Genomic DNA, 121896 nt, shown 5'->3' on the forward strand with positions numbered 1-121896 from the left:
GTTTATCCCAGCACTCAGGCAGCTGTGGCAGGAGAATAGAGAATTTGATGTCAGCCTGGGCTATAATGAATGAGACACCATTTCAAAAAAAAAAAAAAAAATCACCTTGAAAATATGTAATAGAGATTATGCAACTCGAGGAGAGAAAATGTAGTATGGATTGTCTCCCCCTGAAAAGTGGGTCACCACTAACTACACCAGCCAACATATAAAGGACTTACCAAAGAGAGGAAAAGGAGAGAAATATTGAAATCAATTATGCCAGGCTTGCATGATGGCTCAGTGGATAAAGGCACCTGGCCCTCAATCCTGCCAACCTGAGTTCCATCTGAGACCCACATGGTGGAGAGAAAGAACTGACTCCAAGTTGTCCTTTGACTTTCAAACACACACACACACACACACACACACACACACACACACACACACACACACACCTTCCATCAGCAAAGCTATCCTCCAAAGAGAAAGTCAAAGACATCACCACATAGACAGAGTGTGCTCAACAGGCCTGGTTTATAAGGAGGACCAAGGCAAGGCCTTCAGACTAAAAGCAAAGAACCCAAGAAGGTAGTTCAAATCTGCGTGAGAAACTAAGCACATGGGCGTAGATACTCAGGGCAGCGTGAAAGACAGTATTAAGGTGTGTTTCCCCTTTTGTTCTACTCACTGTTTTTAAATGAAAAGAAAACCTGTTTGCACCAGCATTGCATTTTTATAGCTATAACACACAAGTGGACTGTACTCATTAATATAACAGTACAAGGGAGATAGTGACAACAAAGCTATGCTAAGCTAGGAAAGTATTTCCATGTGGCCACATAGTTAACAGGAACAAATTAAAAGAACCAGAAGTAGGAAATGTGGAATTTAATATAATATAATATACTTGCTCTCCTTTCTTCTCCAAGATTCTTTAAAAGACATTAAATTATATAACATAATAATATAACAACATATTATTGGGTTTGCAACACGTGTAGGTGTGATGTGTTAAACAGTAATATACTACAAAAAGATGAGAAGGAGAATCTTATCAAAGGAAATTCCTAAATCTGTCACCTGAGTTAAGTTAGTGTAAGTCTAATCTAAAGAAGACTCTGATCGACTCTCTCTCTCTCTCTCTCTCTCTCTCTCTCTCTCTCTCTCTCTCTCTCTCTCTCTCTCCTCTCTCTCTCTCTCTCTCTCTCCCCCCGCCTCTCTGTCTCTCTCTCTGTCTATCCTCTGTTTCTCTGTCTCTGCCTCTGCCTCTCTCTCTCTCTCTCTCTCTCTCTCTCTCTCTCTCTCTCTCTCTCTCTCTCACACACACACACACACACACACACACACACACCTGCTAAGGAAATGACTTCAAAACAATATGGTGGAGAAAGTCCAAAGTCAGCGCTGCTCTCACCTTCGTTAGAGAAGCATCTAAGCAAGAAGCAGGCAGCAGTTAACCCTGACTATGAGTCCTCAGCCCCCCGTGGGCAATCTCTATCACCCCTCAGAAGTGGTAAAAAGAACGTAATATGGGGAGGAGAGTGTGAAATGCTGACTTCTGGACGTGGTGTGGTTGTTGCATGCGTGGACTCACAGTAGCTTTAGTTACCTGCGTGTATAAAACAAAGCCAGACAATAATTGCAACATAGATGGAGGAGGACCGCACGAGGCTCAAACCATAGCTGAAGAGTCATTGGCGGCTGATGCTTGCTCGGGGAGAAGGCAGGTCATTTTTCTTCAGGGGCATGGCCACTGGCTGGTTGCACATGCTTATGTGGGTAGCACTAGTTAAATTCAATGGGTTATAAAAATAAAACAGAGAGCATGGAGGTGGGAGGCACATTTTGGGGGAGGTCCAAAAGAACAGAAAGGGGGAATTAGGGTGGATGTGATCAAGATATATTATACATGTGCATATGTATATATATGTGTATATATATATGAAATTGTCAACAGATATGTTAAAATTTTATTAATATAAGGGCAAGTTATTAAACTGCCAGATTGGAAAATATTCACTGAGTGTAAATGAAAGACAAATAGGAAACCAAAAGTACAACGTCAGAGGTGAAACTGACTAGAAACAGGCAGCCAAGAACAGGTCAAATATAGTGCTATGATCCCATCAGATCACAGGGTGCTGACAATGTCCTGCTCCTGCTGATGTCACAGCCACTGTGTCACTGTAAAACAACACACTCTTCTTGTGTTTGGTGCAAGCAGACCTACTGTGCTTCATGTTCTAGGAACCCACAGTGCATTCAATAACATGTACACAATACTTGATAATACATGACCATGTTTCTGGCTGTGCGGTTACTGTACTATTCTTTGTATGGCTGGTGGATATGGTCTCTCTCTCTCTCTCTCTCTCTCTCTCTCTCTCTCTCTCTCTCTCTCTCTCTCTCTCACACACACACACACACACACACACACACACACACACACACACACACTTGTGTGTAAATACAGGCACATGTTGTAGACTGTCAAACTTTTAACAGTGTCAAGAGGGCCAGTCACTTGGCCTTGCCACCTAGCAGGTCCCCAGCAGATGCCTTTCCCCACCCCCACTGCAGAGCACCTTCAGCCACCATACAAGATGTATCAACAAAGGAGGCTCCTTAATTCCTGAGAGCATGTTTGTTATAAATGGAATGCTGGGATCTGAGCTGAAGCTTAGGATGTGGCTCTGTGACTCATGGAGACCTGGACAGGCTGCCTCGAGGACACCAAAACAGGAGATGCTCTGAGAGATGCATAGCTAGAAGTTGAGCTGGCATTTGATGAGATGCCAGGGACTTAGGCAAGAATTCCTGCACCCCCAAGCTGGGACACTTCTCCCAGAGGGATGGACTGGCAGGCACCAGCAGGGCCCAGTGATGGATACTTCTGTGCAACAGCAGAGCTGCAGGAGCCCTAGTCAGATGTCAGCCCAGTGTCCTAGGGAAAGCTCCCTTTTTCATCCCCATGGGTCCAGAGGCTAGGGTCTCTGGGGACCAAGTGAGGTAGGTACCTGTCAGTTTGTGTGGCTGAACATATTCTGTCCTATAAATGGCAATCAAGGTTCCTGCCCAGGTTTTTGGAGATGAACAAAATGAAGACAAGCATAAAAGCCCAAATAGGATGCTGGGCACAGCTGGCTCCTTCAGAACCTTCAATCAGACAGCAATCCCAAAACCCAAAGGCAGGCACTTAACTTAGGTCCATCCAAGGCCACAGCTTCTAAGGCTGCCTTAGGGAAAGCCGAAGGCAGAACCCACCACCTTTGGTTTCCTGAAGTAAGGCTTTTCCTAGATCAAGAGCAAAATAGAGAGGCTGGAAAATAGGCTGTCCCTGGTCTGTGAATCTGGGAAACGCTCCAGCCATGGCTCGGTTCCCACCACGTGTAATGATTTCTGATTCTTCATGCAGCGTTTGTCTTATTTAAAAATCCTCCTTTTCTTCTTCATAATTATTCAAAATTATTCAATTTCAAATTCAAAATTATTCTTCATAATTATCTGTTAATGTGTTCTTTCTTCCCTAATTCAAAGTGCCTTTAAAAAAATAAGAGTGTGGGGCTGGAGAGAGATTCTTGGGGGCAAAGAACAAGTATTGCTCTTGCAGAGGACTTGGGTTCAGTTCCCAGCACCCACATGGCTGCTCACAAACATCTATAATTCCAGTCCCATGTAATCTGATGCCCACTTCTGGCCTCCATGGGTACCATGTGTGCATGAGGTACACATTCATATATGCAGGCAAGCATTCATACACATAAAATCTTTGTGCTAATGGTGGCACTATGCCTTTCTAATCCTCTGTTGTATCCCCAATGCTTCTCACTCAGCAGGATTCAGGGAATCATTGTTGACCCACATTTTCCTCCTCTGCAGCTGGGGTTAGTTAGTACAAGAACCTGGGCTGAGTACCAAAACCCAAAAGAAATTCAGTATTTCCACATAGGGTATCGTCAGTCTTAATGAGTAGCAAAGCTAGGGACACTCACCCTCACTAGAGACACAGACCACCATGCCGTGGCCTTATGAATACTGAGTCCCAACAAGAAGGGGCAAATGCGGGACCTGAGACTGTGCCACTTTCAGCCTGTCACGGACAAGCACAAACCAGAAGCTGTTCAGCAGCAGAGGGGATAGTGCTGCCCCCTGTAAGTCACTAGGTGCAGTGCCTGGTACTTCATTAGCTACAAAACAAGGTCAGGACAGCCAAGGTTACACAGAGAAACCCTGACTCAAAAGCCAACCAACTAACCAAACAACGAATAAATAAATAAGATGGACACACACACACACACACACAGAGAGAGAGAGAGAGAGAGAGAGAGAGAGAGAGAGAGAGAGAGAGAGAGAGAGAGAGAGAGAGAGAGAGGCAGACTGTAGTTCTCTCTGTCCATAATGTGAGCATATGTTAAGAAGGCAGCATCTAGAAGTCAGAGTCTTCATCAGAATTCAGACACATTGGCACCCTGGAATTATAAGAAGGTAAATATCTATTTAAGCGTCCCATATTATTACAACAGCCTAGGCTAGCACAAAAATTCCAAACTCCAAATAGCTCCATGTTGCATGAACAAGCTCTCCACCAAAGGGGGAACTCCTTTCCCCATTGCTCAGTCTTTTAGAGAGAGAGAAAAAGCTTTAATATCTCCCACAGACATCATAGAGTTTACAAAGGAACTGGGAACTGGGGCCCATTGGTTTAACTGCCTCATAAAGAATTAATGGGGCACTAGTGCTCCTGGGAGCTGTGAGAAATCCTTAAAGACATTCCTCCCAGTCTGATGATTCTGCCTGTCCCCAAAGGCTACCGTCATGTCTTCTCTGTAAGGAGTCCCTCACATCTTCCCAGATAATGTGCAGTGACCCACTGTGGCCAACACCATCACACTGAGCCAGGGGTTCATCTTCCCTTTTCTAACACTCAAGAAGCTGGGGGCAGGGGGGGAGTGTCACCTGACTTCTTGCTCAACAGCAGCCTTTGATTTGCCTCCAATTCCCATATCAGTCCAACAGTAAGCATCCTTGCACAGTATAAACATGTACATTTGAATAAATTTTGTTAAATAAATGTATCCATTTATGGGCAAACAATTAAATGCAAAATGACAACTAAATAATTAGAGCTATTTGAACAACAGCCAGAAACAGAAATAACATAAAAAAATAAGAAGAAAACTGTAAGAGAGGAAGCAAGAGGAGAGAAATAAAGAGGAAAAAAAAAAAAAAAAAAAAAAAAGGCAAGTTTCTGCTGCCCGCATTCACCTGGGGGCTCCTGGTGGCCATGAGCCTCAGTGATGACTTGGCCAACGTCCTCTTGAGACTCGCTACGCTTTACGCTTTACAGCAACTCCACTAAGTTGTGCTAACTATCTAGGCGGAACCTGTGAGTGGGAAGGCGCAGTTGCCAGGGGATGGGGCTGCGGGACCACTCTGCCACCACTAGCATGTGACCTGACTACAGAGATTCCCAACATTCCCATCCTAACCTCCTCAGAGCACATGAGGAGCCCCGGGAGAGTTACAGCATGCCTCATCATTTACAAAGTGCTTCCACGACCCTTGTCACGTGTTGTCTCAACACGGGCTTGAGAAGAAAGTGTAATGTGGTAATCAGTTTGTCAGCCTGACAGAGGAAGATAGGCTCATAGCAGGTCTGGGAGGGTTGTCTTGATACTTTGGTTGTGGTGGGAACACGCTCCTCTTAATCATGGGTAGGACCAGGGCTGTGGAAGTACAGAAAAGCACTAGTTGCATTCACACTGCCCCCTGTTTCTCATTATGGGTTGGTGTAAACCTGCTTCCTCAAGTTCCTGCCTTGGTGGCCTCCCTAGCAGGATGAACTGTAACCGGGAACCATGAGCTGAAACAAACCTTTCCTCCCTTGACGCCTTTGTCAGCATCCTGGCACAGTATAGGAAAAGAAACTAAGACTTATGGTACCTAGCGCTGCTGTGCAGAGGGGGACCATGGTGGTTAACTTTCAATGTCCACTTGACTAGATTTAGTCACCTAGGACATGGGTGAGGCACACCTCTGCATTTGGAGTCACCCAGGAGGTTGGTGAGGCACACCTCTGGATTTAGAACCACCCAGGAGATTGGTGAGGCACACCTCTGGGTGTTTCTGTTTCTAGACAAGATTAGCTGAGTGGGAACTACACACATCGAATGTGGGAGACGCCATCCCATGGCCTGGTCATTCATATTCCACACTCTTTCCATCAGGATGTGAACTGCCCTACTCCACCATGCTGTTGCTACCACGTTAGCCTAAATTCTCTGAGCAAAATGAGGAAATTAGTATCTTTTCCTTTTAGCTGTTTCTGTCTGGCATCTTGGTCACGGTGACTAAAAACTAAATAACAAGGACAAAATGTCTCCCCAGATATCAAGGAATGTACCCAAGGTCAAATAGCTAGTCAGTTAGTTACCCAGCAAAGATCTGAATTTTCTTCTTCTTGGTTCCAAACCTTGTGCTCTTTCCAAGTGCCTCCTGTGTTCCCTGCCAGAAACTTCATCTATCCGCATAGACATATGTCCGGCTTGGCAAGTCATCTGGGAAAATCTGGATCTGGCCTCCACTCACATTCACCCCGGAACTGTGAGCAATTTGTGTCCTTTGAAGGAGGCAATTTGCACCTGTCATTTCAGGCCATCTGAAACTGGCAAACGCCTGAGATGAGCCCAGCAATCTGCTGAGCCAGGCAAACATGGGCCAGTGCCCAGGGCAAGTTCACTCTGTGCCTGCTGACCAGCAGGAAACCTGTGGGCAGAGTCAGGGAGCAAGGCCTGCAGGGGTCCCTCCAGATGGTACCCCACTGAATCCCCCATTCCATCCCAAAGCCTCAGCCTCTTTTGCAGCATTGCTACAACTTATTTGATGCTTCCCAGCCTGCCACCCCTTGTCAGATGTCAGTTCAAGCCAGGTCCTCCCAGCCTTCAGCAGCACTACCCACTTCTTAACATGGAAAAATGCTTTTAACCTTCTACATGGATGTGAGCGCATCCATGAGTTGCAGATCTGCACTTTGGGATGTTTCTGAAGGCAGTCTGATGGAAACAGAAACACCCTTGTTGCTCCCCAAAATGCACAAGCAGCCTCTTCCTGAGATCTGAGGAATCTCGGGTTTGGGGGAGCGTGGTGCTGAGGGATGGCATTGAGATTTTTGCATGGGACCCACTTACAAATGTTTCTTCCCCAATATCTAATTATCCCATTCAAACCCCAGTACATTGTCTTCTAAATTTCTAAGTGGTTTAATAATAGAATTGCTTCATTAACTCTGATGTGTGCTTGGAAATCGGGCAAAGAAATTTAAGAACAGCTAGAAAAACAAGCAACTGCAGGGAGGAGTTGCATTTGTGAGTTTGAAACACTTATGAAGTCAGCCTCAGGAAGTGTTCTGAGAAGAATAAGCCGGGGCTTTGGCTGGGTGGTCATACAGGATGATCCCAACCTCTCTGCTTCCCCTCAGCCAGGTCTTTTCTTCCTCGGGAGAGTTGTGCAGGGGGTGTCGGGGGCTGTAAGAAGCTGGGCATCCTTAGGAAACATTTAGGGAGCTGTAAGAAAAAAGCTAGTAAATATGGTTTCTAGCCCTTGGTTGGCCTTCCAGTGGATGTTAGGTGGTCACACCTTGACTCCCACTGTCTGGGTTGGGTTGGGTTTTGTTTGGTTTGGACTTAAGTTTTCTTATAGCCCAGGCTGGCCTCAGACTTGCTTCATAACCAATGTTGCCCTTGAACACCTGATCCTCCTGCTGCTGCCTCCCGAGTGTTGGAATCACAGAGATGTACCACTCACCAGCACACTCCAAACCCTCCAACCTCCCTTGAACCACTTAATTCCTCGGAGCTCCTGACTTCCTATCGTCCCACCTGAACTCAACATCTTCTCCATCACTCTAAGGCAAACAGGAGTCTGAATCCTCTCCTAATGCCCAGGCACTTAAGGTCCAGACTCACTCTTTCCTTCCTACAGTTCTCACCCAAATGCCTCTTGGTACCACTTGGTGATGCTTCTGCCCATCTGCTGTCTGCCTCCTCTAGTCTCACAATATCCATCAGCACTTGCTCCGCTCACTGGCCATTCTTCCCCGACAACAGCAGAGTTCTGGAACCCCCTAGCATGTGGTTTTCTGCCACCTAGGGTCCCTCTGTCTCACATACCACACTGTTGGGCTCGGGGTTCAGAAAGCTAGCAGGCACATCACAGCTACTTCCCTGCATTTCCCTTTTAGTCCCAAAGCTTACTTAGCACACTTATGGGTGTCAGAGTGAGAGAAGCAAGAGCCCTGTATGAGGCAAGAACTTCCTTCACAGTAACAAAACCTCATCCCTGGACTCAACACTCAAAGGGCTTTCATATGGAAGAGCTCCCAAAACAAGGCCAGAAGGTGTGGCATGAGGGATGCTGTCAGACTTCTACAAAGCAGGAACCTCCCAACAAAAGTCATTGAGTCCCTCATGATGGGGCATGGAGACCTTTCACCAGAGACTGCTGAGGGGCTGAAGAAATAACCCAACTCTCAGTGACCTTCCCATGTCACCTTCAATGAAAAGACTAGACCTGTGTGTGTAGGGGGGGGGGTGAGTGTGAGAGACATATGGCCAATGCCAAAGGGCTCGTGCCCAATGGAAGTGAAGGACACAACTGAACAGAACTCTGGTGTCCTGTAGGAGGTCACAGGTAGAGTGCCAGGGACTCAACATGATGCTTCTAGAGGAAGGGAACCTGACTTCAAAGCCATCTCCACCTCCATTTATCGTGACCAGCAGTGTTCCTCCTGGTGACCACCAAATAGGTGACATCACTCACAAAGGAACCCTAGCCAGGGAAGGAAGTTGTTCCTGGCGATGCCTTTTTAAAGAGAAACACCAGTGTTCTTGAAAATCGCCTGCCACGGCTTTGGCTGGGGCCAGTCACATACGAACTAGCCAAGGAGTGGATTTGTCATTTTAGCTAGTCCACCTTCACCTCTGGCCTGGGGAAGGTCCTAGGGAACATCACTCCCTCCACACCTAGAAAAACCTCAGAGGATGAGATGGCATCTACCGACCACAGCCCACTCTGGCCACAGGACTCATTAGACTCAGCGCTGCCTCCTGTGATAGAAAAGACAGGCAGAGTAGGGAGAACGCAGCCTTCTGGCCAGTGATCTCAGAGAGTCTGGTGGGGTTTTTTTGGGGTGGTGGGTTTTGAGGGGAGTTGCTTTTTTGTTTTGTTTTGTCCTCAGTTCTGAGGCCTGACAATCGCCTGAGAAAGCCCCTTTTCTCTCTCCCAGAGCCTATGTTCTTCTCATCTGTGAGGCAGAGACTGTAATCCTTCACCCAGCTGTGCTAAAACTCAGGTGAGGAAGGGTATTATTGTCCATATTGTATAACCTTAAGAGATGTAAAGCGCCCCCCACCTTCTCCTCAAAATATGTGAAAATGACTGTGCAAGGGGTGCTGCTCACTGGCTGGCACCAATGGAGGCTATTTTGGGAGGCGTGGTTACTAAGAAACAGTAGGCTGTGGTTGCCTTGGCAACCATGGGTAAGATGGAAGCATGGTACGCCAGCCTTCTGTATTCTATCCTTGTCTCCTCAATAAAGCGTGGTGTCTGATGACTCATTTATGAGCTAAGGTGTCTCCCAGCAGGGCATTCGCCTGACTAAACTTGCTCCTGGCCAAAGGGTCCAGATGGGCTATAGAAGAGCACAACTTCTCAATCCCATGGTCACTGTGAGAAAGCCTACGATAGCCTCCCAGAGAGCCTGCTTTCTGCTTCCTTCCTTAGGATGGCCCTGATATAATGACACAAATACCACACGCAGAAATAAGTACTGGATGCTCAGTCAGTGTTTTCAACCTTCCTAATGCTGTGATCCTTCAATACAGCTCCTCATGTCGTCGGTGACCCTCAACCACAAAGTTATGTCGTTGCTACTCCCACAACTATAATTTTGCTATTTTGAATCATAACGTAAATATATGATGTGCAGGATATGCAATCCCGAAGGGGTCACAACTCACAGGTTGAGAACTGCTGCTGTAGATCCTCAAGTAGAAAAACAGTTACAAAACTTGGCCGGGTCTGCCCAAGGACCGCCCCCCCACTGGCAATGTTCCTTTCCAAATTCAGCACTGGAACTGCCATTTGTGTCAAGTAGATGAAAGTGACATTCATAGATGTGCATAGGTAGGGCTGGTAAGGGTGTGGGCTTTGAAGATACCACTGCCACAACATCAAGAACTTACAACAACCTATGGGCCAGAAGATAATAGGGTAAGAATGCCAAAGGTAGTATATTCCGGGGGATCGGTTCCAGGAGGGCCAGCCTCTGGCTCGCATTGTATCAAGCCCTGGCCAGCATGGTAGAGCAGAGGGCTATATGCTAGAGGGTGCAAAGCTGCTATTCTGTGTGCGGAAGAGAAAAGTCCAGAAGGGCACAGAAGTCACTCTCTGTAGCTTGTGTAATAAATGTGCTTAAAAGAAAGGTAATGAAAGTATCCATATTTGTGGGGGACTGCGCAGCTGTGGGCACAGTATTCCTCTTTCTTGGTAATTTTCAGTTCCATTGTTACCATGTGTCCTTAGCCTAGTGTTTTACTCTGGGACACAAGAACCCGGACATCTCAGTGGGTGCCCTATGCACTCTGATTCCAAGAAAGGAATCTTTCCTTCCTCCTTTTCTCTTCCTCCTTCTCTCCTTACTTCTCTCCTTCATTTCCTCCATTGCTTCCCCTTGAATATTTATTTCTATTTATGTGAATGTGTGTGTCTACACTCGCTCCTCTCCTCTGTCTCTGTCTCTATCTCTGTGTATGTGTGCGTGCATGCGTGCATTTGTATAAGTGGAGAAGAGGAAGAGAAATCTTAGTTTGAATTATCATTCCTTTAAAAGTAATTCATTTATTCCCATTTTCAAAGGGTTAGGGTATAACCTCTTACTTGCCTTTACAACAGATCCATGAGATAGACAGCCATAGTCGGGTGCAACGGCACACAACCATGACCCCAGCCCTGAGGCTGAGACAAGGTTTGTGAGTTTGAGATCAGCTTGGGGAAGACCCAGTCCCAAAGAAAGGATGTGGCGGGAGGGTTGCACAAATGGCAGCTCTATTATTTGTCTCCATCCAGTGAGTCATCTTGCACACACCCACTCAGGATGCTGCAGCTTAATACTGTGCTGCAAGCCCTTTTCATCCTACAAGGAACAGTCTGCAGACAGGTTATGAGACAGGCTGAGAGAGCCCAGAGCCTAAGATGGAGAAGAGGCAGGGCTGCTGCGGACCGTTACCCGCCCCAGCTCTACATGCTCCTGGGAAAAATCTTAGCCAGAGTACTGTCCCTCAGACAAGGCCTCCTGGACACGCAGTCCTCAGCTTCTCTGCCCTCTTCCCTTTAACTAGAGCCACATAAACACATAAACGTTTCCCATGTAAAGACTGGGTCATAGGCAGGCAGGTCGTTCGTTCCTGCTGAGTGAGCCTCACAGTCTCCCTTTTTAGGGACTGCTGCAGAAGCTGAGTTTCTCCAGAGTCCTGTCTCACCAATCAATCTCCATTGGGGTAATCTGTATATTAGAAATAGCCCTGCTTAAATTTTGAAAGATTATTTTTTGTTTTATATTATGGGATAAGCTAGGTAAGAAAGAGTATCCCAAGTTATTGATGGCTTTATAGTTAACACAATTAACTTTCCTGATCTTGATCCCCTTCAATCAAGCAAACAATAGTAACACACATCATTTTGACAATCCTACCACAAAATAAAATCCCAGCACTTGAGGGGCTAAGACAAGAAGATGGGCTGGGCCTCATCTTTGAGTGAGACCACATCTATTTTTTTTGGGGGGGGGGTGGTTTTGTTTTTTTAAGACAGGGTTTCTCTGTGTAGCCTTGGCTGTCCTAGACTTACTTTGTAGACCAGGCTGGCCTCGAACTCACAGAGATCCACCTGCCTCTGCCTCCTGGAGTGCTAGAATAAAAGGCATACACCACCACATCCAGCAAGATGTCATCTGAAAACAAAAAAAAAGGTGGGGTTGAAAACATGGCTTGGTGGTTAAGAAAACTTATTGTTCTTCCAGAGGACCAGAGTTTGATCCCCAGACCCATATCATACACACACACACACACACACACACACACACACACACACAATTTTTTTAAAGAGAGGAAAAAAAAGCACTCACAACAGTAGAAGTGGACCCAGAGGGCTGGGAGAGGTCTGAGGCTCACAGAGCTGGGCCATGAGTCTCTGTCCTTGGAGATCATTCCAACCACACCAGCCTTTGGAGACAGAACGTTACTCATGCTGTTTGAGCACATGGAGGCCATGGTCGGAAGGGTTCCCAGCCCTCCTCTGACACTAGTTTTTTTTCTGTATGTTATTCTTGATGCCTCTCTCCTACCTCAAAAGGAAAGGGAGGGAGGGGAAGGAGCGGAGAGGAAGGGGAAGGAGGGGAGGGGAATGGGAAGGAGGGGAGGGAGGGAAGAGGAAGGGGAAGGAGGGGAGGGAGGGGAGAGGAAGGAGAAGGAGGGGAGGGAGGAGAGAGAAAGGGGAAGGAGGGGAGGGAGGGGAGAGGAAGGTTTATTTAGATCGACAATGCCGAAGGAAAGTAGGCACCAGAAAGTCGCAAGCCTTGGTTGGCAAGGCTTATGGGTAATGGGCACAGCCAAGCCATGAACCAAGCTCTTTAGGCACAAATCCTCACCGCCCTCTGCCACTCCCGGCTCTACCCCAGGTCAGGGCGGCTGCAGTGACTCAGACTGTAGCAGGAGGGATACTGCTGGTGCTATCATAGCCAGTAATTACAAGCTGGAACAGCTATGACTCCAATACCATATTTAATTTTTTTGCAAATACTTGGTTTTTTCATTGCATATGAATAAAAATGCCCATTACCCTAACCAGGTACCTAGAATTAGAAAATAAGACATTTTTAAAGGCTTGAAACATCTACCAGTGTATAATTACTCACTGCCTACAGACTATACTTTTAAAAATAGTCTCAAGGAGCATGAATAATTAAGCTGGCACAACTGCTCCTACATTGGATCAGCATTGTGTCTCACTCAGTCCTGCAATTAGCAAGTTCCCTTCTTGATTGAAGCTGAAATGCCCATTAAGAGTAGCTGGATCTCAGGGTCAAGCGCAGGAAAAGGTAACCAACCAGAAATGAGGCTTTGACTAAACAAAACACAGGAAGCGGCAGTATGAAAACCCTGTCCTGGGCCATCCCCAAGGTAACAGCGTGAGGCCTAAGGGAAGGCACATGGAGGGATGCAGGCAGGCTCCACCTGGTGCAGCCTCCCCTTGAAGCAACAGGAGACAGGCCAAAAAGAGAGCGGGGGGGGGGGGGGGGGAACCCTAGAACAAGAACTAATAGCAAAAGTGGAGCAGAAGGCTGGCTCCTGTGGTGTCAGAAGCCAGGTCTCAGGCAAGAAGACAAAGCTGGGACATTAGCACAGAGGAGAACTTCACTCCCAACGCTGGACAGGGTCTCAGACAAAAGGCCTGACCAGAAGGATGGGACTAGGATGTGGCTCGGTTCACAAAGTGCTCGCTACACAAGCCTAAGGGCTTAAGTTTAACCCCTAGAACCGACACTGAAAAAAAAAAAAGAAAGAAAGAAACTGGTGTGGTAGCATACACTTGTAATCCCAACCCTGGGAAGGCAGAGACAGGTAGATCCCTGAGGTTTGCTTGCCAAACAGCCTAACTTAACTGGTGAGCCCAGGCCAGTGAGAAACTATGATATCCTGAGGACCTCTGGGTGTGTGCGCGCGTGCTCACACACACACACACACAGGTACACATGCAGCACACATGCATATACTCAAACATGTACGTACACGTACACACACACACACACACACACACACACACACACACACACACACACGCAACATGTGGAAAATCAAAACTGATTGGGTCTTTCACATATGGAAACCCCAATTAGCCACAACAGGGGTGGCTGACAGACATAGAAGTAAGATTTCTGAGAGCAGAGAATTCAAATGCAACCCATTGGAACTTTCCATTGAATAGTCAGTGGATCTTTCTGGAAATCTTGGAGAACCATTAAGACTGTGCTGGAGAGTCTGGAAAATAAAGCTATGTAAACAGCTGAAGAGTAGCACCGAGCTGTATGACTGCCGATGCTGGCTGTGGTTTCGACTCTGATGTTGGGGTGGTACCCTAGGATGCTGCAGCCTAAAGGATAACCAGTGAGAAACAGCAAGGAGAGGGCAGAAGAGCAGTGGTTATTTTCGGGTTTTTTTAAAGACTTCTTTTCTTTTATGTGTGTGTATGTGTTTTGCCTGTAGTTATGTCTAAGCACCATGTGCATGTATTTGCCACAGAGGCCAGAAGAGAGCATTAGATCCTATGGAATTGTAGTTATAGATATTTGGTAGCCATTGTGTGGGTGCTGGGAACCAAACCTGGGTCCTCTAGAAGAGCAATGAGTGCTTTTAACTACTGAGCCACCTCTCCACTGCAGGGGAGGGCCTCTTATTTCTATTCTGGCTCTTGTTTCTTTGTCCTTTGTCTTGTCATTGCTTGCCTTTCCTGGAAGGCAGCTGCTTCTAGAATTTGAAGTAATAAGGCAGTAGCCCTTCTGGGATCTGACAAAAACAGGGGAAGACAACCCCTCCCATACACACTCCCAGGTACTCCCAGGTATGCTCACACAGCTGATGCTTCTGAAGAGATGGCTGTCCCAGGTCTCTTCCCTGAGGGGTCAGAGGTACAGCCTTTATCAAAGCATGGACCACACCAGAAGGTGACACCCTGGAAAGCCCCCACTGAGCCCAGACATTCTTGTTGAAGTTAGTTTTATAAAGCTGTTTGTTTTAGTTCACTTCTTAACCCAGCTATCACACAAATAATTGAGATTCTTTCATATTTGTTTATTTAATTTTGGTTTTTCAAGACAGTTTCTCTGTGTAGCCCTGGCTGTCCTGGACTTGTTATGTAGACCCAGGCGGCTGTCCTCAAACTCAGAGATCCGCCTGCCTCTGCCTCCTGAGTGCTGGGATTAAAGCTGTGCGCCACCACGCCTGGCTTTATATTTGCTTAAAAAATAAACTTCACAACACAATCTTGAGCAGTTTATGTCTATTCTTAACCATCTATGCTATTCTGTCTTACTCCCAGCCAACATGCCATTGGTGCTTGCACCTTGTAGCTTTCCTCGGCTCCAGCTCCTTCCTCCTGATCTTTCTTGGACCATACCCTTGGCTGAGTACCTTGCTGAATCCCCTACTTCCTCTTCTAACTCCCCCTCCCCTCGTTGGCTGGAAGTTCAGCCCTATTTTCTCCCCGGTAAGCAGGTTTATTAACATAACTGGGCGACAATTGAGGGGCAGAGTTTATACAACCCTTGGACAGGAAATTCTGAGAACAAGGCTTGCAACCGGATATGGGGGGAGGGGTATAGCAATCAGCATTTGAATTATATAATAACCTTATGCCAACACTCTCTACCTGGGCTGGCCTCTTTCTCTCTCTCTCTCTCTCTCTCTCTCTCTCTCTCTCTCTCTCTCTCTCTCTCTCTGACCAGCAAAGGCCTCGCTCTTCCTACCACCCTGCCTGTCTGCACAGAGAGTAACTGATATACTTACAGAGATCCGAGCTCACGGGTCAAAGCAATCAGAGTACCAAAGAAGATAGTACTAAAGCCAAGAGAGCTTCGCGGACATTACTCACTGTTGAAGCAGATGTGTTGGGACGGGAGGACAACATGTTTAAGGGAGAGTAATATCAAATATAGCCGAGAAGATGAAGCCCGGTGTGGGATCATCCACTTGTAAACCCAGCCTTAGGAGTCTGATGCAGGGGGATGGTGACTAGAAATCCAACCTGGGGTTGCAGTATGAGACTCTATCTCAAACCTGAAAGCAGGTTGATGTCAAGTAGTCAGTCCTGAAAAAAATACATCCAATTTACATTATATGGGCTGAACGGTCATATTTAGGAATACATATGCACAAATGTGTGTGCATGTATTGTGTGCCACGCGTGCATGCATAAGCATGCACGTGTGTAGTGTGTACACATTCCCAGGTGTACATTTGGGTGTCAGAGGACAAGCTTCAGGATTCGGCTCTCTCCTTTCATCATAGGCTCCAAGGATGAAACCCAACTCATCAAGCGTGCTCGGCTCTGCCTCACTGAGCCATCTCACCAGTCCATGTTTGTTTTGTTGCTTTGTTTTTAGAGAGCATCAAGAAAGCGCTCACGCAAAGTGCTTGTAGTGCAAGCCTAATGGCCAGAATTCAATCCCAGAACCCACTAACAGGAGAAGGAGAGAACCAATTCCATGAACTTGCCCTCTGACCTCCAACACACAGGGCCACACTCCCACACCGTACAAACAGACACAATAATAATTAAAACTAAATTTAAAAGGCATATTTAAAATTAACAAAACTATTTCTGATTTAAATACATAAACAAAGGGCTAAGAACCTGAACTGACATTTCTCCAAAGCAGATGCACAATAGTGGCCAGTGAACACATGAAAAGATGCTTACCATCAGTTGCCATTAGGGAAAAGTAAACCAAAGCCACAACTAGAGGGCTGGGCAGATGGCTCAGTGGTTAAGACCACGGGCTGTTCTTGCAGAGGACCTGTGTTTGGCTCTCAGCACCCACCTGGTGACTCCCATTCCAAAGAATCTGACATCCTCTTCTAGCCTTTGAAGGCACTAGGCACACCTGTGGCGCATATACATGATTCAGACCTACACACGTACTAATTTTAAAAAATGAAAAGACAAGAAGGGTGTCACGACACACCCAGTCAGTTGGCTGTTATTCTTAAAAAATTAAAACTGCAAGTGTTGATGAGAATGTGGAGAAAGTAGAAACCTTTTTCCTTTGCTGGCAGGAGCTATATTGATACAACCACTATGGAAAATAACCCTTCAAATCCTGAAAAAAAAGTTTAATATAAAATTGCCACTGGACAGTGGTGGTGGACACCTTTAATCCCAGCCTCGGGAGGGAGGGGCAGGAGGATCTCTGAGTTCGAGGCTAGCCTGGTCTATGGAGTGAGTTCCAGGACAGCTAAGGCTACACAGAAATCCTGTCTTGAAATGCAAGCAGAGACAAAAATTGACCGTGTGATCCAGCAATCCCCTGAGTGAACAGGCAAACAGAAGAAACGGAAGCCAGGAATGAAACAGCTATTCAGACAACTATGTTCACATCAACACTATTCACAGCAACTAAACATAGAAAGAACCTGGGTCCATCAGAAGATGAATAAAGAAACACAATGTGTTGTGCTACACAAAATACTTCTGACATCAAATGTGGGGAGTCTTCCATATCAACAATCAATTCCCCAGCTCTCTACACACCAGCTGGGGGCACAACCGTTTGATTCTGCTTAGACACTCACTAAAGCTTAGACATGCACTTAATAGCCACTTTTGGAAAAAGCCTTCACCCATCGCTCGAACCCACGAGGTAATTAATGCAGGATGGAGGCTGCCCATCTCTGCCTTCGCTTTGGCAGAAGGCTCAGAGATAGGCGGTTCTTCTTAATCTTCTCTCTTGAGTCACTTTGAACCCTAGCAGGAAGAAAATCTCCGGGACACACATAAGCATACACGTGTACACACACACACACACACACACACACACACACACAGTATTAGGAGTTAAGCTCAGTTTCTCTCCCCTGATGGACTTGACCTCTGTTGCAATAGACTTTAATAAATCCTTCCACAAAGTACGTTCATTTGAGACAGGATCTGACAATATAGCCCTAGCTGGCCTTGAACTCACAGAGATTCATCTTTTATCCCCTGGTGCTGAGATTAAAGGAGTACACCACCAGACTCAGCTTCCTTTCTGTTTTAACAAGCATAAACTCATTTTAAAACCTCATTTGCACTGCGTATGGTAGGTAGCATATGCTGGCACTGAGGAGGCAAAACAGGTTGCATTCTGTGAGTTCAAAGCCAGCCTGGTCTAGAGTGAGAACCCTATCTAAAAAATAACCTCATTTGGGTACATTGTATAAATGCAAATTATACCTCTCAAATGAAGTTGTATATTTAAATTGACCAAGCAAAATTGGCCAAATATTAATCACTGATATTGGCAGCATGTTCACAGATCATTATAATTCAACTCTTCCTCCACTTATTTATCTGATCCTAATAAAAATTTTCAAATTCAAAATCATTGCTATCCAATTCCCTCAATCTGTCCCCTATGAAGACCTTTTGAAGACTAAAAAGTAAGGACAGGAGCCCTTGGCATTCACCAACTATTTACAAACAGCAATTGTGACCGGCTCAGTGGTGGAAACACTTCGGGAGAAATGTGTCCCATTGCTTGTAAGAGAATACTGCCACTAAGCTACACAGACAGCATTGCATGCGTCAGCTACACGGCATCACCCATCCCAGCAAGGCTAGAGGCTGTACAGGGTGGCACTGCACTGGATGCTCAGGCAGCTACAGCACAGTGGTGTCTGTGTGCATTGATTTCTACACATGGAAAGGGCACAGTAAGAGCACTAGGTGAGAGTGCAGATGGCGCTTAGTTGGTAGCACACTTGCCTAACATACAGTGAAGCCCAGGAGTTGATCCCTAGCAACTTGCAAACCAAGTATAGTGCTGCACACCTGTATCCCCAGTGCTGGAGAGGTAGAGGCAGAACATCAGAACTGTGGTTCTCCTCTTCCCTGGGGACTGTTGGCCACCACCTCACAGAGGCAAGAGGAACAGAAGATGAGAACGGAGGGCCTGGCAGGCCATAAGCACAATGGAGATTGAACACTCCAGGAACCACTTCAGGAGCTAGCTCAACGTTGATCAGGGAGAACAAAGGCTATATACCCCTTGGGGGAGTGGGGGGGGGACTTCCAGGATAGGCATTCATATCATTGGTTGGAACCAGGCACTTTTAGGATGCTTGTTTTGCATTTGGCAGCACACTCCTATCATATGATCTGGAACACAGTACCTAACTATCCTATAGGCACAGTGAGGGGAGAGCTAGCAGGGAGCTGTGTCAAGGGCCATATATCAAGTGCAGTTAGGGGTGTCTATGTCTAAAGACACTCTCCAGATGGAGTCAGGCAGAGAGCCTGAGGCCCAGTGGGGAGAGGGAGTCCTGCACCTAATGCCGAGCTCAGAAAGGCTATCCAGACCGGGAGGACTGCAACCTCAAACAGCAGGGTCCTTCCAACAAAGTTCAAAGTCATCTGCAGCTACTTAGGAGGTTTGAAGCCAGCCTGAGCTATGCAGAATGCTGCCTTAATTTTATAAAATACAGAAATAATCATCCAGGCTGGGAGTAGTGTTGTGTGCCTTTAATCCCAACATTTGGGAGGCAGAGGCAAAAAAGATCTCTGTGAGTTTGAGGCCAGCCTGGTCTACATAGAGAGTTCTAGGACAGCCAGAGCTACATAGTCTCTTTTTCAAGACCTTGTCTTAAAAGAGAGAGGGAAAGAGGTGGGGGAGAGGGGTATTGTTCAATTGGTCAGTCAGGCATGGTGGCCCATGCTTTAATCCTAACCCTGAGGAGGCAAAAGAAGGCAGATCTCTATTAGCTGAGGCCAGCCTGGTCTATATAGAGAATTCCAAGCCAGCCAGGGCTGCACAATGCCCTGTCTCAAAATAATTGAGTAATTAAATGAAATAATTTTAAAAAGAAGAATACTAAGTGGTGGGAAGTGTCCAGCTCTGTTGTGATCTTACCTGGTCCCTCACAGACGGAACCATCAAGCAGAACAGGACTGCCTTCATTAGCTTTCAGGGCAGCCCTACAGTCTCAACTACTTCCGTCTGGGGACTGTGAGGAACCAGGAGGAACAGGACTTACTCAAGATCACATAGGGGGTGCAGCCAGGCCAGGAGCTGAGCCCAAGCTTCTCACCAGACCTTTTCTCACCGAGCCCCGCCATCAGCCATTGTAGTCCCAGGATGATACAAACCCCCTCCCTCACAGGGTAACTTCTGCCTCCACAGGGCCCTGAGATCCACTTCTAATCAAGTACACACACACACACACACACACACACACACACACACACACCAAAACAAAAACAAAAACCCAAAACACCAAAACTTCCTGCAAGAAATTCTAACCCAGTGATTAGCAGCCCTGATTGGCATTAATTGCCCTTTGGTTACCATGGTTACATCTAACTGTGTTCCCCTGTGAGGACCAAAGGGGAACAAGCTCCAACTATTCTGCCACTGGATCAGTGGGAGGAAAGAAGCCCAGCAGACACGTTCCCTGAGCTGTTTGTAGAACTTATCCAGTAGCTGGGTTCCCCAGAAGGCTCTCACACAGAAATAGATACTAAGAAACACTTTCCTAGTGTCCTGAGCCACTAGCCACGTGTGTGCAGGGGTTCCTGTTCAAGGAAGAGGCCAGCAGCAGTCAACTTGCTTTCCAATGATGTTTCAGAGTGGACTCCCACAGAGCCTGGCTGCCATCTTGAATTGAACGTCATTGTCTCAAATGTCTTCACAGAACTTGATTTAAACAGAACAGCTTAGTTGGGCCTAGCGGTGCACACCTGCAATCCCAGCTGCTCAGGAGGCTGAGGCAGTAGAATAGAGTTCCAGGTCAGCCTGGGCTACATTACATAGTTTCAGGGCAGCCTATGGTATATAGTGGGACCCTGTCTCAAACAAAACAAAACAGAACCCCAGACCATCACCTAAGTGCAGCTTTCTCATCTGAGGTTTCCCTCAATCTCAGTCATTTATACCATAGAGGACAGTCCCAAGCCCAAAGTCCCAGAGTCTTCCCCAAGGCTGCCATGAAGTCCCCTCAAATGTGGACCTTCACCATTCATTTAGACACAAAGCCGTGAGTTCATGCCCCAGTGAGAGTGTATGACCTTGGTGCCAAGAGACTCGTGAGTCTTGGTCTTCCAGCTTATATAGAGAGAAAGGAAGACTGCACTGAGGGTCAGTATTGAGCTGTATGTGTGTCTGTGTGTGTGTGTGTGTGTGTGTGTGCATGTATGTGCGCGCATGCAGTATTTGTATGCAGTGTGTGTATGTATGCTGTGTATGTGTACTGTATGTGTGCAGTGAATGTGTGTGCTGTGTGCTATGTGTATATGTGCAGTGTGTATGCTTTGTATTGTGCTATGTTTGTGTGCACTGTGAGTGTGTGAGTGAGTGTGCACATCAGAGGTTACTGGCCCAGAACAGAAGGGTCGAGCTTGCTTACTTTAGCGTGCATTCATGTGCATACACCAGCACCACTCATCAGAAGACTTCATGCAGGTGCCCTTGGCTAAGCAGACGGAGTTGCCCTAGTCTCTTGGCCAACAGCTCCTGTAAATATGCCATCAAACGCTGAAGATCTTCGGCCATAATGAGGTAGCCCTCGTGGGTCAGTGCTATTGCCTCCCAGGATGGGCACTCAGACTTAGGGGCACCAGTTGGTGGTGTGTGCCTGGAACACACTATCCCTGGCAGGTGAAGTGTCTGGTTCCAGCCCTGCCCCTCCTTCCTTGACTAACTTCCTGAGCTTGCCTCCCCTCAGCTCTCTTGCTACCCCATCTAATAACTGGGCCTGTCCCTCAACCCGCTTCATCCCTCCACACCAGCTGAGTGCCTCCCCAAAATAATCCCTGTTCTTTTCCAGCAGATTTCAGTGGTCCCTTAGGCCCAAGAGAGTGAAATATGGTTCCATTTTCTTTCAGAACAATTGCAGTTCAATTTCCTATTTCATGAGACAAGATATCCTCATCCTATCTTCCTAGGGCAACAAAGAAAATTATTTTTAGAGACAGTTTCATATTAAAATGGAGCGAACATTTCTGTCTCTATTTTACTTTTTTGAACACCTACTATGTGCATTCCAGTTGTGAGTATTGACTATTCACCCCGACTCAAGCAGCAAGGAAAGTTTTCTCTGCAGCGGACTCCCTTGGTAAACTTTGTATACTTTCTAAACTTTATAAACCCTCAAGGCAGGAAAGTGGCCAGGCCCCTGCTACCCCGACCCCCACCACCAGCAGCCCCTGCTGCCACTGGGGTGCTGCCACAGGAGCTGTGAAAATGGTGGCACCTGTCAGGGCAGCGATGCCTCCTTAAGCCTGCTACCATCTTGAGATGCCACCATAGGAGCTATCCGTGGTGCCTGTACCTTCTTTCCCACCTTGGCCTGCTGCCCACAGGATGCCTCGCAGGAGCTTTCCACTCTGGTGATATCTTCTCTCCAGTCTCTCTGAGCAGTTCTACAGTGATGGTGCTTCAGCCATAGCTGCCTGCAGCCAGGAAAGTCTTCCCATTCTAACCCATGGGTATGGTGCAGGGGAAAGGGAGTGGGGAAAAAGCCACCAATCCCTGAACAGGAAAACTCACCAATCCCTGAGCTCACCAAGCTCCAGGACTTGAAATCTCACCAATCACCGCTCTGAAAATCCCTGAAAAGCTCCACTCACTAAGAAATCCTATAAAAGCCCCACCCTTTGTTCGATTCCCTGCTGTCCCCTCCCAGTATTCGGGCCAGCCCTGGATTTGTTCCTCCAATAAATCTCTTTTAAGAGATTTGCTGCCTGGCATGACTCTCATCAGAAAAAGCCAAAAAGAAAAAAGAAGAAGCCAAGTGGTGGAGCTGGTCTGAGGTTTCTGAGCGCTTCAGCTCTGCTGGGGATACCCTCCCCAGGGAGCCACAGCCTGAAGCAAAGGAGCGCCTAGGCGGAGCTATTGCACTGTAGCACTCCAGCTCAGCCAGGGATATCCTCTCTCAGGGCTGTAAAGCCTCTGCTAAGGAGGCTTCCTCTCAGTGCTGTGTGGTTCCTAGGGTCCGGAATCTCAGGATACCTTTCCATTGGAGCAGGACTACCTACAATAGGCACTCAGCCCAGCCTCTCCCCTACAACCATCACACACACTAACACATACACACTGGCAATCTAGCCCTTGCACTAGAGAGTGCCCTCTGCCTGGGAGCTAGTGAAGACCTAGGGTTCCAGCAGTTTGCTTGGCTATGCGGCGACTGGACCGCCCACCTAGACAAGCGGACAGAGATGCGGACATGTTCAGGATTCAAGGACTACCCTGAGGGCTTAGTGCTATGGGGACCAGGTAGAAACCGTGCTAGAGAAAAGTGGGGGTGTCCAACAAGGAGAGAAGAAGGGGAGAAGACGTCGGGATAGCCTGCAGACAGAAGAAACGTGGAAACTACTTTAGGTGGAACCAAGGAGCTAGCTCTGAAGACACCCTGACATTCAGGGGTCAGCCAGTACTGCCTAGACAACAGTTCTCACCCTTAGTAATGCTGTGACCCTTTAATATAGTTCCTCGTGTTGTGGTGACCACTCCCCCACCATAAAATTATTTCGTTGCTACTTCATAACTATATTTTGCTACTGTTATGGATCGTAATGTAAACCTCTCATATGGGACCTCTATGGGATTACACACCACAGGTTGAGAACCACCAGCCTAGAGGCCTTGAGTCCAGCCACAGCACCTGGGCATGGGCGGCCAAAGGGGCCTGAGCTATCCCGTGGGACTGAACTGGTGCACTGGTGTATGCCAAGTACTCTCTGTGACACCCAAGAGGCCAGGAAGTGAGGTGGGCCGAGAGGCTTGGGAAACAGAAGAACAGCACAGGAGAAAGAGGCCAAAGTAGAGCCCCTCTGGGTTTTGTATAAGGGAGGACTCTAGAGGAAGAGAAAGGCATGTATTGTCAATGTCCTCCAGAGGAACCCCTCTAGGATTCAGAGGAACAGCAGGTGACACCGTATAAAAGGCTCCTCCGCTAGGCTCATTTTGTCTCAGCCTGTCCACCTGCCCTGGCTTTGATAATGGGAGGGGATTATAGCAAAGCCCTTAAAATCTATAACCACAATGTGTGCCTGCCACTGGCTACCTGGAAATGTAAGAGGAGAGAGGGTAATTTCACTTAATCTCCTGAGTAAGAAAGAGCTGGCCAGCCGACTCACACAGGCATTCTAGAACACAGTGTTCCTTTATAATTTGATGCCACGTCTAGAACAGTTACCCTTTTGTGAACACACTGCTGCTAGGAGACAGCATATGAGCAAACACCCCGACTTTCTGTTATTGTTTCAGCAACTCGTAGACCATCTGAGTGTCAGTGGCTTTATTATATCAGAGCCTCTCCCACCCCCAGGGGCCAACTAATGGTCACTAGTCCAACTAGAAAGTTCTTGGCTTACCCTGATCACAGGCTCTCCCTCTCAGGGACTCCTTTACCTAGTTCTTTCTTCTCTCTGAGATACTCCTCTCAGCCTGTTTCCCACATTTAGGGCTGAACCCCAGCACCCACCACCACTGAAGCTGGGATGGGGTGAGGTAAAGCAACTCCGGCATCATCAAGGAAAAGCCTCACTCAAGCACATATGAGGCCTAAGACTAACTCCCGGGCAGCACGTGACTATGAGGCCTCCTTATGCCACACATTCCAAGGCCCCTGGCTTGTCCCAGCCTGGTCCTAGCCCTGCCCCCTTCCTAACTAACTGGCCTAGGTTACTCCACAGTGCTCAAGGCTGCGCGCGTACACATACACACACACCCCTCTACAGGATTTCACTAGCTTGTGTCTCCAGCCCGCAGCTGCTCCACAGTCCCAGATCCATATGCCCCGACCTTCAGATGTCTCCACCTGGTTTACCTCTCGGGTGGCACCTCGTCACCCCCTCAACCCTACCTACCTTCTGCTTCACTCTCCCAAACACCCCTCACTCCTGAAGTATCGCTCAACACTTGACCCAAGTTCCCATAGTCTCTATTGGCTTCTTCTGCCACCAGCCAGATACCCCCTCAAACATGGCAACATGAACAGAATGAACTCCCTCACTGTCAATATTGCCAGGCAGTGGTGGCACACGCCTTTAATCCCAGCACTTGGGAGGCAGAGGCAGGCAGATCACTGTGAGTTCAAGGCCAGCCTGGTCTATAAAGTGAGTCTAGGACAGCCAAAGCTACACAGAGAAACCCTGTCTCAAAAAGAAAGACCAAAAACCAAAAGCAAAAAAAAAAAAAAAAAAAAAAAAGATTGAGGCAGCTCTAGAACTATCAGTAAAGATGACTTGTGGCACCCACAAATAAAAGGCAAGGTACAGAGAAGGGGAAAGATACAAAATTAAAAATCAGATATATTTGAGCTTTTGTGTTCAGGGTATCATCATTTTGATCCGGGACCATTGATTGCTTCTAAGAAGGGGACCTTAGCTTCCTCCATCAGGAGAAAGGGGACCTAGCTGGCCTCTGTGTGCTTTTGCACCAACTCGGTGCTCTGTGTGGAGCACACATTATCTTTCCAAATAAAAATGCATTTGAGCTGAGCATCGTGGTGCACGACTGTGATCTCAGCACTCAGCGAGGCAGAGGCAGGATGATCGCTGTGCATTTGAGGCCAGCTTGGTCTACAAAGTGAGTCTAGGATAGCCAAAGCCAGAGAAACCCTTGAGAGAGAAAGAGAGACAGAGACAGAGGAAGGAAGGAAGGAAGGAAGGAAGGAAAAAAGAAAGGGAAAGAAAAGAAGAAAGAAAAAAATGCATTTGAGCTGGGCAAGGTGACACAGGTCTATAATACCAGCACTCTGGGAGGCAGAAGCAGGCTGATCTGTCAGTTCAAGGCCAGCCTGGTCTACAAAGTGAGTCCAAGACAGCCAAGCTGCATAGAAAAACCCTGTCTTAAAAACAAACAAACATGCATTTGAAGAGCTTGTCTTAGTTAGGGTTTCTATTGCTGAGATGAAACACCATGACCAAAAAAACAAACTAGGGAGGAAAGGCTTACACTTCTACACCACCATTCATCATTGAAGGAAGTCAGGACAGGGACTCAAAGAAGGCTGGAACCTGGAGACAGGAGCAGATGCAGAGGCCACAGAGGGGTGCTGCTTACTGACTTGCTTGCCATGGATTGCTCAACCTGCTTTCTTATAGAACCCAGGACAACCAGTGCAGGGATGGCCCCACCCACAATGAGCTGGACTCTCCCCCATCAATCACTAATTAAGAAAATGCCCTACAGGCTTGTCTACAACCCAATCTTATGGCATTTTCTCAATTGAGGTTCCCTCCTCTCTGATGACTCTAGCTTGTGTCAAGTTGACATAAACCCACTTAGCACAATTGATCCCTTGCCAACTTGACACGCAAACACATCACTGTTAAGCCACGGCCTTTCTTTTCTCACTCATCTCCCAAGATATCATATTAAAAATGTGAACAACTTTAAAGATCACAGTCTTTACAAACTCAAACTTTTTTTTTTTAACATTCAGTCCCTTTAAAATAGACAGTCTTTTTTAAAATCCAAGATCTGTTAAAATGCAAAATCTCTCAACTGCGAGCTCTTCTAAAATTAAAATAATAATAATAATAATAATAATAATAATAATAATAATAATAATAATAATTTTCCCTTCCTTTCTTACTTCAAGAGGGGAAGCACCATCATAATTAAAGCAAAGCAAACCCAAACTCCAACAGTGTAACTAACCCAGTGCCCAGTGTCTGGGATTCACTGACCATCTTCTGCGTTCCTCCAAGGGTCCCTTCTCCGGCTCCGCCCTCTGCAGCACACACAGCTGGCCTTCTAGGTTCTGGCAAACTCCACTCCACAGCTGCTGCTGTTCTTAGCAGTCAGCCCCGTGATACAGACATCTTCAAAATGCTGGCCTCTTCTGCTGCTACTGGGCTGCACTTCCACCAACAGCATCTCCTGGCCTCTCAGTGCCAAGCGTCACCTGCTGTCCATGGCATCTTCATGCCTTCAAAACTAGTGCTACCTTATACAACCAAATGCAGCTGCCAGCACAAGGCACCACCTTGGCTACCTCCACACAGCTTCTGTGAGCTGACTCTGAGGAAGCGCTCCCCCTCATCCACACTGGACTCTTCTTAATCAAGCTGATTTCTCAGCTGCAGCTGACAGGCATCAAGTATCCTAGCTAAGCAAAAGGTTCACTTTAGTTAATCACAGCTGATTCTTCAGCCCCAGCCAACCAGAACCACAGAATCTTAATTCAAAATAGTAAATGGCCCCATAGAGTTGTTAAACTCCCCTCTGATACTTTTCAAGCCAGTCCTCCAGCGTCTGCATCTTCCAAGATCCTTCAGAAAAGCTCACCAAGCTTTGATTTTCTTGCACAAAATTTCAAAGTCTTTCCACAATCCTCCCCACAACGACATGGTCAGGTCTGTCACAGCAGTACCCCTCTCTTCTGGTACCAATTTGACTTAGAGAGCTTCCATCTCTGGGATAAAAGGCCAAGACCAAAAGGAAAGAGTCTACTTGGCTTACACGTCCACACTGTCCTCCATCACCGAAGGAAATTAGATCAGGAGTTCACATGGGGCAGGAACCTGGAGGCAGGAGCTGAGGGGTGCTGCTTTCAGGCTTCTTCCTCACGGCTGGCTCAGCTTGCTTTCTTATAGGACCCAGGACCACCAGCCTAGGGATGGCACCACCCACAGTGGGCTGGACCCTCCCCATCAATCACTAATTAAGAAAATGCCTTACAGGCCTTCCCATAGGCCAGTTTTATGGAGGCGTTTTCTTTACTAAAGTTCCATCCTCAGATGACTTTGGCTGGTGTCAAGTTGACATAAATCTATCCAGCACAGGGCTGGTTAATAAAAAAAGAGGGGGAGAGTACCACATAAAGACACTCCAGTCCATGCCTTACAGCCTGAGTTCAGTCCCCAGCATGCATGTGGGAGAAGGAGAAAACTGACTTTGATCTTCACGCATGTGCTGCATGTGGTTTGTGCCCATACACAAAAGAGAGAGGGAGAGAGAGATATAAACATGCGTAAAGGTAGTGTGCGTTCCACTGTCTTGCAGATATAAGCAGCAAATCCCCTGCTGTCACTCCCCGGGGACTCTACATCAGGATGTCTCAGGAGAGTCACAGTTTATATGGCTGCCAGATCAATTAATACCTGGTAATTATTTTTAGCACTTTTTTACCTTCAAAAGTATCCTGGTGAGGACAGCGAATTCTATTTCCACTCTCTAGTGACCCTGGGGATGAAGTCCACCCACCTCACCATGGACTGAGTGTGTCCTGCTCACTCTCAGAATCACCCTATCCAGGCCCTGCCCAGCTCCAAAAACCCCAGGCATGGTAACCTAGGAGCTCGCCTGCACATGGTCTATTTTTGACCCTTCGGCCTTTGCTCATTCTGTACCCTCCTCTAGGAATGCTGGGAACACCCACTTAGCCCCAGCACTGGAAACAGCCTGCCACAAGCCCTTCAGAACACAAGCATGACCCTAACACCTATACCTGCTCTGCTCAGAAGGCCCCACACAGCCCTAGCACACCACAGAGGTGTCACACACCCATTTCCTCTATTGCTGTTCAAGCCCTGACTGCGCCTTTCTTGAAATGGAAAAAAGCAATGATGCAGTGAGTTAGGGCTAGCCTGGAGGTCCTGGCACTGGACTCTAGACCCTGCATCTGCCACTTACTCTCCTTGCAAACCAAGGAGGCTCTTTAATCTCCTTGAACTGTCCTATCTGCTTATATCAGTTGCTGTTCTACCACTGTGATAAAAACACCCTGACGTAAGTAACTTAAGGAAGACAGGTTTATTTTGGCTCATAGCTGGAAGGTACAGTCCACCTGAGCCGGGAAGTCACGGCAACAGGAGCGAGGGACGGCTGGTCCCATGGCACCTGCCGCGCACTTGGAACCAGAGAAGGATGAATGCTGAGGCTCAGCTTGCTTTCCCTTATGCAGCCTAGGACCCCAAGACCATACAGTGTTATCAGCTACAGTTAGGATGGGTTGTCCCATCTTGATTAACTGAATCTGGAAAAATCCCTTATGGGCACTTGTGTCTATGTGATTCTAGATCCTGTCAAGTTGACAATCAATACAAGTCGTCACACCAGAACCCTCTAATTTTATATAGCTATTGCTGTAGTTGTTATTGTTTTGGTCTATAAATGTGTGTGCACATAGGAGCAGCCGGGCTGCTTTACTTAGTGAGAAGTAACAACGAGACTTACCAGGATCCTGGCTGTGTTCCCTGTCAGGTAGCCCCACCCTGACTCAGTCGCTGCCTGTCCCATCTCACCCTTCCTGCAGGCATCCTCGTCTGACTTGGGTGTGTTTCTTTCTTCTCCCTGACTTTTGCATCTGTCTGATTTTCTCTTTCTTCTCTCGGCGTTATCTCAAATGCTTCGGGGTGAGGCAAGACTGATGCAAAGCAAATGAACACTAGCAAAGGCCAGGTGAGACCTCTGAGATGGTGGAGCAGAGAAAGGGGTGGTGGTGAAGAGACAGCATCAAAGGAAACGAGGGGGGGAGGGAGAGAAAGGGGGCAGAGGAAAGAGAGACAGAAAGAGAAGAGAGAAAAGAAAGAAGAGAAAGAGGAGAGAGAGGGGAGAGGAGGGAGAGAAGAGAGGAGAGGAGAGACAGGAGAGAGAGAAAGGGGGAGGCGGAAATGGAAGATTATCTTTTTTCAATCTTTGGTGTTTTGCTTTATTTTAGTTTTAAAAAGTCTCACTGTTGCCCAGGCTGGGCTGCAACAATCCTCCTGCCTCAGGCCCTCACATCCCACAGGTACACACAGCTATGCCTGGCTGCTTAGTGATTATTAGGCTTCCTCATGTTGAAATCCAGGGCCAGCCATGCCTGTACCAAAGAACAATTGTGATTAAATAGCTCATGAAACCCAGCCCCACCCCCCAACAGGTGCTGTGGATATTAGCAAACACAGTGAGGGCTGGAGAGCTGGGAGGCCTCTTAAAAGTCTCACTGGTGGAACCAGCTCCACTGAACTCGGGATCCTAGGGCAAGACCATCCCTGGAACTTTCAGGCCTTTCCCAAGCTGCTGATGAGGAGCCAAAGGGATTGTGTCTTCTAGGACAGGATACCGTGGTGCCTCCAACTCCCTTCTGAGGAGGCACATCTCCATTATTAAGAGGTGAACACCCTTGTTAGTAATCATGAGAGCTGAATTGGACCCACCTCGAGGTGAGCTGTGGCTCCCAGCTTGCCCATGCCCTGTGTGCCCAAGTCTGAGCTCTCACATCTGTGGCAGGCTGGAGGCTCTAACCCTGGGAGTAGGAGTTCTGGGGCTTAGGGAGCAGCCACTGGAGCCCCTGGGAGCTTGCTCAACTATTGAATCCCCTGCGCCTGAGGGTGAGAAGTCAGTGTCCCCAGTAGTTAGGACCCACAAGGGCAGCAGAGGGGGCTGTGCCATCAAAAAGGACAAAGTGATGGCTAAGTTCTCAAGACAAAGTACCAGCCATGGTTATCCTCCATGACAGTGACAGCAGGATGCAATAGAAAGGATAAAGTCTTCAAGGCAGAGAGAAGCTACTTAGGATGACACGACTTTAAGCACACTACTTAACATCTCTGTGCCTCTCTTCACTTGCCCAGTGGCATGGATAACAGTGATCACACAGGGAAACAGACGGCCAGGAGACACATAGTGGGACCAAGTAGTACGCAGTTCAGCTTAGCATATTTTTAAGTGTGTGTATCCATGAGAAAGGCACTGCTCTTGCCCTCTTACATGTGTGCCTCACCTTTCTTGTTGCCACCTCTGCTTACTGACTCTCAGCTTTGAACCCCACCCTTCTGCGGTAGGATGCTGGAGTTCGGCCCAGTAGATAGTCCTTTGACGGCTGGTGCAATGCTAGGTTTTGTCAGTAGAGGGCAGTGAAGAGAGTCTTGGAGCAGGCATGGGCTTGCTGTTCCTGGTGCCTAGTAGGGAGACCCAGTTTGTCCTCTGGCTCAGCTGCTAGCGGGATGATGTTGAGGCACTAGTAAACCTGACAAACGACTCCATCCTCATTGGACAGAGGTCTAGGCACAGGTTACAAATGCTGCCAGAGGCTTCTTGATATTGAGTGACAGAATTCAGGGCACCCTGGTCTTGAATGCAGGCTGTAGAGTTCACCTGACCTGCAGAAGTGACTCTTCCCACCCGCTTTCTGTAAGCCCAATGCTGAGGGAACTCGCCATCCAAGCCTCATAAAGCTACCAATCTCCGCGGGGGCCGGAAGGCTACCCAAGGGAGACCCGTGTGGCGCAGCAGGACAGACACAAGCATGTTAGAATTGGCGATGCTTCTTGCTGTCCTCCCGCGGGGCACATTCACGCCGTAACCAAACAGTGTCAATTTAATTCCCTTATCTTTTCTAGGGTCCTCTGTGCAGGTTATGTTCAAAGTAAGGCAGGAAAAAAACACCCATCTCCCATGTGCGTGTTTTTAAAAGACCACCTTAGGTCTTGGGAGCACTGTCCTCCATCTAGTGCGCAAATATTTGTAGAGACCCCCTGGGTCCATGGCCAGCATTTGGGAACTGAGAAAGACTCGGCCTCCCAGCGCCCCAGTCTGAAGGAATGAGAAACAAGGCCATAGGGCCGATGCTACCAGTGGTCTATTGGGGAAGGGGGGGTGCACAGTGGAGGACCTAGCCCCAGGGAAGGAATGGGAGCCTCTCAGAGGAGGTGGGGGGGGGGGGGATGCACAAATCTAGAAGATTCCAGAATATTCTCTGTCCACTACGAATATTTTTCTCTCTGAAGCACAGTGCTGAGGATGGTGTCCCTGGCCCACATAGAGCACTTTATCCAACATGGGAGACTTTTACCTTTTAAATCACAGCGCACGAGTGGAGCCCGAAAAGAACCAGAGGAGCTAGTTACCTTGCTTTGAAATCCTGCCGCCTGAGGCTGCCAAAACAATGATTTCGCCAGGAACTTTCCCTCCCAGATCTGTGTTGTGCTCTCTCCATAAGCTGTTGGGATTTTGTGACAGTGGGTAGAAAAATCCTAATGCCCAGTTTAATTCTCCTTCAGAAGTCTGCGGAGGTGGAAGAGGGGAGAGGAATTTATTTTAGAATTTGTTTCCCTGCAACAGCAGCAGCAAAGGGTAATGAAATAGAAGGAAGCCCTTGGGAAGGCTTGAGAGAGCAGGTGTTTCTACAAGTATGGAGACCCAGATGTGCTCACCAGGTCCTGGCAGCCTGAGTTCCACTTTCAGACACTGAGTGGCATCGAGCCTTGGGGATATCACCTCACCTTTCCAGCCTTGATCCCCAGAACCATTGATTTCATGTGTCTCCTGGACTATGTTGTGTGCCAGGCACTCTGCCTAGGGGTACACATGGGCCTGAGTGTTCAGTCTGCCCTCCTGAGCTCTGATCCAGCCACTCATGTGAAAGGACTGTGTTAACACGTGTGGGGTGTGGGTGCTTCCAGCATTCTAGAAATTTTTAGAAGAAACTCAGACATAGCTGAGATGGTGGTGACCTTGTTCTCTCTACCTGGCAGAATTAGAAGGGAAAGACCTCTGGGGGCCCTTGAAGTTCCTGCAGTGACGGACTAGAAGTCCCAGTATGCATGGGGGCAAGCTCTCTCTCTCTCTCTCTCTCTCTCTCTCTCTCTCTCTCTCTCTCTCTCTCTCTCACACACACACACACACACACACACACACACACACACCAACAACAACAACAACAACACCAGCAACAACAGCAAAAGATGAGCCTGGCTTCATTCCAGGGAGAATTGGCTATGATAAGCAAGGGGAGAGAGTGTGGAAGGAGAAAGCTGCTTCTGAGACCCAGGTCTGGGCCAGAGGGCTGGACAGCCAGGTTGATCTTTGGCCCTCTATGAAGCTGGCCTGGCCACGGGCTACGTGTATAGGGCAGGAACCTCAGCCATCCCCAACATACAGCCAGGACCTGCATCCAACTTTGCCCCAAGAGTGTGAGGGGGATGTTTAAGGTTGCTCTGCCCCAGGAGAGTGAGGACCCCTGGCTTCTTTCCATACCCTGAAACCTCCCATGCCCTCTCCCTCCTGTCATATGCCCTCTCCTCACCCCCATAGTCTTATACAAGAAATGATCCAGAGAGCTGGTGTTCTGAGAGCCCCCCGGATTCCGACTCTCGTGTCTCTGGGTTTTTGTAGCTAAAGGGGCTTAGATTAACCTTGTATTTCCTGGGTCTCCAAGATGGCTCTCAGTTTCTCCTCCTAGCTCCTTTCTCTATTCCTGTCTTGTGGCACAACCTGACCTTTCCAGCCACCCTCTCCTCCCCACGGAACGCCTGATCTCCCCTAGACTCAGCTTCCAGACCCTTCCTCTACCCAGAAAGATGCTAACAATGGGATTCAGCCAAGCCAGGACCTTGAAGTTGGGGCCACTCTGTGTAGCGTAGAAGATTTGAAATCTTTACCACAGCATCTATTTCTATGACGTAAACATTTTATTGAATCCTGGAGCACAAAGAGAAATGTGCACAAATCATAGCCAGACAGCTCGATTTCCACAAGCCAAATGGTATGAGTAATTGGCGCGAGCGGAAGTGCCCCCTGGTGGTCTCTCCGTCACTACTTCCACCAAGGAATCTGCTTCAGCAGCTTCCCAGTCCATTTCTGCCGGATGTTTTCTTTCAGCACTCGATTTGACTATAATCTCTGTCTGTCTATCTGCCACCTGCTAGTTATTCGTTTAGCGTAGGCTTTTTATATACTTAATAAACTCACTCATTCAAAACCAGAAGTAGGGCTATTGTAGATCATTCTTGGATTTGAACAGAACCCCGCCCCCCCCAATACCCAAATCTCCCAGAGAAGTTGCCTGTGTGAGAAGAAAGCCCTCTCTGACAGAAGGAAGAACAAGGCTATGGAGGGATGGTAAAAGATGCTCCATTATTAAAAGCTGTGAGTGGCTCCATAGCCAGAGGAGACCAAATTTTTTTCCATCTGCCCCTGCACAGCCCTCCAGTCAATGAGACACACAGTAGAGGCATCCTTCTAGCCTATTCGGGACAGGTGTGTGTATGTGGCCGGGTGCGCAGCCATGCTCGCTCAGGTATCGGCTGTAGCTGGGATGGCTAGAGCCTTGTAAGAGCAAGAAGGGCAACAGCGTCTCTCCCTGAGAGTCACTCAAGCTAGTTTCTCCTCCTCGGCAAACCAAGATGACTCTTAACAAAACCACTGTGCTTCCACAGGCTGGATTTGGGACTTGGGGTTTTAGGAAAAGCTCCAGAAAACAAGCTAGCCAGCATCAACTAACTGGTGAGCTCCAGGCCCACAGGAGGCTTGCCTCAAAAGGGCATAGAGCAGGATGTTGGAGGTTGGTCTCCGGACTTCACATCTGCACACACAAATACTGCATTTAGAAGAAAGGGGTGAGGCACAGAGATGGCTCAGTGCGTAAAGGTGCTTGCTGTCAAGCTTGATGACCTGAGCTCATGCCCCAAGGCCCACATGGTTGGTGAGAAGCAATTCCCAAAATTCCAAAAGCTGTGCTTCAAGCTCTACACATATTCTCTGGCCCGTGTGTACCCACACACACATACATGGAGATAGATAGATAGATAGATAGATAGATAGATAGATAGATAGATAGATAGATAGATAGATAGATAGAAAGAATCTTTTTAAAGGAAAAGAAAGTCAACTGCTGCTCTTCTGGAGATGCTCCAAGGGCTCTGAAGAGATGGAATCAAACTTTCCAGCAAAGGACACTTGGCGCCACCTGGTGGTCTTCATGATTATTGCACCACTAGTGCAATAAGTACAAGCCCACCCCTCAGCCCCCGCCCCCACCTCCTAAGGGAGGTCAACAGAGAAGCTTTGTCCCTTGGGTGGGAACTCAATAGTCGCTGTCTTGGAAGTTCACTGGCACAAATAATCCAGCCAAAACAAATAAAGAAGGGGCACAGATGTCTATCCTTTGTCCATTTATTCTTCAGCCATGCATTCGTTTCTCTCTTAGATGCCAGGTGCAGCACATCTCCACAAGGCTGACCTCCACTAGGAGGCTATTGTCTTCACGTAGTGTATTGAGCACAGCAGGAGGTAGACACAGGGCCTTTCTAGACTAAGTGTAAGAAGTCATTGGGAAGGTAGAGGAAGCTGGGATGGGAGCAGGGACGCTAGCTAGAAGGGGTAACAGGTTAACATCTGGGCTTAGATTTCAAAGATTAATGAGAGTCAACCAAAAGCAAGGAGGGTCCAGGCAGCATGGCCTGGGCAACAGAGAGGGAGGGCTTCCTATAAGACCCCAGAAGGACTGTCTTAGTTAGGGTTTTATTGCTGTGAAGAGACACCACCACCAAGGCAACTCTGTTTTGGTTTGGATTGGTTTTGCTTTTTTGAGACAAGGTTTCTCTGTGTAGCCCTAGCTGTCCTGGACTCACTTTGTAGACCAGGCTGGCCTGTTTTCTGTTTGTTTGTTTGCTTTGTTTTGTTTCTTCCAAGACAACTCTTAGAGCCTGCCTACAAAGTGATGCACTTCCTCCAATAAGGCCACACCTCCTAACAGTGTCACTCCCTATGGCCAAGCATTCAAACACATGAACCTATAGGGGTCAGACCTAGTCAAAACACCACAAGGACCCTTGGCCGAGGCTGGCAGCCTTCCCACAGTGAAGCCACCAAGGCACAGAAAGTGATGTATGCCCTTCCAAATGGCCAGAAGACCCATTTAGTCAGGTTTCTCATCCTCAAAAGGCTCCAAGGTTGGTCTGTTCCAAGTGAGAGGCATCATGAAGACACAATGACAAATTGGTGGAGTGGAAAGGACGCCAAATGGCTAGGCTCCTTTGCACTGGTACCTTGTCGCGGGTCTCCTGGTTTGCATTCTGCAACTGTCTTTTGACTAGGCATCCAGACAAAAACCATCCCTTTCACTTAAAGAACTGATTTTTCTTAAAATAAACACAGCACCAGGCTGGAGAGATGACTCGGCGGTTAAGAGCCCTGACTGTTCTTCCAGAGGACCTGGGTTCAACTCCCAGCACCTAGATGGCAGTTTACAACTATCTGTAACTCCAAGATCTGACACTCTCACAGAGAAATATGTGCAGGCAAAACATCAATGCAAATACAATTTTAAAAAGTAAATAAATTATTTTAAAAAATAAGCATAGCACCTATCACAGAGCTCGATGAGGCTCAGTCAGAGTTCTTGTCCCAAATGTATAAGGCCCCAGGTTTAATCCCTAGACTGCAAGATAAAGCAGTCATAACCTTTACCACTCTTTGGCATGGTTTTATTTATTAGTATGTTTATAAAAAAAAAAAAAAAAGAGCAAGGGCAGAGCAGGGCTTCTCTCATTTTCCAGAGCTCTGGGGAAGGTAGAAATGGAAAGAGACAGAAACGAAGGAGAAGGGAGCTGCTGTACCTACCAAGGCCAGAAATGCTGACTCCAGGTGCAGGATTTCGGGGTTTGTTGTGATTTGGGTTTCATTGCTGCTGTTTAAACGTTCTTTTTAATTACATGTGTGTCTGTGTGTGTTTGTATATATGTGTATGTATCTGTGTGTATGTGTATGTGGTGTGTGTGTGTGTGTGTGTGTGCCGCAGCATGTCTGTGGAGGCCTGAAGCTAACTTTCAGGAATTGGTTCTCTCCTTCCTTTCGTCCTTCCTTCCTTCCTTCCCTCTTGAAAGCCCCAGGAACTGAACTCGGGTCACCAGCCTTTCAGGAAATGCTTTTCCACATTGAGAAGTCATGGTAGCCTTTATTGCTTTTGTGTCTTTGTTATTTTGTTTTTTGAGACAATGTCTACCTATGTAGTCCTGGCTGTCCAGGAAGAACTGGATATATAGGCCAGGCTGGCCTCTGCCTCTACCTACTAAGTGCTGGAATTAAGGGTGTGCACCAGTACACCTGGCTCAGCTTTTGTGTTTTGTTTTGTTTTGTTTTGACAAGATCTCGTGTAGCCAGGCTGGCCTCCAGCATGCTATGTAGCCAAGAATGACCTTGGATTACTGGTCCTCTTCTCTACCTCCTGAATGCTAAGATTACAGGCATGTGTCGCCATACATGGCTTTGTGTGGTGCTGGAGGTCCAACCCAGGCCTTCCTGCATGCTAGACTAGCACTCTGGCAACTAAAGCAGGGTTTGTATGCACAGGAAGGAGAAACGGTCCCCTAACACTTCAGATCTGTGGATGGGGAAGAAAATGATTTGTAATGTGCCTGTGTCTCTGACAAGTGCAGATCCTGATAGGGCAGGATCTTTTGTTTGAAAAGCCCAAAGTCAACATCCTTGTTCTTGTGGGTTTGGGCAAAGATCCAGGCCAGGGTGGAGAAAGCTGGAGTGTGTGTGAGCTCAGGGAACTGAATGGTGCCAACTGCTTGGCCAAGGGAGACTGGCTGGGAGGCTCTGTAGAACCACTGTCCTTGGTGTCCTCCAGAAGAGGGTGCGATGGTTATTTTACTTGGTGCTATAACAAAAGCAACTGGATATAAGAGGGTTCCTTTTGGCTCACAGTTTGAGTGCACAGTCCATGGGCACAGAAGGCATGGCAGCAGGAGTGTACAGCAACGAGTTGTACTGCATCTGCAGTCGGGAGCAGTAAGAATGGATGCAGATGCTCAGCAGATTTCTGGAGTGTATCTCAAGCCTGGAGAGTGGTGCTGCCTACATCCAGGGTGGAACAATCCCCCCTGCCCCCCCCCCACCATGTGTCTCCATGTCACCATGTCTCCATGGTGATTTCAGATCCTGTCAACTGACAATATTAGTGCACGCGCACACACACACACACACACACACACACACACACACACACACACATACACACACCACAAAAAGAGAGTTCTTTAAAAAAAAATAATAATACACAAATGCAACTTAATAACAAACAAACCAACAAAACCAAGTCAGACCTGGTGGCTCACACTTGTAATCCTGGCACTAGAGAGGGTGAAGCTGTTGAATCAGCAGTTTTGAGGCTACTTTAGTCTTCTTAGCAAGACCCTGTCTCAAAACACTGAAAGGATGAAAGAAAAGGAAGGAGGATGGGAGGGAGGAAAGGAGGATGGGAGGGAGGGAAGGAAGTGCAAAAATTCCATTAGAAACAAAATCTTTATTCATAAAAAGCAAAGGCTGGGCGAATGGCCACTAGGTAAGAGCATTTGCTGTAAAACCGTGAGGACCCACTCCCCAGCGCTCTGGTAAAAAGCTGAGTATGGCTGGTGCCCTTGTGGCCCCAGTGATGAGGAAGGGAAGTGGTCAGAGACAGGAGGACACACTTTCTGGCCAGCCAGCATAACTGGAGAAACCATGGACCCCGTTAGTAAGAGCTATTATCTCAAGGAAACAATATGGAGCACAATAGAGGAAGACGCGTGACAGCCTGTGCTCCTGTGGGCATGGGTGCATAGTGACATATGCACACACACCCATACAACTTAAAAAAAAAAAATTCGAGTATTACAGAGGTTGTTTTCTTCTGGCTCAGACTCTGCTATTGGTCCAGAGGGTACTACAAAGAAGTGTGGTCCATGAACCATGCCAAGCTTTTTAACAGCCTCCCAGATAGGGTATAATTATCACAACACGTGTCTGGCATCTGTGGAAACTGAGGCCTAGAAGGTCTGGAGTCCAAGGGAACACTGCTGATGAGGGACAAAGTCAGCACTGGGACCAGGTGGTCTAACATCAGGACCTAGCTGAGCTCTTCTTCTATTAGGCTCCTACGAGAGGAAGGCTGCCTCCCCTGTCTCCTGCTTCCCCATTCACCACAGGAGCCACTCTTCCCATTGGCTTCAGAGTCCACAACATCTCAGGAGGAACAAGAAATCCAAGGCCCATGAGTCCTGTGCGTTCTGTATGGCCAGAATAAATGGAGGCTCTGGACACAGGAAAAGAGTAAAGGCTTGAGGTAAGGCCTTGTCCCACTGCCTCACTCACTCCCCTTCAAGAATTTGTCATGGTGTAAGACCTTAGCTTGGTGTCCTAGTCAGTGTTCTAAAGACACCATGGGTTGGCTTACATTTCAGAGGTTTAGATCATTATTGTCATGGTGGGAAGCATGGCGGCGTGCAGGCAGACATGGTGCTGGAGAGGGAGCTGAGAGTTCTACATCTGGATCCACAGGCGGCAGGAAGGGAGAATGACACCAGACCTGGCTTGGGCTTTCGAGCCCTCAAAGTGCACCCCTTGTGACACACTTCCTCCAACATGGTCACACCTCCTAATCCCCTCAAATAGTGCCACTTCCTGATGACCAAGTATTCAAATATATGAGCCTATAAGGAGCCGTTCTTATTCAACCTAGCACGCTTGGTCAGCAAGCTCGGCAGGTCAAAGGCTCACACTTTGTGTGTTTTCTGTTGATGGGCACTTGGGTGGCTTCCTTGACCCATTAGCAGTCTGGCACAGAGCAGTGGCGAAAGGCCCAGGCACACCATCTTCCTGCCCATTCACAGGCCATTGGCAAGGAGATGCATCATGCATGACAGACTGCATTCCAGCTTAAGAGACCCAGCTCTGGCAACACCTCATAACCACACACAATGTAGGAAAACATATGCAAATCCTCAGCCTGGGGCTGCTGATAAGCAACTATCAGAGAAAAGGGCTTGCATTAAATTATGACAGAAGTGGCTGGGTCACAGAATGAGACACATTGGCTGTTCCCCAATAGCTATGGGTCTCCCTGCTAATGGTAACACAAAAGAAATCAAAAGTTTCTGCTGACACTTGGCTATAATCTAGAATGATCTTCTTAAACAAAGTCTTTGAATCTGAAAGTTGAAAAATAAAAGAACCTTTGACTACAGGTACAAAAGAAACCCTTTGAAGGTCAGGTGTGGTGGCGCATGCCTTTAATCCCAGCACTCGGGAGGCAGAGGCAGGCGGAGGCAGGCAGATCGGCGTGAGTTCGAGGCCAGCCTGAGTTCAAGGCCAGCCTGGTCTATAAAGTGAGTCCAGGACAGCCAAGGCTACACAGAGAAACCATGTCTCGAAAAAACAAAAAACAAAAAACAAACAAACAAACAAAAAAGAAGCCCTTTGCCCATGAATTCCTTCATGTCTCCCTCTGGGATGGGAAAACTACCAAACTGACACAATCTAAAATCACCTGGGAAGAGAGGCTTAGTGAGGTATTGGATCTGTGGTGGTCTGTGGACATGTCTGATGGAATTATCTTAATTGTGTTCTTTGAGGTAGGAAAATATGCCCACTTTGGGTGGCGTCATTCCCTATACCGGGAATCCTGAACAGTTTATAAGTAGAGAAAGTAAGTGGAGTGTAGGCATGAATGCATTCCCTCTCCGTCTTTATTGAACAGTACAGAAGGTATCACATGAGGAAGGAATGAGATGCTTACAGAAATCTTTAACAGTGTTTACAAAGGATTATGTCTCTGAGTCCAACTGACCCAGGCAACTAACAGTACTATAACCAATATCATTATTTATCAACCAATATCAATAAATGAATATTTTAGTAAATGGCTTTCAAGTGTTTCATACCTATTTATGTGGTGCTGGAAATCAAATCCAGGACCTCCCAGCATTTGAAGAAAGCCCTCCACCAACTAAGCTACATTCCATTTGTCTTATTTGGGTTTTGTTAGTTAGTTTGGTTGTTGCTTGGTTTTGATTTTTTGAGACAGGGTTTCTCTGTGTAATCATCCCGCATGTCCTGGACTCACTTTGTAGACCAGGCTGGCCTCGAACTCACAGGGATCTCCCTGCCTCTTCTTCCTGAGTGCTGGGATTAAAGGCATGTGCCACCACATCCAGCTCCATATGTCTTTATTTCTGAGATCTATAAGGCCAAGCACATCTTAAGAGGCACAGCTGTGGTGCACAATAGGCACTCAGGAAATCTATGCCAAGTAAAGAATCAATTCTAGTGGGAAGAAATGATAATATGCTCTATATTTAAGAAAACAAGAATGGGAAGAAGATGCATCTGGTATTTCAAAGCCGCAGAGCTCAGATGCAGCAATAGTCAGGATGGACTGGAGTTTGCTGCCGTAAGTACAGAGATGAACTTTGGTGGCGTATTCCAACGACAGGCTGTTTTCTCTCCCACGCAGTGTGTCTCTCATACCCCAGCTTCCACTCTGCTCCGCGGGGCTTCAGGGGCCCTGGGGATGGTATATCCCCATCAGAGCACGGCTGATGTCATGGCAGCAGAGCACAGCTGATGTCATAGCAGGGGAGAAGGACACCCACAGCCTAGATACACACTTGGCTCTCAGTGTGCTTAGAGGCCACACACCTGACTTTTGCTCACATTGATGTAACCAAGCAGGATACAAATTATACATTGCTGGCTGGAATATCAATGAAAAACATTGTAACAATGTCTCTAATATAAATCACAGAATGACCACAGGAGAGAGCAATTGCACTCCTGGTTATATTCCAAAGAACTGAGGATACCTGACCGTCAGTAGTTACAGCAGTATTAACACTGAAGGACGAAAAGCCCCCAAATGTCTACCAAGCAGAGGAATGGGTAAAGAAAACATGGCCCATCTCTGCAATGGAAAATCATTCAGCCTTAGGAAGGAAGGAAATTCTAACACACGCTAAAATATGGAGAGAGTTTGAAAACACGTATGGCAGCTTGCGTATGCCACATTATATGTAGCAAACAGGCTAGACTATAAAAGGACAGCATCGATCCAGCTTATATATTAAGCAAATTTTAGAAATGAAAAGTGTAATGACCAGGGATGAGGGGAAGGAGGAATATGAAGTTCTCAGAGGCAGAATTTTGATTAGAAACAATGAAAAATCTGGACATGGATACTGATGATGACTGTGTGACACTGTGAGTGGGGCCTAGGGTGCAGCTCCAGGGCAGAGTGCTTGCTAGCATGTGTGAGGCTTTGGTCTGATATTCAGCACTGTGAAAAAACCCAAAGCAGCAGATTATATGTATGCTTTACCACAGCTAGAATGCAAACAAAAAAGAGATTAATTCTGGGTTCCATTGTACCAGGGTCTTCAGTGAATCAGAACCCAAGGAACTCAGTCATATAATGTGCCTTTGTCTCCTTGGCCTCTGTGTAGGCTGTGTGCCCTCTGTCCAGTGGCTGTGCCTCCAATAGTACCCGGCACAATTAGGCTGTGCTTTAGTTTTGGCTTGTTTTTTGTTTGTTTATTGGTTGGTTTTGTTGTTGTGATAAAACACTGACCAAAAGCATCTTGAAGAGGAAAAGGTTAATGTGGGTTACAGGGTGCAGTCCCCCATCAAGACCAGGAAGCAGGACCCGAAACAGAGACCACAGAGGACCCTGCCTCCTGACTCACTTCCTAGATCATGTCCTGTTACCTTCCTTATACAACCTAGGAGCACCTGCACAGGGAAATGTGAGCCCTCCTCCAAGTACTAGCAATAATAATAATAATAATAATAATAATAATAATAATAATAATAATAAAAAATGCCTGCACACACAGACATACCCATTAGCCACACTGACGGAGGCACTTTCTCAGTTGCAGTTCCTTCTTTCCAGGTGACTCTGTGTCTAGTTGACAAAGGCTAGCCAGCACAGACCGTTAATATATGCTTTGCTTTTAATGAAAGGAAGTGGGTGATACTTTTCCCGAGACACATCTGCCAGTCTGTCTCGGTGTGCAGTATGCTTCATAGGAGTTCCACAGTCGGCTCTGAGCTACAGTGTATGAGGGATCTCATGGGTCACGAAACACACCAGAAGTCTTACCACTAACAGGACTGCTTTTGAGTAGGACTCTGGTGTTCACACAGCAGGCCTGAAGAGGTAGGGTCAGCTGCCAGCTTCAGAATCCACACCCCTTTGTGGAAGCAATGAAGTTGGGTGTCCATGTGAGGAAGAGGCATGAGAAATGAGAAATGGTCAGAATTAAATTCCTACATCTGGAAGGAAAATTAATTTCACTCATTGGACCTCAGGGAAAAGGATCTCTCTGTAATTCAGTTCCTCACATATTTCAGGGGCAAACACGGCAAGCTGAGGCAGACCTGGGAAAAACAAGCAGCATTTATTTCACTTCAGGGCCTTCCAGGGGGACACACTGGCCCGACTGTGTCTCTCCAGAGACTTCGTGACTCTGCTCTGGCTCCACGCATAGCTCTGTGGTCACTGGCGGCATTCTCCAAGCGTCTTCCTGCGAATATGGGCCTACCAAAGGTCCCAGAGAACTTCCTGTCCCAGAAGGAGCAGTGTCCCTGCTGCAGCCGGAAAAGCTTGTCTGTGGCTTAGAAGAGTCAAACTCGTGGCTTCTGGGGATTGGATGTTCCTTGGAGTCTGGTTTGCCTGCCAATTTCTCCAAAGGCATTTCTAGGGCTACAACCCCCCCCCCCCCCCCAACCAGCTACCACCTCTCCTGAAGCCCTTTGCCCATGAAAGCTCTGTCTAGGGGGAACTTTGTTTTGGGTACTCGGTACTACAAAGACGCTACAAACAACAACAAAACCCCAGAACAACAAAAGAGTGTTCACAGCTGCTCCAAACATCTGAGGAGGAGTCAGAGGGAAAGATAGTGGTTTTTATTACTAATATTAAGATTTTTATTCATTATAAAGGTTTAGACAGAGCCAGGCACCGTGGTGCGCATCTGTAATCCCAGCACTGTGGGAGGCAGAGGCAGCTGGATCTCTGTGAGTTCGAGGCCAGCCTGGTCTACAAAGTGAGTCCAGGACAGCCAAGGCTACATAGAGAAAGCTTGTCTTGAAAAACCAGAAAAAAAATTTTTAGACAGGATTTCATGTAGTGCAGGCTGGCCATGAATTCACTATTTAGTCAAAGCTGGCCTGAACTCCTGATTCTCCTGCTTCCTTTTTGTTAGTGCTGGGATTACAAGTGTGTCAGGGTCTTAGAGTTATCCTTGCAAAGCAACTTGGGGAGGAAAGGGTTTATTTGTCTTAGGCTTCTATGTTCATTACTCAAGGAAGTCAGGTCAGGAACTTAAGGCACAAACCTGGAAGCAAGGACCGATGTGGAGGCCATGGAAGGATGCTGCTTACTGGCTTGGTCCTCATGGCTTGCTCAGCCTGCTTTCTTATAGCACTCAGGACCACCTGCTTAGGGGTGGCCTCACCCACAATGGGCTGGGCCCTCCCTCATCAATCACTAATTGAGAAAATTCCAGCACATGAGTGAGTTCAGGGCCAGCCTGGTCTACGAAGTAAGTTCTAAGACAGCCAGGACTACACAAAGGCGTAGGCCTTTAATCCCAGCACTGGGAGGCAAAGGCAGGCAGATCGCGGTATGTTTGAGGCCAGTCTGGTCTACAAAGTAAGTCCAGGACAACCAAGGCTACACAAAGAAACCCTGTCTCAGGGGAAAAAGGAAAAAAGAAAAGAAAAGAAAAAAAAAGAAAGAAGAAAGAGAAAATGCCCTACTGCTGGATCTTAAAGAGACATTTTTTTCCTCAGTTGAGATTCCTTCCTTTCAGATAACTCTAGCTTAAGTCATGTTGCCATAAAACTAGCCAGCACATTCACCATGCTGTGTTCCTGTGGTGCCAGGGATCCAATTTAGGGCTTCATGCATGCTAGGCAAGCACTCTGCCAACAAAGAGGCATCCCCAGGCATTATTTTTTAAGTGTGTCTTACTCTGTTAGCCTTAAAACACCTTTGTAAATATTGCAAAGCAATATCCTCATCCCCAAAGCCAAGAACATGAACTCTGAAGTTAAAAAAACTCTGAAGGTCTCAGAGTGACATGAACGAACAGGGCTTTGCAGTCAATTTAACAAAATGAAGTGTGGAGTGATGCTATATACAAAATAAGTTTGGCAAACGGTTTTCATTGAATACTGAGTCCGCGTACAAAGGAATATATAAGTCATTTAATAAGGTAGCGAAAACACTGAGAACCAGGCGCTATTCTCCCAAGGAGTGAGGACTGGAAGGGGCCATAGGAAAGGCAAAGAGGTAAGAATATGAGGGACTGAGAAAAATAAAGATCTCAGGCCTGGGTTCTTCAATTAGCCCAGTAAAAATTGGGGTAACCAGGGGAACCCGCAGGGCTAAGGCCATAATTCCCCCGGTCCTGCCCCTTCATTCCCCGCCTATCCCCGCCCATCCCCGCCCCGCTCAGGTCCGCTCCACCGCTCTTCCCCGCCCCCACGGGGAAAAAAAACCAACCCAAACCGGTAACCTCTACCCGGCCGCTTTCCATTGGCTATACACGTGAGCGACGTCCACAGAGACCAATGGACGACGGCCACGGCGCGGCGAGCCCTTCCGGCCCGCCCCGCACGCCGGCGCACCGCCCGCTAGAAACCGAGGGCGGGACGTGGGCGCGGCAGAGCCGAGGCGGCGGCGGCGCGGACGGAATGCGGGTGCTCGGCATGGCTCGCCTGGGGCTCGGTAAGCGTAGGCCTGCAGTGGGAAGCCGGGCTGAGGCAACCTGAGGTCCCCGGGCCGTGGAACAGTCTGGAGTGGAGGAGTGGGGTGCCGGGCTAGTCTGGGGACTTCGCGGCGAGCAGGGCGGAAGAGCGCAGGCGGGGCCTTCTGCAGGAGGCCCGGGGCAGTCGGGAACTCTCAGTCTCGGCTCCCCTCGAGTGCGGTCCATCCCCAGTCCAGCTCAGTCTTCGCTTTTAGAGGCAGGTAGCAGAGGCCGGTCCCGAAGTGCTTCAGGAGTGGACAGTGCCCTCCGAGGGAGGCCTCACAGCTCCTGAGCACTTCAGTGCCATTGAACGTCCACCCAAGTGCCCGGGAATGATGTTTAGCGACTCAGTGGGTGAATTTGGGGTGGCCTTATTCATGGCCTTATAGTCTCTGACATTAGTTAACGCAGCCTAGATCCTGACTGGAAAGTAGGGGAGGAAGGTGGATCCCCGCACTCCCTCCCCCTCCATTTACTAACTGAGACCTGAGACCGGGAACGTATTCTCTCACCTCTCTGCCAGTGTTTTGCTTTGTTTTTGTTTTTGTTTTTTGGTTTTTTTTGCTTTCAACTGTGTTCACCCCATGAGCGGTAGTACATGTTTAAAGAGAGTAAGGAAGAAAAAAAAGAAGAAAGAAAACTACAACTTACTGGGTTACTGTAGAGGGCAGATGAGAGGGAAAGATTTAATCTCTAGTTTTCCCAAGAGTGAGTCTGTCAATTAACTCATTATTTTAATCAGGTAGTCAGCCTTTTTTGGACACCCTGCTGCTGGCGGGTGCCAGGCAGAAATGTTACTGGTGTGAATTTATAACACCCTTAACTGCTACAGAGATTGAATGGGAAACTACAGATGGCAAAACCATCTGCACGCATAGATCGTGGACCCCGGGTGGGGGTGAGGGGCGGGGCTCTGTTTCTCCGTGGTGCGCATTATCATGGGCTAGAGTGGCCTTGTGAATTTTAGAAGCAGAACTTGATGGGTCAGCATTGACCTACAGCATTGATGGGCACAAAAACCCCGCCTGGGAGCTGGGGGTGTTGTTGGCTTGGAGAGCAGGTGCAAGGGGCATTGTGTTCCTAGCCCTGTTTGGATCATCTTGGAGCCATCGGTGGGGAGTCTGAGGCAGAATTGGCTGGCTCTGCTTCTCTTTGGCCTTCGGGGCAGCAGAGGAGCATGCATGTTTTCTGCAGACACGCACATGGCACCTCTTCTGTGGGTGATTTGTTTTCCTAGACATTGTGGTAAGACTTCCCTTAACAGATAGCTACCCAATAAAAAATCCTATCGAGGGTCTAAGACCTAAACACCTTAAAAGTTAGGGTGACCGTCAGTCAGAAGTAGATTGCAACAAGCTTCTAGTGTTGTCTTGGAGGTAATAGTCCATAATGACTTTATGTACAAAGTGTCTGTAACTTCCGATTTTTTTTTCCAGCTTTGAAATTTTTACAAGACTCAGTGTATTCAGCAAGTATGAATTAAAAAGTTTCATAAACGCGATAAACTTCTTGTAAAGTGATAGAGGTCACTGGGCATGGTAGCACATGTCTTTAATCTCAGCATTCTGGAGGCAAGCTCTGTTATAACCCCATCCAACAGATAAAATCATATGACTCTTAACTGTTCGTTCGAGGAGCTACAAATAGAAAGACAAAGCAGAACAGGTAGTGATGCTTTGAATTGATTTTACGTTAATGACTATATTTATGATTACACCCCCATTGGTATATCCCCTAATGATGTGCTAGCCGTCCCTATTTGTGGCTTTGGTGCAGTGGTGAGATAGTCTACACGGATGTTTCTCAGCTTACATCCTGTCATTAAGCCACATTTATCTGTACTTAACCTGTCGTGATTTTTAACACATGAGGACCAGTATGAAAAATATTAATAAAATTTGTTTACATTTTTCTCCAAGTTTTTGGAACCAGTATGCTTTTTTTAACCTTGGAGAACCTCAATTTGGAGTAACCGCATGTGGCTGATGGCTTCCGTAGTGGGTGTTAGTTTGAGGTCACAGCCCCACTGGCTGAACTGGCATCGTTGTGAGATAGATGGAGGACCTCCAGGGCTCCTGTCGTTGACTCTGGATTTCCGTCCTGACTTAGGGCCTTTTTCAGATCTTCAGTGTCCTTAGCCTCTCCCACTGTGCACACCTACCCACATAGCTCACCCCCATCTCTAGGGAGAAGCACCCCTCCACCCTGCATGCCTCTTGCTCTTTTCACTTCTCTGTAATGAAACTCTGTATTCTCTAGACTTACTCCCTCCGCTCCTCCCATCCATCCTTTGTCCACCGGCTCTTGTTATTTTCACTGTCACAGTAGTAGCCCAGGTGCTCAGAGATGACTTGGTCACTGAATGCGGTAGCAGCTTCTCTGCTCTGCTCTGCCTCCTGGTCGTATGTTAGCTGTTGTTGGCTCCGCACTTCTTGTTATGTGGCATCACTCTTAGTAAAGACCACGTTTATCTCATACATTCCCCACAATACTGGCCATACCTATAATTCAAATGCAATGTACTTCTTAGACATTTTTTTTTCTTAGACATTTATATTAGCATATATCAACCATGCAGAAGAGTGGGTTTCTTTGTGACATTTTCATACATGTACGTAATGTACTTTGACCGTGGTCACAGCCTGTGCACACAGGGCATTCATTGCCTTTTCTAGTTCCCTCTTCCTCTGATCTCATTCCTCCTCAATAGTTCCCTTCTGTTATGTCTTTGTACTTGTGTGTGATGTGGGCATATGTGGCACATTCTCTTGAGTGTAGAGGTGTGTGCCCCTGTGCCTGCACCTGCAGAGGCCAAAGGGACCTGTTGAGTGTCTTCCTACACCACCTTATTCGTGGCTGGCCAGCAAGCTTTCTGGATGCCCTACCTCTGCCCCTCCCCTCCTCCACAGTGGTGTAAAGCCATGCTCAGCTCTTTATGTGGATACTAAGGATACATGGATCCTCATGCGTGCAAAGGAAGTGTTCTTATTCACTGAACTAGTTCCCCTACTTAAACATATTTAAAAACAAAACAAAAGGAAAAAAAAAAACATGGATCCCATCAGATGCAGTGTTCTTGAATAATGTATCTATTTATTCATGCCAAGGCACGCCTTTAATCCCAGCACTCGGGAGGCAGAGGCAGGCGGATCGCTGTGAGTTCGAGGCCAGCCTGGTCTACAAAGTGAGTCCAGGATGGCCAAGGCTACACAGAGAAACCCTGTCTCGAAAAAAGAATCCACAACTTGTAAACGGAGTTAGCTACTCTGCCACTTCATATATTTGCATTGACTATAGATGGGCCTTTTCTTCCTATGTTTGCTTACTTACAAAATAAGGATGATTCCTAGATTCTAGCTAGCTATGAAGAATCAAGTGGTCTTACTTGGAATTGGAAGCATCAGCTTCCAATGTTTTGAGAGATCCATGCCCTTCATGGTCAGCACTGCAACACAAGAGCAGGGGCCAGACCCTGGCCATCCTCTTCTGTAAGGGCTTTGGGTTGGGGAAGATCCTCATGCTGTGGAATGTGCTGTCACTGCTGTGTTTTTGTCATTTGTCCAGGTCTGGTGAGCTGTACCTTCTTTCTGGCAGTCAGCGGTCTGTATTCCACTAGTGATGATGTTATTGAGTTAACGCCATCAAATTTCAACAGAGAAGTTATTCAGAGTAATAGTCTGTGGCTTGTAGAATTTTATGCTCCATGGTACGTATTATAAATAGTTGTGCTTTTTAAAGATTTATTTATTTTGTTTTATTTGAGACAGGGTCACTAGCTCTGGCTGACCTGGAACTTTATGTAGACCAGGCTGGTCTTGAACTTGCTGAGACCTGCCTGCCTCTGTCTCCCGAGTGCTGGGATTAAAGGTGAGCATACCAGGCCTGACAATTTTTAAATGTGTGTGAATATGTGTGTGAGTGTAGGTGTCCTGTGTGGTCTGGGTTGGTCTGGAACTCTACCATTGGGTCCAGACTAGCCTAGAATTTATATGCTCTTGCCTTGAGCTCCTGAGAACTGAGGTTACAAAGCTGTACCACCATATCCAAATAGTCGTAGAAGCAGAGCCTGGGAGATGGACTACACATGTCAGGTCTCTTGAGCCATGGAGATTGAGTCAGCTGTGGGGTGCTCTGGCAAGATGTCCCAAGTGGGTAAAGGTGCTTGCTGCCATGCTTGGTGGCCTGAGTTCAATCCTTGTGACCCACATAGTGGAAGGAGACCTGGGGTTTTCATACATACACAGAATGCAGTGTTGCATTCTTTTTAGTTGAAGCATTTGATGAAAAAGAAAGCAGGGATACATGAGTGGAAATTAAGTAAAATGTGTACAAGATTGCGGCTGTAAAGCAGACTGTGAGACCTGTAAGACAAGCTAGCGCTACAAACTCATGCCTCTGAAAATGAGCTGACACACAGGATGGACTCTCAAAAGTGAAGGGATATTCTTAATTACTTTTATATTACTGTGGTAAAACACCATGACCAAGCAATGTTTAGAAGAAAGAGTCTATGTGGGCTTAGAGTTCCAGAGGGTTAGAGGCCTTAGTGGTGGAGCAGAGGAAGCAGACAAAAGGCATGGGGCTGGAGCAGCTGCAACTAGAAATGGGCGGAGTCTAAACTCTCAAAGCATGCCCCAGTGATACAGGGCCTCAAGCAAGGCTGTATTGCCTAAGCCTGTCCAAACAGTGCCACCTACTGGGGACTGAGTATTAAAATGCCTGAAACTTGCGGGCGTGGGGGAGGGTGGCTCTCATTTGAACCACCACAGTATGCATATGACGTGGACTTTGTTTAATTTTAATGCTGGATTTCATTTGGTTGCCCTGGCTGGCCTTCAGCTCACTTCCAGATCTTAGGAAAGCCTTGAACTTGTTCCTTTGCCTCAGCCTCCCAAATAGCTGGGATCACAGACCTGGACGCACATTGAATTCTGAAGCTGTTTAGGATGTGACCGGTGAAGGTTCTTTGGAGGATTCTGAAATAGCTCTAGAAACTTAGCGCTGCTTCTCAGCAGATTATTTAAGGGTCAGTGTAGCAAGTGGAGATGCGGTGTTCAGCCTTCATGCCAACACATTGCAAGTCTGGCTCTTTTTAATGCTTTGAGGAGCTTATAAAGGTACTTCGGTTTTTCAGTCCAGTTGCTGGTTTCTGTGGTTAGCCCATCTGCATTAGTACAGGCAAATAGTACTTGTACAGTTTGTTGAGTTATTTAATGGCTCTGTGAGATGGTTTTGCACATGCTGCTGCTGCTTATCACTTGTGTCATGGGTAGTTGCTTTGTTTCTGGGAGCTGCAGCGCAAGAAAACAGTTTTCCCTGTGAAACTTTACCAGGTGGCGTGATTTTGAAGGCAAGTTCTGGATGTGGTAGGTAACAATTTCTGCTCGCAGTTTTAGGCATGGTGCTCTGAGTAAGGAGTGCCTAATCAGAACAGTCACTTTCAGCCTCTTTATGCTTGCCTTCTAACAGCCCAGTGACAACCTCAGGTTCCTTCATGGAATAAACGTAGTAGATGTCGAGTAGAGTGTATGGAGTTGGGTGTTATGGCATGTGCCATTAGCACTAGCTCTCCAGAAGCTGAGGCAGGAGGATTGACTAGTTCCGGGCTACATAGCAAAGCCTTTTCTTTAAAAGAAGAATTAAAACAATTGGGAGATTTAGGCAAGGGGATCAGAAACTCAACATCAACCTCTGGACCACGTGCAACTCAAAAAAGAATAAAAGAGTGGAGGGGCAGAGCATGCATCTTAAGTACAAATTGAGTATCTCCTACCCAGGAGGCTTGGGGTTAGAGGTGTTTGACGTTTTTCAGATTTTGAAACATTCACACAAATTTTATGTGTTGAGCAGCTCTAATCTAGAATTCAGCAACCCAGAACCAGCTGTCACATAGTGCTCAAAGGCTTCAGGCCTGAATGGTTTGCTTGTTTTTACTCTCACGGTGCCAGGAGTTGAACCAGGGTTTTGCTTACACTGGGCACTGGCTACATCCCCACCCCTGGATATAAAATTTCAGGATTATGGACACTCAACTTGCACTTTTCCAGAGTAATATCAAGAGGCACCCGCGAGTTTAACAACTTTGTAACTCCAAGGTTGTTGTATGCATAAGGATGTTAGAGTGTTTGCAGCAGTTGTAACGATCATGAGAATAGCTGTGGTTTTTATTCATGGCAGCCATTATGCAGTAATCTCATCAACTGTGGGATGTTACGTTTATACTAAAAAGAACTCTTAAATTTCTATCACAGCGGAACAAAATAGATTCATTTTTATGTGGTGCTGTGGTATGTATTTAAACAGTTTGAGTCCTTCTTAGATAAACTGAAACCTAACCCTTGTGAAAATTTGACTTCAGGATTGTGTCTCGCCTAAGTAACAAAGCATATATATAAGTATGTCAATGAACCAATTAAAGGCATTGCCCCAAAATAACCTTGATTAAAATGTTGGGGCTTTCAGGTCCCTCTAGAGTACTAATCATATGGTATCTGTGGCAACATGATGGGGCGGTGGCCACAGGCAGGGCAGCATTTGAATCAAGCTATTTGTAATCTCTATTTTATCACTTACAGATAGCCAGGGCCTGTCCTCAGCTTGACACAAATCCAATGACATCCTTAGTGACTGTGAAGATTGGGTCTTTAGAGACCCGGGTAGAAGATAATCTTTTTAAAATGTGTACCTTTTTAAACTATGTACTATATTGCCTATAGATAAACTACACTGTCTGCATACAGTGGCCTTTATACAGCAGTGAAAGTGAACAGTTCAATTACTCTTGACCTTATTGAGTAATAGAAATAAGTTTCTGTCTCATTTATATATAGTATGCTTTGTTATATTTCACAGCAGGTTTTGTTTGGGATTTGCCAATTTGAGAGAGGATCTCACCATGCTGTCTTAGCTGTGCTGAAACTCGTTCTGTAGACCAGGCTGGCCTTAAAGTGGTCTTCCTGCTTCTGCCACTCAAATACTGGCATGGCAGGTGTGCTCTGCCCTGCCTGACTTCCAGTGGATTTGTTTTTGTTTGTTTGTTTGTTAATGTATGTGAGTGTTCTATCTGCATGTACACCTGCAGGCCAGAAGTGGGCATCAGATCATATTATAGATGGTTGTGAGCCACCGTGTGGTTACTGGGAATTAAACTCCAGACGTCTGGAAGAGCAAACTGTTCTTACCACTGAGCCATCTCTCCAGCTCTACAGTGGGTTCTTTATAAATGTTGTTTTATAGTATTAGTGCCTGTAATACAGAGGCTTTTCCTTTGTGTCTAACAGGCCTGTTCCAGGTAGTGAGCAAGTGATGGAGTTTATTTAATGATTATGGTTTACTGAAGTTTTTATTAGGATGATAAAAAGCCAGTGTCCTAAGTACAGTCACTGGGCCTGTGGTCCTTGGCTTCCTGCAGGCTCCCAGCCCCAGGGCATCCTGCTGGGTAGACCACTAGTGGTCTTAAAATATTAAAAGCTGAAGGTTCAAAGGGTTTAACTGTCATCTTATTTTTGCCTTGTTTCTGTTTTGGAAGGTGTGGTCATTGCCAGAGGTTAACGCCAGAATGGAAGAAGGCAGCAACTGCATTGAAAGTGAGTCTCTGAAATTTCTCATTCACCTGTGTGTGTTTAAATGTGCAGATGGGCTTGGTTTACCCTGGGAAGTTAATTTGAGTAGTGAAGTCCTGAGTGCTGGTGGTGTTGCCAGATACGATGTTGGGGAAGGGTGTGGGACAGATTTTACCTCTTCGGTTGTCTGTTTTTATTTGGTCTGTTTCCAACATAAATTATGTAGTTATCTTAGCGATGCTGGTCATGAGCCTTCTGTGTTCAGTCCTTCTCCACAGTCTCCTTCCTGTCTGGACTTGCCCTTCACCCATGTACAACTTAAATTTCTTCTGGTTTTCAAGGCCTAAACTCCTCAGTGGTCCTTATAGCTTCATTCATTCCTTTACTTTGTGTGCTTGAGTGTGATGGGGCTGTAGTGGCAGGGGAAGGAGGTAATCATCTGTATTTCCTCAGGACGTTGTCAAAGTTGGCGCAGTAGATGCAGATAAGCATCAGTCCCTGGGAGGTCAGTATGGTGTCCAGGGATTTCCTACCATCAAGATATTTGGAGCTAACAAAAACAAGCCAGAAGACTATCAGGGTAAGGACTCTTCCTATTTCATTCCCCTATAAGCAGTGCTTTCTGTACCGAGTTAGCCTGCCTCCTGCACTGTCTTAACCATGCTTTCTATAATGGCACACAGCGCTTAGTTTCACGCATTAACTTGTAGATAAAGGAGTGCCTGTGCCTGTGTGCACTCATTTGAATTGTTTAGGGTAGTTGGAGACTGACACCTTTCTACCTCCATGCCCTTTTCATTATAGCAGTTTAATATTTAATAAAGATCTATTTTCCTCCCCTTACTGTAAGACTAGGGTCTGGCAAAACATGAATGATACCCATTCAGAATTGTTGTGTTGGGACAAATCATAGTCCTCCTGAAAGTGTTGTGCATAATTTTTACATTGTGAGGCAAATTTAGGGCCACTTTCAGGAGTTTTCACCTTCCACCATGTGGTCTCAGAAATTGAATTCAGGATGTCTGACTTTCTGACTTGGTGCTAAGCATCTTTTATCTCCTGAGCCATCTCACCTGGCCTAACTAAGGTATTTGGGATATAGCCATCCCTGTGGCTTTACGGACAAGCAAGGCTGCTTTTGCACCAGAATAGCAGAGCTGAGTGGCAGCAGAAAGCAACGTGGCCTTAAAGCTGGATAGTACTTGCATGCATATGGTCCACTGTGGAAAGATCAGGTGCACGCTCTTTCCCTAGATGAGTTCTGCTTGGGTGTTTTCTGCACAGAGGGAGGGGCAGGGACACTGGCTCAGACGTAGAGCTGTCTGCAGTTAAGTGGAGGGCTGCTTTCCTATTGAGTCTCGCCATCCAGTTACCTGAGTACTTACTGAGTGCTCCCTCTGTACACTTGGTCTAAGACTCCTGGTAGATGCCTGACCATAAAAAGTCTGTGTAGACTTTTCATAAATTAGGCAGTCAGAGATTAACAGCAGTAACCAATAGTAAAATAGAACAGTAACAGTTGGTGACTGTGGTCTCACTTTCAAGAGTTAAGACAAACCATATTCTTGGACTGTGGCTAAGTAAACCATAGACAGTGGGAACCACAGTGAGGGTGGCTCCTGTAGTGTTTCCCTTCCAATGTGATGTTGGAGAGTCTATTTGAACTTGGCCTTGAACAAGACATGTGTTTTCCCTGCTCTTCTGAGCCGGTTAGTAGCCCTGGGGTGTGTAGTTTTGGGTAGACTCTCACACTTCCTCTACTCTTGTCTGGTGGAGATTTGTTTTGTTGTTGAGCTAGGGTCTCCTGCAGCCAGGCTGCTCACTGAATTTAATGAGGTTGTTACTTAGGATTGAGTTGATCTTAACAGCTGAACTGGAAGCAAAAAAAAAAAAAAAAAAAGAGAGAGAGAGAGAGAGAGAGGCCTTGAATGTTTTCTCATTACTTGTACTCTTTCCACACATTTCTGTCTACTCTCCATGTCTTAGAAAAAGGATTGTTGTCTCTCCCCTCACCTCCCAGATTTGAGGATTTCCCCCACTCCCTGTTTTCCTTACTAGATATTAAGCTTCTTCTGTGTCAATCTTAGGTGTTCAGTAAACATGGCGTTTTCTTATTAGAAGATGTTGGTTTCCAGACAGTGGACAGAAAGATCTCATTCACATTAGTAATAGTAAACTAAGGAACTAGAAAGTGCCGCAGTGATTGTATGTGAGAGCTGAGTACCACCAGCTACCTCTGATAGATCTTCATGCACGGGTGTCAGAGGGGCACTTGTGTAGAAGGCCAGCCTGACAGGTTGCCTGCCTTCACCTGACTACTCTTTGCTGTCTTGCAGGTGGCAGAACTGGGGAAGCCATTGTAGATGCTGCCCTCAGTGCTTTGCGTCAGCTCGTGAAGGATCGCCTTAGTGGGCGAAGTGCTGGATACAGTTCTGGAAAACAGGTAAGGCTGTATGGTGCCAATTTTAGTGTGTCTGCCTTTCTACCTGAATGTGTATGTGTTCCTTACAGAGGGTATCATGTGACCTAGGCTAGCCTTGGAGTCTCTCTGTAGCCAAGGATGACCTGAAACTTCTAACCCTTCTACCTTTACCTCCCAAGATCTGGGATTACAGGAGTATGCCATCCCTGTCCATATCCCCCTGGTATTATAAAGTGGTAAACTTTCTATTAAAATATAAATAAGGGTGGTTCAACTGATTGGTGGGGGGTTGGGGATGGGGGTGAGCCACCCAGCCTGTTCATTGCCATTCTTAACAGTTACAGGGCATACCTAGTCAATCCTAGATCATCTTGCCACAGTCTGAGAGTGAGGTTCCCAGGCAGGTGTCTTGGGCCCTAGGCTGGAATGGAGAACTGAACTACAGAGAGTGAAGGAACTCTGTGCCAACCAAGGGCAGCAGGCTCTGGAGTCCCATGACCCTCACAGTTCCAAGAGGAGCGTCATGGACTCAACTTCCCAGATGGCCTTACATGAACACTTGGCCTGTTCCTGGAGCAGTGAGTCTGCTCATGGGAAATTTGGCAGGAGAAACAGGGCAGAGGAAGAAACAGAAGCTCCTGTTCTAGGAGTGCTGTTTTCATACTTTTGTATAAAATGTGAAGCTTGACTGTGATGCCCAGGCAGTCTTAGAAATGAAGTGCTGAAGCTCTTTGTAAGATAGCTCTCCACCCTGTCAAGAGGCCAGTAAAGCTAGTTTTTGATAGTCTTAGCGCTATCCACGGTGACCCTGTTGCCTTGTCCCTGCCAAGGTGGTTAGCCAGGTGACAGCAGCACAACAGACTAAACTGCACTGTAGGTTTGGCTGAAGAAAATTCAGGTCAAAGGGTGTAGGCTCATGGCAGAGTCCTTGCCTGTCATGTGCACAGCTGGGGAAGGAGGTGAAATGCTAGTTAGTGTGAGCTATCGCAAATGATCTGGACTTCAGACATGAGAGTGAGAAGCAGTTGTGTTTGCAGGGTGCCCTGTCAGGGTCTGTACTCAGCCTTGCTGTTGGGTAGTTGAGCTCTTCATAAAAATAGCAGGTGCAGATCATATGTAGTACAAATGTAACAGGAATTGTTTACAAGAAAGACTGTTACCAAGCACAAATCCTACTAAGAAATGCTTCCAAATCAACCGTTGAATAATGATTTTCATTTATTTGCTAATGAACAAATCAAAAACTTGATCACCTTGAAAATGATCGATTTGTCTGTGCTTGCGGTAGGAGTGGTGCTCACTATTGTCATGTTGCTGTGACAGGGCAGAGGTGATAGTTCAAGTAAGAAGGACGTGATAGAGCTGACGGATGACACCTTTGATAAGAATGTCCTTGACAGTGACGATGTTTGGATGGTTGAGTTTTATGCCCCGTGGTGTGGACACTGCAAAAAGTAAGTGCCTTCTACCGAGTAGTGTAGTCAGTCACGCGCTTGCAGTGGAGTCACCCAGCTTGTGTAGTACTGTTTGCAGATACAACAGGGGAGTTGGCTAGTGTCCATATTTGGGGTAGTGATAGAAGCAAAGGCTACCTAGATATGTTTGTGGTGTGACATAAAACGGATTAGTATAAGGACCTGTGCTGTGCGTTCACTGTTTCTATAGTCTGGAGCCAGAATGGGCTGCTGCGGCCACAGAAGTAAAGGAGCAAACGAAGGGAAAAGTGAAACTGGCAGCCGTGGACGCCACCGTGAATCAGGTTCTGGCCAGCCGATATGGGGTGAGTGTGTTTACAGCTCATTTACTTTGAGAAGTACTTAACAAATACTTGACTCCCTTCACAGTAGGTAGGGGCATGTTTACCCATTTGTAGAAGAAGAGATAGTGTCCTCACTGTCCAGTCGGGGACTCAGGACTTGTGGGTTAGTTCACTATCAGTCCACTTGGCTTTGGATGCCCTAGGTTTTACAGGTCTACTCATCTGGCTTTTGAAAGTTGATCCTCTGCTCTGGAGTACACACATTGTATTATTAAATAACGAGGGCCTCAACAAGGTTTAACCGAACTCCACAATTAATGAACCTCTGACTGCTTCCAGCTGGGAATTGCCCCCCTGTTCCGGTGATGTAAGCCATGGCTGGCATGCTAAACAAGTGTTCTACCACTGAGCTATGTTCCCTGCGCTCACGGGTTTATTTTGAGATAGTGTTTCATTAAGTTGCCCAGGGTGGCCTCCAACTTGTGAGCCTTCGGCCTCCCAAATCACTGGAATTAATAGATGTGCCACCATGCTAGCTTGGAGTGTTCATTTGTGATGGTGAAGTGGCTTTAGAAACCATAACGATTGTGGGGGTTTGTTTGTTTGTTTGAATTCAAGTTTTCATTTTAAATATTCTGCTTGTACTTTGATAGATAAGAGGATTCCCTACAATCAAGATATTTCAGAAAGGCGAGTCTCCTGTGGACTATGATGGTGGACGGACAAAATCTGACATAGTGTCAAGGGCCCTTGATTTGTTCTCTGACAATGCCCCACCTCCAGAGTTGCTTGAGGTAAAGTACTTCTTCTGGTGGAGAGGAAGCTTCTGGTCAGCTGATGGAGCTACTGTAGCAGTGAATCCTTGGTTCACATGGACTCTTTGCTTTTATTTTATTTTATTTTATTTTATTTTATTTTATTTTATTTTTTAAAGATTTATGATTTATTATTTATACCATGTTCTGCCTGCATGTACACCTGTGTGCCAGATGAGGGCACCAGATCTCAGTATAGATGTTTGTGAGCCACCATGCAGTTGCTGGCAATTGAACCTAGGACCTTTGAAAGGGCAGATGGTGCTCTTAACTTTTGAGCCATCTCTCTAGCCCTGACTCTTTGCTTTTTAGACAGTTTGACTGTGTAGCCCATGCTAGCCTTGAATTCACAACATTCTTCTGCTTTTGCCCCACAAGGGCTTAGATTATTGGCATGTGCCTCCAATGACTGACTCCTTTCCTTTTTAATTACTGCTTTTCATAACTCTCTGCATACTTAGACTGTGAGCAAAAGCTCACCTAAGCTTATAGAGTGGGTTCAGTCACACTTGGGCAGCTGGAGCACCTGGCGTGGCAGAGGCTCTGCTCTGGTGTTTGTGCCTGTAAGAACTATTTCCAGTGCACAGATGTGTGGCCAGTTTGTACACTGTGGGAGGCCAGGCTTTGCCAGGCATTGCAGTTTCAGAGACTGCTTAGGTGGCACTTTGTTCTAGGGGGTTCTAGATGACAGATCTGTCCTAGGAGCCTCACATCTTTCCAACTGCTCTTGTCTTGTGTGCAGATAATCAACGAAGACATCGCCAAGAAGACCTGTGAGGAGCACCAGCTGTGTGTGGTGGCCGTGCTGCCCCACATCTTGGACACTGGTGAGCACATGCTGCTTTTCATCACTGTCACTGCTTAAAGCGCTTCCTAAGTAAACTGATTTTATTTCACCTTCAAAATATTTTATCTTTAAATCAGGAGCTGCAGGCAGAAACTCTTACTTGGAAGTTCTTCTGAAACTGGCTGACAAATATAAGAAGAAAATGTGGGGGTGAGTTCCAGAGTTCAGCATCTTACCTCTGAGAGTGGGGTACAGACCTCCCTGGCTCTGCTGTGGGTGTTCTGTAGTGTGTGCCTGTGTTTCCTTGTTGCTTGTCAGCCCTGAGACCCAGGGTGTACATGATAATCTAAGTTCTGCTTTCCCAGGTGGCTGTGGACCGAAGCTGGAGCCCAGAATGAACTGGAGAACGCACTAGGGATTGGAGGGTTTGGGTACCCTGCCATGGCAGCGATCAATGCGCGCAAGATGAAATTTGCTCTCCTCAAAGGGTCTTTCAGTGAACAAGGCATTAATGAGTTTCTCAGGTAATTTTTTTTTCTTAGTTGCTTATTGTTTTTTCTGTTGGGCTTTGTTGCTTTATATTTTTATATTGTTATATGTAAGCCAGGCAGTAAGTAAAACATTAGAGTAATGAGCTGTTTATAATTGTTACTCTCTCTGTGGCAGTGACTCCATGTGCATGGTGAGGCTGTCTCCTGCTCTCCCTTCCTTCCTTCCCTGTCATCTTGCACATTGTCCTGCCTCGTGCTGATTCTCATGAGGTCTTACACATGCGTGAAGCAGCTGTGCTTTGCTCATTCCCACCCTTAGCCTGGTCTTGGTATTTGTAGGTGAAAATGAGAGTGCCTACCTAAGGTCCTCCTGCTGTTGGCAAACATGATGGGTTCTTACATCAAAAGCTAGTTTGCAGAGCTCTCCATTCTGCCCTTCTGTTCACCTCTTCATAAAACTCACTTTATCACTTCTTGGGCAAATATAAGGCATTGACTTAAGGAGATTGAGTTTCCCTGTCCCTGCTTTCTTCCTTGTTCATTTCTCAGCCACCATGGGAAAGATACCTAACACAAAGGATACTTGAGGGTTCTGAGCTTCCTGCTTGGTAAGAAAGTGTAGGACTGGCACTGTGCAGAGACACACTGTCTTGTAAGTGTGCCTGGAGCAGGGCTACACTGAGGGGAGGCTGCATTAAGACCACTCCTGTACGTTCTTTAACGTCAGTAGACAAGAAGTGAGAGTGTACATTTTCCTCAAGCATGGTAATAAATGGAACCCAAAGTAATGATTGGTTTTTAGGGACATGGTCTCTCCATGTGGCTCTGGCTGTCCTGGAACTTGCTCTGTAGATGAGGCTGCCTTCAAACTCAGAGATCTGCCTGCCTCTGCCTCCCAAGTGTGGGGTTAAAGGTGTACGCTGCTGCCGCCACCACCCAGCAATTAAAAATAAAAAAATTTTTTAAATCCGCAAAAAATTAATAGTATAAAACTAAACCCATCATAAGAGACAGCTTTTCACCTATCCCAGTGGTGTGTGCCTGTTGTGCCTGTTGTCTGGACACGTGGGAGGCAAAGGCAGCAGGATCAGCTTGGGTTATAACAGTCTCAAAATACCACCACCAACAAAAATACCCCACAGGCCAGCTTTTAAAACATGAATGGAAATGGTGGTGCCTGTAATCCAGCAATTAGTAGAGGCCAGAGGATCAGGAATTCAAGACCAGCCTGAGCTTTCTGAGACCCTATATCAAAAACAACCATGGTACCATTAGAAGACAAAATGAGTTTCTCCCTTCAGTCATATTGAGTCATACTTGAGGACTCTGATGATCAGGAGTTTCTGAATACAGAATCATCTCACTTGAGGTTTGTTTTGTTTTTGTCCGGGACAGTTGATGTCACATCAATTCATGGCTTCCTCTCTTGCTGACATCCTATACTTTTTTGTGGTTTGGTTTTCCAGTAGCCCAGCATAAGTATTTTTCATGGATAGATGTTCAGGTCTCACTGCTAAGCTGCATTATGTGTATCAACATTGTGTCAGCCCCAGTGAGGAATGGTTTACCTCACTAGTGCTTTCAGGCTCATGGGCTTAGCAGACAAGGCATGGACACTTTTGTTTGGATAATATATCCGCATCTTATTTAAAAACACTTTGTTTTTGGTTTTGAACTTAGTAGTGCCTGGCTTTAATGAGTGGCCTAATAAGTCTCACTCCTGACTGGTGTATCAAGGCTTGAGGCTCTTCAGGAGGCATACTACAGCAAGGGGTGGTGTCTCCACCTCTCTGTGTCTGTGTAGTAGCTAGCATTCCTCTGTTCCTTAAAGATGCATTTCATCTTGACCGTTTGTTCATTCCTCTTTATTTATTACTCATATCTATATGTGTGTTTGGTGTTTTTTTTTCCAAGGGAACTGTCTTTTGGGCGTGGCTCCACAGCACCCGTTGGGGGTGGTTCCTTTCCTACCATCATTGCCAGGGAGCCCTGGGACGGCAGGGATGGTGAGGTGAGTGGCACTGGAGGGCTCTCCCAGCTTGTGTATACCTGGAAACCAAGCCCCTTCAAAGGCAGTGCTCCTGCTGTCCTACCAGCATGCACCTCACTTTCAGTTTTAGAGAAAGAGTGTTCTGCTAAAATCACAATTTAGAGCTGGAGGGGTGGCTCAAGATGGCTTACAACCATTTGTAACTTCAGACCTGGGCCCTCTTCTGGCCTCCCTGGGCATTGCATGCTCATGGTAAACAGACATACAAGCAGACAAAACACTCATACACATAAGTAATTTTTTTAAATTACAATTTAAAGGTCAGGTGATCCTGGTTTCATGTCTGTAATTCCATAAAGTGCTACTCAAAAGGCTGAGGCAGCAGGATTGCCATGAGTTTGAGACCAGACTAGACTGAGCTAAAGAATGAAGCTCTGAAGCTCTTTTTCAAAAACTCAAACAGAAGCCCAGGTGTGGTACCTGTCTGCAGGCAGAGGTGGGATGACTGGGAGGCCAGCCTAGGTTACATCTGTGAGACCTCATTTTGTCCAAGGTCTCTGGTTTTCCACCAGAGTTATAACTGGTCCAAGAGCCAGGCTATAATCTGGAATCCCTCTAGAATTTGCATTTCTTTTGAAACCTTTGGTCATCTGAGGCTCTAACTATCACTTCCTGTCCCAGCTTCCTGTGGAGGACGACATTGACCTCAGTGATGTGGAGCTTGACGACCTGGAAAAGGACGAGTTGTGAGGGCCGCAGTCCAGCCTTCAAATTTCTTCCCTTGGGAGCGAGCAGTTTTCCAGTAGTGAGGTTTTTTCCTGTCAGCTGTCTGCCACTGGCCTTGTGAGCAGCACTTGCCAGCCACTGGAAACATTGCAACAGTGAACCTCAGCATCTCAAGAAAACACTGAAGAATTCTATGAATTGTAGCAGTGAATTGGATTGTATTCTGTGGCATATTTTGACCAAAACTGGGCTGTTGAAACATTTTTCCCTCCTAACTGCTGCTTGGATGTTCTTGGAGGCTGTTTCTTATGTATAGGGTTTTTAAAATGTGATTCCTTTGTTTGAATATTAATGGCTTTTTCCATTAAAGAATAAAATGATATTTTGGACAATGCTGATAAATGTATGAAATTAGTAACACATCATAAAACCAGAGTCTGATGTGTAGCTGAAAATTAGCCCTATGAACTATTGACCCACATCACAGCCTCCCTGTAGAAATGTTTTTAAATGGAAAACCAGACTTTTTGGCAAGAATGTGTGGAAAACTTGGTACCAAGTGAGAACCTCATTCCAGGCCCCAGAGTCTGTCTTCGACTAAACCAAGTTTTCTATGTTAAAAACCCCACAAAGACATGAGCCTGGTGGGTCACCAAGTTATAGGCATTTCACTTTATGGAGAATGCTTGGGGAAAAGTCTGGAGTTATATTAGGACACAAGATAAGACTCAGAGGACTGAGCACTTTATTGTAACTTAAAAAAATAAATACATTCTAACTAACATCTGGGAGTATCTTCTGAGTCAGAATCCTGCAAGACTCCGCTGTCTGGCTTAGAGCAAGGTCTGAGGCTGCAGTGAAACAGGCTGGCCACCTAGTCAAGAAGGCTGAGGTCGATGTGGAAGTACACGTAGGGGAAATAGTCCTGGTTGCTGAGCTGCAGTCCAGGGATCTCCACAGATGCCTGCGGAGCAACAGCAAAGATGGGTCTTGTTTTTTAAGGGATCCAGGACAGCCAAGGCTACGCAGAAACCCTGCCTACAGGAAAAGACAATGTCCCCCCACCCCCACCTTCGTGCGCGTAAAGAAAAGACACTATGCACCTTGAATCCCCTCGATACCTACATCCAGTATGCTTGCTGCAGCAACTTCATCCAGGTGCCGGAAGACAGAATTAAGCACCTCTCTCAGGCGCTTGGTGGCTGACTTTTTATGGGGCTGCAGGAGCACAGCCTGGAAGTTCACTGGAAGTCCGTACCTGCTCAGACAAGACAGGCCAGTATAAACAGCCACGAGGGCCTGGCCAAAGTATAGGAGCAACTCAAACAAGTGACTTTGGGATGGAGATGGCTCAGTGGTTAAGAACACTTGCTCTTCCAGAGGGCTCTAGCTCAGTTCCCAGGACCCTAGTTAGGTGGCTCACAGCTGCCTAGAACTCCAGCTCCAGGGAATCCTACAGCCTTCTGGCCTCTGTGGGCACCTCTGTGCACATCACACACACACATGCACACACAGAAATAAACAAAAAACAATGAATGAGCCAGGTGCTGTGGCACACACCTTTAATCCCAGCACTCAGGGAGGCAGAGGCAGGTGGATCTCTGAGTTCGAGGCCAGCCTGGTCTAACAGAGTGAGTTCCAGAATAGCCAAGACTACACAGAGAAACCCTGTCTCAGGGGAAAAAAAAAGAATGAATGGCTATAACTGACACAACTTAGGAAAACAAAACTATAAAAAGATAACAGGGCCACATAAGGTCTCTGAACTGTGCTGACTGTATCTGAAGGTAACAGTTTATGACAAGAGCTCATGGCCCCCTGCCACCAATGGATCTGAACTTTACAGGTCCCCATTCACCTGTACACTAAAGGACAACCCCAAAAGTCCTGTCAAGGCATGTTGCTCTTGCTCAATCTTTTGGATGTGTAGAAAAGATTTTAAGTCTGCCCATCCATTTCCTCAAGAATCACTGCCTGGAATGTCCATTGTTCCAGAACAGCCTTAAAGTGTGTCAGTGAGCCAAGGTTTGATGTCTGCCTGGCCCATGTGTCTGTACTACTCAGTGCCCCAGGTGAGTGTCCTCAGGTGTCCTCTCACCTAACACCAGAATTTCCTAACTAGAGTCTGCTGTGGAGACCAGTCAGGCGGGATCTGTGGATGCCACCAACGTGACTGTGAATCACCTCCTGGCTCCCTAACCTTCCTAGTCTTCACTGTGGCCAAAGTATCCCTGGAATATGGCAGTGCCTTCCTTACCTGTTCTGTCTGCAGAGGCCTCTGGTGCCTCTGCTTTTGTTGGCCAGAGAGGCCCCTTGTACTTACTGCCTGTCCTTCCCCAAAGCAAGAGCCATACTGCAGGTGAGCTGATGGCCCAGTTGATTGTTGAGAGGCAGGTGTTTGCTCACCTAGCCCAAGCTGGCCAGAAACTAAGTGATCTTCCTGCCTTGGCTGATTACAGACATGAGCCACCACATTTGGCTTCAGGGCCACCTCATCCTCCTAAGTCCTACAGATTTCTTGGCTTTTTTATTGATGACATCCAACCTGCTAACCCTCCTGTGACAGTTTAGATGAACATCATCCTGCAGGGCTGGCCAGTTCTCCCATGGCTGGTCATCAAGGTGACGCCCCAGACTTAGTAAAGAAGCTGCCTCCTCTGTGGTGAGGTCAGCCACTAGATGGTGTCTGGCTACTTCTGGGTGCAGGCTTCCACTACTGTCCCATCCCACTATCGTTGGGATTTAACATGAATGAGCTGGTTCACTGCCCCTTGAGAGTCAAATCTGCACACCCACTGCTCTCCTCTGAAAAACACTTGCTGTTTGATTCTCTTCCTATGAAAACATTGAGAATGACACATATCTGAACATTAGATGCCTGGGCTGGGTGGTGGGGTGGGGGGAACAGACCCATTAAAAAAAAGAAAAGGAAAAAGAAAAAAAAAAAACCATAAATAAATAAGCACACACCAGGATGTGTTTGCTCTTAAAATCACATATGCTAGCCGGGCAGTGGTGGCGCACGCCTTTAATCCCAGCACTCAGGAGGCAGAGGCAGGTGGATCACTGTGAGTTCGAGGTCAGCCTGGTCTACAAAGTGAGTCCAGGACAGCCAAGATAACACACAGAAACCCTGTCTCGAAAAACCATATATGCTATGGTTTGCTGGGGACTGAACTCTGGGCTTCCTGTGCGTAAGGCCAGTGCTCTATCAATCACTGAGCTACACCCCATCCCTGACAGGTGACTTGGATTCACATTTGTGCTTATCTGTGGTTACTTTCATTTTAAAATGATAGAAAATGAGACAAAATAATTTTTGCAGGTGTAGCTTTCCTATTTTAGTGGGGGAGCTACCTTGAGGACTGCCCTTGGGGAGTAGAGAAATAAGACAGTCTGAGGATGTCTCCCAGGAACCACTGGGGCCCTGCAATAACACAGAGGCACTGTATTGGGTACACAGGTGAGTGTGGCAGGAAATGAGCGAGTCCTGGAGAACAGATGGCCAGCTGGGATTCCTTTGACAGAATGGAGACAATTGCTAAGACACAGCCACAGAAAGCAAGGGCAGGAGGGTAAGCAGAGAGGTGGGGACAGAGCACCCGAGCTTCCCCTCCAGGGCTTGTCCCTCAATGCTATCCATCCCAGCATCCCCACCACGCACCTGAGCACAGACTCCACAAATACTCTCAGGGCCTTTATGTGAATCCAGGCTATAAAGGCCTCGCTGAAGTTCACTTTGAGCCATCGAAGCAGAGGTCCCTGCAGAGATAGGAGAATTACATTAGCCTCTGGACACTTGCCTAATAAAAGTCAAGAAAAACCTCGCTGTATACAGAACAAGCCCTGAGACCAGAAGAAAGGACGGAGCCAGCAGAAGCACAGATGGTTGGAAGAGCCTGGGAGGCTCAGGACCTCTGTATGAAGGCGCCTGGCACTGGGGAAGTTCTGGGGCAGCCACCAGCACATGCGAGCCACCTCAGACCAGGGGTGGGTGGGAAGCTAGGCAGCTCTTGATCCCAAGACTGTCACTGGCATCTGAAGGCTCTTGTCTGACACTGAACAGCCAAGAAGCCCACCTCATAGGAAGGCACTGCCCGAAGAATCTAGCCCATCCAGACACCCACGCCAGGGCTCTTACAGTCCCATGTAGGCCATAGCTGCTGCTGCTGAGCCTGATGTGCTTTGGGGCAGCTCCGATCTGACACTTCTAGCTGCTGAGTAAAGCTAGAGGTGGCCCAGCCAGGGCTGTCAGGGAGGCAAGCTGAGTGACCAAACCACCCACCCTCCAGCCAGAGCCCTGCCCATCACCAGTCACCAGCTCCAGCCACCTTCAGCCAGGGCACAGGCATTCCTCCAGCCAACAAGCCCCATTCCCTGCCTGGAGAGTCAGCTCCAGAAAGCCCATGAAGGTTAGGACAATGGGATTCTGGGCTCTAATTCCAGCCCTCACAAGCCAGAGGAAACAACAGCAAATGCAAAGATTTGATCCTTAGAGGAGCCTCCGCTGGGGAGAGAATTGAGCCAGGGACCCCCCAGGGTTCCCTGGAATGCTTACCTCACCCTCGCCCTCACTCTCTCTGTCTCTGTCGGTCTGCCCCGCAGCAGGCCTAGCAGGGTTACCTAGCGGGGTTACCTTAACCTTGTGGTCCCGGTAGGTGGCTGATCCCTTTTTAAGAGCAACACAGGAAGTTTGCTAAAGGTACAGAAATTATTTATTAATCTTTCAGCAAATATGCATCAGGATCACAAAGAATTCTCATGGCCTGGAGAGCATGTACAAGTGAGCTCCAGAATCCGGGCTCATGGAAGGGTGTGGCAGGGGTCCAGGGCCTGTGGTTTCAGACACTAGGGACAGAGCCAAACCTACATGCCTGACCAGGTCAGGACCCCAGCAGCAGCCAAGACAGCTCCCGGAAGTATGACTGAACTATCCTGACCTAGGCAGCTCATCTATCTGGGCCCTGACACTTAGGAATAGCTTCCTCCTTGCCATTCATAGAACACTTTGACAAATCACATACAGGACACTACACAGGCATACTGCCAGGCCGTTTTATCCTTTATCCCCCTGTCTGCAAAAGGGTAAAAACACAGGGTAACTCAAACCTGTGTTCCCAAAGCAACCCAGCCCCTAGCCCCCATGGGCTGGTAATGAAAGGATATGGGACACTTGGCTGTATCCACTCCCAGACCAAACAGGAGAGATTCTCAGGGTGCTGGGGTAGATTGATTGAGGTCCTCACTGAGCCTCTCACCCACACAGCTTCTGAGTGTCTCCCAGGAGCTCTGATCTCACATACACATGGAGACTAGAAGGTTCTCTGGAGCAATTGGGGCTACAGAAGTCTATGCCATGTTAGGATACCACCAGCTGGCAATCTGAGCTCCAAGGAGCAGGTGGCAGGCTTACTTGTGTCACTCTAATACACAGGGTAGGTGCCAAATGTCCTACTTCACCTATAGGCAGGGCTTTCATGATCTGGCCCCATCCAGAGATACTACAGGGACTCAGTTGGGAGAGCAACAGTCCAGGAAAAGCTCCACTAAGGGCAAGGCTAGGCAGTTGTGATGGACAGGGTCCCAGGAAGCTGAGCTCAGGCAAGAGCACCACTGGTTTCTGTTCTTGGTAGTGACAGCCACTCCTGCCAGAGTGTGCCATGTCTATGCCATTGCTCCAAGGAACTGAGTACCCTCAAAGGCTCAGGGCCCAGGCCTCCAGCCAGGCCTTCCATCTTCAGGAGCCTTGGGTAGGCCCCAGTTGATTTTGGATCTAGGCACTGTGGATGATGGCTCAGTGCACACACTTGTCACGTATGCATGCGTGTGCATCTATGTTTCTATACTCCAGGGAGAAGGGTTAAAACTCTCCAACATGGGGCTGAAAGTGAAGGTGTCACTCGCTTAGTAGAGTGCTAGACTACCATGCACAACACCTTCAGCTCTGTCCCCAGAACATGCACTGAGCACAGGCACACACACCTCTAATCTCAGCACTCTGTGGGTAGAAGCAAGAAAATCTGAAGTTCAAAGTCACCCTCAGTTACGTATCAAGTTAGAGGCCAACCTGTGACACATGAGATGCTCTCTCAAAAACAACAGCAACATAAAAACCCCAAGGCCAGGAACCACCATCAGATGGGGATTCCTTCTAAGGAGTAAACAGCAGGCAGGTGGGGCTCTGAGAACTATTTTGGGGGACTCGGTGGCTTGTGCTTTTTCCCAAAAGGGTGGATGAGAAAAGCCTCTCAAAGCAAGGTCAGCTTGGGTATGCACAGGCTGTCTGCCCGATGTGGGAGGAGACCTGGGGCAAATACTGGGGCTGCCTGTGAAGGCCTGTGCCTGCCCAGCAGCCCTGCCTCTCCTCAGGCACATACTTACAGCTGTGGGCACACACAGGCTTTCCTGAGGACTCAGGGACACTCTACTTACTCCTCCCACCTATCACTCAAGTAACACTAGAAGGTGCTCTGATGAAGCCTCCCTCTGAAGGAAGGGGGGAGAAGGAACCAGAAAATATCCATCCAGATAAGTGCCTTGAGAGTGTGGGGCTGAGCCAGCACAGGACAGCAGAGCCTGGAACACCCTTTGGCAGAGCGCTGGGATGATGTTTCCAGAACTACAGGTTCTCAGTTCCACACTGAGCTCTCAGTTTTGCTCCGGTGGTGGAGGCTCCACAAAGTTTCTAAGTGTCTGTGGCCAGAGTGGCTCAGATAAGCACCCCGTCTGCTGAGAGCACAGGGCAAGTAAACACAGGCGCTGGTGATGGCCTGAAATCCGCAGTCAGGGATGGTAAGGGACAGGTGGCTGTGTAGTCTCTGAGGCGGCAGCAGCACTATCCACTCTGCGGACAGATGCTTCATCCTGGTGCCCTCTGCTCTGGTTGACATGCAGCAAAGCCTCGGGTGAGCCCCTGGCCAGGGTGCACGTCAGCATGTCAACTACTGTGGAGTGGACAAGCCCTTCCAGGACAGTGGTCCAGGAGGTTGCAAGCTGCATCAGCGAGTGAGGCTCAGTACATATGCCATCTGAGCCCACGTATGCCCAGCGTGAGCCCAGGACATGGGGACAGTGAGACCAAGGAGTGGACTCTGGCCTGAAGAACATTGTGGGATGCATCTGAGCTGTCTAGAAAACCCCTCCCGCACCCCAGTACTCACATACTGTTGTTTCTTATCAGACTGCAGCCGGTTCATCTCTTCCCTCTCTCTTTTAATTTCTTTTTCATCATAGTAAAATTCCCGGACAGTGAACCTTTAAAAAAGCAACTACAGCTGTCACTGAGACTATCTTGGCAAGGCAGGTACTCCCCAGGAGCTCCAGCAAACCTGGGGAACCCATAGCCCACACCCTTACTTGTTTTCTTTGGCTTTGACTTTGAAATCTTCGATCACTTTGCGGAAGAGAGTCACTGTGAAGAGGCCCCCTTCGTTGTCCTCGGTGATCAATCTAATGGGGAGACGCGCTTTGAGCTGGATGGTCTAGGGTCACTCCACCCCAGGCTGTGAGCTGAAGCTCCTCTTCAACCTCAGGCAGCCAGCCTCACCGGCAGAGTCAGGTTCCCTGGGCCTGGTGGCCTAGGCTCGGGTCCTTGGCGGTCACCAAGGGCTGGGAACCAAGGGTGCCCTGATAACTTCCTAAATCCAGCTCCCACCACCCACCCTCTGGTTGGATGTGGCAGAGACCACAATGTCTGTTTGGTTCCTCAAATGGCTGAGTGATCCAGCTCCCCACAGCGCTCCAGACACTGCTGCTGGCTATGTGGATGCCAGGGAAGCAAGTAGCAGAAGCCATTCCACAAGAGCCACTCCACTTCCGCTATCACAAAGCCCTAACTGGACATGTCATGGCTAGCATGTTGCACAGGCTTCTGGGGTCATTGTCCTCAGTAACCTGGGGACAGCGGTCTAAGCAAGAAGTCTTGGGGGCCTAGACATGCCTGGTTGGCAGGATACCTCTCCTGTGTCCCAGAGCCCACACCCATAGGAACTGCCCCTAGGCTTCAGACCTTTCCAGAATTGTTGGTGCAGGCTCAGGTACTCTCTTAATCATGAAAGGACTGATGTCTCTGCTCTGTGACTCAGCACCCTGCCAAGCTGACCGCTGCTGAGGTAGCTCCAGAGAAAAGCCTCAAGAACAGAAGACACCCCTGCTTACCAGGCAGCTCCAGGCTGGTACTACCTGCCCACAAAAGATGCACCTTCTCTTCAAGCCCTGCCTCTCCCAAGACCTTAGGTTGTGGCCAACCTGTTCCTTGCAAACCCAAAATTTAGCTCCTGGTGGCTATCTCCTGGGAGTTAGTGGCATGCCCCTCAAGGCCAAGACCTCAGGAATGAGTGGGTTAAGATAGGAAGGGAGCTAGGGTGGGATGAGGTTAGGGCTACTGGGTAAGACAGAATGGGGGAGTGGGATGGGATGGGATGGGATGGGGTGGGATTGGGTAGAGTGGAGTGCGAGGAGAGTGGGATAAATGGGTAGGATGAGTGGGATGGACAGGATGATATGAGGTGAGGAGGTAAGGAGAGTGGGATTGGACTGGGTGGAGTGGTGTTGGATGAAATGAGATGGGGCAGGTGGGATGAGGTGGGGTGGGGTGGGGTGAAATGAGCAGCTCTGGGTGCAGTGTGGTAGGGCAGATAGTTGAGCTCGTGTTTCTTGTGGCTCATTCTAAAATGTCCTTTATGGATTACATAAAGGTGCAGGACTTGGGATCACAGATAAATTCCATGCAGTTAAGAGGATCCTAGGTTCTGCCCAACTAACTCATCTTGATGACCCTACAGGTAGGTGGTTTTTCTCATTTCCATGGTCCCCATCACTCTACTGAGACATTCCTGTCCCATTTTTTTTTTATTCTAGATAAATGGCATGGTTCTGTGTATACCCACTGTCGTAATAAGAATGGCCCCCATAGGCTTATATTATTTGAATGCTCAGTCACCAGGGAGTGGCACTATTTGAAAAGGGTTAGGAGGCATGGCCTTGTTGGAGTAGGTGTGACCTGTTGAAAAATGTGTGTCACTGGGGGTGGGCTTTGGGGTTTCAAAATCTTTTATCAGGTCCAAGTGTGCAGGTGTCCTCTCTCTGTCTCGGTCTCTGTCTCTCTGTGTCTCTGTCTCTCTCTGCCTCTCTCTCTGTGTCTCTGTCTCTGTCTCTCTGTGTCTCTGTCTCTCTCTGCCTCTCTGTGTCTCTGTCTCTGTCTCTCTCTCTCTCTCTCTCTCTCTCTCTCTCTCTCTCTCTCTCTCTCTCTCTCTCTCTCTCTGTGTGTGTGTGTGTGTGTGTGTGTGTGTGTGTGTGTGTGTGTGTGTGTGTACCTGCCTTTTGCCTGCCTATGGATCAGGATGTAGCTCTGAGTACATGTAGCCCCAGCATTGTGTGTATCACTACATTCCCTGCCAGGATGAAAATGGGCTAAGTCTCTGAAACCATAAGCAAGGTCGCAGTTACGTGCTTTCCTTTATAAGAGTTATCCTAGTCATGGTGCCTCTTCACAGCAGTAGAACAGTGACTAAGACACCTGCACACAACTAATGTATTGCCCATTCTCAAAGTGAGCTCTTGTGTATGTAGTGAGTTGCTAGTTTTCATAGCAGACACAGGTCAACCCAGTCCTACCCATCATTTTGCAGTGCCCACTTGATGTTCTTGTTCTGATCACACTGAGACTGTCCTCCCTGCTCTGACTCTGTTGCCAGCCCCTGGACTCTGTCCAGACATTTGTGGAACAACCTCTGCACCCACCCTCTTAGGTGAAGCAGAATGGATGTTAAGTAGAGCACACAGAGAACACAAGGGTGGGGGAGCGGGGCTCTGCTGATGCAGCCAGAACAACCTTCCCAGAGGAAGGGCAGGGAACTGGAGCTTTGAAACACAGTGGAAAACAGGAATACCCCAAGGTGCCAAGAAGGAATTCCAGGTCACAGGGACTCAGGTATGAGGCTGTGAGAAGCCCTGCCCTTGGCACATGTCTGGTGCACATTCCCCTCTGGGGACATAGACTAAGCTGAGGTCTCACTTACTTGGTTGACCGAGGGACCACCATGTCCGATAGGGACTCATATGTCTTTTGCCATTGTGCATAGCTTGACCTGTGAGGACACAGAACTGTTGAGTGCACCTTCTCCTGAAGACTGAAAGTCAAGAGATAGAACCAGGGAGTGTCCCTAGCATCCCCAAAAGTCTTGATATAGCCCAGTGCCATGCTGAGCCCAGTCTGCATGCAAGGGCCCCAGGACTTCCCAGAAGGTCCTCAGGTATCAGTGTGTTTGAGGCTCACTAGTAATTTTCTGATCATGGCCCGGGTGACCAGGTGAAAGGCCTTCCTAGCCTCAGGTCAAAGGAGAGCTTGCAAGCTTTTTGTGAGCATAACAGAGATGCTGAATAAACATTCTGTCACTGCTACCATCTCCCTGCTTCTGTGTCCATGGAGACACTGGCCCTCCATAGGTCCTATGCAGGAATATCTGCTGATCTGGGGCAAGCAGGACACAAGGGGCCCACTCACTCTCTCCTGAGCAGGGCACCCCACTGCCCCACCGCCTTCCTATCTACATACTTGGGGACAATGACCAGTAGGGTTATGAGGTATTCAGAATCAAGGACGAAGTCTTCCTTGCTGACAATATCGCTCAGTGTCCGAGTGAAGAGGTTCCCCCTGGAAGGCAGAGGGACAACGGGTAAGACCAGCAGAGAGAGGATCACCCACCCACATGTCCTATCGTGTCCAGACAAACAGCAGGATATGGAGCAGGCTTGGGGCAGTCTTGGAGCCCAGTCTTCCAGAGCTATTGCCTCTTCCCTGGGGACAGGGTGAGAGGGAAGGGTGGCTGGCAAAGCCACTGCAGCTATCACCTGTCACTCAAGGGGCTGCTGCATCCAACACCTCAGTGACCTGCACTTCCCCCAAAAACCAACCCCAGTGCTGGGAGGAGTCCTCAGGTGGCAGGCAGCTGAAGTTATTCAAGTATCAAGACAGCAGCCAGGTCTCCTAGTTGCAAGGCACAGATAGGCCTAGATAGAGCTAACTCCGTGTCACTTTACACTGTTTGGTCCAGCAGCTGGGGACACTCACCTGAAATAGCTTTGTCTATGCTACCAGCCCTGGCTGGGATGAAGAACATGGCATTATCACTATACAGCCACATGGGCAGATGTGGATACCAAGACAGGGTGGATTTCCAGACTGCAGAGTCCTAGCCAGAGAACGCAGAGAGCATGGGGCCACAGTGCTAGGCACAGAGCCAAAGACAAAGCCTCAATAGCAGGTGAGAGACCCCATCCCACAAGTGCTTCTCCTCCCTTGCCCTTAAGACCACCATGTGGTCATGGACCATGCTAATGGATCCCCTCAGAGGCATGCCAGGCAGGGCTACTCTGTCACCACAGCATGCACACTAGCTTGCCAGGAGACTTATCTCTGGATTATAGTACGCCCAGGCCAAAACAACAAACCCACAGGTTTGCTGAATGAGTAACTGTGACTTTTCAAGAGTAAAAACTGTCTCATTTTGCTTTAGATCTAGAAGGCCTGAGAACATTGTGGGTGGTTTAAAATGTAAAAGAATAAGCAGAAGGCAGCCGACATGTTTGGTGAGGAGAAATCAGAGACTATATGGAAGAAGAGGTTAGCCCAGTATCCCCACCGCCACCCCTCCTTTTCTTCCTTCCTTCCTTTCTTTCTCCCCCCCCCCCTTTTTGACAGAGTTTCTCTATGTAATAGCCTGGCTGTCTTGGGCTTTGTAGACCCGGTTGGCCTTGAACTCACAGAGATCTGCCTGCCTTTGCCTCCTTAGTGGTGCTGGGATTAAAGGCATGCGCCACCACGCCTGGCTTCACAGTTCTCTTTCTAAGTACACTTTTTATTTATTTGCTTTGTGGTGTGTGTGTGTGTGTGTGTGTGTGTGTGTGTGTGTGTGTGTGTGTGTGTGTGTGTGTGTGTGTGTTCCCTACATACCACAGCACATTTGTGGCGGTCAGAAGACAGCTTGTGGAAGTCAATTCTCTTTTTCTACCAGGTGGGATCCAGGATTGAACTCATCATCACTCATGTGGTAAGTACCTTTACTCACTGATGCATCTTGCCAGCTGCCGAACTGCTTATGACTTGGTGGTGGTGAAGTGAGCGAGTGGCCCACCATAGTCTGGACCCCAGGTTCAGGAGGGAACAACCTCAAGGCAGATAGTGTCCACCTTTCTCCTATCCAGCCCTGCTCATGACTTTCTAACCATGGATGGACAGTAGCTTTAACACCCTTCTGTTTGCATTTGAGACTGTTTTGGACACTTGAGTGTTTCATTGGGATATGAGCTCTCTTGGAGGTGGGACGCAAGTCGAAGCAGGAACCCACTGGCTTCCTACAGTGCTCACACAAAAGCTGCAGATATGCTTACATGGCAGGTTTACTCTGTGTTGTGGCTGTGGCCGAAGCCATGATGTCAGGTATGGGACTTTCCATTTAAGGGATCATGCTGATGCTTAGAACTTTTCTGAGGGGCTGGAGAGATGGCTCAGAGGTTAAGAGCACTGGTTGCTCTTCCAGAGGCTCTGAGCTCAATTCCCAGCAACCACATGGTAGTTTATAACCATCTATTAAGAGATCTGCTGATGCCGGGCATGGTGGCACACGCCTTTAATCCCAGCACTCGGGAGGTAGAGGCAGGTGGAGCTCTGTGAATTCGAGGCCAACTTGGTCTACCAAGCAAGTCCAGAACAGCCAAGGCTACACAGAGAAACCCTGTCTTGGAAAAGAGAGAGAGACAGAGAGAGAGAGAGAGAGAGAGAGAGAGAGAGAGAGACAGACAGACAGACAGACAGACAGACAGACAGACAGACAGACAGACAGACAGAGAAACAGAGAGACACAGAGCGAGATCTGGTGACCTCTTCTGGCCTGCGGGTATACATACAGGCAGAACACCGTACATAATAAATACATCTTTTTTTAAACTTCCATATTTTGGAGCACTTTTCATTTTGAATTTTTAAACTGAAATGGTCAACTTTTGTTTTCATTTTCTTTTGCAACTACCAAATCTGGCCTAGGGAACCCCTTAAGAAAGAAGCTTAATTGGAGGTACCAAACAGAGGTAGAACATCTGGCTCTGAGCTTCTGGGTCCCTCTGCTTTCCTGGACTCAGACTCAGGATCTGGAGACAAAAACTGAGCTCCCCATGCTAACTTGCCCTGTTCATCCGTCCCTCTCACATAGGAGCTTACATGGCTTCTCCCAGGGCACTCACCGCTGCCCCCCCCCCCCCGGTCCCCCGCAGCCCCAAAATAGTCCCTGCCATGATGGTCCTGAGCTTGCTCTTCTCCTGATTCCACCACCATTCTCACCCTAAGGCCAGCAGACAGGTCCTGTGACCTGAGTCCCTGTAGCTGTGACATAAACTGAGTAAGGAGTGGGGAAAGAAAGAAGGTACCAGCTGCAGAAACCTCAGGCTCCTCTGCGTTCACAGGCAGGGGCAGCCTCCCTACCTGGTTGGGCTCTGTTCATCCGCTCCAGGTTCCTAGTGCACAAGCTCCATCTGTCCCTCTGGTTGGAAAGCCACAGGCAAGGGGATTCTCCCCACGCCCCCGACCCTCAGATACACGCACAGAGAGTGCAGCAGGCACAGTACGCACGTGCATTTCTTTTCCAAGTTCTCCAGGTTTGCCTTCAGAACACTGTAGGCAGCTGTGCGGGACTTCAGGTCCGTCTCGATTTGTGCCAGTTGCTGGGAGGGAGAGGCAGGAGAAATGCTTCTAGTGACCTTGAGGAGTTAGTGAAACCCTTCAAAATCTCACAAAGCATCCTTGGGACACTTAACAACAGTGATCAAGCCAGCCACAAGATGAGCTCATTCCTGTAATTCCAACACTTGGGAGGCAGGAAGATCAGCTCACGACCATTCCTAGCTACAGAGCTAATTTGAGGCCTAGGCTACATGAAATCCTGTCTTAGGATAAAGAAAGAAACAAAGAAAGAAAAACAAAAAAGAAAAGAAAAAAAAAAAAAGCAACCTGCTACTCACCAGGCTGGTCCTATCTGCCTCCCTCTTGACTCTCCCAACCCAGCCAGCACCCAGCCCTCACAGTCAGTCTCCACACGGGAAATTGAATGGGCACAAAGCCTCACTTTGCAGGTGCTGAGGTACCAGCCACACAGCATGCCCAGTGCCATACACTAGCGTGGGGGCTCCTTCCCAGCAAGCAATGCTGAACTGCCAGGGCCCGTGTCCACTTTCCTTGGCTCTGCTGGAGGGCAGCCAAAGACCTATCCTGATTTCCAAGGTAACTTTCCACCTTCAGCGTCCCAGGCATCCACCTCTCCAGGCTTGATGCAGGCCTCCTCCTAACCTGCAGGGGCACAATACCTGCGCACCTCTGTTCCCCACCTCAGGTTCCCCAGCTACCTAACAGGAAAGGAATGCTGTCTTTAAAAGAGCCCCAAGAACAGTTGGCCACAGCGAAGAGCAGTCAGTCCAAGGAGGTAAATAAGCTCTGAGGCTAGAAGGCAGTGAGTGATTCAGAGCCACAGGGAGCCCCTCCCACAGGCTGCACTCTGTTCTGCCCTCCTAGAGCTCACAGCAGAGCTGGCCCTGCCAAGACACCACACGGCAGTGAACAACACCCAGTAGGCAAAACTGCAAACAGTTGGGTGTGGATATTTCATAATGTGTGGGTGCACTTGGCAGTGGCGGGTACTTCAGAACAGAGTACGTAGCATAGTGATTCTCAACCTGGGGGGTCACAACCCCTTTGGGGGTTGAATGACCCTTTCACAGGGGTCACATGTCAGATATCGCACGTATCAGATATTTACATCACAATTCATAACAGTAGCACAATTACAGTTATAAAGTAGCAATGAAGATAACTTTATGGCTGTGGGGGGCGGGTCGCCACAACAAGAGGAGTTATATTAAAGTGTTGCTGCATTAGAAAGTTTGAGAAACGCTGCTGAAGCCTTAACACACAAGTCATTTTTGGCCATCCCCTTGTGTCAGTTTGGCAGTGTTGGTGCCCAACAGTATGTGTCTATGCTATTGGGCAGTGCGCAGTTCTGATTGAGGAGATGTTGTGAGTCATGAGATGGAGCCCACAACACTGCGGAAGTTCTGAGTTTCAATACTCAGAATAGATATCCAAAGAGGAGGGTCCTCTCTGAACCTCAGGCACTGGTCACCGTTACAGAGGAAAAGAGAACAGGCGGTGAAACAGTCGCAGATCTTCAGTGTCCCTGTCTTTACATTGATTATGCTGATAAGATTTATCTTTTCCTTACATTTTAAAAACATTTTCCTTTGAAGCAATTATAGATTCCCAGCTCATTATAAGAATGCTCCACAGAGATCCATGTGCCTTGTGGAGCTTTCTTCACTGGGACATCCTACTGCAGATGCACACTGGGCTACACAGGCTGCACAGCTACACTGCACACTTGGATCACACCACACGCCACACTTACGGGGTGGCCACACCATGTGACTACAGGACAATGTGCTATACAAACCGAACAAAGCCCTAAACCGCCACCTCAGGAGAACAAGGAGAGGCTGGGGGTAAGACCCCTGCTCCTGGGACAACGTGGACTGAAGAACTAATCTCCTGCAGCCTCTGTCTTACCATGTAGCTCGTTCCCCGTGCTGGAGAGCAGAGCCATGCACACAGCACAACGTGTGGGATGTGATCTCTGACCCATATCCCTTCCCAGTCTGATCCTTCAACAGCTGTGCATTCGGGAACCCCGGTTCAGAGGGGAGCCAGTTCTCCTCCATGACACCTACTCTCTGACTCCCGGAAGCCAGGTCTAGTGTCCCTGGGACTCAAAATCCCAAGTTGGCATGCCCAACCTCACAAAAATCTGTGTCCTTTGCCTCAGTGGGGCTCTCCTGGAAGCCACACTTGGCACAAAGTCCTGGGCTGCCCCTGCTAGAAGCACCTTTGAAAACCTCTGCCTGATCGATCCAGAAGGGGATTTAAGCCCAAGCAGCCACACCCAGATTCCCAAGAGACTCGAAGGAGTGAAGGATTCAAAGCCCCCCTTCCTGCCCTGCCCTGCCTACTGACTGCCCTCAGGGAAGCCTGGCTATTCACTCAGAGAACAGGGCAGCTCTGTTCAGAGTAGAGCTGGGATCTCCCCAGCCATGGGGCCAGCCAGAGACATGACTTGGAAGGGCTTCTGTATGTATCAGCAACAGGGCAGGACAGTCAACCCTCACCCATGGTGAAGGCACATAGACGCCACCTTAGCTATGGGATGCCCACAATGTCCCTGCAGACCCCTCTGCTATGGGGCTTGTACACAGCGTGAACGAGCTGGAAACCATGGCTTGGCAGACAGCCCCTTGTCATGGGATTGATTTGTTGTTGTCACAAGACACTTAGGGGATGAGTTGGCACAATGTGACAGAGAGGTGGGGCTACTCAGCCAAACTGTCTTCTAAGGCAGTGCAGTTTCCCGAGGGAGCCAGGCCTGGTGCCCAAGGCCTGTAATTCCAGCTACTAAGAAGGCTGCAGCAGAAGGAGCATGGTAAGAGGAGACCTGCCCAGGGTAACTCAAAGGGCTAACATCCCAAGCCTTTGCCTTGCACCTTGTCAGAGTCCCAACTCCACGCATATCATCTCAGATGGTCGGCTGTCTCCAAGCAGACTCTCCTCACCTTGGCCAGTGTGTCCACCACATTCACCAGTGGCTGCTTGGCAGGATATTTGGCCATGTCCCACTCGAAGTGCGTCACAAAGGATGTCAAGTCAACTGGAAGAACAAAGACAGCAGTGAACACAGCCCACCTGCCTCCAAGACTAAGACTTGAATCCAGAACCATGCCAAGCTGAGACAAACTGAGCTTGCTGCTCACACCAAAGCAGTTAGGGAGAAGTTGAAGAACAGGCTCTGAAGAGCAGGCGCTTCACGAGGAAACAGTTCAGAGCCCGTGGGAGGCATCAGCTTGCCATCAAAACACTCCAAAGCAATGTAGCAGGCAATCTGTGACCCCCAAGTCTCCCCTCTGCAGCTTCCATCAGTAATTTCTCCACCTTCCATGGTTGCTTGGCCTACCCTCCCCAGCTAGGTCACCACTCTGTTTTGAGGCACCCCAAAGGCCCACCAGAAAGCATCAAACCAGCCCCCCAAACCACACAGCCATGGCCTGTCACAGGTACCACCTGCTTGTGGGATAGTCTCCCTGCTTCTTGAGCCCCAACAAGAGCAAGTCAATGTTAACCCACACCATCCACTTTAAGGAAGACCTCCCATAGCTCAGCCACACACTGGAACCTGCTGTGACTGGCTTTCCCACCTGGAGCCATGGGCATCATTTAGTGCATGCCTGTTGCATTTTCCTCAAAGCTGTGAACAAATTTCACTGCAAAGAAGGATGTTCCTGCCTACCCTAGCCAGCTGTGCAGTGGAGGAATGGAAGGAGCTGTTGGTGGTTCAATCGAACTGACATATTTTTGTCCAAGGAACCTGGTTGATTGAGATATTTAGGGATGTTTTGTTTTGTTTTGTTTTGTGTGTGTTGAGACAGACTCTCACTGTGTATCTCTAGCTGCCTGGAATCCACTATGTGGACCAGGCTGGCCTTGAACACAGACATTTGCTTGTCTCTGCTTCCCATTGAGCCACCATGCTCAGCTGTGATACTTAATTTTAACTGTTAACTGACAACTATCTAGAATCACCTGGGACGAGCATCCGTCGGGGACTGTCTGGATCAGGCTGGCCTGTGAGCATGTCATTAGGATATCATCTTGGTTAAGTAATTGATGTGGGAAGACCCAGTCCACTGTGGGCAGTACCATTTCCTTGGCTGGGCTCCTGCACTGCATAAGCATGGAGAGGGAATTGAACATAAGCAATATGCACGAATGCTTTTCTCTTTGCTCTTGACTGTGGATATGCCTGGACTTTCCTTCAGCGATGCACTGTGACCTTTAATTGTCAAGACAATAAATCCTTTCTCTCTTAAGGGTGCTTTTGTCAATATTTTTATTATCATAAATGAAACTAGGACACTGGTTTAAGTCCCAGACCCCAAGCAAGAGAGAAAATAAGTCAGTGTTCCTACCTGAGAAAGCGGTCAGACCACTCACGTCTTAAGGGCATGCTTGGTTGATTTTGAGACAGGGTCTTGCTATATAGTACTAGCTAGTCTAGGACTCACTATGTAGACCAGGCTGCACTCGGACTCACAGAGATCCACCTGCCTCTGCCTTCCATATGGTGAAACTAAAGGTGTGTGCCACCACATTTGGCCTAAGGGATTAATTACTCTTATACTCTACCCATCCGGAGAGTGCTAGAGGGGCATGTTACTTCTGCCCCCTTCCTGTTCTTTCCTTCCTTCTTTATTTCTTTACTTCCCTTTACTTATTTAGTTCTTTGACACGGTGATCTCTTTGTGTGGGCCAGGCTGGCCTTGAACTCCTGTGTTCAAGCTATCCTCCTGTCCCAGTCTCCCAAGTAACTGGAATGACAGATGTGCCACATCACTCTTTCCTAGGTGGAATTTCCCACCACAGGATCTGTACATGCCAGCCCTTCCCTGTGGATGCTTGTCCTTACGCACATGAAACGAATCTGTCATCATCCTGAAAGCAGTCATCTTTCCCTGTATGGAGTCTGCTCCCTGCTCTTGGGAATCCAGGGCAGACACCCTTCCTCCCACCCTCAAGTGCCAGGGATAAGTGTGCTGGGGATAGGTAGGTAAGCACTAATGAGGGGATTTCCTCAGATTCCTAGGGAAGCCACCATGGCTACACTTGGACAGGGACCCTGAAGAAGCTGACAGACAGAGGCTGCTCAGTGTGGTTTTGAGAATATGAAGGGTCCGAAGGACTGATTTTCACATGGGAGGGGAGTGTTAGGAGTCAAGATGAAACTCCTGGAGCAAGGAGGTAAGCAGGAGGCAGGTAGGCAGGCAGGCCAGGTGTGAGGTGGCACCTATAACTTCATGCCTGGAACTGTCATGGAGAAGTAGGACAGGAATTCAATGTGGGAGACTCCATGTTGGGAGTGGACAGAAGCCAGCTGGGACGTGGGAGAGGAGAAAGCTGAGAGGGCCAAGAGAAGCTCTGAGAGTCGGAAAGAAGGAACAGACCCACTCACTCAGCAGGATGTAGGGCCAGTGACACACAGGACATGAAGTAAAGCGACACCCAGATTCCTAAGCTGGGTGGCTACGTAGAAGGAGGGACAGTCATTAACCTGGGAACCATGGAGCAATGGAAGGGAAGCGGCAGAGAGAGTGAATTCAGTTTGGGGCAAGCCCAGCTTTGATGAGTAGATGTACAAATCCCCAAGAAGAAGATGGAACCAAAGGAGATTCAAGAGGGAAGTGTCCCTAGGACTTAACAGTCAGGAATGCCTCAAAACAACAGTGATGATGGTGCCAGCCGAAAGAAGATGTGGACTTGCGGCTTACTTTGGGCTGGGATACATGAATCATCTCATCTGATTTACTCTTCAGCCCTATTAAGGGATGTCATTGTCTCATGAGGAAACTCCATCACAGAGTAAGTTATGTAAGCTCCATTGCAGAAGGAAGAAATGAAACAGAGCACCTAGCACCCTGCCCATCATGAAGGAAGGTCCTTGGTCCCTCTTTCCATCGTATCCAACTAAGGGTCCAGCTACGTGCAAGAGGAAAGAGGCTCTCTCTTCTGCCAGGCCCTTCACAAAATCCACACTCTTGATTTGTTTTCTGGAGTGGTTAGACTTGCCAGAGGCTGTGGAGAGAACCTATGTGTGACCACACTTTAACCGTACAGCCAGCACACTGATGTTAGAATTTACAGAACATCTTGGCCTGTGACAAGAGAATCTCTAAGGTGCTGGGGAGGTGGGGGTGGAGCACCTGATGGGATTCGTGCTCTTAAAAAGAGGACATCAGAGGGCTGGAGAGATGGCTCAGCAGTTTAGAGCACTGACTGTTCTTCCAGAGGACCCGGGTTCAATTCCCAGCACCCACATGGCAGCTCACAACTGTCTGTAACTCCTCTTCCAGGGGACCTGACACCTTCACATAGACACACATGCAGTCAAAACACCAATGCACATAACATGAAAATAAATAAATTATTTAAAAAAGAAAAGGGGAATAAAAGGGACAACAGAGAGCTCTGTCATGCTCGCTGTTTCCCTACATGCAACCGAGAACATGGACAGTGGCTCCCCATGGCTGCCCATAGCCAAGCAGAGTCCTCATTAGAGCCTGAATCCCCTGGCCAGGTGTGGTGGTGAATCCCCTGGCCAGGTGTGGTGGTGAATCCCTTGGCCAGGTGTGGTGGTGAATCCCCTGGCCAGGTGTGGTGATGAATCCGCTGGCCAGGTGTGGTGATGAATCCCCTGGCTAGGTGTGGTGGTGAATCCCCTGGCCAGGTGTGGTGGTGAATCCCCTGGCCAGGTGTGGTGTGAATGCCCTAGCCAGGTGTGGTGGTGCACAACCATAACCTCAACTCTCAGAAGGTTAAGGCAGGAGGCTCGCTTTGAATTTGAGCCTAGGCTGAACTACACTGAGTTCTAGGCCATAGAATGAGACTGTGCTGTGAAAGCCTCCCAGTGTGTGGGGTTTGAGGATGGTGGTCCAACTCGACTGACAGATATTAATATAGAGTTTAGCATCAGGACAAGTTTTGTCCTTGCTGTGACCCAAAAACTAAACAATGCCACATGAGACCTCCCTAGAGACAGTAATGCTAACTGTGGGAGGGCACTGGGCAAGAGAAAGAACTCCCCACTAGTTATCTCAAGCCTTTCCTGAAGGCGAGGGACCAGCAGGCAGGACAGATGTCACAGTGATGTGTCTTCTGGGGCACTACCTCCCCACCCTCCCTGTCACCTCCAGCATTCTGGAGCCCTCCCACCCAGGCCAAGTAGTGCCCAACGCCTCACCCCTTCTCCCAGCTACTCTGATCAGTCAATGCTAAGGTTGGATCTACTCTAATTGACCCTCTCCCTCCGTGTCTTCAGAGCCCATCACAGGACCCTACAGAACCACGCAGTCCATAGAATGTTCAAGATACGGACAGCTGTGCTCATCATAGCCAAGATGGCCATGGAGATTTACACTCTGGAGGCTGATTGGCAGAGACAGTTCAAAGCAAGCTCTGCTCTTTATGCCTTGTCACCACATCCGAGGCCTCCTTGGCTTTCACTCTTAGGAGGACACCTTCCACTGCGGGGTACAAGACACTCTAGATCTCTCTCCCCCCAGCCTATAAGCTCTCAGGGGTACCCAGTGGGCCCCTGGGCTGGGGCTGTACCCTCTTCTTCCTTGATCCTCTCCCATGCCTCCCACTTCAGTGCTAACTTTGGACACTAACCTTTCTCCAGATCACAACCTGAAAGTCCTTCCCTGTCTATCCCACGGGCAGGAATATTGTTCCAGAGTGGCCTCTGCCACCCCAGCACTCATGACCTTTCGACACACTCCCCACAGGCAGCTCCTCTTCAGCAACGATGATTTCATCTGAAAAACTGAGCCAAGGCCTTGCCAGCATACAGGACTGTGACTGCATGGGCGCAGTCCTGTCCTGGCTAGCCGGACAGGTCTTCCAGAGCCCAAGCCAGGCACGTGTGTGTCTGCTTCGCCTGATTCATTTGGGTCCAGGTCTTGGCCATGCTCCACACGCAGCTGGTGGCAAAGCCAAACAAAGCGAAAGCTACAGACCTAGAATGTGACTGCTGTCAAGTCCATGTACAAGTGAGCATAGCAAGGCCCAGAGAGTCGACCAGCCAAGCTTGGGTAGTGCATGGCCTGAGCAGGTCTGACCACTTCAGACTTTCATGATACAATGCCCCAAATCCCTCCCACAGGAGACAGGATTAAAATCCCATGTGCAGAACAACAAAGACCTCTAGGAAATTCTATCCCAATCTGAGAGTGTTCTGCGGAAGAAAAGGCTCCTGGGAGAGTCTGAGTTGAATTACGTTTAAAAGGTCTCTTGACCCTAGCTGGACTTTGTGGCAGGCGGTCAAGCTCAGGTGTATGGTTAGGGTTGGGCTGCTACAATAGGCACTGCCTCACTGTGCTGGTGGGCCTTTGGCAGAGCTGGTACACAGAGCATGCTCAGAAACAGCCTTGGAAGTGACTGGGACTAGCCCTCAGAGGCCAGGAGGTAATGACACATGCTAACCAAGCAACGAAGGCCAAGTTTCCTCTGTCTCTTAGTTTGCTGTCTCTTAGAAACTGTGTGCCCCTACCAGGGTGGGTGGCACACAGAACAATGCCGATAGTTAAGTGGCATCAACTTTGAAGTGAAAGCTAAGTATATGGGTTGTTTGTTTTCTGTGGTTTGTTTCATTTGGTGCAGCGTTAGTTGGGGCGGAACTCAGGGTCTGGCGCTTTGCTAGGCAAACACCGGTGATGAGCCCAGTCCCAACCCTGGAATGTATGGGCATTTTGATCAGCATTTGAGTGTATACTTAAATCCCAATTCTTCCTTCATCCTGAAGACCTTTCAAATCTTTTTTTTTTTAATTTATTTTTATTTTATATACATTGGTGTTTTGCCTATATGTGTGTCTGTGTGACGGTGTCAGATCTTGGAGTTACAAACAGTTGTGAGCTGCCTTGTGGTTGCTGGGAATTGAACCCAGGTCCTCTAGAAGAACAGTCAGTGTTCTTAACCACTAAGCAATCTCTCCAGCCTGACCTTTCAAATCTTAATGCAGAAAAGAAACTCCCCTGCCTGTCAGTCCCCTCAAGCCATCTGCTAGGGAACACAGTTGGAACTGGGTAGAGTCTTTTATTCTTAGGAGTTTTCATTCACTCTAAAATGACTTTCTTGGGCTGGGGATGTTGCTCTGCATAGCCTGGCATGCATAAAGCCCAGGGTTTCATCTCCAGCACCGCATGAACCATCAACCTGGCAGGGTGGTGCACACCTGACATCCCAGGAGTATCACAAAGACTGCCCTGAGCTACCTGTGGGCTTGAGGCCAGCCTTGGCCACATGATGCTGTCTCAGAAAGTAAAACGAAATACTACCACTTGCTCTTTCATTCTGCTTCTTACAGCAGATGAGAGAAAATACAAAGCGAGCAGTTCCTTCTCCTACACCAAGAGTGGCCTATTCTAGGAGACTCATGGTGCACATAAACCTCACTGAGGTGACATGAAGCAAGGCCTGCCACCTAAGCTGACATCCTTACAGAGCAGGTGGGACACCAGAGACAGGCTTTAAGACCAGACACATGACATGCGAAAGGATGCTGACGCCCACCCGGAGCCCCACAGAGCTGATACAATCCAATTTCCAGGTAACATGCAGGCTGCTCAGGGGAGGCGGAGGGGGACAGGGGGAGAGGGAGACAGAAATGGAACAACTGCGAACTGTACCATCTGAGTATCATGACCAGGCTCTAAAGTTGTTGCTTGAGAGACTGTTGAGGCCTGATCACTGTACCCCAACAACCAGCCTGAGGTCCTACCCTCCCAGAGACATGCAGGGGCACACTGAGCATGTGCACAGCAAACAAGACACACACAACCTACTCTTTAAACATTTCATCTTTTCCTTCAGACCTGAAACATAATATGAGACGGGGTTATTAGAACACAAAGACATGCAAATTCAGGCTCAGAATGGGGAAGAGTCAATATTTCCATTTGCCAATTTAAGCCAGTAAATTTAAAAGCCTTTTGATGTACCCAGGGTGGTGCGTGTGTGTGTGTGTGTGTGTGTGTGTGTGTGTGTGTGTGTGTGTGTGTGTGTGGTCATATATGTGCTACTTATCCCAAATGATATTTTGTAAATACGTATGCGCTCATTTTCAATATATAGACAGTCAAGGTTAATTTTCTCTACAGATATGGAAATATTTAATCCTAGAGTTTTCAAACTGCCCAGCTTTTATGTGTGTGTTTTGCTTCTATACATATTTTGAGACAGAGTCTTCCATAGCCCAGGCTGGCCTCAGACTAAGTATCTCAGGATGACCTTGACCACCCGGTCTCCCTGCCTCCACTTCGCTGTAGTAGGATTACATGTGTGCACCTCCTTGCCTGGACTTCAAAGTCTCTGAGTTATTACTACACATTTAAAACACAGCCCAGATGGCACGTGCACATTCAACAGCCAAAACAACGTTGGGTGGTATCTGAATATGTGTCAATCAGCAAAATTTTGGAATAAGAACCCTCAGCATGAAGTGTTTTTGACGCAGCCCTGCTGTCTCTGTTCAGAGGCAGTGCCCAGTGCATGCAGCCACTTCTCACACCTTGTTTGGAAAAAAAATGGTACGTGGGTGGAGGAGGTGTGTGAGGTTTTCCACAAATGGGACAGTAAGGATTAACAGAACTGGGTAAGCAGAGTCCCCACTGTAGCCATGGGGGAGGAAACAGCTCCCGAGAAAGCTGTTTGTAGACCTACCTCCATTAGCCAGGAGGTTCTCGTGTACCTTGCCCTTGGAGTCCTCCATGACCTCCACCACACTCTGCGCCATCCTCTTTATGAGGCTTTAGGAAGAGAAGAAAGAGCCAGTGAGGATGAGGAGCTGCCTGCAGGACCACTCTGCCCATCCTACTGCCAGAGAGAGGAGCCCTCACAGACTCTGGGGGCAACAATGTAGCAATCTGTAAGGAGAGACTTAAAACATTAAGAACCTCTGAACCAGTCCTTCCACTTCTAGGAAACCATCTTGAGGAAACAGGAAAAAAAAAAAGCATTCTGAATAAAAAGATGTTCTTTGCAGCACAGTTGCTGACAATAAGAAATTGGAAGCAACTTGGAGGTTCAACAATAGAGAATTGTCTGAGGGATGGTCTATCCAGTTGAGGGATTATTAGGCAGCCGCTGAAAATAAGGTTTACAGAGAATTCCAAATACCGTGGAACAAGGAGTGTATTATAATGTTAGGTGGAAAAAAACAAGACAGAAACTTAGACAGTAAGACGCTCGCTGGCTGTGCTATGGGCAAATATTTCTACTTGATACTTTTCTATTATAATCTGGTATTAACTTTATAGAAAGCCAAAATTTGGGCCTCCAGTAAACATACCAAAATAACTCAAGCTATCCATCAGATCACAGATGGAGGATGGGACAGTCTCTCTCCCTGTCCCTTTCTCTCTCCTACCTGTCCTCCAACTGATATAAGGTCTCCTGTACCCCCAGGATGTCCTCAAACTCACTGTGAAGCTAAGGATCTTTGGATCTTCTTGTCTTTGCCTCCCCAGTGTGGGTATCCTTATGCCCAGTTTTTGTCCTGCTGGAACTCGAACTCAGGGCCTTCTGTATGCTATACAAACTCTCTACCAATTGAGCTATGTCCCATCTCCAAGCCCTGCATTATTGCAGGCACAAGACTCACTGACCACTCATAGCATAGAACCTTTGGCCTGCCATAGAAACTGAGACAGAGGAACACCTAGAAAGACCCTGTTGTTGAGAGCAAGAAAGGGAAAGAAGCAAGTGTGTTTTCTTGACCATCAATGTGATCAGGGCTGATAGCCAGAAAATGAAAGACACAAGTGTGAAGCTGTTTCAAATAAGCAACCATAGCACTTGCTTGGCATGTGAGACCCTAGGTTTTATCCCCAGTAGTGCTTATAAATATATAAACAAACAAGTGAACCGGGCTGGAAATACAGCTCAAATGCTTGCCCAGCTGCTACAAAGCTCTTGGCCCATCCCCAGCACCACAGAGCAGGAGGATCAGAAGTTCATAGTCATCCCTGGCTACTTAGCAAGTTTGAGGCCAGCCTGAGATACATAAGACCCTGTCTCAAAAATAAGTAAGGTCAGATATGATGGTGCGTGCCTTTAATCTCAGTATTTGGGAGGCAGAGGCATGTGGATTTTCAGTTCAAGGCCTGTCTAGTCTACACAGCAAGTGCCAGGCCTGACAGGGCTACAACATGAGAGCTTGCCTCAAAAAAAAAAAAAAAAAAAAAAAAAGAAGTATATAATGTTTTTTCTAGAATAACAACTATTGTCCTCCAAGCACAGGAAACACACCAGTTATGCATTCTTCCAGAGTTTGCCTCCTCCTTGGGTCAAGTGTGTTTAGGGCTCCTCTTGACACGGACTCTAATCTGTAGGAGCCTATAGGTGTCGATCTTCCTGTGATCATCAGTTTAGCCTCACGAGGATTCTGGGAGGCTGGGTATTATCCCACCTCTTAGATGAGGAAACTGAAGCAATCTGCTCCTGTCAAGCATATGTGAGGGGACTTCAAAGACAAGATTCTTGGCCACTAGGTCATGCTGCACTGCAGACACTGTGGCCTGCCCTGGGTTTAAAGCCCACAGTGTTCCTGCACTTCCCAGCCTCACTGCAGAGAGCCCTGGTCATGAACCTAGCTGTGCTTTGGGCCTTAGACTGGGGTGATTGGTTGTGGAGTAAAAGATGCTGTCCCCAGGCGTTGCCATGGGAGACCTAGAGACACCCTCGGGGCACCTGGCTGACTGCTCTGGCTTCTCTGACCTCTGGCTCCCAGGTGGGTTCAGCAGATCAAAGGGAGACCAAATGTCCAGTCTGGTTCCCTCTGGCAGAGCTCTCAGCTCCTGCAGCCTCAGGGTTGTGTCTCAGCCCAGATCTCTTCACTGTCCCTTAAGAGTCTGCTACAGTCTCACACAACTCTGGGCCTCTTTGTCACAAGAAGACTTCCTCCAGTTACCCTAAAACGAGTGTGCCTCCTGTCATCTGCTGGGACACTGATTCAGTAAGCATCTACTGTGCACCAAGCACTATGTAGGTGCTGCAGACTAAGCAAAGTCCCTGTTGCTACAGAACTTCCGTCTCAGTGCTATTGAAAGTTCCTTTTCTTGCCATGCTCTGTGGTACATGCCTTTAATCCCAGCACTCAGAGAGGCAGAAGCAGACAGATTTCTGTGAGTTCAAGGCCAGCCTGGTCTACAAAGTGAGGGGCTACACAGAGAGACCCTGTCTCAAAAAAACAAAAAGACAAACAAACAAAAAAAGTCCCTTTTCTTTTTTTCAAATCGCCACAGTAACACCCTGCAGGTTGGTCCTATTACTGTGGCCACTGCAGCGCATCCAATAATTATGTATTTCATGAAGGTGGTGAGACTCTGGCCTCTGCCACATCACCCGGCTCAGCAGTCACTCAGCAACGTCTGTTGAATGAGTAAACAAAAAGCAGCACATCACAGCACTTCAACCTTCTGTGGTTTTCTACTGTTCTCCATCTGAGCCCCCTTTAAAGCGTCTCACTACAGCAAATGTGGCCCCTTGGCACATACTTGGCTTCCAGAACATCTCAGAATAGCATGCTCCGATGAAGCTCAATGGCTAAAAAGTTCACTTGTTCCACAGAACAAAAGCAACTTGCTGTGATCAGTAGCTGCGGTCACCAGAGAATTACCATGTCACTGAGCTAGAACATTTTTTTTTCCTCATCGAAAGGAACTTAGGAGTCTCATGCCATTTTCAAATTTCCCTTTCTCCCTTTACACTACGTGTGTATATCCCTTTTGTGTCAGAAGCGAGCAGCTTCCTCAACTGCATACAGTGTAGCATTCCATCACGAGGCCCAGCCACAAAGCGTTCTATAAAGCTACGTTGCTTCCCATTTGAATTGATGTTGCAATGATCCACATGCTTTAGTCTCTTGTACAGGTGTGTGTGTGTGTGTGTGTGTGTGTGTGTGTGTGTGTGTGTGTGATGGGGTTCTAGAAGAGAGAAACTACTGGAATAAAATGGATGGCTATTTATAATGGCAAGTAAGGCCAAGGTCCTCTCCAAATACACCAAGCACTGTAGGAGTCTGCAGCTGTCAATCTTCCTGTGATCATCGGTTTAGCCTCACAATGATTCTGGGAAGCTGAGTATTATCTCACCTCTTAGATGAGGAAACTGAAGCAATCTGCTCTACCACCAGTGTCGGTGAGTGGGCTTCAAAGACAAGGCTCTTGGCCACTAGGTCATGCTGCTCTGCAGACACTGTAACCTGCCCTGTGTTTAAAGCCCACAGTATGCTGGCACCTCTTTGAATAGCAGTTACCAGCCTCACTGGAGAGAGCCCTGGCCACAAACCTAGCTGTGTTCTGGGCTTTAGACCAGGGTAGTACCACCAGTGTCCACCAACTATGCACTCCCCCAGCAATGCATAAGCCTGCTTGTTTCCCTAAACCCTCACCAACACCAGCCCTATAAGTCTTTTTAGTCTCTGCCAACCTGAGAGCTACATCTCACTGTCACCCCGACTTGTATATCTGGGATCACCAGGGAGGCTGCACATCCCTCCTCAGATCTGCTGACGACTATAAACGGCTGCTGCCTTCTGTGAATCACAAGTTCAAATCTGCCCTCTCTTTTGTTTTCCTCTGTTGCTTCCTTCATATATTTGTATGAGTTTCCATGTTTTGGAAACTGATTCTGATGGCAAAACTCTTGCACATTTTTCTAAAATATCTAACCAACACAAATATTAAAGAGTTGGGAGAGACATGGCTCAGTGACCAAAATCATCATCCACTAAGCTTAAAGACTTGAGTTTAATCCCTGTGAGACCCACATGGTGGAGGGAAATAACACCCTCAAGTTGTTCTCTGACCTCCACATATGAACTGTGTCATCTACTCACACACATGCACACGTACACACTGTTAAAGTGTCATTAATTTTATTAAAATGTAATGAGTGTTAGCCTACATGGGAAGATATACAGATCTTTTTGTTTGTTTGTTTTTGTTTTTGCTTTTTGAGATAGGGTTTCTCTATGCAGCCTTGACTGTCCTGGACTCACTTTGTAGACCAGGCTGGCCTCAAACTCACAAAAGTCTGCCTGCCTCTGCCCTGCCTTCAGAGTGCTGGGATTACAGGTGTGTACCATCATGCTTGGCCCAGATCATATTTTTAATGAAAATTCATTGCAAAAACATGTGATGATCTCACTTGGTCATATGAATATACATATTTGTCAAAACTTACCAATCTGTTTACTGAAGGTGTATACATTTCACTGTATATAGCCTGTGTGTGGTGTGTGTGTGTGTGCATGTGTGCACATGTGAACATCTGGGCATGTATGTGAAGAACAAAAGTCAACTTTGGGTATCTTCCTTTTTTTTTTTTAAACATTATGTATTTATTTGTTAAAAAGTTATAACCATAAGACAAAATAGGAGAGAACATTGTAATAAGCCGGGAGAAAGAGTGCATGAATGGAGCTGAAAGTCTCTATTGATAAACAAGGAAATACATAAATGGTGTCTAAGATGCAGAACATAGTTGAAATCTAACCAGATGTAGATCAGCATTGGGTATCTTCCTTAATCACTCTACATCTTGGTGTTTTGTTTTGTTTCTGAAGACACTTGGTCAATCATGTTCATCTCTGCTTTATTTATAACAGACAGAAATTGGAAACAAACTAGAAGTCTATAAATGAATGAATGGATAGAATGCGGTACACTTACACAATGAAATATTATTCTCAAGTGTTTAAAAAAATAATGAAATTTGTAGATAAATGGACAGAGCTACAAAAAGAATCATCCTGAGGTAGGTAACACAGACCCAAAATGACACATGTGAAAGGGGAAATGAATATATATTGTGGAAGGAAGATTAGAATGCGAGGATCAAATAGCCCTGGTTGTCCTGGACTCACTTTGTAGACCAGGCTGGCCTCGAACTCACAGAGATCCTCCTGCCTCTGCCTCCCAAGTGCTGGGATTACATGTGTGCGTCACCGCCCGGTGGTTTTTGTTTTTTTAAAGACAGTGTTCCTCATTGAACTTGGAGTTCAAATACTCAGCAAGGCTGGTTGACCAGGGAGCCCAGGGCCCCCTGTCTCTGCCCTACCCCTTGACGTGTGAACACAGGCTTGAACCACCTTGTCTAGCCTGTGTAAACAAAACCAAAATAACGGAGAGCATTGAAGGAAGGTGGACCTGTAGCCTTCACATATACATGACCTGTGAACCTGCCACACATGTACACACACACACACACACACACACACACACACACACACACACAGCTGCAAACATTTAAAAAAAAGAATCAAATAGGTTGAAAGAAAAAGGAGAGGTTAACTTTGCTTTTAAAACATGAACTAGATTTAAAAACAATGTGTGATAATGCAGTTTTCTATAATTTTATTTTACCTTACTGGTTTTTTGAGACATGGTTTCTCTGTGTAGCCCTACCTGTCCTTGAACTCACTCTGTAGACCAGGCTGGCCTTGAACTCAGAGATCACCTGCCTCTGCCTCCCAGTGCTGGGATTAAAGAAATGCTGACCCTGGTTTATTATTAATAATCTCATTTACACTGTATCTTACACATCTACTTATTTGTAACAGAATTTTTTAAAATTACTGAATGATAATTCTACTAATGAGTTAGAAACCTTAAAAAAAAAAAAAAAAAAAAAAAAAAAAGAAAGAAAGAAAAGAAAAGAAAAGAAAAAGAAAAAAGGACGTAAAAACTAGAACTTGGGCCGGGCATGGTGGCTCACGCCTTTAATCCCAGCACTTGGGAGGCAGAGGCAGGTGGATCGCTGTGAGTTCGAGGCCAGCCTGGTCTACAAAGTGAGTCCAGGATGGCTAAGGCTACACAGAGAAACCCTGTCTCAAAAAACAAAAAAACAAAACAAAACTAGAACTTGGCACCAAAGTAGCTCCCCCAGGGTCCAAGCACAGAACTGCAGCTCCCCTTTCCCAGGAATGCAGATGAACAACAGGTGGGAGAGATTTCAGATCTCTGGTTTCTGTAACCACAAGCCAGGAAATTCCTGCTGTACAGGGACCCTGCGGCCTCCCAGGCAGGCCCTGTCTGTGATAGGAGGACAGCGGCTGGAAGAATTTGTAAGAGAACACTCACTCCTTAATCCTGGAATCACAGCTCCCAGGGCTCAAGTACAGAGAAGATTCTTTCTAGGCGGCCTCAAGACACAGTGACCCCAGGGGGCTCTCCCTGCATATTGCACAGCAGGGTCCCGTGTCTAGCCATCATCATCTGGGCCCCCACCGGCCCCAGATGCTGCAGCCCAATCTTCCAGCCTTCTGGTAGGAAGTGTTAGTCTACACCCTCTCTCAGGATGGCAGATACAAGGTTCCAAGCTCCTGAGGGGAAAATCAGTACTGCAAAAGCCAGGCTTTGGGGCTACGGCCATGGCTCAGTCAGTCAAGTGCTTGCCTTAGCAATCCCCAGAATCCATGTTAAACATAAAATAAACTAGTGTGATAGTGCATGCTTGTAGTCAGTGCTGGGGAGGCAGAGACAGACGGGATGGGTCCCTGAGACTTCTTGGCCAGGCAGCCTAAGCTATTGGTGAGATGCAGGTCCTAGTAAGAGGCCCATCTCAAAAGAAAATAAAATGTATTCTGGCCCCTGAGGAACAACACCTGAGGATGTGCTTTGTCCTTTTCACTCACATACATACATGCACAGATACATACAAACATACATACACACACTGAGAGACAGAAAGACACAGAGTCAGAGAGAAGGGGTAGGAGGGGAAGAGGGTAAGAACAGGAACTTCCCTTTCTTCCCTGACTCACTGGAGAATTTTAGGAAAGCAGAATAGAGTTGGTCTGAAACTGTCCAGATGCCTGGAGGCGAGAAAACAAGTTATAGGGCTGGGCATAGGGAATGTCTCAGGGTTTGAAGCACCAAGAACGAGCTTCACTTTGGGAGCCTTCCTTGGTCCTCCAAAGGGACTCTGCAGAGCATCACCTGACCCTTCCCCAAACAAGACAAAGCCTGAGGGCTGAAGTGAGGCAGAGAGCCAGGAAGACTGACCCCTCAAATCACACAGCTGTCCTAAACTCTATGTCTCTATCAGAGGCAGGTCTCCTCCATCTGCGACAGGCGCTGAAGTGGCCCCAAGGACAACCAAAAGCCCCAGACTTGCCCTGAGTCCCACTGTCCCCCATGTGCCAGATGGGAAATGCCTGGCCTAAGCAGTGAGCCTAGAAGCTTCCACCTCTGGCCAGGGACAATGGCATGTCCTCTGCAGCACAGTCTCGAGGAACAGGGGGCAGAGACTTCCTTACTATAAAAGCAAAGGTCGGAGGAAGCTTCTTGAGGGTCTATGCTCCCAGCAGCTCTGGGCCCGGACACACCTTGTTTTAATTCCAGCGGACTTCTACAGACACTGGAACTTCTCAAGACATAGGAAGTTTCAGAGAGCTGGCTCTGGAGGGGCATGCCTTAATCCTGACTCTTCAAGAGGTTCTGGGAAAGGAGGAATGGGTATGGAAAAATCCAAGGCCTGCCTGGATGGTACAGTGAGTTGAAGGGCAGCCTGGCAGTCTCAACTTTGTGAGATTTTGTTTAAGAAATTTTTTTTTTTTTTTTTTTGGTTTTCGAGACAGGGTCTCTCTGTGTAGCTTTCACTGTCCTGGACTCACTTTGTAGACCAGGCTGGCCTCGAACTCACAGTGATCCGCCTGCCTCTGCCTCCCGAGTGCTGGGATTAAAGGCATGTGCCACCAAGCCTGGCTCTTGTTTAAGAAATTTTTTAAGCCGGGCGTGGTGGTGCACGCCTTTAATCCCAGCACTCGGGAGGCAGAGGCAGGTGGATCACTGTGAGTTTGAGGCCAGCCTGGTCTACAAAGTGAGTCCAGGATGGCCAAGGCTACACAGAGAAACCCTGTCTCGAAAAAACCAAAAAAAAAAAAAAAAAAAAAAAAAAAAAAAAAAAAAAAGAAAGAAAGAAAAAGAAAATTTTTAAAAGGTCCAGGCCATGGTGATGCATACCTTTAATTCCAGCCCTTGGGAAGCAAAGGTAGGTGGATGAATCTTTTTGAGTTTGAGGCTAGCCTGGTCTACAGAGTGAGTTCCAGGCCAGCCAGGGCTATGTAGAGAAATCCTGTCTCAAAAACCAAAAAAGAAATAAAGAAGTAAAAAGTCTGGGGACAGACTTCAGTGTTTGCCTTCTAAGCATGAAGCCGTAAGTTCAATTCCACAGAAAATAAATAAATCTTTAAGAGACTCCAACCCCCTCCCCTATCCTATAGGCCACTCAACAAAAAGACCTTTGCCGTGCAAAACTGATTTCTTTTTGGTAAGCTGGCATTCTAGAACTTGAACACCATGGCCCAGCAGAGTTAGATCTGAGGAGGTGGAGGCAGGAGGATCAGGAGTTTCAGGTCATCCTTGGCTACATAATGATTTTGATGCTAACTTGGGCTACAGAAACCCTGTCTCAAAAAATAAAAACCACAGAAGGCCAAAGGACCTTAACCATTGTTTGCTTGCCTCCAGAGGAGACCAGGTAAAGCACCAAAGAGGAACTACAGGTGGCTAATAGGCACTTGAAGATGTTTAGTCTGGCTGGGAATCCAAGAATTTAGCACAAAAATAATCACACAGCCTCCTTCTTCCGCCAGGTAAATGGGCAGTCTCTCAAGGGCACTTGGCTGGTGGGGACGAGGAAAGGGCCTCTTGCCACCCTACAGGAACAGTTTAGCAATGTGTACAAACAGCTTAAAATACCCTGCAATTCTATGTGTGTGTGTGTGTGTGTGTGTGTGTGTGTGTGTGTGTGTGTTTGTTTTACTGGGAATCAAATCCAAGGAGAACCTATAATTGAAATCTGGGAGTATAATTTTAGGATAATTAAAAACATAGAGTTACATTAATGATGAAAGCAATGCCTAAAAGAACAAAGATGGTTAACTTATTTAATATGTTAATTACAATAGAATGAAATGTGTATTCTATCAGCATAAGAAAAGAAAGAAAGAAAGAAAGAAAGAAGGGACATGCTTTGTGGTACAAACCTATATAATCCTAGCATTCAGGAGGGCTAAGGCAGTGAGGTTAGGAGAGCTCAAAGCCAGTCTAGGCTACATAGGGAGGCCCTGAGTCATAAAACAAAATAGGGCTTGGAGAGATGGCTCAGAAGTTAAGAGGACTTACTTTTCTTACAGAAGGCTCAAGTTTGTTTCTCAGAACCCTTGTCAGGTGAACTGCTTATAACTTCAGCTCCTAGGAATCTGGCATTCACAGGCATTGCATGCATGTGTGTAACACACACACACACACACACACACACACACACACACACTAAAATAATTCTTTAAGAATCAGCAATAGGTCAGAAGTTACAAAGAAAATTTCAAAATCTCAAAGGTAGAAATAGTTACTGATTCATTCTTTAACAACAGAGCAGTAGAAATTAGACAGTTTTAAAAAGGGGGCTGGAGAGATGGCTCAGCAGTTTAGGGCACTGACTGCTCTTCCAGAGGACCTGGGTTCAAATTTCAGTACCCACATGGCAGCTCACAACTGTCTGTAACCACAAGATCTGACACTCTTACATAGACATACATGTAGGCAAAACACCAATGCACATAAAATCAAGGTAAATAAACTTTAAAAAAATTTTAAAAATCAGAATTAACATTTAAAAAAAAATCAACCTTCCAAACATATAAAAATTAAAAACTGCAGAATACCTGAATTAAAAGTAGGACAGCTGCCGGGCACACACCTTTAATCCCAGCACTGAGGAGGCAGAGGAAGGCCAGCCTGGTCTAAAGAGCAAGTTCCAGGACAGCCAAGGCTACATAGAAAAATCCTGTCCTGAAAAAACAAAAGTAGAAAAATCAAGAACCCAAACTGAAAACAAAAACAAAACACAACACATTAACATTGAAAGCATATAATATACAGAAGAAAAAATGATTGCTTTTGGCATTTAAAAACAACAAAATAGACTGGGTATGGTGGCACATGACTTTGATCTCAGCACTCAGGGAGGGAGAGGCAGGCGGATCACTCTGAGTTGGAGGCCAGCCTGGTCTACAGAGGGAGTTCAGAACAGCCAAGGTTACACAGAGAAACACTGACATGAAAAACAAAGGCTTGTGTGATGGGTCAGTAGTTAAACCAGATGGACTGAGTCCTATCCCTGGGGCCCACATAGTGGTAAAAAAAAAAAAAAAAAAAAAAATGGCTCCCATAAGTTGTGTGCACACACAACAAATAAATACAATAATAAAAAAAACCTTTTAAACCAAGCAAATAATTCCATATGCTTTTTTTGGAAAAAGGAAGAAGGGAACAAGGCTATATGCAAAACTTTAAAAATTTAGAGGTCACAGGTCACACAACCAGAGAAGGGAAGCCTAGAGACCTCTTTCGGAGTCCATCGTGCATTGCTGCGATGTCCTCAAGAGAACCCTGGCACTGCTGTGGAGACATCCTCCCTCACGTATGTAACCTTTCATCCAGCAACTCAGACAACTTCATGGAATCACACAGGAAAGGAAAAACCACCAGTTATTCCACATGACAGGTGACAAATACCCAAGGGCAAGTGCCAGTCAAAAGTATCAGAGGAGCCCATGAGGTACAACTGTGCAATGCATGTATCCACCAGGAGGTACAGCTGTGCAATGCACGTATCCACCAGGAGGTACAGCTGTGCAATGCACGTATCCACCAGGAGGTACAGCTGTGCAATGCACGTATCCACCAGGAGGTACAGCTGTGCAATGCACGTATCCACCAGGAGGTACAGCTGTGCAATGCACGTATCCACCAGGAGGTACAGCTGTGCAATGCATATATCCACTGGCACCACAGAACAGACTACAGTTCTGTGAGGGACTCAACTGCTTAGAAGAGGAGGGAAGGCCTTTTAAAGGTAAAATCACTGGGTTTCTTTTTAAAAAATTAAATGGTTTCAGAGTAAACTGACACGGGCATCATGAAGAAATAAAATTTTCTAAAGACCAAGTGCTCTCATAAACATAAGCCTTGCAGCTACATGGAAAAACACTCTTGTGCCCAAGTAAATAAATAATAAAAGGATATGGAAACAATACACCTTGAAAACTGTCCCTTCTCTGTTCCCCTGGGCAGAGGCAGTGCTGACAGGTTCCTGCTGTACAACTTACAGGCCCAGCAAGCATTTATTTATCTAGTAACACCAGAGTACTATTCAAAGAATGGAGAGGCCATTCCAAAGGCCTGAAGGATTTGTGACTAGAGTCCCTTCTTTTCACCCTAAGCTCCAGTGCAGATTCCTGAGGCAAGACACTTGCCTTGAATGAGACTGTATTTGGGGGGTGCTCACAGCATACAACTGTCCTCACTCCTCTCCAGGAAAGTGCCTGGGAATACACGCATAAAAGGAAACGGGAAACAATACATGGTACGAATACGCTTCCACTCTTAACAAGCCTAGTCTCTGCTTTTAAAAATAGTTTTATGGCATCTGTGTTTCCCAGTGACGGTCCTCAACCTGCTTGCACGTGTATTTCTCTGTTTTTCTGAAGTGCATGCTGCATTACCATCAGGGGAGACTGGCACAATCAAAATGCATACAGCGAAATACGAATGCATCCTGCCGTAGAGTTTTCAGCACTGTCTGGGCTTCAGTGAGTAAGGAAGGAGGGAAGGTGTGTGCAGAGGAGCAGCTAACGGTGTCATGGTCTAGAAAAAGGATTCGAACTTCTAAAGAGCTATCATTTCTGCAGGCAGTCGCAGAACAGCCCATGCCTCCTAACACAGCTGTACATGGCAGCGCAACCTCACACTGCAGCCTGCCCAGAGAGAAAACTGAAAGCAGGGGCTGTTCTCTGGTCTTTGCCTTTGTGTCTATCACCTTATTTGACTGATTAAAAACCTAGCCTTCCAGCTAGATGTGAGTTATCCAAGGCCAGACAGGCCTATGTGTGCTGCAGAGCAGCCTCAAAGGGAAGTTGCCACAAGGAGACTCGACTCCTTTTTCCTGGGTGACATTCTTTCAAAAGTTCATGGCTGGCATCACATCTCTCCCTTCACCCACCCATGAGAGCAGAGCAGCAGCCACTGTTGTTGTCTCGTGGTTCATTTTCTTCTCGTGGCTTTGCAAACTGCAGCAGTGAGGGTTGCTCCACCTAGATTAAGCCGACCTCCCACACAGAGCAAATAGACTGAGCACAAACGAGTCAGGAAACCCAATTCTTCTTCTTCTTAGTCTTCCTTTTTTTGTTTTTCAAGACAGGGTTTGCCTGTGTAGCCCAGGCTGTCCTGGAACTCACTCGGTAGACCAGGAAAGACTCAAACTCACAGAGATCCTTCTGCCTGGGAGAAAACCCAATTCTTTTTTGTTTGTTTTGATTGGTTTTTTGTTTTTGTTTCTGTTTTTCAAAACAGGGTTTCTCTGTGTAGCAGCCCTGGATGTCCTGGACTCACTTTGTAGACCAGGCTGGCCTCGAAATCAGAGATCCGCCTGCCTCTGCCTCCCGAGTGCTGGGATTAAAGGCGTGCGCCACCACGACCAGCTATGAAACACACACATTTTGGTGTGAAGTATGAACACGATCAAGAGTTTCTCCTGGAGCAGCAGGGGCCTAACTATCACATAACTGCATGCGCACAGGCTCTTTGAACCCACACCTACATTGTTATCGCTTTACCTACCCAAGGAGACAGGCGTCAGTGCACTGTTGGCAATGGCCAGAGACAGCAAGTCAGAGTCCGCCTGCCCAAGGTAACACACCCACAAACAATCAAACAAACAAACAAACAAACAGGCAGCCGTGCGCTAACATGAAACTTTCACTGAGGTATATTTTTAAACAAAAGAACAAAATCAGAATACACAATATGTGCTATATCATTTACATAAAGTTATTCTCAGGCTATGCAGCTTTATTTGTATAGTTCCTTGAGATGGTCTCAAGTAGCCCAGGCTGACCTTGCAAGGCAGAGGAGGATGACCTAGAGCTCTGGACCCTTTTGCCTCTGCCTCCCATGTGTTGAGATTATAGGTGAGTGCCATCACAGCTAGCTTATGTTGTTATTGAAATCTTGCTATGTTGAGCCTTTAATCACTAGATACAGGCAAGCCAATATCTGTGAGTTCAAGGCCAACTTGGTCTACAAAGCAAGTTCCAGGACAAACAGGGCTGTTACACAGAAAAATCCTGTCTCAAAAATAAAAACAACAACAACAAAATGAAAGAATGAAAAGAAGAAAGAACTAAAGAAAAACAGAGGAACAAAAAAAAGAAATATTGCTATGTTGAGACAGCTGGTTTTGAACTCATGGACTCAAGTAATCCTCTGACCTCAGACTCCTGAGTGCTGGGTGTCAGGCATGTGTCGCTACACCCAGAAAGACTGGATACACATTGTCTTGTACTTTCATAGGCTGCGTCTGGAAGCCTCACCTAGTAAGTTAAGATAACAAAGCTTCAAGAGAGAGGACATAAGGAGATGAAGGAAGAGGGAGGAGGCAAACAGGTTCAAAGAAAACTTACTTTTCACTCTGTTGTCTTATTTTTGTTTTGATTTTTTTTTTATGTGTACACATTACTAGAAAACAGACTGAAGGCAGACATGGTGCCTTGGCTAGGCCTTCACGTGCTGAAGAAGCTTAAAGGCAGCCAGGGCTGCTACAATTAGTTCAAGGACAACCTGGGCAAATTACTGTGCTGGAGCCTGGAGCAACCAGAACCCACGGCTCCGGGCTCCTGCTGAGGTTCTAGGTTCTGATTGCTCGAGGTTCCAGCAAAAGAAATGCTGGTGACTACAGCATTACCGTAACTCAGAGCAAGAGGAGGGAAGAAGAGGAAGGAAAGAAGGAAGGAGAAAAGGTAGAAAGAAAAGAAGTTGTCTCTAGAAAGAAAGGAAGAAAGAAAGAAAGAAAGAAACAAGAAAAGAAAAAGAAAAAAAGCAATAAGGGACCAAAAGGGCTCAGCACTATTGCCACAACATGCCCAGGTGAGCCCACTGCTTCTTTCTTCTGGCTTCCCAGACCAGGTTTAGACAAGTCATACTTTCATCTGACCAAAGCAAGAACACTGTGTCCTCTGACAACAATGTCAAATTCTTACTTGTATGTAGTAAATAAGAAATAGTTTACCTTTCAGCAAAGGTATCAAGTTTCCCCAACTCATCAGAGAGACCAACAAGGGAATCCAAAGTCCCCACCTAGAAAAGACCATAAAGGAGTTAAGCTTATGTGCTTTCTGGCCAAGGAGTGTAAGTGTCCTTTCAACAACTGTACAGGGGACTCTCACTTCACACTGAGTGGGCCGTTTTTAGCCAACAGCCAGACTAAAAAGTGGAAAAACATAGATTTGAGGACTTCTATTTTTAATTTTATTATTATCATCTGTGTGTGGTATGTACATGTCAGTGAGTGTACATGCACATGTGTGCAGATATTTTATACATGCATAGGTCAGAGGTCAACATAGGGTATCTTCTTCAACTTCTTTCTTTCTTGTTTTTTGTTATTATTTTAATACTGAAGCATGGAGCTCACCAGTTCACATAGACTAACTGATCGTGGACCCCGGTCTCTGCTTGCCCAGTGCTGGAATTATAAGTGTGTACTGGTGAACCTAGTACGGGTGCTAGGGATCCAGACTTGGTTCCTCGCAGCTGTACACTGAGCACTTCACTACATAAAACACTTCTCAGCCCCTTATTTTTTAAATTGCATTTTCTGAGACAGGATGGCGCCAGAATAAGCTGATGTACCTCTATAATGTTGGTGGCCTGATCTCAGTTCAAATTAAAGAGGTCCTTTCGGGTTCTTTAGGGTCTATTTCTTAGTATAAAACTGAATGCAGTGTCGACCTACTGAAGGGTCTTTTCAAAGAGACAGGAGGAATTTGCCTCCTCAGTGAAGGATTGCAAGTGGGGCACACCCAGCTTTCCACCTGGGTGCTTATGCTTGAATTCAGGTCCTCAACTGACTGTAGCCCAACACTCCTCCCTTCCTCTCCCCCAGCCCATCTCTCTGAGACAGGGCCTCACACTTTAGCCCCAGAACTACTTTTGTAGAACAGGCTAGCCTAGAATTTACAGCAACCTTCTAGTCTGCCTCCAGAGTGCAGGGTGTGTGGGTGTGAGCCATCATGGCTAACTTGGCCTAATCTTCTTTAAAAAGACTGTCTCTGGGGACTGGAGAGATGGCTCAGTAGTTAAGAGAGCAGGCTGCTCTTCCAGAGGACCCAGGTCCCACTCCCAGCACCCACATGGCAACTCATAACTGTACCTCCAGTTCCAAAGTCTTTGATGACCACTTCTGTTCTCTATAGGCACCAGGCACACATATGCACAAACATACATGCAAACAAAGCATTCATAAAAACAAAATAATAAAGTAATTTTTTAAAAAGATGGCTTCTATCTCGCTCATCTTCAACATTTATTTCCTCTTAACTTCTCTGTCTACTACAAGAACTCTCTCAGACCTTGAAATGTCCCCCTCTTCCGGTCCCCCAACAGAATCAGAAAAACTCCAGACTCTCTGGACTGCCTTTGGTCAAGAAAACCATCAAAGCTCCTAAGCCACACATTCAGCTAAGAAGTGGGGCTGTTTAGATGCAGCAGACTAAACAGGGAAACTCTAAGGACCACTCTTGGGAGGGTCAAAGTGTACACTGTGCCTTTCCACTTTCCATCTACACCCTGTCCACCATGGCCAGCCCTGCTCATGCTTATCTGTGACTTCAGGTCCAGAAGGGCCACAATTAATCTGGGACTATGGCATCAAGTCCTGTTGACACTCCTGCCCATCTCCTAGCTCACACTCACTTACCCTCACCGTTCCTACATTTGCCTCAGTCCTTTCCCCTAGCTTCTGAGAAGCCACCTCCTGCTCAGAAAGTCCTGCCCTCCAATCCATAACCTCCCTCCCTCCTCTCAAGGGGACCTTACCTTGAAGTCAGGGATAGTGAACTTGGTGTTGTGGGACAGGTTAGACTTTGAGGTTACATTGTTCATCCTCTCCAGAGCTTGTAAATTTTCCTTGTCGCCAGGGGCCGAAATAAGCCAAAACTCAGACATGTTTGTAAGTCTTCTGGTTGTCCAGTTACTGACAGGCACCAAGACAAATGCACACAAACAGAAACAGGAGCAGAGATGTGTCTGGTGTCTGCTTCACCTTTCCTCACCTCAGAATTAATCCTCTGTGGGCCCTGTCACTCTTTCTGCTGTCATGCCTGCCTTCTTTGACCTTGTAACCATGGTCAGCAGCTTTAAGGACACCCATTTGCCCCTAAGCAATATGTCTGTACCCCACCACCAATCAATCCCAGGTCACGGGGAAGCCTCACAGCCCACCCTCCCTTGGTGGCTCTGACTGGATCCACACTGCTTCCTTGTGCACCTGAAGCTCCAATGCACAGCCCCTCTAAGATGGGCAGACAGTAAGCTAGGCATGGGAGAATATTTTTCATCTTTGCATGCTGTATTTTGTGGGATCCAGGAAGGGTGGGTGAAGGTGGGGGACAAGGTGTTTTTCGCAGCGTAACATCAGGTAAAGCTCCAGATCTCAGCTGGCCAATCTTTAGACTGGAATTAGCTTTAGAAACAAACTTCAAAGGAGCTTTTCACAGGGATACTAGAGTCTGCTGAGGGAGATGGCCCTCGGTGGGGCCAGGTAGCCTGCTTGGCCGGCACAACCAGCAGTTGTAACGTTTGCATGGGGGTGTAAGGGCCTCGATTTGTTCTGCTTATTCAAATGTGTGCACACCCACACCTTCCCCCTTGGCGGATTCTCCGTGCCGCCTGTCACCTCCCCGAATGTATCCTGTCCTAGGACACCTGCAGAAAATTGGAGAATCACTGTGGAATGGTGTGAGCCCCTACAGTGTCCTTTTCTCTCTTCTCCCATCTCACCATTTCACACAGATCTGAGACCCTGCCCGTCCCTGCTAACCTTGCAAACCAAAAGCAGTTAGTTCTTTCCGACCTGACTGAATATCGCCTGGGGACAAACTGGCCAGTGCGCAGGGTTCTGAGGAGATGCCACCTGCCAAGCCAGGGGGAGTGCGTTGTAGGCGAGGACCCAAGGAAGTAGGGACCCGACTAAGGGTACGCACGTCGCCCCTCTCTGGTCGCGACCTCGGCAGCTCGCTCCCAACCCCTGGCCTCGTGTCGCCGCTCTGCCACGAGTCCTTACCAGGAATGGCGGGAGGCTGTCTGGGCTGTGGACGACACGCGAGGACACCGGGGCGGGAGGCTCCGCCGGAGCGCACGGCCGGCTCCTGGGAGGCAGCGGCTTCTAAGGTCTTGTGCGAGCCCCGCCCCGCCCTTTATCCTAGCGGGAGGGGCAGCCTTGGGCCCCTTGGATATTTGCATACAGGCTGCCCGCCTTCCCTTGGTGTTCGTGTTGGTGTGGCGCTGCTGGGGACCCGAGACTGGCAGAGCAAGCTCTGGACAGACACTATGCAGGCAGGGTACAGAGGGGACATTTTGACACTGGAGTCCCAGGTCCCTTCCGCATGTGGGCTCAGCCTGGAGTCCAGGGTAGCTGGGGCCTGATCCAATCTCCATTCACTAATAGAGCCATCTCAGCGACTGGAAGGGAATCCCAGGGGGTCCTCAAGCTGCAGCCTCGCTTGGCTTCCGGTTCCCACTCCACTGCCGCCGGGTCTCCAGGGAATCACTGGCTCCAAGGTGTTTCCGAGGTCAGTGCTGGGGGACCGGGCTGGCCCACGGAAAGCAGTGCAACAGGTTCACAGATGTTTTCCAACACACAAATACACACTCACACCTGCAGGGAGGAGAGACTCTTCTACAGTCCGCGTGGGCGCCAACTTGCCCCTGGTTACCCAGGAAACACCCGTCTCTCCCCAACCACAGAAGAGATTTAAAGCTGCGGAAGTTGCACTGAGGGATGTAACTCAGGTGGACTGCTTGTCTAGCAGGTGCACGGTCCTGGGTTTCATCCCTAGGAGAGAAAAAATAACATGGAAAAAAAGTTGCATAGGATTTCAATGTGACTAATGGATGAGCTATGACTAGCCAAGCCCAATGTTCATTTTGGTTCCCAGATAGATAGGTAGATAGATAGATAGATAGATAGATAGATAGATAGATAGATAGATAGATATTCTCTCTGAAAAAAAAAAAAAAGTGGAGTCATGAGATAGCTGAGCAGTAAAAGAGCTTGCCACCAAACCTGCTGACCTGAGTTTGATCCCAGGATCCACATGGTGGAAGGAGAGAACTGACTCTCCAAAGTTATCTTCTACAGGGGTGCCTTAGGGGAGTGCATAACACACACACACACACACACACACACACACACACACACACACACACGATAGATAGATAGACAGATAGATAGACAGATCAACAAAAATATTTGAAACTGCCAGATTTTGTTGTTGTTTTGTTTTGTTTTGTTTTTTGTTTTTTTGAGACAGGGCCTACCGTGTTAGACTTGGCTGTCCTGTACTCGCTTTGTTGACCGGCTGGCCTTGAACTCACAGCAGTCCACCTGCCTCTGCTTCTCGAGTGCTGGGATTAAAGGTATGCACTACCACTCCCGGCTTGAAACTGCCAGCCTTTAATTAAGCCTTTGGAAGGCAGAGACAGGAAGATCTTTGAGTTCAAGGCCAGCCTGGTTTACATTGTGAGTTCCAGGACAGTCAGGGCTACACAGAAACCCTGTCTTGAAAAACCAAACAAACAAACAACATGAAACTAAAAAGGAGGAAACCCCAGGAAGTAACCCATGAACGTAAAAACAAGACAAGAGCCAGACATGGTGGCATGCAACTTTAATCCCACTACTGAGAGGCAAAGGCAAGCAGACCTCTGTGAGTTTGAGGCCAGCCTGATCAACATACAAGCTGCAAACCAGGCAGGCATATATAGCAAGACCCTGTCTCAAAACAAACAAATATAAATACAAGGCAAAAATAAAGACACACACCCCTGAGAATTCACTCTCTAAGGTCTAAAAAAGGAAGCTCAGCTTGTCCTTTTCTGCAGGCAATGACTTCCAGAGCTTCTGGGAGTGATGATGGGAAGGGGGCTGTTAAGGCACCTGCCTTCTTCTCTCTGCTCTATCACACTAGCTATATTAACCCATTTGTGTGAAAGTTTTCCCATCCTTGGGGGAAGAACTTGATGTGTCTGAGACTTGCTGTGACACACGATGGGTGGGAAGCACAGCTCCAGGACACTTACGGTTTGAGGTCAAGGTGATCCCACTGCCATGCTTTGTGGCTCTGGAGCTCCCAGCACCTGTGCTGCACATCACTGAGTTGAGACACTTCTGTGCATTAGTCAGCCCTTGCAACACGTCCCAAGGGAGGACACCTGAAACCAAGAGATGAGGAAACACCGTGTGCATAAGGAGGCTGAGGGCCTATTCCAGGAAAGGAGTGGCCTGGTTGAGCATTGGTTGTGGTGGTCTCAATCTTGGACTTTGAATAATTCCATTTTTTCCCAGGTCAGGGAAATCAATATGATAGACCTGGGACCAGATCACACTGACGGCCAAGGGGAGGGAAACCCAAAGGAGGTTGGTGAATGCTCAGTTAGTGGAAGAACTGCAAAGGGAACTTGGGCTGGTGATCTGAAGAGTGTGTCTTCACACTGGCCAGAAAGCCTACAGGACTGTGATACCACTTGAACCCATGTCATCTCTCACAGTCAACATTTTTCTCTTCTCTATTGTTCAAAGCCACTGACTTGGCTTCCCCAGAACTGTATTGCAGTGTTTAGAGTGTCTTTGACTTTGCTTATGGCACCATTCTTCCAATAAATTAGATATCCTCAAGTTTGTTTTGTGATTTAAGAGTCAAGACATGCTGGGGTATTGTGCAATGGCAGAACACTTTCATGGTATGTCTGAGGCTCTGGTTTTAATTCTCAGCACTTCAAAATAAATCAGTCTGTGAGTAAGTGAGTCATACTGGTCAAAGTGGTGCACATTGTGCTTGGGAGGCGGAGACAGGAAGAGTTTGAAGTCCAGGTCAGCCTGGACTTCAAAGTCAGGCCCTATCTTAGATACACCACACACATACACATGAATAAATACAATTTTAAAGACAAATAACTGGAAAATCTGAAGATGAAACCAATAAAGAACTACTGAGCTCCGTTTCTTCTTCCACATCTTTCTACTCAAAATCTCAACTTCCTCTAGTCTTTTATTGTCAATTTCTTTGAGAGAGAGAGAGAGAGAGAGAGAGAGAGAGAGAGAGAGAGAGAGATTTGCTTTTGTTTTATGTGTATGGATATTTTCTTGCATGCATGTCTGCACCACTTACATGCAATGCCCTCGAGGTAGGGTATTACAGATGGTATTTAAGCATTGTGTGGTGCTGGGAATCAAACCTGGGTCTTATGGAAGAGGAGTCCATCTCTCAAGCTCCTATTGTCAATATATTGTTCTATGTTTACAATGGAGATACCTGATGCTTGCAAGGGTAACTTGACTTTTTTCATGTAACCTTTCTTCTTTTACAGAGACATATCAGGGCTTATTATAAAGAATTTGGGAGTTGGTCAGGGTGGCACCTGTCTGTAATATCATTACTACTAAGATTTAGGAAACAGGATAGCAAATTGCAGGTAGGCCTGGGCTACACAACATGATCCTATCTCTAAATACTGAAACAAAAATGTAAAAAAACAGAAAAATATAAAGAAGCGAAAAATACTCTGTAATCCCGTGATCTAGAATCATCACTGTTAACATGTAAATTCTGATACTTTTAATACATATTTATATATGCAGATGTAGATATTTTTGTATGACTAGGTTTGTATGTTGTACCTAAAGTCCTGCTATTGATTGCTCTCTCCCTCCTCCCTCTCTCTCCCTGACTCTCTGTGTACAGAAGGGATGTTCTCATGAATATGCAGGTATTCACAGAGGCGAGAGATCAACTTTTGATGCCATCTTCAGGTGCCATCCGCTTTGGTTTTTGAGACAGACACATCATGGATTCTGCTGGGCTCCATGGTCAGGGGCCTTCAGGATCCTTCCATCTCCATCTGCCCAGTGCTGAGATTACAAAAGTGTGCCAGCACAGCAGGCTTTTTTCTTTTTGAAATATATGTTCTTGGAACTAAGCTCATGTCCTCAGGCTTGCAAGACAAGCAGTTCACAGACTGAGCTACTGCATGAGCCTTGTTGATTCTTTTTTAAGACTTAAAAAATTATCATATTTAATATGATACATACGATCATATCCTTATGATTATCTTTATCAGTAAAGGATAATCAGTGTCATCAGCACTTATCACAGGTAAGAATCTAATCAGATTTCAAAGCCAAATAAAGACATCTTGTCATAGAATTTATATTGGTGTGTGTGTGTGTGTGTGTGTGTGTGTGTGTGTGTGTGTGTGTGTGTGTGTGTGTCTTGAGGCTTTGACTTGTCATAGAGCTTATAATGGTGATGGTGGGGTCAATCTTACCCAAGAGGCTTGGACTCATGGTTCTCAACGGCAAGCATGTCTGAATCCATTAGTTTCCCTATCACTTTAACAGAGAAATAAGAAGCCAGCTGAGCGCTGTGGGTCTTGTTTCCTCGGTGCACAAAGAGGTTGAAGTATAGCCTTCTCACTCTACAAGCAAAGGGTTTCTCTTCTATGCCTGCAGTGGCCCCTTTTCTCTCCCCTTCCCCACACATCCCTAGAAGACTTGGAGTTCATGGTCACTGCTTTTAAAACACTCCCCAGGATGCAAACAATGGAGAGCACAGACAGGCCTGTGGAAACTGTGGCTTCCTATGTTTCCCAGGGCTTTTCACTGTGCTAACCACAGTCAGCCACTTTGATCACCTGCAGCCTGCCTCAGTGAGGTATTCTTGAAACATTGGCAAGGATCATGCATTGAGCCAGTTACAGTCTCGGCAAGATCGAACAGTCCCTTCAGGTTTGGGAACCAGAAGGACAAGGCCGGTCTATTTAGTCTGTTGTTCTCTGGCCACTCCCAGATGACAAGCTTGGGGACTTCTTTATTTCCTCATACAGACAGTATCTGAGATCTGAGGATGTACTTTACAACACACAGAGACAGAACTGTGTCTTGGAGGACTCGTGGATTTTTTTTTTAGGAAGTTTTTCTTGTCCGCTCTTTGGTGGGAGAAATGAGTGGGGCTGCGCCACAAGGGTAGATCAGGTAAACAGCTCAGGCTTTGTAATCAGACAGTTGGATAACCTGCTTATCCATGCTACAGTGCAGATTTCCCACTCAAAGCAGGAGTTTGGTTACACCCACATGTTCCGCCTAGCGTGGGGACTGTAAGAGAGCACACACCCCACGCTGATCACACTTCTAATCCTTATAAACTCAGCAGCGTTTTACGTGCTTCGTGTGACACACTGTGGTTATGACTGAAAAACTACAAGGACTCAACTTTGGTCTGTTTTCTCTTTCAGCCAAAACCCCTCTTGGTTTTAGGGAAAACACCATGTATTGTTGTCATTTGTTGTTTCACTTTGTTCTTTTGAAACAGGGTCTCATTATGGAGCCCCAGTTGGCTTTGAACTCACTATGTACACCAGGATGCCTCAAAGTCACAGAAATCCTCTTCTGCCTCTGCCTCCCATGTGCTAGAATTAAAGCCGAGTGCCACCATTCACTTCATCTTTTCCTCTAGTACTGGGGACTGAACTCAGGGACACCATTTGCTGGGCATCACTCCACTGCTGAGCCATATCCCTAGTGTGACTTTTCATTGGAGAAAATAAGGCCTGGAGAGTCTTGTGATTTCTTTTCCCAAATATCAATGGACTCTGTCCTCAGATCTCCATTTGACATGTTTTCCTCCCTCGTATGTGAGGCATACAGAAGTAATTCAGCTTTCAGACTACAACAGAGCAGAGCAGTCATGGGAACAGAACAGTGAGTGAGCAGCCCCAGCTCTTGAAGGGATGAACGTTGAACACCAGGTAGGAAGCAATACCTGCATAAAAATGAGGTATAAATATTCAAGAACTGCCATGATCCTCATTTCACAGATGAGGAAACAGGCTCAAGGAGATTAAGGGCTCTCTCTGACCCACAGTGCCCAGGGCCGGTATTTCATCCTTCTACCTCCTAGTTCTACAAGAGCCAAAATATGGCAGGCGGTGGTGGCGCACGCCTTTAATCCCAGGACTCAGCAGGCAGAGGCAGGAGGATCTCTGGGTTCAAGGCCTGCCTGGTCTACAGAGTGAAGTGAGTTCCAGAACAGCCAGGGCTACACAGAGAAACCCCACCTTGAAAAATCAACCACCAAACAAGCAAACAAACAAACAAAAAACCCAAACAAAACAAAACCCTCGCTGGCCCTGTCTGAAGAATTAGTTACTTGCTCTCTGTCGGCAGTTATGTGCCAGCTCCTCCACACACTCACTAATTCTCTTGACTTTGGTGCACTTTTGCAGTGGGTTCTAAAATGGGTATACAAATATGTCTGGGTATGAATATGTGCCCATGAATAAAGATACATGTGGAGGCTGGAAGAGGGTTTCAGATCCCCCTGGAGCTGCTATGTCAGGTAGATAAAAGACAACCAACATTGGTGCTAGGAACTGAACTCAGGACGTTTACAAGTGCATGCTTTTGGTGTTTTGTTTTTTGTTTGCTTTTGATTTTGCAACAGTGTCTTTATGGCGCTCCAGCCGTCCTGGAATTCACTATATAGACCAGGATGGCCTTGAACACACAGAGATCTACCTGTTTCTGCTTCCCAAGTGATGGAATTAAAGGCAAGTACCTCTACACCCACATTTGAGCAGTACGTGGTTTTAACCCTGAGCCATCTCTCCAGCCCCTGATTTTTATTCTAAACTGTCAGCTTGACTGGCTTTAGCATGCCTGGGACATTAGTGAATTGCACTACTAAGTATGGTGAAATTTCTAGAGACAAGTAGACCTAAGGAATGGATTAATCCTGCATGGAGTCATAATTCAATAACAGGATGAAAGTCCCTGCTGGACATGATCATGGGAGATAATCTTACTCAGGCCCCTTTCTGTGTTTTCATTTCTTTCCTAACTGGCTGCCTTAGTGTGAGTGCTTCTGCTGTCATGCTTCCCTGTGGTGTGAGTGCTTCTGTTGTCATGCCTTCCCTGTGGTGTGAGTGCTTCTGCTGTCATGCTTCCCTGTGGTGTGAGTGCTTCTGTTGTCATGCCTTCCCTGTGGTGTGAGTGCTTCTGCTGTCATGCTTCCCTGTGGTGTGAGTGCTTCTGCTGTCATGCTTCCCTGTGGTGTGAATGCTTCTGCTGTCATGCTTCCCTGTGGTGTGAGTGCTTCTGCTGTCATGCTTCCCTGTGGTGTGAGTGCTTCTGCTGTCATGATTCCCTGTGGTGTGAGTGCTTCTGCTGTCATGATTCCCTGTGGTGTGAGTGCTTCTGCTGTCATGCTTCCCTGTGGTGTGAGTGCTTCTGCTGTCATGTCTTCCCTGTGGTGTGAGTGCTTCTGCTGTCATGCTTCCCTGTGGTGTGAGTGCTTCTGCTGTCATGTCTTCCCTGTGGTGTGAGTGCTTCTGCTGTCATGCTTCCCTGTGGTGTGAGTGCTTCTGCTGTCATGCTTCCCTGTGGTGTGAGTGCTTCTGCTGTCATGCTTCCCTGTGGTGTGAGTGCTTCTGCTGTCATGCCTTCCCTACCATGACAGACCAAAACTTCTGAAATTATCAACCAAAACAAACAACTACTCCTGCATTTACAGTGTTCTCAGTACTTTAGTGACTGATATGCAAAAACAGATAATAAAGAACATCAGTAGCCAGGGCGTTTGCTGTTACTAAACCTTTTATGTGGTTCCAGAGCCTTTGGACCTGGTTTGAAGGGGGGAACTTAGAAAGGCTAAGAAATGTGGGCTAAAGAAGTCCTTAAATGCAAAAGCTAGAAGCGTGTAAGTGGTAGATAACTCAGAAAATAGAAACACAGACAGTAAAGGCAGTGCACATGAAGGCTCATATGGACATGATTGCTCCACTAGGAACAGACTAGAGGCCACTCAGGTTACATTCCGGCAAAAATTTTAGTTACATTTAATCTGTGTCTGGAGGCTTTGTAAGGCTGAATTTTAATGTAAAGCCACTAGGAATGTAGCTCAGCTAACCATGGGGGAAACTTGGGGTTCAGTCTCTAGTACTATATGAAATGGGGGTATGGTGTGGCGTATGACTATAACTTCAGCACTCAGGAGGTGGAAACAGGGAGTCATTAGTTAAATATCATCTTTGCCTATAGAGTGGTTTTGTCACTCCCAGAAGCCAGAAGAGGGCATCTGATCGCCTGGAGCTCGAGTTACAGGCAGTTGTGAGCTACTAGATGTGGGTGGTGCTTTACCGAAGTATCTCTCCAGCTCAAGAACAAAAAGATATTTAAAAACGGCAGTTTGAGGCTCGGAGGATGGCTCACTAGGTAAAGGTGCTTGCTGTCAAACCCACTAACATGAGTAATCCTCAGGGCAACATAATGCAAGGAGAGAATTGATTTCCACATGGCCTCTGACCCCCAAACATGTGCAGTGAGACATTTATACCTATGCATACATACACTCAAACTAAACAAATACATATTTTTAAAATTAGCAGTTTGACCAAAAAAGGATAAAACTATAGACAAGGAGGACATGGTTGTGAAAAAGAAAATTAGGGCCTTAAAAAAAAAAACAATGCATAGAAAAGACACCTTGAGGACACGTCAAGCATTGCCACATTAGATCCCATCAATAGCAGGCTCATGGGTATCAAAGAGAAAAGATTTTGAGCCAAGAGATCTGGTGATCCCTGCTTTTCTCAAGGTTTAGCCATTCAGACACTTAGAAGCAACGCCAGTCAAGGTCCAACAGAAGCCTGGCAGACTATTGTATCATGAACATAATGCTTGTTTTGCAAACATGCAAAATTCATGAGTTATGAGGTCATGGAGCCTTCTACCAGTATTTCAAAGAAAGGCTTGGCGGCCAGGCAGCATGTGACAGGGTCAGGATCCTACACACAGTCCCGAGGCAGACATGTAAAGCTGTGAATGTGAAGTCTTAGCTGAAATGGAGACTTGGAGATGTGGGGACACCAGGTGGACAACTGGCCAAAAAAGCCACATGGCATGCGTGGCTCCTGCATGAAAGGTGGGGTGTATGCACCATGAGTGGCTGGACTCAGAAGTCACATGAGGACACCGTATGGCATATGGCCAGACATGGAGCTACAGGATTTAACATTTGTTCTTCAAGGTTTTGGTCTTTCTTTAATCAAAGCACTCCTTTCTATGTCCCCCTTCCTCTTGTTTTGGATGGGAACATTTATGCTCCCCTATTGTATATTGGGAGTATGCAATTTTTTGCCTCTTGGTTTAGAGGCTTAAAGCCAATATTGCCTTGCGTCTCAGAGAAGACTTTGGATTTCACTTAGTTGGGTCTGTTTTATTCGTTCTTCTATTTTATGAGTTTGTGTGAATATGTGGATTCAGGTACCATGATGTGTGTGGCGGTCAGAGGGCAGCTCTCCCTTCTACCATGTGGGTTCTGGTCTCAAACTCCAGTCGTCAGGCTTGGTGGCGAGTGCCTTTCTTTGCTGAAATAGCCCCAGACTTGGGCTTTTGATTGATGTTGAAACTGTAACAGTTGTGGGATTCTTCTGTTGTTGGTTTGGTTTGGGTTTGGTCTTTTGAGACAGGGTTTCTCTGTGTAGCCTTGGCTGTCCTGGACTCACTTTGTAGACCAGGTTGGCCTCAAACTTACAGAGATCTGCCTGCCTCTGCCTCCTGGTGTGCTGGGATTATAGGCATGCACCACCACACCCAGATGATTATGGGATTCTTAGAGATTAACTGAACACAATGTGCATTATGAAACTGATACATGGCGTTGGGGAGGATCGCAGTGGAATGCTATAAAGTACTACATTTGGATGTCAAACTCATCCAGTGGTGGCTGGTCCCATGGTCAACCTGAGTATCTTGAAAAGCACCCTGGGATGTAGGCATCTCTGCTTCACCTCTGAAACTATAAATCAAATAAATAAAAAATCAAATAAATCAAAATAAGGTCCATGACTCCCACTAAGTTGTTTCTGTTGATACTTTGGTCACAGAGTGCAGAAGTAAGCAATAAGCTGTCCCTGACATTTCCCTATTGAGCCATTCACCCTCAGAATGAACAAAGGCATGCTTTTAGCATACACTACCTTAAGGAGCTCCATCCTTCCTTCATTTCCTCCTTTTGTTTCTCATTCCCATCTTTCTTTCTGTCCTCTTTTCTTCTGGGAGCCCCTGAATCTTCACTGGTGTGAACACAATGCCTGCTTGTCACTAAAAATTCAGCCCCTTCAACTATCTTTGATGGCCATCACTTGGAAGGTTAGCTAGACATTGGAGGACCACAATGAAGGCAGGAGGTCCCCGGCTTGAGTTCAGAGGGAGAAAAAGCCAAACCATGTCTCAAAAGTATCAAACAGTAAAAATTTTTAAAAAGCAAGAAAAAAGAAAGGAAGGAAGAAAATAAAGAAAGGAAGACAGGCAGACAAAGTGGGTGAGGTTATCACGCACCATTTTTGTGAGCAATGGTGTGTGGAATGCTGGGAGTGAGCTACTGGAGCATTCATGTTACAGCTAAATATGTGCATCTACACTCTCAGCAAGTAGAGCAATGGAATTACCCATTTTATCTCCAACTTACAGCTTTGTCTTTATTTACTTTTCGTGTGTGTGTGTGTGTGTGTGTGTGTGTGTGTGTGTGTGTGTGTGTGTGCTGTGTGTGCATGATTTATGTATAAGGTACATGTAAGTGTTGCATATACATCCAGAAGCCACAGCAAGACATTGGATGCCTTCCTCTGTCACTCTCCATGGCCTTAATATAGTCTCTCACTGAACCAAGATGTCACTGCATCAGTTAGGCTGGCTGGCCCAGGGGTGCTTGAGATCTGCCTATCTCTACACCACTACGGTTACCAGTATACATAGCCGGCTTTTTATATGGGTGCTGGGGACTCATGCTTACACCCTCATATGTGCAGACCAAGCACCCTTACCCACCCCTGGTTCCCTTCTCCACCTTGAGGCCAACCCAGGAAGCCACAGACACTATTTCCACCAACAGTTATCTCAGCCCCAGTAGGACTCAAGTTCATCCTTCCTTAGACAGTCACCCCTCTCGTGCCTCCACCTCTAGGTCTTCCCAAGCACGTTATCCTAACTTGCTTTGCTTCATGGTGTATTTCATGGGCAAATAGCCAGCCCTGGAGAAACCCACCCATCTGCTTGTCTCACGGTGCTATCAGGCGAGCTGCCTGTGGCTAGGGCAACCATACCTCTGTACTAACACAGCTCCTTTTCAGCATTGGATTGTGGATTGAGTCCAGCCTTTGAGACAGTTCATAAACAAGTGTCACAGAATTTCTCTGATCCATTGTTTGTACCCTTCTAAGGCCCCTCCTCTCCTCATGTATGACAAGCCTCTTCTCCATCTCCATCCTCACTAGAGGACTTTGTCAACTCTCTAGAAAAACTAAACCACAGTAGACCCTCCCCAGCCTGTCACCATAATCATAAGTTGAATTGTCAGAATATGATAATAAAGCTCTTACAAAAGGTATAGAAATAAATATTTGCGACTTTGAATTAGGAAAGTTTCAATATGACATCATGCACAAACAACAGACATGTGGAGGAAGAAAGGTTATTCTTTTTAGGAAATGCCCTACAGAGTTGCTTATAGCCAATCTGATTGAGGCATTTTCTTTTTCTTTTTTAATTTTTTAAAGGTTTGTTTATTTATTACTTACACAGTATTTGGCCTGCATATGAGCCAGCACATCAGAAGAGGGCACCAGATCTCATTATAGATGATTGAAAGCCACCATGTGGTTGCTGGGAATTGAACTCAGGACCTTTGAAAGAACAGCCAGTGCTCTTAAACTCTGAGCCATCTCTCCAGCCCAAAAGATAACATTTTAGCCGGGCATAGTGGTGCCTTTAATCCCAGCACTTGGGGGGCAGGGGCAGGCGGATCACTGCGTTCAAGGCCAGCCTGGTCTACAAAAGTGAGTCCAGGACAACTGGGCTACACAGAAAAACCCTGTCTTCAAAAAAACCTAAAAACAAACAAACGATAACATTTTTTTGGAAGGCGACATAAGCATGAGGACTTGAATTCAAATCTCCAGTACCCATGTAGAAAGCCAAGTATGGCTGCACATGTGTAACCCCAATGCTGGGGGTGCACAGGAGAATTTCTTGGGGCTTGCTAATTTAGCTCCAGGTTCAGTGAGAGACCCTGTCTCTAGGAATAAGGTAGTGGGTGAGTGCAATCAGAACCACGTGGCCACTGATCTCTCATCACTGGTCTCTATCTTGCCTAGTTAGGTTATTACCATGCCTGGCACAAAGCTAGTAAGCAGTATATGTTTGCTTAATGAATAAATTCTTGTTCCACTTTTGCTGAACATTGTAATATTTAATTATCTAATAAATAAAAATTACTTAACAGCTCCATATTACTCATTGCCCTAATGAACCATTGGCTGACTATGCTGGCTGGTTTTATACCAACTTGACACAAGCTAGAGTTATCTGAAAGGAGGAAACCTCAACTGAGAAAATGCCTCCATAAGATCCATCTGTAGGGCATTTTCTTAATTAGTGATTGATGGGGGAGGGACCAGCCCATTCTGGGTGATGCCTCCCCTGGACTTGTGGTCCTGGGTTCTATAAGAAAGCAGGCTGAGCAAGCAATTGGGAGCAAGCCAGTAAGCAGCACCCCTCCATAGCCTCTGTATCAGCTCCTGACTTTATGTTCCTGCCCTGTGTGATGCACCATGATGTGGAAGTATAAGCCAAATAAAGCCTTTTCCTCCTCAACTTGTTTTTGGCCGTGCTGTTCAATTGCAGTATGAGGAACCCTAACCAAGACACTGACAAGTGTTGCTGGAACAACGATTCTGGGAACAAACCGCAATTACTAACTGCAGAGGTCAAGAATGTTATAGTCACTCACATCAGTGAAGTCACCAGTTCTGTGTAACTTGACTATTCTCTCAGGACTCTGAAATGTTTTCTCTTCTATGAAGTCCACTTTGTACTCATTATGTTGAAATATTTCTAATGCCACTTTTGCATCAACTTCCAGGGTTTCAAAGGGAAGGTCCCTATACATTAAAGCATGGACATCTCTTGTGAAAGAATGTAGGTTCTCTTTTGTTGGCGTCCACTCATCCAGCCTCCTATCATAGCAGAAGGCTCCAGCAATCACAGGAACTTCTGGTGCTCTGACCAGGCTGACCACATATTCATCTTTGAACGCCCTTTCTATTACACAGCCCATCATCATGGCACAAGAACGCCAATAAGCCTTATTCACTTCTCTTGGATCAGGGTCTTTGAAAGTAAGAAAATCTCACAGGACTTGGTCAAAGGCTTTTATACATGTCCCATGGTTGTCCATCCACAAGAGCCAGAATGGACTTTTGGAAAGATCATGGAAAATGGTAACAAGATGAAATCAGACAGACAGAGGACACTGTATCTACCCAGTAGTGCTCTAAAATTTAAATATGTATAGTAAATTAAAATAAAAGCTTTTAATATGAAACAAAAAAAAAAAAGAATGTTATATTCTCCAAATGGTGACCAACATTTCTAGAGAGCAGCCAGCCATCATGAAGGTGGCTGAAGTAGCTGAGCCTGGCCACTGGGACCATCCTGTTCACTTTCTAGTTCGCTCCCCGCAGCCAGCTCTGATGGCCACACAGCTCCTCCCAATCCTGTTTCTGAAGTGTCCCTGTGCCTTGGTGTTGGCACAGCATCCCACATAGAGCAGGCTCTCCAGAAAGGCACACACTGTGGGTTGTTCCACCTGGCCTGATGCAAGGAGACATCCACTTGGCCCAAGTCCAGTGGGAGGAATCTATGGACAGAGGCCAAGAACCATGGGTGGGGAGGAGGCAGCAGGTCCTGCCATCCTTTCTTTCTATTGCACTGAGGGGAAGGCCACATGCCCCACACCAGCACCTTGGGAGGACAACTCAGGCAGCTCCTTAAGGTTCTGGATAAGATTCTTCCTTGCAACCCCACCCCGCCCTCTTTCTGTATGTTCACAGTGGCCTACACCTGTGGACTTATTTGTGTGGCGATCATGAGTCAATGCTAGGTGTCCTCGATTGCTCTCCACCTTATCCCGCAGACAGCCTCTCGTGAAATCTGGAGCTGGCCAATGCAGCTATTCTGACTGACCACGGAGTCCCAGAATCCTGTCTTTGCCCTACCAGTGCTGAGGTTACAGGCTCGGACTGCAGAATAAGCACTTATGGACAGAACTATCTCTCTTGCTCTCTCACTAGTTTTTTAAAGAAGTTTCCAAGACCCCTTTTAGAATTGCTGGAATCACCCATGAGCATCTTTCTAAGTTGAGGAACCTCTCCTCTCTGTTAATTCCTTAGTAGAGTGGCACCCTGGCACATGGGTGCTGTGGACTGCAGCTTCTCTCCCTTTAGAACACCATCATTTTTCAGGGGTACCGTTTCAGCAAAGGGGAACTAGGATAACAGCAAACGTTGGATGAAGATGTTATAAAAAACCTACATATAACTGTAATTTCAACATCCAGGAGGCTGAGGTAGGAAGTTCAAGGCCAACTAGAGCTGCACAGGAAATCCTTGTCCCAAAACAAATAAACAAAACTCCCACAAAATAACAACAACCAGCCAGGCGTGGTGGCGCACGCCTTTAATCCCAGCACTCAGGAGGCAGAGGCAGGTGGATCACTGTGAGTTCGAGGCCAGCCTCGTCTACAAAGTGAGTCCAGGACAGCCAAGGCTACATAGAGAAACCCTGTCTCAAAAAACCAAAACCAAAACCAAATCAAAACAAACAACCACATCCCGAATTTTTTTTTTTTTAAAGAAAGCAAAGGATATAGCTCAGTGGCAGAATGCTGTTACCTGGCACACATGAAATTCTGGGTTTGATTACAAGTGTGAGAGAAAGAGAGAATGAGAGAGGGTGGGGGGAGGGAGGAAAGAAGGAGGGAGTCTCTGCTGGGGTGTGGGCAGATGGCTGTTTGAAGCACACCAACATACAGAACAGACTACTGCGATGTCAGTGAAACAGGGAGAGTTCTCCCGTGGGAATAAAACGTGTTTGGGCTCAGGCTGGGCCTGTCCATAAGCCCTGTGTCTTCAGCTCCAAAGGTATGGAGGGTGTTTGGGGGTGTTTTGTTCTCTAGACCCTGTCTGGTTGCCTGCTATCCAACCATCCCCACCTTTTCCCCACTCTGCTTTCCTCACCTTTATTCTTCCCAGGGTGCTATCCTTCCAAGGTAGGCAGACTCCACTCCATCTTCTACCTGCCTCTGTTTGTGGTGAGGTCCTTGCCTGAAGCCTCGTGGGCACAGCACATCCTGGTGCCCCTCACTTCACAACGAGACTACCATGATTCCATCCACACCTGCACAGAAGAACCCCTGCTTGCCAAGAACCCTGCCATCATCTTACCCACTCCATTCCTGCTAGGAAGGGATGGATGGAAGCCAGGGTGTGTCTTTGAAGTCAGGTGTTTGGGGGGAATTTACACAGAATAGATCCATGGCTGCCTGGCTCACTATGGGCTGGAGTTAGTAAACGTTTTCTGAATGAGGAAGTGGTTAGTGAGTGAAGGAAATATTTTCAACCAGTCACTCTCCCTGTTCGTTGTAGACTCAGGTATCTGGCACTGGTCAGTTATTTCTCTCCAGCCCAAGAACGGGAGGCCATGTGCTCCCACAGACAACACCTAGGCCCTCTGCCTCTGAGCTGCATTCTCCAAGAAGCTTTCCCTCCTGTCCTTTCAGCTGCCCACTCCTGTGGCCACACCCTGTGCCTCATCATCAGCTGAAACTGCTCCACCTTTGAAATCTTGAATTCCAGTATCCCACTCTCTCAGCACAAGCTGCTGCTCCTCCCACCCTCTGCACCTCCCCTTATCCCGCACACGCTGCTCTGGATTCTGTCACCTGCTTGTCCCTTCCAGCTGGGCCTGAGCCTTGGCTGGCTGAACCACCCTCAGTACATGGATTCCATGCATGCACCTCCTATGCTAGTCACCCCGCCTTCCCTCTCGTTTATAGAGCTCTCCTGCATCTCAGCCAAGCTAGAATGGGTCACACTGCTGGGCCAAGTGGCCCCACTCTTGGCACAGGGCATTTCCCTAGCTGTCCCTTTCCTTTGGCCATTCATGCATTCAGCAAATACATGCTGCATACTTGCTTTGGGTCAGCACTGAGACTGTGGGAACACAGTTTGTTGGCCACATAGGTCCTGATCTCAGGACTGAACGCTTAATGGGAGAGGAAGTAAGTAGATGCATGGCTGCCATCAAAAGGGATGTAGTTCAGTGGTTATCATATACATAAGAAAAAAGTTAAAAGGAACTTTTAAAAGGATAGAGAAGGGTTCATGATTTTAGATATTTAGTCTATTACAGTGCAGAAGGCATGCTGGTATGCCTGGGTGGTAGCGGGAGTCTGTGATGGAGGCTTCTTACCTTTGTTTACAATTATTTTTATTTTTTAGTATCTTTGGATGTTTTGCTTGCATTGATATCTGTGGAGCACACGTGTGCAGTGCTTGAGAAGACCAGAAGAAGGCATTGTGTCACCTGGGACTGGAATCACAGACAGTTATGGCCATCTTGTGGACGCTGGGAGCCAAACTTGGCCCTCCCCAAGAGCAGCAAGTGTTCTTAACCACACAGCCACCTCTCCAGCGCACAAGGTTTATTTCTGGTTGAGGACCAGGAAGCTTACTAGAGCTGACTAGAACCAGAAGCAGGTCCCAGTCAGAGGCAAGGAGAACTTTCAAAGCCCAGGCTGCAGTGACCCTCACATGCCAGCCCACACACCCTAAAGGCTTCAAAACTAACGCTACAAGCTAGGGACTATGCACAAACCACGAGCCTACCAGGGAGGGCATTTTTGGTATGAACATAACAGTTTCTGGGACTCCCGACCTTCCTGCCTCCCTTTTACTAAATACTGAGATGGTAGGCCTGAGTCATCATGCCACACGGAGGCCTTGGGTTTGATCTCATCATGGCAGCAACAACAGAACAGTGGCCTCCTGCAACTGTGGGGTTTTGTTGTCTGTTTCAAGACAGGGTTTCTCTGTGTAGCCCTGGCTGTGCTGGAACATGCTATATAGACCAGGCTGGCCTCTGCCTCCCAAGTACTGGGATTAAAGGCATGCGCCACCACCACATAGCTGTTTTTGTTTTTTTAAACAGGTGTGCGTGCGTGCGTGCGTGCGTGCGTGTATTCTGCCTACATGTACTTATGCATACTGCATGCCTGGTGCCCAGGGTGGCTAAAAGAAGGTGCTGAAGACCCTGGAACTGGAATTAAAGGACAATTGTAAGCTTCTCTGTGGGTGCTGAGAACCTAACCTGGGTCCTTTACAAGAGCAGCAAGTGCTCTTAACCACTGAGCCATCTCTCCTCTCCAGCCCTGTTTTGTTTGAGACTGGGTCTCAGGTAGTCCAGGCTAGCCTTTAAAGTGTTATACAGCAGAAGATGACCTTGAATTCCCAATTCTCCTGCCTCAGTTTCCTGTGCTGATATTATAGACATCAGCTATCATGCCAGGCCAAAACCTGGGCTTTATCCCTAGCATTACAACAAACAACAGAACAGTAGCTTCTTGTAATTACAAATATTTAATGTTATTACCAATGACTGGCCCAACTTGAGACCCACCCCATGGGAGACAGCCAGCCTCTGACACTATTAATGATACTCTGCTCTGTTGCAGACAGGCGCCTAACATAACTGTCTTCCGAGAAGCTTCATGCAGCAGTTGATGGAAACAGACGCAGAGACCCACAGCCAAACAATAGGCAGAGCTAGGGGAGTCTTGTGGAACAGTAGGGGTGGAAGGATTGAAGGAGCCAGAGGGATCAAGAAGACCTACAAAATAAACTAACCTGGGCCCATGGGGGCTCACAGAGACTGAACCACCAACCAAAGAGCATGTGTGGGCTGTACCTAGGCCCCTACACATATGTAGCAGATGTGCAGCTTGGTCATCATGTGCATGACCCCTAACAACTGGAGCAGGGCCTGTCTGACTCTGTTGCCTGCTTTTGGATCCCTTTCCCCTAGCTGGGTTGCCCTGTGTGGCCTTGGTGGAGAGGATGGCCTTAGTCCTACTGTGACTTGATGTGCCAGGGCAGGTTGGTACCCACAGGGTGTGTGAAGGTGGGGTGGGGAGAGCGCTTCTCTGAAGAGAAGGGGAGAGGGGAATTGGGGGAGGGAAGTGTGAGGATGGGACTGGGAGGAGAGGAGGGAGGCGACTACAATCAGGATGAAAAGTTAAGAAATAAATCAATGAAAAATAAATTAATTTAATGTTATTACTACTACATGTATTATGCATGTGTGAAGTGGGGTACACATGCCACTGTTATGTGGAAGTTAGAGGGCAAATTTGTAGAGTCAGTTCTCTTTCTGCTTTCGTGTGGTTCTAGGGATTGAACCCAGGTGGTTGGTCCCAGCAACAATGCCTTTACCCACGGAGCCCTCTCACTGGACCAGACTTTTTTATTTTAGACAACCAGATATATTATGTACCTGTTGTTGTTTGGTTCCTACTTTCCTGATGACAACTCATGTAGCTGACACTGGCATGTTT

General features: G+C 47.2%; 2 protein-coding genes across 8 annotated transcripts; one reads left to right on the top strand and one right to left on the bottom strand.

The window, feature by feature from the left end:
• The first annotated feature begins 44955 nt into the window (after window positions 1-44955).
• On the top strand, window positions 44956-62308 carry Pdia6 (protein disulfide isomerase family A member 6). Its single transcript, XM_051143794.1, has 13 exons — window positions 44956-45056; window positions 48640-48781; window positions 52604-52661; window positions 53091-53217; window positions 54974-55080; window positions 56383-56513; window positions 56725-56839; window positions 57472-57612; window positions 58376-58460; window positions 58558-58630; window positions 58786-58944; window positions 60826-60922; window positions 61583-62308. Exons 1-13 carry the CDS (start codon window positions 45023-45025, stop codon window positions 61649-61651), a joined length of 1338 nt encoding a protein of 445 aa, XP_050999751.1. The 5' UTR covers window positions 44956-45022; the 3' UTR covers window positions 61652-62308.
• Window positions 62309-62343: 35 nt separating this feature from the next.
• Window positions 62344-103606, bottom strand: Atp6v1c2 (ATPase H+ transporting V1 subunit C2). Of its 7 annotated transcripts, none has more exons than XM_051143737.1 (15): window positions 103455-103606; window positions 102209-102365; window positions 100401-100468; window positions 85989-86074; window positions 85112-85141; window positions 78272-78366; window positions 75252-75379; window positions 72183-72281; window positions 71647-71715; window positions 68984-69076; window positions 68788-68881; window positions 66186-66323; window positions 65292-65389; window positions 62753-62885; window positions 62345-62591 (listed from the first exon to the last, which is right to left on the bottom strand). In XM_051143737.1, exons 2-15 carry the CDS (start codon window positions 102335-102337, stop codon window positions 62502-62504), a joined length of 1350 nt encoding a protein of 449 aa, XP_050999694.1. In that variant the 5' UTR covers window positions 102338-102365; window positions 103455-103606; the 3' UTR covers window positions 62345-62501. The 7 variants fall into 7 exon arrangements, 6 of the variants coding, with proteins under 6 accessions (XP_050999727.1, XP_050999694.1, XP_050999710.1 ...); XM_051143753.1 differs by having other exon boundaries at window positions 62347-62591; window positions 75252-75343; XM_051143770.1 differs by lacking the exon at window positions 66186-66323 and having other exon boundaries at window positions 62344-62591.
• Between the last annotated feature and the right edge of the window lie 18290 nt (window positions 103607-121896).

The sequence above is a fragment of the Acomys russatus genome, chromosome 1, assembly GCF_903995435.1.
Source record: "Acomys russatus chromosome 1, mAcoRus1.1, whole genome shotgun sequence".
Classification (NCBI taxonomy): domain Eukaryota; kingdom Metazoa; phylum Chordata; class Mammalia; order Rodentia; family Muridae; genus Acomys; species Acomys russatus.

Bases quoted from the DNA above. Each gene is read 5' to 3' on its own strand.
- Pdia6 (XM_051143794.1), top strand. From the start codon at position 45,023: ATGCGGGTGCTCGGCATGGCTCGCCTGGGGCTCG. The intron at 58,631-58,785 runs GTGAGTTCCAGA...CTGCTTTCCCAG, and splicing joins TATAAGAAGAAAATGTGGGG to GTGGCTGTGGACCGAAGCTG. The intron at 60,923-61,582 runs GTGAGTGGCACT...TTCCTGTCCCAG, and splicing joins GGGACGGCAGGGATGGTGAG to CTTCCTGTGGAGGACGACAT.
- Atp6v1c2 (XM_051143737.1), bottom strand. From the start codon at position 102,337: ATGTCTGAGTTTTGGCTTATTTCGGCCCCTGGCGACAAGGAAAATTTA. The intron at 86,075-100,400 runs GTAAACTATTTC...CTCTTCCTAAAG, and splicing joins CTTGATACCTTTGCTGAAAG to CCTCATAAAGAGGATGGCGC. The intron at 62,886-65,291 runs GTGCGTGGTGGG...TTGTCTGAGCAG, and splicing joins TTTGTGGAGTCTGTGCTCAG to GTACGGACTTCCAGTGAACT.